Below are 137,363 nucleotides of genomic sequence, written 5' to 3' on the forward strand. Positions count from 1 at the left end.
ATTCCAGCCTGGTCGGTGACGCTAACCTCTTGCATTTCTGTGGTACCAAGCTGGGGCTCCACAGGCCTTGTGTGACTTACGGACCTGTTTTCCCTTGCTCCTGATTAGTACTTTCTCACTTAATTATCCTTCTACTAAATGCCTCAACAGATGTGCAGGGCTTAATCATAGTGCACCAAATACTTGATTCAAGTGATAAATTCTAGAGGCTTCTCTTAGTGCAAACCATTTCAGTGGACTGTATCTTTTATGACCCAGAGTACTGCGGATGCCTATTTTTGTGGCTTGCGCCGGAGACCCTGAATGTATTGCGTTACATACCTGCTAAACATACAGATAAACCGGCACAGAATGGACAGAGAAGTCATTAGAGGTGAGAGCTCGATCTCGTGTAGATATGTATGATGCAAGCTTCTCGCCTCCCGAAGCAGGCTTCCTTCCTTGCCCCAGAGCGGGACCCCGCAGCCGGTGTGTGCTGCAGGCCGCCTCGCAGGAGCCATGGGCAGGTGAGCCCTTCCGCTGCCGGCTCGGGCGGCGCCGTGTCGCCCGGCCCCGGTCTCTGCGCGGGACTTCAGCCGCCTCGGCGTCTGCTGGAGAGGCAGCACGGCAGGGCTGTTTGTGGGGAGAAACCAGAGGTGCTGCCTGGAGCCCCCAAACCCTGCGAGGGGCAGCGCTGCTTGCCCCGGCGTGACCGGGAGTCCGGGCTGCGGCGACCCCCTCCCCCGCGGCAGCCACGCAGCCGGAGTTGCGCTATTTTCGGCTGTAAATCCCCACACTTCTCATCGGCCTTGACACCTGGGCTCGGACGGGGCCACACCCGCCCCGACCCTGCCTCAGCCTCGTGCCCAGGCCCGGCGGGTCCCGCTCGGGGCTCGGTGGCCCCGCAGGGCTGCGGGGAGCCCGGCCACGGAGGCCGCGGGAAGGAGCGCTGGGCTGCCGACGGAGCCGAGGGGGACACGGGGCGCGCCCGCAGGGGACCCCGACACCCGGGCGGCCCGCTGCGGGGTGGCTGCGGCCGGGCGCCGGACCGAGCACGTCCCCGCCCGTGGGGCCGTCCCGGGCGGCGGGGCCGTGCCGAGCGCGGGACCGGCCCGCTCCCGGCGCTGAGCGCTCGCCTCCTCCGTGAGCGCCTAAAATGTTCCTGGCATGCGAGGCCAAGGGAGAAGCAGTGAGGAGCGGGGCACTTTTCCAACAGCTCCTCCGCCGACAGAGCCAGTGGCACGGCGCGGCTCCGCAGCCCGCCGCTCTCCTCGGCTTGCTCCAGCAGTCCGACCGCCATGCAGCGAGGCAGGGTAAGGGGCTGCGGGCTGGGGGCCGGGCGGGGCGATGCGGGTGGAGCGCCCCGACCCCCGGGCCGGGGGCTCCGGGGCGCGGCGGGTGGGGGGGCGCGCCCGGTCCCAACCCCGCTGACGGCGGCGTCGTTGCAGGTGCGGGCGGCGCTGGCGGCGCTGCTGTGCGCGACGCTGCTCCCGCTCCGCGCGGAGGCCGTCAAGGCGCCCAAGCGGCCGGCGCGGACCCGGACCTGCGGCGAGCGGCCCGAGGAGCTGCTGGAGCAGCTGTACGGGCGGCTGGCGGCGGGCATGCTCAGCGCCTTCCACCACACCCTGCAGCCGGAGCCGCCGGGCCGCCAGCACAACACCAGCTGCCCCGCCGGGGGCCGGCCGGCCGGCGACAAGAGGTTCCGGCTCCCCGTCAACCTGCGCAGCGCCTCGCCGTGGGCCTACAGGTGATTCCGGGGGGAAGGGGGGGCCCGGCCGCCTCAAGGGGCGAAGCGGCGCCGGGGTCCCGTCGGGCCGGAGCTGAGCCGGTTCCCGTGCGTGGGACCCCCAGCGCCGCGCCGGCCCGGGGGCTTCGCCGCCCTGCGCCATGCGGTGCCCCGCGGCTGGGCCGGGGGCGCCGGCCCTGAGGGGGGCTGCCGCATCGGGCAGCGGCCGGAGGGCAAGGTGTTAAAGCAGGCGTCTGTAATGGGCAGGCGGGAGGTAAACGGGTGTAAACGGCTTGTGCGAGGCACATGTCTAATGGGCAGAAAGATAAATGACACGCGAACGAGGCGGGGCGAGCTGCGCGGCTGAGCTCTGGCGCGCACCCCCGGCAGCACAGGCCGCCCCGCGGAAAGCCGCTCGGGCGGGCTGCCGCGGGTGACGCCGCCTCGGCGGGCCGCCGCCAACGGGCCGTCACCGGGAGGGCCCCTCGTGGCTCCGCAGCAGCCCCCCGCGGCGCCGCGCGCCGTCCCCGAGGTGTGCCTCCGGGCGCCGCGCGGCTCTCCCAAACGCGGCCGCGCACCGCGCGCGCTGCTGAGGGCTGCTGCGCGCGGCCCGGGGCTCGCGGGGAGCGCGTGCGGCGCCTGCCTGCGTCGGCGTTTCCCTCCCGCGCTTCGCACCCCTGAGGGGGAACGGGGGGGTGTGGGGGGTGACAGACTGTTTTTAAGGGGGGCGTAAAAATAAGTAAAGCAAATCCGGCGTTAGGCGGGTCAATACACGGAACGAGGGGCCGCGCTTCTGCGGGGAACTCTGGAAAGCTTGTGAGCGCTGGTCCAGTACGCGAGACCTGGCGCGCCTCGCCACATCCACCCTTCTGGTAGTTTCTCCCGTGAGCAAGACTGAATTGGCTTCTCTGTTTTCGGCTTCGTGAGACACTGCAGACAACCGGAAGCTAGAACATCCGCAAACTTAAAGGAACCGACTTTATTGCTGCTTTCTGTGCATTATCCTTTGTGTACGCCTTGATGCAGTTGCTGTGTATTCAGCAAACTTAAATATCTCCTTGTTAGCCATCTCCAGTAAACATTTATTTTGTGGCGTGGGTTTTGCCCACTTTTAGTTTAAGAAGTAATCCTACTGAGAGCAAAATAGTTTATTTGCTCAATGAGCCTTTCATAAACAAAGTATTTTTAGAAATAGAATTTTTAGTAATACATCTTCTGTAAGCAAACTGAGGATTTTTTAAAGCTACCTAAGCGTGCAAAAAGCAAGTATGATGACAAAAAATACCTACCGTTAGGCTCAAGGTCTTTTTTAATGTTGGTTTTGCCAAATACTAGTGCTATCAGAAAATTGTCCTCCTGGTCTGAAAACAGTGCCTTCCATGCTCACATCGCCTTAGGCGGGTATTTATTTTCAGTTGGAGCTCTGCATAGGCTCACTTCCTAACAGAGAACCAGCTGCTGTTTGGGGCCTAGCTTACAAAATGTTTGTTAAGAAACTGTAAATCCACTGTACTTTTCAACAGACCACAAACTATTCACATACAAATACCTTGATGACATCTCCAAGCTAGCAATTTTGAAAGATAGTGGGGGGAAAAAAGTATTATACCATTAAAGGCAAAATCTAAAATTACGTTCAGGGGAAAAGTTGTTTCTCTAGGGTGGAAGAGGCCTGAGTACACTGTCCAGTTAGGAGGTCTTGTTTACAGCTTTTTTTCTCAGTTGCATTTTTACTGTATCATTAGTGTGCAATGACACGGCAACAGACATTGCAAGATGTGAAGTGGAAGTGTAAAATATAAACCTGCTCATTATGAACAGTGATGTGCATTTGCTCTTACAACCTGCTATTTCATAGATTTTGAAGCCAGATAAAAGCATTAGGAAGATCTGGTCTGATCTGTGGTGTTCACCTGCTTACCCTGGAAGCAAGCTGCCAATTAGAGCTACTGCCTATCTTTCAAAAGGACAAGCAACTCTCCATTAAAGATTGCAAGTTATGGCGCATCACGTCTTGTCAGCGGTTAAGCAATTTCACTTACACGATCCCAACAATTTATTCTCCATTGCTGGGGTGTGATTCTGAAAAGCTGCACACAGCTCTCTTCTGTAATACAGAACTTTCTTGGCAGGCCTGCTTACATTTAATTTTTTTAATCTTTCCTCATAAATTGCTCCCCTTCACTGTTCGTGGCTGTCTCTTGAACTGCCTCCTGAATCACCAGAGTTGTTCTAGTAGTGAATGCCCAGAAATTAATTCACTGCAGGCAGACCCCTCTTGTACACTCTGGTAGGACACCCCTCAGAGCATGAATTTGACTATTTGAAACTTGCATCAAAGTGCCTGGCCCATTTCAGTGTGCCTCACAGACATCCTGCTCTCAAACTTCTTTTCTGCCCCTAAAGAGTTACAGTGCGGTTGATTTCTGTTCTGGGCATAAACGGTCTTTTTTTTCTTCTTTACCTGCATTTTAATGTCTGAAATACCGCACGCTCTTTCTCTGTCTTCATTGTGTTGCAGCAGTCCCCATTGTTACCATCTGCAGATTTCATTAACATACTGTTTATACTCCCTATTCCAAGTCATTAATAATAAAGATACTAAGTCTGGCTCTGCTTACCTTCCCCTGCATATCTCCTTAGGCACCTGTTCCCAGCTGTTCAACACTGCTTCTTGTAATTCTTCTGCTCAGATGACCATTTAGTTCAAGTAAACTGATATTTTTTTTGTATCAGCAGTTGTGAGAAAGAACCAGATATGTTACTTAGAGATCTGTATATAACATTCACCCTACTGCATTGCATATATCCAAGTTTGTCGTTCTGTTTAAGTGTGGAAGAATTAGGTTTGATTGACTCAAAGTTCAGAAAATCCTTGTGTGGCTTCTTTCCTTATCTTTGTTCTGTGCATACTATTTATTTTCAATTACTTGGTCTTTAACTTTGTTGTACAAAAATCAGGACTTAGATCGTTTTTGGCTTGCTACAACCGAGATATAGGAGTTGCACATGTATTGTACCATAGATCCATCTGGTCCATGCTCCTGCTGCTGGCAGCAACCAACAGGTGGTATTTGAGGCAAGGGTTAGGGGAAAAATATTAGTTCATCTGTCTGATGGTGAAATTCCATCCTGATGGCCACAGAAGATCAGTATGTAACTCAGGGCACAAAGTTTAATCACATGAATCGCTCTTTACTCTGAAGAGCTATAAAGAGACAGCAGAGTTCCCTGAAGTCAGTTCAGTGAAGTCTTGGTCGTACTGGATTTGCCCAGCACTCCAGGAAATTGTTCTAAGAATTACCCAGGTCTTCTAAAAAATAAAGCCAGCAGCAGCAGGTCTGCCGTGAAATCATCATGCCCTGAAATCATCAGGCCAGCTGTACGCCAGTTTGTGACATCTGTCCGGGAGTTGCTTGTATTTTTTAGCAGTATTACATGGAGAGTCAGTGAAATCCAGACAGCCTGCTTGTAAAGAGAGGTACTGGCAAGGGCTGTGGTCCTTGGCTACTGCTGCGGTTCGCAGTTGCGTCACAAGAATTAAGTGATACAGGTTGTCTTACCACCTATGGATCCCTGCCAACAGCACAGGATGGGTTCTTGTTAAAAGTTACAGAAACCATAATCGTGGTGGATCTTTATGAATGCATACTCAGCTCTAGAGACACACACAACAATTGCTCATGGACAAGTGCTTTTGTAAGAAGGATTAATTTTAAATGCACGCCTAAATGTTTGCAGGATCTGATCATAAAGCTTAGAGTAATGGCAGAAAATTCTGATCCCACTGAAGCCAACAGTGCATTTACAGGTAGTGTTGATTTGTAGTTCCATTCATGGTGCTGCAGAGCACAGGTGCCATTCATTAATCAGCTGTATACATCAGCTCTATTTTTGTTCTGTGTTGTCTTAAGTTTGTAATAACATTCATAGCTAGTTTGTAGGAATACAATCAGAATCTTCTTGCAGAAGTTTGCAACACACTTCTGCATGAATTTAGCAAAAATTCTTTATGTGTATTCAAGAAGTCATTCCTGTTTCTGAATTTCCAGATCTCATGGCTTCTGTGTCTGTCTCTGGGGCTTAATCCTGCATTTACTGAGGGTTCGTTTACAGAGATTTAACTTTTGTCAGTGTTGATCTGATAATGAAATCCCATGTTAGTTAGTCCCCCTCTCAATCATAGCCCACCTTGGTTTTTCTGCTTTTAAAAAAACAGTTTCAGTTTATAAGCATCCTTGGTTTAGTGCTCATCTACATAAAATCTTAAAAGGTAATACAAGCAAGTCTCTTGTTCTACTGGTAAAAGTCAAAGCTTTTCTGCAGTGCTTTTGGAAAAAGTCATACAAGAGGGCTTTCCTTTAAATAATACTCCAGTGACTTTCATGAACCTTATCCGAGACACTTCCCAGGATTTAACATTATCATGTGGCACAGTGTGCGTATCCCAAAGATGCAGCTGAGGGGAAGAATACAAAGGGATGCAGAACTGCCATCCTTTTTGTTTGAGTACATGTTCATACAGCTCTTCAGAAAATCACAGTTGGCACTAGGCTGTTTTATGCAGGCACTGTAATTACTACCTGTACATAAAACAAACTAAGCATAACGTGAATAAAAGAACACCCGTTATAGAAAAAAAATGTCTTGCCAAGAGGGGAAAAAAAGTTGTTAGCTTTTAATCCTGTAAGTATTTCAGAGTCCAAAGTAAAGGGATGATGATCTGCTCGTTAGACTCCTGATAACATCCAGCTGTGAGCCTAGTGCTAACAGTGATTTTCTGAAGAGGCAGCTGTGTCTGCCTGCCCCAGCACAGCACCTGACCCACTGGAGTTAGCAGCTTGGAAACTATGAAGTTATAATATTATTAAAAATACTACATATGAAAGCAACAGTACAGGACAAGACAGATTAAGTCTTTGCAAGAGTTTTACTTCTGACAGAAACTTTTCTCTTGATTTTCCAGGCTTAGTACGTAAACGGCAGGAAGTTTGCTTTTCACTGGGAGCTCTCAAAGCACTCATAGGGTCATAAGGAAAAGTAGCTTAGAACTAGTCACACTTCATTAGCAGTTCCAGTTCAGTACAAACCTGCTTCTTGTTCCAGCAGATCAAAACACAGCAGCCTGGCATAGCTCACTGCTCCTGTCATTTGTAAATCAGGAGTGCTGGCTAAGCAGAGTTAGCCTTACGTACTAGTAACTTGAGTTCACAGGACAAGGGCAACCCTCATCAAGTTAGCTGGGCTGTCTCGTTTGCAGCAGTGGCCACAGCAAATGACACAAGGATGCAAGGGACACTTGGGTGCCAGCGGAAAGTTGCACTTCTTTGCTCCTCCACCCCTCTTCACAGCTGCTTCTGTTGTGCCTACCCCAGTCGAGTGTCTCTTTCATCAAGTATAGGAAAGAGTCAGTGGGAACTTGGACCATGCGATTTATCTGGTTAACCTGCTCAAATGTGTTTGCCCTGTTCTAGGAGAAGACATAAAAACATGACTTGTAGTGCATGGAGTAATGGAGATGCATCGAATTCCAGCAGCTGAGGCATGGTCATTGTATGCACAGAGTGATTATGTTCAGTACATGCAAACAGAGGAAGCAGGTCACACAACTGCATTTGTACAGCTGGCTTACTGGTGTTTGTTAGTGGTTCTGATCCAAATCAGTCTGGGTTGCCTAGAAAGGTAACAGTGAGGCTTTAGTCATATGGCTTTTCTTAACAGGTTTGAGCTGAAGATGCAGAGCCTTGGATATTGCTCCAAAGTTTAGTGATATGTAAGTGTTTAATTTCAGGAGGCATTACTTAGAGCCTTCAGCCTTGGATGCAAAACCATGTCTATATTTTAGTTCCATCTTTGGGTTTGGATCCTCTGATTCCTTCCAGCCCTCACACGATGGAGTAGAGGTATCTGCATCAAATTTAGAAATATATGAGATTTTTCTGTGGAAAGCAGAAAACCACACCACACCATCCTTCCAAAAACCCCCTCATTTATACCTGACTTTTGCCACGTGGGAATTTGGAATGGGAAGTTTGTTGTAGACCATATTTCCACTGACAGTGTTCTCCTGTTATTAGTGAAAACCCTTATGTTTGCGTCCAGAAGCATGTTCATGCTTTCCAGTAACATCATAAACCAGGTGCTGGAGATAATACAGTAGAGGAAATACCGAAGACTTGACATATGGTGTGTTTAACAATCCACCACTGAAATTATTCACACTTGAGTTTGAAATGGGACTGTATCACGGTAGAAAAGCCTGTATTCCACTTTCTTCCCTTCTGCTGGCTACCAGACATCTTATTTCACATTGGTGTGAGATCCTGTAACATGAAGGTATTTCCTGGGGAAAGTAAGCAGGTATAAACGGGACAGAGAAGCTTTGCAAAAAAATACCTGTGACATCACAGATGTCTGGCGAGAGAACTGGTCAGATTTTTCTGTGAGGAAAACAAATTCTGTAAAAAGACAAAGAATCCAGATTATATGGCCATTGCAAAACAAACAAACAAACAAAAGTCTCATTTCTTCGATGACAGGATAATCAAGCTTGTGTTTGGCTAAAGCTGTGATTCCAAATGGGTTTTAACGTGATAAACTGGTGATACTTCTGAAAAGGGCAGCTCCCTTCTGCCTCCATCTACAGCTGCTTGTTCACACTGGCTTGTTTGTGTAGGGTGCTGTGTATGTGGGGCAAGACAGCTGAAGGACCAAAATCCAGCTTTTGATGAAGTTCTCTTCAGTTGGTTGAATTCCCTGATCAATTCTGTGACCAGAAGGACATCAGCATCAACCCAGAGGCACAGGCGAGAGGGAGACCCAGGCTGCCTGTTTTGGCAAGTGCAGATTTTGTTGACTAGAAGTGACTGTGTGGTCAGACTTACACTGCCTCTTCCACAGCTGAAACCTCTTCTCCTCTCAGAGGCCACCTAAAGAGATAAAAGGCTAACACTTTGATACCCAAGGAAGTGGTACAAACCCTGGGAAACACAATTTAGGAATCATTTTAGACCTATTGTGGTTTTCAAAATAGGTTGTTTTGAAACTGTGGAAAGGGGATATTGTATACTCAGTAGTTTGTATCATCCCATAAATAATTATATTGATGACAGGTATTTAATTTATTCATTTTTCTTATGTAGTTGCCTCACTTCATCTACTGCATAGTGGTCCTATCCTGTTCCCAATTAGAGGATGACTTAAAACCCAGCGCAAGAATTTTTACTGGTTTTGCGGCAGTTCACAGTAAACATTAGAGGCTTGAACGTTCTCTCTGGTGTCAAATCTTTGACTGTTACTCAGTTTTTTAGCCTCAGCTGCTGTAATTTCCCATCCAAACATGGGAAATGATTGATTTAGTTGCAAGAAGAAAAATTATCCACTTGACTGAGTAAAGAGCTGGTGAAATACTGCAACAGAGCCTCTGGGTGGGCTCGGGGTCTCCTCTGGAAGTTCTTAAGAACAGGCTGGACAAACATGGGCAAATACATCTGAGCTTGCCTCATGGAGGCATTTGGACTAGGTGACCTCCCAACATGTCTTCATGTCCTCTGCGTGCCAGTAACAGCCTGTAGGACACTTCTGGTGTGCACTCTGTGTAGGTCTAACTGTCTACTAGTGTGAAAGAGGAGCGGGGGAAAGGCCAGAAAAGGGTTTTCTGTTACCTGACAGGTAAGGTAAGTGCTTTTGATAACATCTGTGAGGTCAGCAACCTCCCAAAGTGGTGACAGGCTCTGGGGGAGACGCACCAAGAAGCAGTTGGCAGTGCTGCTGGGCTGAATGCGTCTCCAGCCAAGAGAGCCGTCATCCCTCTGCAGCTGGACAGTGCAACCCGTGCTGGAGCAGGGCTCGTTTTCTGACTGTGAGAACAGAAGGTGATCTGGGGGAAGCGTAGAGTGACATAGAGAACACTTGGCATAGGAGCTAAACATATTAAAATACCCTCTTTCTGGAAGTGCAAACATCTTTTCTAGAATAATGGCACGCAGTTGTAATAACGTACAATTTACAGCCATGCCTAGCAATTAGTTCCAGTACAAGCAAGAAATGCAGGTAAAGAGCAAAGCAACACATACATCACCACCACAATAAGCAGCGTGGCTAAACACTCCAGTATGTGTACTCTGCTGTGTACTTTGTCTTTTATTTTGAAAAACAAGCAGACTTCATCAGCTTTTACTCTTTGCTAAAAACAACAGCTGTAGGTCTGCCAGCTATGGTCTCTATCGTAGTATGACATCTTTGTTCATGTGTCGAACAACATGCGGAGAGGAATGGTGAAACTTGGACTTCATTGGTCTGAGCTGTACTTAGGTTACAAGCTTTCCAGCTTCTGTTTATCAGGAATTTCCAGAGACAGGGCATTCATAAGCAAAAAGAAATGGTCAAACAACAAACTGTAAGACCATAGAAAATAGAGGCTATACTCTTGAAGCTTTGGGGCAATGCTTTACTTCAAAATGTAGCAGGAGAGGGCAGAAAAAAACATTTAACTTTGCAGTTTATCTCCATGTGGTTGTGCAAATGTTATTCTCTGGTTAGAGGAAAAGACAGTGGAGGATTAATGAGAGAAAAAAATATAGAAAGAAAAACAGAGTTCTTCTTTCAAGAGAAAGGCACCTTTATAACCCCAAGTATACTAGGGAGCAAAAATGATTGCAGTACAATTTAATTCTATTTAAATTATACAATTTTAAAACATCATGTCATAGCTTTAACAGTATTAATGTTAAAAAGGATTTGTACCAATTTTTGAAGAAGTCAAGGCAGATCAAAAGTTTGAAAATGCCCAAGCATCCTTTTTAATGCTCTATTTACCCGTTCAGCCCAAAATGCAAAACTTATTCTGCTTACCCCCAAATCTCACATTTTAGAAAGCCAGTCACTTCCCAGGTGCATGTGCACTGTAGGACCTGATTGGTTCTATAAGTTGTTCATGGTTTTTCTTTACACTTTACAAATAAGAAGCCAGACAGCAACAGCTACAGCTATTTTTCCTGGCAAAGAAAACAAAAACATTACATAAATGTTTATGGTCAAATTACATTATAATAATGTTTTCCAGATAAATTTATCTATTTTTAGATATACTAATGAATCTTTATTATTTGCTTCCCTATAGAATTTCGTATGATCCCACAAGATACCCTAAATACATTCCTGAAGCATACTGTCTGTGCAAAGGCTGCCTCATGGGGATCTTTGGTGAGGAGAATTTTCACTTCCGCAGCACCCCTGTGTACATGCCAACAGTCATCCTCCGTCGCACGTCGTCATGTGCCGGGGGCCGTTACGTCTACACAGAAGATTACGTCACTATCCCAGTGGGCTGCACTTGTGTACCTGAGCAAGAAAAAGAGGCTGAAAGTGTAAATTCCAGCATAGATAAGCAAGAAATGAAGTTGCTGGTAAGCCAGAACAAGCCATCATCAGAATGAAGAATACATAATCGTGTTACAGTACTGGCTTGACATCATCATTTCACAACCTCAAGAAACTGCACCGCAGCAGCAAACACATGGACTTACCCTCTTTTTCTACTTAATTCCAGTTATAAGATGGAAAGTTTTGTCCAGTCACTCAGATCATAAGAGATGACAATTCATATTAAGAACTTCTTTAGCTCATGTAAGTATTTGTTGCAAATTCCAAAGTAGCTTTTTTTTTTTTTTTTAGAGCAGAACATTTTATACTTGCTTATTCACAGTAAATTTTAGATGATGCAACTGTAAGGCATGCTAGCTATTACTATAGCAGACTACTGGTTGTAGACATTTTTAAGGAACCTCTTACACTCTACTTTTAAATACTCTTATATAGAAATCACATAGCTGCCATACATGTCCCAAACCAGCAGTTAAAAGGATAATTTCTCAGGCTGGGAGAGCCTTCCTTTATATTGCATATCTCATCTCCTAACAGTGTTCTTGGCTGTTACATCTTTGGCTATTTATACACTACAGCAAGGAAACCTTTGCTGGCTTTGAGTCATTCATGAAACAATATTCTACAAGTTTGTTGTTTTTAACCTTGCCAAATGGCTAAGGGTACAAAAGTGCTGAGAAAAAGCATGCTAGAATATTTTAAAACAGCAGTGGACTTTCCTGATCTGGACTAAGTCTAATTACACAGAAGATTATCAACTAGAAAAAACACACTTTGGGTCCCAAGAAATCTGTATTAGATTTCATTCATCATTAACTGCTTAACTGTTTCCTGTGACAAAACTGTATTCTGTACAGTTGAAAGGCCAAAACCTTTTTCATGTTAGGAGAAGAGATTCCCCATTCAAAAAAGAAAAGTACAAAGGACAGGCTTCATTGCAGGTACACTGCAGATGAGTAACAGGCTAGGTCTTAACTTCTAGGTGCTCCAGAAGTCATTGAGGTGAGTCCCGGCCAATGCAAACTTGTTAAGTCCAACTGATTCATACAACTGGTGTGAGTCATTTTTCCCTATGCAACACATAACAGATAATCATCTGCAAAAGATGCTGGTCTGCGGAAGAGCAGTCTTCCATCTTTGCAGCTTACAGGAACCTGATGGCAAGCCCTAACCAGAAACTCCAGATACACAAAAACTTGTATTTCCAGAACAAGAGACTGAAGGTTGACTTAGTCTAGTGGATGAGAATCAGGAATAACCAGGCATACCTTGCACAAACGTAACTCCTCAGAGAGCCACCATCACCAAAGTTGATTAACTCTGAATGCACGGCAGAGAGTATCTTTTACAGTTGAAAGATCGTGACTGCAATATCATTACAAAAAAGAATTAACACCATATGCAGCAATGTATTTGCTACATCAAGAATCTCAAAATTTGGCTTAATTCATAGTGGAGAAAGTCCCCACACTACACAAACACATGCTCCTTTGGAGTGTCATTGGATGAAGAATGGAAAGACTATGAGCTAACCAGAATTAACAAGTTAAATAGAGAATGAAAATCATATGATAACTCCTTGTCTTGGTGCACAATTATTGGCTGTGCTCTTTCTGACTCAGTCTAGTATAACTATTTTTACAGTGCAATCTGTGTGTAGCTTCTTGCAAAGCCTAAAACAACTTTAAGAACTCCAGAAACCAATAAAAGATTCCCATCACAATGTCAGATTGAAGTTGATAACTGCGTTTCTTGTGCAGATGCTGTTCCACAATTCTACTTGTCTTTAGATCTGTGTTTCCTCAAATTGTGATGCCTCTATCTTAAGGGGATTCTCAAAGGAGAGTTCAAAGAAAGTCATAAAGTGTTTATACTACTCGGAGAACAGCTAATGGCCTAGCTGCTGCCAGCAATTATAGGTAGTTACTTGTTCCCCAGAGAATGTAAATACTTGCAGCAATTACATCCACTTTTCCTTCCTCCTAATGTGGAAGAACTTCTCACCCTCTGAGGAGAGGGAAATGGTAATAAAAGACAGAGGGGCTCAAAAGAGAAGCAGACACACAAAACCGGAGAAACACTGTGTTGGATGATGCTTCAGCAGTCTAACCTCTTATGATTTCACTGTTAAATTGTGGGGGTTTTTCCACACGCACACTTCAGACAGGGTGAAGTTGGACCTTCAGACTCCACAGCACAGAAAGCAAAGTCTTCACAGTAAAAGGCAGTAAAAAAACCCAGGCAACAAAAAAATGCCAAACCACACAACCCTTAACATTTAGTAAATACCCAGAAGGGCTACCAGCTAAAGCTTTGGTAAATGGTGCCCTCCAGCAAAACTCATCTGTCTGTCCACACTTTGTTATACAAATTTGTCTGCAACACATTAGTTACTAGAGCACATGGATTTATTGGCATGATGTGGAGAAAAAAAAAATCTCACTTTTTGTTGCAACTCTCTTGTCCTGCAGGCATAAATTACGGAGTCATTTTGGGTTCTCAAGTAACTAGAGCATGTTCTGGGAATTCCTGGGAGTCACAGGCTAAGATCAGGTAAATGGAATATAATCAGTTTCACCAATCCAGAAAAACAAGATGCTTTAGCTTACATCTAGCTTCAGGAATTAGATGACTGAAAGGAGAGTACTAGAGAACTGCAGAACCTCAGTGGATCAATAGATTATGCACGTTGGCAACCTCTTTCTCATCATACTGCAACAAGTGCAGAAAGTTTCCTATGGTTACAAGCAACCTCATGTTATCTTACTCAGAAGCCCATTTTCCTTTTGTAATCCTCACCCTCTTTTGTGACAGACTTTTTAGCTGAGCCGATTTGTCTCATGATCCAGCTTTCCAGTTAGGTGTCTCTTAAAAGCTATGTTTATGTTTTAGCATAAGCAACTGTTTGGTAGTAATTTGTTAGTGAACAACTGTTTGTTAATACTTAACATCAAGAAGTATTAGCTACACAAACGTTTGTTAACCTTCAAAATATCCTTCCATATATAAACTCTCTCCACGTTACTCACGTGGAGAAGGTTGAGTATTAAATGTAGTTTGTGCCTGTTTGGGATTTTTTTTTTTTAAAGATATCAGCATATCATAGATTTATATCAGTTTCACTTCAACTGCAGTGTGACATTTTCCAGCTTCTAGCCCTCTGGTTACAGCTGCTGCAGCCTTGCCTGTAAGTTGCATGGGGGGAGGGAGGGTGCATTGGAGTTGCTTCAAGGCTTCACAAACTGTTGACAGAAGGCAGACATGAAATGCCTCATTGAACCAACTCCAGGCCCAATAAATGCAAACAATTCAAAGCTGAAACTCTCTGGCAGCTGCAGCTGATTTGAGAAAATTTTTGTTGTGCCAGGAAAATCTTTTCCTTCAATGAGGTTGTCCCTGGAATACATTAGGAGCCACAAAATACAGAACAATATCCTTGGTAAAGAGATTATTTTCTTCTCTGTCATATCACTTAAGATAGTTTGGAAAACTCCTATCATTTAGAAAGGTTGAGAAAAGCCTGAGATGCTAGTTTTGGTTTATCAGCCAGTCATTACATGAAGGTGTTTGAATAGGTGAAGGTCTACAGCTGCAAGTAAACATGGAATTGCGTGGGGGGACACAAACAAGAAAGCAACAGGGGGAAAAGAGAAAAAGGATATGATGTTCTCATTAAGTATAAAGACCCCTTAATCTCGCTGGGATTAGGGAACAGCCATAACTACCTGGACTAGGGCACGAGGGAGATCTTGTCAGTCCTACATATTTTGCTGAGTGGCAGCATAAGCTACCACTTGGTTTTGCTGTATTCCCATCTAAGGAGGCTGCAGAACATGAGCAGACCCAGAGCAGCAGCACAAGCTCTCACACGGGCTGACAAGGAGCTGCTGCAACCCAACCCCAACTGCACCGTTTCCCACCTCTCTGCATGGCACTGGGGCTGCACCGTGCAGGTAATTGAGAAGGAGTGACAAAACCAACTATCAGAGATACTTTCTGCTTGCTGTGGTATGGAGGGGCATGGGCGGAGGGGTGAAAGCAGTTGTGTGGTACAGAGACCGGCTAACTGTACAGCCAAGGGTGTGCGGCCAAGAAGGCCAATGGGACCCTGGGCGGCATCAGGAGATGCGTGACCAGCAGGTGGAGGGAGGTGATCCTCTCCTCTGCTCTGCCCTGGTGAGGCCCCATCTGGAGTGCTGTGCCCAGTGCTGGGCTCCCCAGTTCAAGGGAGACAGGGAACTATTGGAGAGGGCCCAGCGGAGGGCTACAAAGCTGATGAGGGGACTGGAGCATCTCCCTTATGGGGAAAGGCTGAGAGAGCTGGTCCTGGTTAGCCCAGAAAAGAGAAGACCGAGAGGGGACTCACCTATGTAGGCAAATATCTTGAGAGGATAGGGCCAGGCTCTTTTTGGTGGTGCCCAGCAACAGGACAAGGGACAATGGGCACAAACTGCAACATGGGAAGTTCCACCTGAATATGAGGAAGAGCTGCTTTACCTTGAGGGTGACAGAGCGCTGGAACAGGCTGCCCAGAGAGGCTGTGGGGTCTCCTCCTCTGAAGATATTCAAAACCTGCCTGGATGTGATCCTGTGCAACCAGCTCTAGGAGAACCTTGGACAAGGTGATCTGCAGAGGTCCTTTCCAACCCCGACCATTCTGTGGTTCTGCGAGAGCAACACCATTTTTAACAGGAAGTGCAGATTAGATCTTAATGGAAGCAGCACCTCGGACGCCATGCAACAGGATTTCTAGAAACGTTTCATTTGTCATCTGGAGTAAGGTGCAGGCAGCTGCAGTATAGTCTTTTCCAACTACAGCCATCAGCCTGTGCACAGATCCCAGGTTTTCTGTCAAGTGTCACACTCGTACCAGCAGCAGGGTATTGCATACAGCAGCCAAGAGTCTGTGGCACATATGACTCTGCAGTCGTAAATGCCACTGGAAAAGCAGCCTGGTGGTAATGCTTCACTACAGTCTGTTCCAATAGAAAGTCCATCCATGAGACATCCACAGTAAAGCAAGCCAATCACTACTTGAAACAAGGTTTCTTCATAATCCTATTACAGAAGAGACTTTGCTATCACCTAGTATTTCTTGAAGTTACTGCAGTGCCACAAAGTACAAATACACTACCAGTTTCTGTCATTTGCAGCCTTCTCAGAAACACAGCTACTTCCTTGGAAACAAGCACAACAAAAATAGTTTACCTCCTACCGTTGATGAAGGCTGTGAATGCATCTAGTGAGGCTCTGCTTGGGCAGCTGCCTGCGCTCACCAGCCTTTTAAGAGGGAAGCTGGTGGACAACGTGCTGCTCTGTTGCATCTGCACAGATTCACATGTACCCTCATTTTCGTAATTGTGGACCTTCACAGTGCTGCCTTTCAAAGCCATCTGACCTACATGTGAGAAGTAGCAGTTATTTTCTTGGTGAACTGAATTTCTTGGTACAACTGAACGGTGTACTTTCATTTTTTAAGCAAGGTCTGTGATGAAGTTAGCAAAGTCGTCTTTTAATTCTGATACAGAGAGCCCAACAACACACGTTTACTAAAATGAAGCAAACTGAAGGAAATAGCAAAGCAGCAACATAGGTGATGCTTGTATTAGAACAGCATGTTCTAATTTAGGTGGGTGGCAGGGGAAGAGTATCATACCTTCTGGCATTTGTACCTGTCCCACTTGAAGCTTCTGCATAGTTTGAGGAGTTACTTCATTGTCTCCGTCTGCTTGGTGTGCAAGACACTGAGGTAGTAAACATAAACCAGTTTACAACTGTGACATATAGATTTGTGCCAACACCTATGCATTTAACTTTCTGGTCTGCTTTAAGTTGAAACTGGCCACATAAAGGTAATGGTGTAGCCTCCTGGAAAACAGCTAAACCCAGCTGTATGCCACCTGTGGACGGTCACTTTGGGGGGAGATTCTGGCTTTATGGGGCTCAGCAGCAAGGATGGCTTCTGGCTTGAAAGGCAAAACTGTATCGGCCATGGGCTCACAGAGACTGTCAGAAGAGCCTGGTCGCTGTTGTCCCTGCAAGCTCTTCATCTGCTGCACTTCTCTCATTTTAACAATACCTGTTACCAGTCTGACAGAAACCAAGATGCGTGAAAGAAAGAAAAATGGCATCGTGGAACTCAGGAACACTATATGGGAGGAGAGAGGGGAGGAAGCAGCAGATACAAAATGTGAGGAGGGAAAAGCCTTAGGAAGTTAATTTCTTGAAAAATGGGGAAGAGAGCAACACTGGCTTGGGTGGATATTTATGAACCACTGTTGTGTCCAGCTCAAGAAGCGTGATTCTCTGAGCACTGAAGGAGGATTATATTCCATCTATGTTATTCCTGCTCATTTATTCACTCCACCAGATGGGAAAATATGCATCCAAAGAGCAAAAATGCATAGAAACATGAGTATTATCTCTCACAAGTATTAAAACTCTTGTCTCACAAGCTTAATTAGGTTTATCCCCATTGCAAAACAAATTGCTTAATACTTCATTTTAGGTGCTTCGTTTTGTAGATGCAGCATTTCTGGTAGCTTTTTACACAATCCCAATATATAAATACAGCATACAAAAGACAAGTACTTAGGTTTTGTATAGTATATTTATAGCTGACAAAACTGTGGAGCGCCTTGGAATTTATGAACCAGCTTTTACCCAAAAATACATTAGTAATAGTAGTCAAAAGGTTAGTCAAAACTGGCTTTCAAAATTATCATCAGTTACCAAAAATCTCTACTACTCCAAATCAAAGTTTTTCTAATCTATCACCTATTTTGATTGAAATTGATTAAAATACTGCCCAAACCTTGTGTCTAAAATTTAACATTTGTCTATTAAAAACAGTGGGAGTTGATCAATACCTTATGTTATACCTCAGTGGCCTTGTAAAATTCAAGGATTTCTAAGACACTTCTGTTCTAGTGCTCTACTGCTGTCTGTGGGACAGGAGGCAAAGATAAAACTGGGCAATAGAAAAAAAAAAAAAGGACTGTTCTCGTAACTACAAACTTGACATACCTGTAAATCACCTTTAGCTTGATACTGAAATCTGCTAAAAAGCAGGCACCATATTTAACCAGATTCATTATGAGTCAAGATTTAAGTGACTAACGTGTGGGTCACATTTCTACAGAAGCATCTCATAACTAACAGCAAGAGTAACTCAAAGTGAGAATCGATGAACAGTCTGAAGCACTAATGCAAGGCCCAGCTGATGTGTTGCATTTGCCTGACTAATGTATAGGATTCTTAATGAAAGTAAAGCCCTCTCTAATGGGGAAATCCTTACTGTGCTTTTTTTGAAGGAGACATCAGGTTTATAACAGCCCTGGAGATTCACTTAACTAGTAAACAGAACAGCCTAGTCATGTCTTTTAAAAGCTCATGACTCTCTGTTGTGCTAACACATAAACATCGCAAAATAAATGCACTGTACTTCTGCAGAGACATTTAACGACTTACATTTTCTCTAGTCCAGCACACATACATGCACAAGTGTACTTGGTGGTGATGACAAAATAGAACTTATCTTTTACAAAAAGAAAGTCTGGGTTTGTGACAAGGCTTTAGAGAAAAGGTGAAATAATAACCACAAGTTTTTAAAAAGTCAGTCTGGCAACAACAGTGGATAGTATGTCTTACCTTACTTGGCAACTGGTAGGTACTTCTGATTATTATTAAAAACAAATGGAGAGGCCTCCCTAGAAGGAGAGCTATTTTCTCTTCTAGTTATTCTTTATAAAAACATCAGCCTGCTGGATAATGAATCTGAAAACATGTGACACGTTCAGAATAAACATCTCTCAATCCCTTCACTGAGAGGCATCTCTCAAGATTGAAAGGAGACCACTATTCATGCTCTTTCAACCATCCACTAGCTACCTAGTCATCAGTTCTGATGCAATGACAATTCTGATGTCTGTGAGGCAAGCACCTATGTGTTGTTATAAGTCAGCCAGCTAAAATCACTTCAGAGGTCACTGAAGAGTCCTTGGACAGTAAAAACGGGCAGTTAGAATAAAACTCTTTAACAGAGAAGTTCTCATTATCCAGCACCTGCACTGTTTGGTCCCCATTTACCTAACAGGTAAGATTCAAAACAAAGTAACTGCACATGCTTACACATTTAAAAGAGAGAGGCTATCACACTGTGTTGATTAAAGCTAGCCCAGAAAACAGTACTTGGAGCTGAATATTTCAGCATTGAGAAATGTGGAGTCACTAATCTGAAAAAGTTGTAGATTTTAGGAGAATCAGTCCAATCCAGATGCATAGTTCACGTAACATCGAAATTCATTGGCTAAATTTCGCGAGTGTTCTGGAATAAACTTGCATATCTTCACACCAAGATATTTGGCTGCCTGTTCCTCCATGATTGCACCTGCAGCAAAAATAATTAGTATTCAATGAGAAAAACAACAGAATGTTTGGGCTTTTTTAATAGCTCCTCCCAAATGCATATAGATAGAGCCTACTTTTTTTAAGGAAGCAAGGCTTAAAGCAGCTACACTATCAGCTAAACATTTAACACCCGAATCTAATGGCAAATTCAAAATACATCTAAAAGAACAGAAGATGCCCCAAGGAAATCAGTGTCTGAGAACTTTCATAGCAAGCAGCAGAGGGTAAGATCAGTGCCCCTTTTATAGAAAACAGAAACTTGAACTCAATCTTCTTGCTACATGCCAAAGAAATTACATGGTAGGGAGCCATGGGAAATGCAAACAGATTACATATACTCTTCCACTCAGATGAACTGCAGTGTGGTATTTACAACTACACACTTGAGAAATCACTTCCTTGCGCAGTATTTCTCAAACTTCTTAAACTGAAGGACAACCCATCCATTTTAGGGAAGAAAAATCTTAGAACCATCCTTATGCATGACTGCCATGTCCAATTAAACAAAGAAGCAGGCTTTCTATGGCCACGCGTTATTTTTTCTTTTTTTTGCCTGCTTGGTTAACTTCCCTCAAATTGTGTAGAGGGGTTTTGTCCTTGTTTTTTTTGCAAAACTTTCCTGGATGTCTTCAGATGTCTTGTAATAAGATCACAGTTCAAGAAACACCCTGACTATGGCAGAACTCATCACTTCTTAAACCAACAAGTGTATCTCCATAAAGAAGGACCTGCAAGTACAGTTGGCAAGTTATCTAGTTTCACTGCTCTGATCACTGGTTTTTAATTCCTCCAGCTGTATTTCACTGCCTAAGATCTCTTTACTTGAATCATAGTGGCAGAATCCCCTCATATATTCATGCAAATGACAATTTCTGTGTTTACCAGTAAGGACAGGTAATGTGGGGGGAAAAAAAAGGTTGACTTTTTATTTTCATCAAGACTTAGCTGAAATAATCCCACTTTACTCAGCAGAGGCAATTCCAACCTATTTGTCATTATTTCTACTTAGTGCACCTTAGATGCTAAGTTGTATATGGCAGCTGAAGTCCTGCAGCTACTGACGTGTTTAAAAAAATCACAAATTCGTAAGGTTATTCAATAAGACTTTAACAATAAATTGCACCTAGATTTGTCATACCCAGATTTCATTCAATCATTGCAATTACAGAGTGGCCCTTTTACAAGAAAAAGCACTTCTGGAACTTTGCAGGAGGATCTTACAATTCTTAAAAAATTTAGTAAAACTCATAATGCCACATGAAGAAAGTACTGACCTCAACTATTAAAAAACACATGCCTTCAGTTTAAAATAAATGTTGAACTAAAGTATTCCAGTAAAAAGCTTAGGATACATACTCCTCCTTGAATTAATGATAAAGTAGTACTATTGAGTTTGTATTTTTCTCACTTGAGTAAGTTTGTCTTTTGAGAGAGAGAAAAAGATGCTTAATGGTGGCCTAGTATTTTTATCAATTATACCTGTACAAAGCAGAATCTTTCCTTTTGTTAAGTATTTGATGGTCTCTGATGTTTTTTGAAGACATTCCTCAGATAGATAAGGTGGATCTGCTATTACAATGTCAAAACTGTGTGGCAGGAGATTTTCAGGTAAGTTCAAGGGGTGGTTGTAATCATAGAAGATAAATTCTTCTCCATATACAGAAAACCTTCTGTCATACTCCAGTATACACACCGAGAAATCTTTACCGTCCTGTTCTTTCAGTTTCTGGTACACACTTGGTGCACTAATGCATGCTATCCTGAAAAAGAGACAGTAACTTAGAATATTAATTTAAAAGGCAAACAACAACAATAAAAACCCTACAGCAGCCCTCAGGACTGCTTTGGCAAAACATTTTAAACATTAGTCCCAAAAATGTAAACTGTTATTCCTCCATTCTAACAAATAATCATTTAATAACAGAGTTTTAAGTATTAAAGCCATTAACCTATTCAACCTCCATGCTGCACAAAGACCTGAAGCTTAACTACAGAGAAAAATCTTGTTTCAGAACAGCCAGGAAATGTACTTGAAAACTTGAAATTAAAAACGACTCCTTACAGAAATAGGACGAAACCCAAGTTTTTCCATCTGTTCTGCAGAAACTTTGTATGAAAGGAGAGGAAAGAATTGCAAGTCATTAATAAGCTCTGCAGCTCTTTGTATTACTCAAAAATAAAAAGACTCAGCAAACTTTTACAAGACAGAGCCTACAACATTCAGTGAAATGCTAAATGGTAAGATCTACTATTGATGAACTACTATTAACTACACAGCAGCAAAGCATTTCTGCAGTATCCCAGCTGAACAAAGATGAACTACGAGTAATGAATTAAACTGCATGCTCTGTCTACATAGTAGAAATGAAACATTTACAGAAAAGACATGTTAAATCTACAATGTAATTATTAAAACCTACCTGCCACCTTTTCCAGCTGCCACAACCACTTCATTAGCCAGGCAAGATGCAGTTTCATCGCTGTACCAAAACTGGCTCAGTTGCTGAGAAAGATAACATGCAATGACAAACAACATCAACCTTTCTGACTGTGCTATGTACAGTTAGGTGTGGTGAGTCATATTTGAAGAAAACCAAAATTTATAGCAACTTCTCAGTTCACACACTGAAGCTGGAAAGGTGCCTATTTTCCTGACAGTCTTTTTACTTCTGTAATCCAGTGACATGCAGCAGGGATCTTACACTGTGTGTTTCCAAAGCATGTACTGCAGTATCAGGAAAACCAAGTAATGCAAAATCAGACACTTGTTAGTTCAAACCCAGTGTGCAGATACTCAATATCTGTGTGCTCTTAAACTGAGTTACTTTAGTGGAAAAGGAAAAAGGAACTTTGAAAAGTGACAGTATAGAAGGATATATATATATCCTTCTATATATATAGATATATATAGATATATATAGATATATATAGATATATATAAAGGATAAAAATACTGAATGAGAAGACATCAGAAAAAGGAAGAGTAAACCCCCCCCCCCCGCACATCAGTCCAGAGATAAATCAAAAAATCAGTCAGAATGAAAAAAAAGCAGCAAAGCAGCCATCCACAAAACCAAAGAAATAAAACACAGAAAGAAATATGATGTGAAAAGAAAGATCACTTGGTCTTGTTACACTGTGTTTGTCTAAAACTGGGGGAAGAATCTTTACTACCTTCACATGCCAGGCTGGAGTTAAAATTTCCAGAAGGGATGCATGCTTCTGTTGGCAGCTTTATTCCCTCTCCATGCAGTTTCAGTTTGTACCCCCCACGCATATGCAGAACAGACAACTGTGCCCAGATTTAGGCAAATATCCACCGTAATACTGTCCATTAATTTTGCTACTCTAAGAACATCTTGAGCGTTCCCCTTTTTCATTTCATTTCATTTCATTATCCATCCACAAAAGAAACTTGGTAAAGGCTACTCCTCTTAACTGTGCTTCATTCACTGAAGTTTATAGTTTCTTACCCAGTCTTCTTCTATCGAGCCAATGGAATATTGATTAAACCCTTGGGAGGTCTTCATGCCCTCTCTCTGCTGCTGTTCCAAACAGAACTCCTGGAGGGCAGCCAACGTATGGGATGAAAGCTGGGGAATGTCATCATCATCATCATCCATTTTTCTAGACTTCAACCAGAGGAAAAAAAATTAATCAAATTAACCCTTTCCAATGGTGAACACTTTTAATAATGGCATAGTCTCCCAAATCAAACAACTTCCACTGACAATGCAGACTCAGGCTAACAGCTAACTAGGAAAACTGCCTAACATGAGAAAACATATTCCCTCTACTTAGGAGCTCTTAAACCAGTGAGAGGCTGATCAGGAGTAACATGCCTCCAGAGAGAATTCAGGAACAGCAGCAACACTGCTCCCTTTCTATACAACACAGATTTGGCTTGTATTCATAGAGGGAAGTTGTCATTGCAGTTCTTGGATTTCCTGAATCTGTACACCTTTTAGGTATTAGCCTGCAGAAGAAAACCACCCTTTAGTGGATTTGGCAAATCCTATAGAAATGATTCCTTTCCCTCCTAGACATAAGGATAGCTGCTGGTCATTCCTTCCCATGTTCAAAAGTCAGACATTTCTGACTCAAAATGAAGTAAACTAGCATTCCAGGATCAGCGTCACCTGGCTTTAACTTCCACGCCATAAAAAAAAAAAAAAAAAAAAAAAAAGACAAGACTCCTCTGAATGCCAGAAACCTCCTACAAACAAAAGCCAACAAGAAGCTTGAGAAGATGTTTTTCTAAAACAACACTACTCAAATTAAAATTTGTGTATTTTGTGCACAGCAGCACGCACGTAACTTGTACCAGAAAGACATAGTAACGGCAAAGTGCAGCCATTTTCAGAAAGCTGGAAGCGGGTGCCGCCGCACAGCATCCCTTCACCCTGCTGAGCCCAGGCAGCTGAGCTGCACCTGATCCGGTTGTGTCCTTCCCAGAAGGGACAGTGCCACCTCATATGATGAAGGTGACGAAAACGGGAACCCAGTACGTGAAAAGTACTGGAGAAAACTGGGAAAGATTCTTCTTTCAAGAAACTAATTTTCTCTGCCTCTGATCTAAGAACTGGCACACGAGCAACTACTGTAACGGAACTCGGAAAGGGGCATACAGCTGCCTTTGCACAGAAGTCACTGAGAAAACCGTGGGCCGTCTGAACCATGGGCAACTTCAACAGTAAATATCATTTCTAGTATAGCTGGCTCATGGTTTTTCTTCTCCCCATTGCCTGCATTACAATGACAACTCCAGAATTCGCAGTCTCCTCCTCCACCCTTCCCTCCATGCTACTCACCCTAGCAGAGCTTTCAAGGCATTACTTAAAACAAAGCTGCTCCCTGCTTGCCGGAAAAATGGTACCATTAACCTGCCACTGTGACATAACTCGTCAGTATTGACTAGAATAATTACTCTGCCGTTCCACTGACACGGTACACACCTACATGTGATGAGAATAAAGCACTTGGCTTTCCTAGAGTATCGTTTATTGACTTGCTGGCTTCTCGGGCCAGGCTGGCCAAACAGGGAATCATTCAGAGCCTGCAGACCCACCTGCGCCTTACGCAAGAGGAGAATTCGGAAGTCAAGTTACCTAGTAAAGCCAAAATGGCTAATTTTGTCCCTAGTTTTCTGTTGAATAAAACATAAATGCTTTAAAATTACTTATATTATTATTTAAAATACTTCCTATATGACTGCAAGTTCACACGGATAATATAGTTTCTAGCAACAATGCTCTAACTATGCAACGCTATAATCCATTTAGGCCCTACACAAGAACTTTTTTCCATTAGGACAGATGTTAGAAGTTTAAAACCACTCCTCATCTCACGACTTTCTTTTTTCTTTAGTGCATCATACATATAATAATCCGGTTTGCTATTATCCCCTAGGCAAGGACATATCTATGTTTCGACACTAAGAAACTGAAACAGATGCAAACTTGCAGTTATTAAGTCAGAAATTAAATTTTATGTTCAGCTAGCCTATATAGGCATCTGCAAGGACTAAATCCATACCCATTAAATGAAACCCTCACAGATAAAATTGCTGATGAAGCATTACCCATTGTTTCAGTAGATAAAAAGGCATACAGCCATAGACATCTTTTTTCTATAAATATTTCTTAGTTGATTTTTTTGATAGTCTTCCTTTCAGTTTGTAAATTAAAGCCTTAGGAACCAAGCAGTAATTAACTGTGAGGTTGCAAGGAAAGGTAACTCAGAACATATGGTAGAAATTATATTTTTCTGAACATACATATATTGTCTATATACACTGACAGGTCATTAGCATGAAGGCATTTCCATACTCAAGAACTACATCAGAAAACTATTAAAGTGAGTTTATGTGAATGAGATTGGTAAATTCCTTTGGCTTCAAGGGAGAAAGTTCTACTGTTCGAAAGCCCCTCCATACCCCTCTCAGAAAGTTCACTGCTCTCAAGTCTAGGAACAACCCTAAAAGTTTTGGGGGAGGATGGGAGGAAGCAGAGAAACCCACAGTGCCTCTGGCCCTTAGGGAACCTTTAAACTCTATTTAAAGGCCCAAGGCCCATCTGAGCCCTGAGGCTCCCGCCGGCCCATCTGTGCTTGCCCCAGGCCCTGGGTCCCTCCTAGAGCAGCCTGCGCTCTGGCCTCACGGACTCTCTACAAGAGCCACAATGTGGGGACAGGGTTGCATTTTAGGAATTCCCTGGGGTTCAGAGTGGTTGTAACATGTACAGTGCTGATACAGCCATGTTACCTGCATTAAACCCTTGTATTAATAGGAATACAAGGTTTAAAACCAGCAAGGTGGTAAATCTTCTTTACTATTAATTCTTAGCTTAAGTGTTGCATGTGCACCTAATTAAAAAGCAAAAAGATAAAGAAAGCACATCTCCAAGAGCACCTCAAGAACACTGCATGCAGTTTGGAAAAATAAAGAGTCATGGTAAAGTCAGAGGTCATTTAAAGGAAAGCAGGAAAAAAGCTCCCACAGACAGAGTGGAACATGGACAAGCGCAGTTGTGTTCGTAGGGCAGAATGGCAAATTTGAATGCTACTGGCCTCTGGAAAGCCTCATCTGCCCATAAAATGGGAAAAGCGAGGTGACTAACAACTACACTACATGGCGTATGGCTCCCATGGTGCAGCAGGTGGCATGAAGGGGTGGAGGTGCCTGCAGACTCCTTAGTCCCTTCCCCTCTGCACAGCGTTACCTCTCTCTTATTAGTTGATGAGCTGTTCAGGTAAATGTCATCCATACAGAGTGAAAGCTCTTCAAAGAAGAAGGAAAAAAAAAGAAAAAGTGGTAATACCAAGTGAAAATAGTAGTACAGGAGACTCCAAGGCCCTGTCTTCACAATACTGTACCTATTTAACATTAGTTTCCAGATGTCATGTTTGAAAACTCTACCTTTACATAGACAAATTCTAAAGCAGAGGGAAAAGAATAAAAAAGTTAGAAGGAATTCTATGGAAAAATTAACTCACTCAAAAATTCCTAGTCTTTAGTCCCCTGTACATTTGGTCCACCCATCATTATGATCACCTGGAAGCCCCTCTTTGAGATAAGAGGGTGGCTTCTATGCCCAAGTGTGTCCCACTATCCAGTGAAGTTTGGAAACCTGCAGTCACCAGGTCAGCTGGGGTCCGGGGAGAGACTACTGAGAGGGCCAAGGAATAGGAACACAACTGGAAAGCCACCCGGTTCATCGCTGGGAGGGGGCAGGAAGAGGATGGAGTTAGCCCCTTAGATCTTTTACGAAGAATATAAAAAGCACACCTGCAACTTCAGTAAAGATTTTATTCTAGAGTAACTTGGATCTAAAGACAGATAGCATAAACCAGAGTTAAATAGTTACATTTTCCCCAAGCCACCCAAGTCAGTATTTGAGCAAATAGCTCATCGTCTATGGTGTTTGTGACACATACCGAGAAAAGCTGGACAATGGTGTGCAACCATAATAAAAATCACCTGAAAGGGGCTGCAACCACCTGCTTGGAGGTAAACGAGTCCCCATCAGAGGGACCAGAAAACTACTACAAGGCTGGTCATGTGTCCTATGCTAGGCCATAGCTACATCTGGTTTGTAGAGACTTCGAATACAAATCAAAACTTGTCAAACATTTGAGAGGTCTCCCTCAAACACATGCAGCCAGCTTGTTCCTCTGCAGTCAACCGAGAAATGCTCCACGACTCACAGTTTTGGGGCCTAGGTGCCATGAAACAGAACAGCCTCTGAACAGGATGGCCAAGCCAGCGGACATCAGAAAAGCAATACTGACAAACTTGCACAGAAACCTGGAACAGTTTCCTGAAGTACTAATGCTTTTGTGCAGTAGGGAAAGAGAGTCAAGGCAGGATTTGCAGACCAGGAGCAGCTCACCCACCATAGATCAGAGAACAGCTCCATTTCAGGATTAAGTCTGGAGGACATTTTGTTAATGTCCCTGGCAAATGGTACTAGTTCAGATCAGGGGTTGATACTGGTCATTCTTCTATCCTGAAGGCAGCCAAACGCAGCTGTCTCAGAAGGATCGAGATAAGGCAAGTGCATGTGATACCTCCCCGCTCTGTACTCTCCCAGACTTTAACCGTTGTCCCCTAAGGCAGCTGTTTCTGCACCTGAAGTGATTTATTCTGTGAATGCAGTTCTCTTAGAGACACTTGTCCAGTACCCCTTAAATTGACATAATGTTTTTTAATCTATAATGTCAGCTGGTAATAAGTTTTATTTTATGAATAATTACCTCTTCTAGCTGTGAACCATGGCTACCTAGCTTCACGTGATGTAAATACTTTGTGCATTGAAGAGAAAGCAAATGGCTGAGCACTTACACACTCTCCACACCATTCCACATGTCATTTCACAGACACCTGTATGTCACCCCCTTTCCCTCACTCTGCAAGCTGGCTCTTTCCTAGCCTGAAGGGTTTAATCCACTCCATTGACTGGTTGACAAAAGTCTTTCCATACATTTGCTCATCCTTGTTAAACACTTTTAATAGTTGGTTGGGGTTTTTTTTGAGATGAGGGGACCAGAACTCTACACAATATCTAAGATACACATGACCACACATTTATGCTGTTATTTGATGATGTTTTCTGTTACAGTCTATTTATTTTCCTAAAAAATTCTAACATTTGATTCTGGCTGCCACCAAACACTGGTATGATATTTTTGGAGAATCACATCATAATCCTGAAGTCTCCTGCCTGAATGGGAACAGCATCTGATGAGAACATGATTAAGTAGAATTTACAAGAAATTTAAAAGGATCTGCCAAGAGCTCCAAGACACCAGCACATACAGAACAAAACTAGCCAGCAGTTCTGGTCCCTTCATCTCAACAAAAAGCAGATAAAATACTGAAACCAGAAAAGTTTCAAGAAGGGTGGTGAGACATCCAAAGACCAGAACAGCTTTTGCTGTGGAATGACTATGAGGAGGACGTAACTGAGAAGGGGTATGACAGAGCCTGTGACCATGAGCGGCACAAACACCATGGGCTGAGATCCACTGCTGCTTTCCAAGGCAAGAACTAGAATGCAACACGTGTGGGCTGCAAGAGCCCTGTTAAAAAAAAACAAATAACCAAAAGGAGCTGGTTCTTGACACAGGGCCTCACCGAGCTACAGAATCCCCGTCAGTGATGAAACTTCATCGTGCTTCAAAGTGACATGGAAAAATTAATAGAAGAGAAACACCCGGGGGATGACTAAATACACAGAAACTGCGCTGGATTCAATACGTCTGGAGGGCAGGTGGCTGCCGGGAGGCGGGAGAGCGCGGTGCATTCCAGCGCAATCCTCACCCTTCCCAGTAAGCACAGTCGGGACACCGTGAAACGCTGGGGGGTCTCTGGAGGAAGCCCGTTCCCTCCGGCTCCCGCCCCACCGCTGCAGGCCCCGCACCCCGCTGCCAGGGGCTACCCTGCAGGGGCCCGCCTGCCCTCCCCTCGGCCGCCACCCGCCCCGTGGCAGCGCCCCCCCCGCCCCAGCTGCCCCCTCCGAGCCGGGACCCGCCGCGGGAGCCGAGCCGCGGCCCCCCTGCGCCTCCCCTGGGCCCGGCCGCTAAAGGCCGCCCCGCTGTGAGGGGCCGCCGGGCCGCAAACGCCACTCGCGCGGCCCCTCCGCTGCGGAAGACCTGGGGGGGGGGGGGGGGGGGGGGGAGCGGGGGGAGACACACACAGAGCAGGCCCCAGCGGCGGCGCTCACGGACAGCGGAGCGCCGGGCCCCGCTGCGGGCGCCAAGGCGGGCGGACGGACACGCGGCCCCCCCGGCCGCGCCACTCCCCGAGCCCCGCGCCCGCCTCCTCACTCCACTCACCGGCCGCCAGAGCCCTCCGCGCACGCGGGCCTCTCCCGCCCCGCCCCAGCGCCGCGCGCCCCCTGCTGGGCACTGGCGGCGGGCGGGGCGGGGCGGGGCCCTGCACCCCCCTCCCCCCGTCTCTGACAGGGCGCCCGGGCCGGGGCGCTGCCGTGCGCCTGCTGCGGCGGCGGCCCGGGGAGCGCCGCCGCCTGCCCCCGCTGCCGCCCTCACCCCGCGCCCCGCGGGCGCTGACACACCGGCGGGTGGCCGCCTGCCGGCACGTGCCGTCCGAGCCGGGCCCGGAGCGCCGCCGCCTGAGGGGGCTGCCGGAGCGCTGCTCGGCCGGCAGCCGGCGGGAAAGCCGCCTTTTCGCAGTGCCTTTCCGACCGCGGTGGCTCGGGTGGCTTTAAAGCCGTCCGCAGGGGGGTTTCCGACTGAAACAGGGGCTTCCTAAAGCCTCAGGAGCCGTAGCGGAGCCACCGCCGTGAGCTGCCCCCGGCCCGCCCCCCGCAGGCCCCCGGCGCGCAGCGCTCCCGCGCGGGCCGTGCTTCGCCTCAGGCGGCCGGTCAGGTTGGACCGCGAAGTCACGGATGTGTCTCAGGTTCCATCCCAAGTCGTCAAAAAGCCACTTCATTGCCAGTCTAGCGGCACCCCCGCCGCGCCCAGCCTCCCGGTTTTTCTTGCTCTGGCTCTCCCGCTCAGCCTTCCCGCCTGAACCGAGTGGTACCGCGTCGGAACAAGCTGCCCCCCGCACTCAGGCAGAAGTCGGGCTGCTTGTAGGGTAGTTCTGAAAGATCCTAAGTTTTAAAGTATTTTCCCCGTTTCAATTAATTCACTGCATCTTGCCCTTTGGGCATAGAAACTTCTCATCTCCGTGTCTGGCATTCTGCAGGCATAACGCACTTGTCTGGCACTTCTTGTCCCCTCATACTGTCCCACCAGAACACGTAACTTCCTCACCACCGCTCTTTCCATCCCTCTTTATAAAGTCTGATAATTTGTAAAAAGCATTTTCGTAGCATTGTCCTTCTACTGTTCCGTGGCTCTCCTATAAACAGACTCACAGATGGTTTGCCCATCAGATTATTTACAATTAACCCAGCAGCAGGCTTCTCCTCACGCCCTTCAGAGCTCATGTTCCTATCAGCGATGCGTTGCGTAAGAAACTGCTATTCCACCCACAACCTGCTGAATCTTCATCTGCTGCAACACTTTGTTGTGGCCAAATGGAACATCCTCAGCTGAGCACTGGGCACCTACCAGCAGAGCAGAACTATTTCCTTGGAAGACAGAAATACTAAATTTGGATAAAATGTTTCTGCAGCACAGCGTATGTAGGCAGCAGAGAATCAAATTTTCTTGCCGCTGCAGGATGTGGGGTTGGGCTGATTTTTCTGTCTGATCCCCGTGCTTTTTGCCTCTCTCTCCTTGAGAAGCAAGGCTTTGCACGACAACAGAGAACTGTGGGCATTTCCACTTGGTTTTAAAAGACTTCCAAGTAGTCTGGATCTGGTGTTGAGTGCATTACCCTCTTTGTCTTGGAAAGGTGTTGCCGTAAAAGGTCTTCATCCCAGCCTAGAAGGCTGTTCTATATGGAGCACACTCATAACTGTTCGCATTACAGCCACCGCTGTAATTTAAAACAAAACCCCCACCCCCTTGTCCTGGTATTGCTGCAAAACAACCATTACCTGACACCTGCATAGTATTACTGAGTGCAGTAAGAAATCTGGTTTAGATTCTACAAACAAGTGACACTTCAGTAATTTCCCTATTTCATGCATGTTTGCGAAGCATTTCTATGTTAAAAAAACATGTTCTGCACAGGGCTGATAATGAGAGGATAAAGGAGACTGGGCAGACACATACTGCAAGTCTAGATTTCCTGGAGCAACAATCCCTGCCCCGTGACAAGTGAGGGTTGCAGAGATCATGCAAGGGCACATGGCTGTGTAGGGGTGGGGGGTGGCTGGACAGGATGACATTATTTAGATTATGATATCAGATACCACTTGGCAGCAAAGAGACAGCTCAAGACCTTGCCTGAATCTGTGTTACAAGATGGTTCTAGAAGGAAGGCTCAGGAGGAGCTCAAGTGACCCTGTAGGAAGGAAAATAGGTTATATCTTGCAATGTAGTTTCTCCGGGATGTGAGGACAAATGGACCACAAATACGGGAACACTTTTAAAGTGCACCCTGCAATAAATTTCTTTTATTAATAATTAGGGTTTATTGTTTCCTAATTTTTTTTGCAGAAATGTACTTTAGTTAAGCAATCTCCCTTATCCTTTCACTGACAGACCTGCATCACACAGCAGTGACACTGCTGTCTCTAAGACAAACCTGATGACACAGACCACTGTTACTTTACTAATATAATTGCTAGGACTCTACGTTGGACTTGATCAGGAACGGAACATGAAACAGGTATTTTAAAAACACAGTTCTACCTAGGAAAGTAATAGCAACTTGTTACTCAAAAAGCTTTGTGTTCTGGTGTTTGAGTTTTCATTTTATAGTCTATTGTATTTTTTCTTTACTAATGAAAGTCTATACATTTCAGTCCTCCGCTGAAATGTACGAGCCATAGCCATATGAAAAAGTATAATCAGTTTTAACTCATGAAAATAATTATTAAATTCCAGTTGTTGAATCTCTGCTGTTGCCATTAAGTCTAAAAAAACTTAATAGATCCCCCCCCCCCCAAATCCTGACATTTTTAGGGCTAGCAAACCACAACTGCACGTTCATTCAGAAGGCAGCCAAGCACGTGATGCTTTACGACCATACAATGATTACTTCTCGTTAAGGTCAACATAATCCTGCTTCTAAAGACGGAAAATAACAGAAGTGGAAATGCTCTGCTTGCAGAACAACCTGCAACATCTCTTCTTTGTAAGAGAGGCTTACTGCATTTCTTCTTTCAATACTGATCCGTTCTCCCACAGATGCAGGACAAAACGTGTGTCAGAGCCCTGGGAGGCAGCTCTGTGGGCCAGATGCATCACACCTGCCTGAGAACTTGGGTCACACGGTAGGACAGACTACCAGTCTGCCTCTTAAAAGCTTGCAGTCACTCTCCGAATTCAAGTACAGTAGTAAGTTTTCATCCTCACTTTATGGACTCCCAACTCTTTCTCTGTTGGAGATGCAAATCTTAGAAACACAAGTGATACCTGATCACAATGACTTCTTTGTCTTTTGCCAGGCTTTGTGGATCCCTTGGAAATAACTTGGAGACCACAAAGACAGCTACAGTCTTCAGATTGAAAAATGCTCTACTTAAGTGACCACTAGTCACTTAATACCACCTAGCGGTATTGACGTTTCAAATGGATTTTAGAAGTAATTAAAAAAAACCCACCACCCTGAAGCAGAATTACCAGTATCTACACCTTTATACATTTTGTACATTGATTTTACTATGCCATAATTAACCCTGATTTATGCCATTCTCTCAAAAAAAAAAAAAAAATGCCCCGAGACACATGCTAACACACAAACGATGGAATTTTGTGGCCAGAGAGTTCTTGTGGTTCTTTTTGCTTCGTCCTCCGCCCCCCCCCCCCCCCCCGCCCCCCAAGATGTAATCACTCGGCCATCACAAGAAGCAGGAAGGAAAATATATAAAATATATTTAGCAAAACCAGTAAAATTAAAGTGGAACAGAAAATGCAGTCAAGTAGCAAACATTATGTACAGCAGCAGATTTTACAGTTTCTCCTACACATACCTTTGCACTTATTTCACACATGCTTTTCAAGGAGAAGGAAGAAAACAGAAATAAGCTAGCATTAAGAAAGAAAACGTATTTTTTTTCCTGAACAGTAAATGGGGGTTTATTACTGGTTTTTGCTTTTGAAACTCCAATTCAGACTATATATACCTCTAAGAAAAATAAGAGGACACCATTTTCTCAGTCCCTAGAGCAAAATTACACTGTCCTCCTCTTACAGACTATACTGGTATCTTAAATAGTTACACTCACAGGATCTAGACATTATCTGGCCATCTTAAGGGATGTAGGTAACAAACATTTTAACCAAGATACAAAACAGGTATCTGATTTTTCCAGCTTTCCTGAGGCTGAGTGAATTGTTTTAAATACATGTGCGCTTATCAAAATCCGTGTTACAGTACATTTTTAACAGTAGTTTGTTAAGAAATCATGAAAGTGCATAACAGCCTAAAAGCAGGCAAAAAGTACTTCAGAAGAACAGTCTTTCCTTAAAGTGGCAGAAGAATGTAAGCCTTCCCCAAAGTAGTGCTGATCTCATGTGAGGACATCAGTGATCTTCCTAAAGACTCCACAGTGTGGCTGGTGGGGTTTTGGCTTTGGTTTTTTTGTTGGGTTGTTTGTTTTTTTTTTCCCCCCCAAGTTACAACAACTATGTTTTGCATGAACAAAAGACCATTAGAAGTATCTGTGCAGTTCTACAATTAAATCAAGTGTCCTGACAACTTATTAAACCACTGAAAAAATGTTGGAGTCTAGCGATGACATTCATTCAGTACACACCAAGCAGAGGCTGGAAGCCGTTGGAATATGCCACAAACCTAAATTGCGTCACCCAGAACAGTAAGTTAAAGCAAATCAGACAGACACGCCTTTGCCACCACGAACAGCAGGCCAGACAGAGAGGGGAGGAGTAAGGGAAGTACATCATGCCCAAACCTCTGCCTTCCCCTAACTTGCAAAGGCAAAAGCGGCTCAGAAAAATCAAGTCTGGCAACATCTGACAGATGTTAAGGTGGAAACAGTTGCTCTGTGTGATTCAAATATAGATGGGAGAAAAATTAGTAATAAGCTATATACCAGTCACGGTGGGTAACTCCAGCGTTCTCTTCGGAAATGTAGATTTGTCAAAATAAAGATTATTTTATTATTTAATTAACAAAATTCACACAGATAGTATCGCATTTCATACAATTCCAAAATAGCACTTTCTCTTTTCCCCTCAAAATTTGTTGAAATGGCAGATTTTACTAATTCTTGGCAGGATGACACGGGTTATGTGGGCACAGGACAACACTTGTATTACAGATTTCTTTTTCTTCTTACAGGTTAGCTTGACATTTTTTTTCTTCACATAAGGTTGGAAACTTTTTACTTTCTTTTCCTCCTCCTCTCTTCCAGTTCATGTACGACCTCCTCCTCGGCTGACCTGCCAGAGAAATTCCACTGGGAAGGTTGAGCTTTCCTACCTTTCTGCCTGTAATACACAGCAAATCAGTGCAGGGAAAAAAACACCACCAACTCCACCACTCACGACTGAAGCAAATTTAAGTTTTATGAAGGCAAAACTGATAGGTTTTGTGTACACTTACACAAACAAGTGTGAATAAAGGCTTTGTACCCAAACCGTTCAAGTTTATTCCAGACCTCGTATTTAAGGTAAAGCTGAATAGTTCCATTTTCAACATGAAAGGCTCTTAGATACACTGCTGCTGTTAATCTTACCAGCTGTTTTCAGGGATTTCCTCAAAATTACCTCAAATATTTCTGTCCTTCACCAAAATATTCACTGAACTAAGCCAGGCCAATATAAATGTATAACTGCATTAATTTTACTTCGGAAACCAGTAAAATTCTAGTGATACATACAGCCAAGACGTATAGCAAGCTGTCGCCACCATAGTTGTCGCATAGTTTTACTTTCAGGATTTGTGAAGTTGGTTATTGGGTTTTTTCCTTTTTCTTAAAAAAAAAAAAAGCTTGAGTGCATGACAGTAAGAGGGGAACAATAGAAAATAGCTGTAGTTTATCCAAATGTAATTATATTATAGCACATTAAGAACTGCTGCCTGTGACTGAACTTTTCTGATATACCTGAAGTAATATACTGTTAGATGTCACCTACATGTGACCAGGTTACGAGCTTGGAGAACGTTTCTGTGCCGAATACCATCAGAAACTGTTTAGATTATATCTACACACACACAAAAAAAAAATCAAGACCCAGAAATCACTATTCCTTCTGGGTAGACAAACACTACCGATAATAGTGACCCGAACAGTCACCATAAACACTTTTGGAGGATGGGGGAGAAGATTAATTTGATTATATATTCATAGCCATTTCTTGTAATTGTAGTCCAGTGTGGGATACTCCTGTTGCACACCTAACCACAATTTTTCTGCTGATGGACAAACTCATGCCTTAAGCACCAACGTAAATTACAGCTACCCCATCGACTTTTAACTGAATTACTGTGCAGTCACAGTAGCCAAAGAGCACAACGTGTAGCCTGAGGTTTCATAATGTTCCTATTTCTGTTTCTGATGTAAGGAGGTATAATAAATGCTGTTTCAGGGATTCAACATAGGTGAGCTTTTAGAAAGATATTAAACAAGAATACACACAAATCACACGTGGCCAAAACAAAATAATAAAAGTCTTTAGTGGAAAATGATTTTATCCTCCTCCTCCTGCTTATGGATCTTAAAAATACACAAAGAGTTCACTTCAAAATTGAAAGTTCAGTTGTGATAAGGCCTGATAACACAGCCATTTCCCAAGTCTTATTGCAACAAATTGTGAAATATTTCTTGCAACTTTGTATCTTCAACTGTACAGGTAAAACAATACTTGCAATCAACTAGCACTTCAATCCCTGCGGTTTTAATATATAAACTCAACATAGTACTGAATTATGCATTTAAAATATTTACACGCTTGACCAACAGCAGTACTAGCATTTATTGCCTTAAAACTGCATGTTCACTGTATGGAGGTTCCTTATTTTGCACAAAGGGAACAAATAGAAGAGGGTAATATTTTTTTTTTCCTCATTATAAACTCTGGAATAGTTCAATGAGAGATTGACGTGTGCTGGGGAATGCTATTAGAAAGGATTTTATGAATTTCAAGTATCAAGCTGTAATAGATTGGAAAAATCACATGGGTAGTATCTTTCCCTTGAGGTTGGAAGCATCTTCCAAACCTTCTATAAGAATGGCTTAAAAGGACAGGAAAAGTAGGATAGGGAAAGGGAAGAAATGGAAAAGCAGAATCTACTTTCATTCACTGAGAAGGGAAAGCCAGGGATATCTTATTTCTCAGTTGCTAGGGCCCCAAGAAACCTCATCTTGAAAAAAGGGTTTTGTAAGAGAGCCAAGAGCTTAAGGTTCTAAAGCGAATCACACTTCATGATTTGCTTCACGATTAGTGCTAGAAAGCATTAATCTCATGTACTGCAAAGAGGGCACTATCTACTCATATTAAAAGCAAATTTACAGAGGGGGCGGGGCTGGCTCTTTAAATTAATTGTTATCATTAGGCTTTGGTTATACTGAGTGACTGGAACAGGTACAGGAGAAATGAGTGGTGTTTGCTCCTTGCAGGGAAGTGTAAAAAAACCCAAACGCAACCAAAAATCCTACCACAAGTGGCACTTGTCACAAGTAGAGGCACCAAAGCCTGAATAACTAACAACTGTCCTCTCACTGTGTAGACCAGAACCGAGGCACGCTGGTGGGAAATACTCATCTCATTTAAGAAGCAGCCACCATTTCAATCGCCTGTAATTGAAATAATGATGATCCACAGCAAGCATTACCGTCTGCAGTAGACCAGTTCTGGGGAATACTGCACCACTGCTGCCTCTACTGGGCTTTATAATTATGAAAATCTTCTGTTTTCATTACAGTAAATCTTACACCTCACAAAACTAAAATTGAAATATTTAATATTTACATAGCATCTCAGATCCTCAATGCATTTTATAGGCATAAACTAATCCTCACAACATCCCTGTGAGGTAGGTAGGTATTACCGTTACTTTAACAATGACACAGTTCTAGCGACTTGCCAATGGCCACAGAGGATCCAGTGGAAAAACTGATACAAAATTAGAGGAGCCTGGCTCCTACTCCTGCGCTTATACTCATCAAGCTACTTCCATAAAAAACACCCCTTCTTATGTTATCATTAACCAAAACTGAAATTACTTGAAGTGTTTTACAAGACAAATGCTGCAATTTGTATTTCTGAATACCTTTACAGATCACAAATTAGAATTTGCTTTGCTTTTTAAAGAATTAGATTTTAAATGGACAACGGACTGCTCTGAGCAAGCTTTTCTAGAACTACATGGCTTAGATATAAAGGGATTTACCCAGGTAAACACTGGGGCTTTAGTGAGTGCTACTCACTATCGAAGAGATGACTCTGATTCAAACCCCTCCCTTTCAACTAGTAGGATTTGGACATGCTGAGAAAACATATTTCTCATTCCTGAGGAAAATGGTGAGCCCTTTATCACTATACAGTGAAACACAAACTCTGGGCAATAAGTAGCAGATTCTGGTGGTAATTCAGTGAAGATAATTAAGGCATAAATGCACATGAAAGTGGAAGTTTCATGTAGTAGTCATCTACTTCTCCCTGTCCATGTGTATCTGTGCTTTCAAGGTCTTGGCTTTCATGGCCCAACTAGTTGGTCATGCTTGCCAGCATCAAAAATTATACGTTGAATAACAGAAAATTCTTATATTAGCATTAGAACTAGCTATCACAATGGGGAAGGAGCTGGCAAAATGGGAAAGAAGCCACTTGATTTCTAGTTTCAGAATGAAAACACTGGAGCAATAAACTGTTTTAGCAAAAACAGCCTCGACAAATACATTTTTTACAATAATATCATGCAGCATTTATAATTCAGTTTGAGTTGCCTTTTTTTTCCCCCCCTTCAAAAACCAGATGTGTTTTTAGAGCCGTTATTCACTTTGCACAGTGAATGGAAAATCAATGCAGTGATGCTATAAAAATTTCAGAACACTTATGTGGAGCCAACTCTCAATGTTCGCTAAAAATGGTCTATGAGTCTCTCCCATGGACTTGAATGAGCCTTTCTCATGTAGATTACAGCAACTGGATGTGTAGAACATTGCTGAAGGATTTTTTTTTAATTATTTTTTTTTAAGGGATATAAAAGCCAAATAGTTTAGGTAGAAGCAGCCACTTAGCCAGCAGGATTATGAATTAATAAAACTTATTCCCAGAATCTTTTGCAACAGTTTCATAGATGTCACTAAGCAGAGATGTTGTAGCATTTGCTCTAAAAGAACATAAAATGGCATGGAAAGATCCCTGTTGAGTACACAGGAATGAAAGAAAAAATAAGAAACAAAGAAAGAGAGAATAGTGTCTAGCATAACATCAAGCAGGAAAATTACAAAAACCCCCACATTACTAGGACAGTTTCCCTTTAACATATAATATTAATTTTAAATGAAGGGCAAAGGAAAGTTTTAAGCAACCTTCAAAACTACTCTGAAAATAAGCGTTCATACTTTAAGTCTTGATAGTCAAAAGATGCTGCGTGTCTCTGCTTGTTACAACACAATGGGCCTGGTAAGAAAAGTAATGGGTATACACATTACTTTGTCCTGAATGCTAATTCTATTTGTGCTCCCATTCATCAATCACAATAGGCAAAGGATTTCAAAATTTTAAAGTTAATAAATATTTTTAAATAGTGAACCAGCTTTAGGATTAAAAAAAAAAAAGATAGTGACAGTGCTAGTTATAAAACAAATGACGACTATGTTATTTAGTCAGATCCAAAAAAATTTGAAGGCATTTGCTATGAAGTCCTGGAAGCCTTTGGTCTAGATATCTGACATCAAATACATCATGACAAACCAGCAGCTTCTACTGCTGCTTATGTTCCCAGGCTTTAATGCCCTTCATCTGAAAAGAAAAAAAAAAAAAAAAAGAAAAAAAAAAGGTTTCAGAACTGCTGCCCTATACAATGTACCAACTCAAGAGAAACTCCAGAAGCAGTTTCAAAAACATAGCAAAACCCAGAGAGATTTAAAAAAATCAGCCATCAGAAGTTTAAAAACAGAAGGATCTACTACGATCGTTGTCTTTTGTGCAAGTGCACAGTCAAGAAATCTTTTAAAGAAAAGCGTAAGAGTTTCAAGACAAAAATTGAGATCAATATCCCTGTTCAAAAATACTACACAAATTATCTTAGAAATAAAATACTAGCTGGGAAGGTACGTTATCTAACAAGTCTTATGGTCACTTTTTAATGTGTAAATCTGCCCTAGCCTACTTTTTACACAAGAGAGACAATAATGAAGAGATGGATTTTTGGCCTTGTGGATCCATGCTTGAGACAGGTATGGATTTAACTAAAAAATGAAAAGAACCTTAGATCACTTATAGCACATTATTAGAGATTTGTCTTGTATGAATTCTGGCTATCATGACTAATTTTGAGATGAATAGCTGAAGAATGGCACAGAATGGCAAACGTGATGCTACACATAGCCATGTAAAGGTGTATATTTATATATTTTATATAAATTTCAAAAACACATGGGAAATATTAAACAGCATAATCTTGCAGACTTCTTAAACAAAAGGGCCCACTTTTGCCTCCATGTATTTCCACAAAAATCAATTTTACTAGACATACAGCATTTGTGTTTGCTTCAGTTTTCTCTGGCTCATGACTGGAGCCAAAGCAGGCCTTGCTTTTGTATTCATGTGCTGCTCTCCCTTGTTGGTCCACTACACTCTGGGCACTATATTGTACTGTTGTAATAACTGAAGCACTCCTATTAGAAAAAACACCAAACACACAACAAAAACGAGAACAGCTGGGAGGGCTCTGCAGAAGTGGAACTAGATTCAGGAAACCCAAAAATGCCCCACAGCACTACACATCCCAATTACCTTTCTCAAGTCAAACAGATTATGGCCCTTGTGTAACAGGGTTTGATGCCCCTGTTCTAGCATAATTGTTTTAGCTAATGCCCCAACTTTAAAAAGTTTGCCAATAATTTATGCCTTTTGAGTTGTTATTGCTTAAGCAAACAGTTCAGTGTAGAAATACATTGCAGTTGTGTGCAACCTGGGTATGGATCAAAACAGATACTGAAAGTAAAACTACACGTGAACCTTGCATTAAACACTCATTCCAAACTGACACATCAACAATAAGGGCTGCAACAGGTACACAAGCAGCTTAATACCAACAACATCCTAAACCAACTCTTCAGAGTCAAATCTTGCCTTAAATTTCTTACCTAAACTATAAGAGCTTTTTTTGTTCCTCTTTTAAATTAAGGCAATGAAATGGCTACAGTTCCTAAAGTTCATTTTAGGGGAACAAAAATATACACCTTTTTTCTCTGAACTTTAGGCAGCAGAATGTAATGTAAAAAATCTGCATTGCATTAAATATGCAATGTCAGGTTGATGTAGAAAAACTGAACTAAAGACAAGTTAAAATATCATTTGGTTTTTCTTCCCTATTAAAACACAAACTCAAGTTTTGAGAGGAAAAATAAAGCTCAAAATCAGCTAAACTGTTTAGAGCTTTATATGTATCTGCATCACACTAACATGATTTTGGGTAGAAAACAAATCTGTATGTTTATCTGGCCACTCATATTTCAAACCAATGTGGGGGAAAAGGCACTGCATTTATTTTTCATTGTGCCCATACCTGTTTGCACATATATGGAAAAATTTAAATTCAAATTTTCTGTTCATTCTCTCACACACACAAGTATGACAGATTGCAGCTAACACATAATAGCAGAAGCTGATTCAAAGTTGACCTCTCCTATTCCACTGTGTTATGTTCAAACTTCCAGGCTCTCTAGAATCTGAGATGGCTGCAAAGAACCCAGAGACAGGTACAAGATTTAGTCAGCATTCAGCATTTCTCAGTGCATTTTGCAGAAAGGGTCTAAATTAGGCATAGAGTTTTGTTGTTTATTTTACACAGAGAAGTCCACCAACATTTGCCATAAATTCTTCTAAACTCTTTAAGAAGGCCATCTTCTGCTTACGGTCCAGTGTAGGAGGAGTGCTGCTTGCAGTAAGCTTGTTGAAGGCATCTGCTAACCGCTGGTAAATTACTGGATCTTGTTGAGTTGATAGCAACGTTTCAACTAGCTCTGAATATTCAGCCTGTTAAATAAACAGGAATCTCGTGAACTTTTTTAAAAAAATAAATAATATACACAACTTCTCTCAGCAGGACAAAATCCAAAATCAAGGCTGTGACAGAAAACTATCAGTGCCTCTCTACCTGTTACCCACTACTTTCACTGACTAGAGTACCAGAAGCAACTATGGACCCATGGACTCTCAGCTACCTCTAAACCAGACAAGGCCCTTCAATCACAGCGGGGTTTTCAGTAAGGCCAGAAAAGCCTTTAGGGCTGGGTACGGCGCTCTGCAGTGCAGAGTAACACGAAAACGTTAAGGCGCACCACTCAAAGGGCCTTTATCTCTTCCTTAGCATAGGCTTATTCCTGCAAACTGCACTTTTCTTCATGCCTGCCCCGTGTGCCATACCTACCATCTCCTCCCACAGGTTTTCCCTTTTCTAGATTCTTTTCCCTGGGACAAAGAGCTTAGATTCCTTCCTACGAGCTTCCTACTTGCTCTCATGCCGACTTGGACAGAAAAGACGACAAAGAAACATGTTAAACATGACTAAAGGACACTGCAAGGGGCACCCGGAGCAAGCCCAGAGTGACTACCGAGCTCTGGGAGCAAGGGTGAATCGAAGGACACAGACTGGCACTTCCCTCAGTTCTACCGGTGAAGGGCTTGCGTAGACACAACGTGAAGTTGCCACCGTGGGTAGTGTCACAGCGTCATTTTGTCTTACATGATCATAAGTCCCTCTGAGGGATGAGGGCTGCTTACCAGAGGATCCACATGACAAAGTGGCTTAGCAACAACTTTGCAGAGGTTTGTCAGCCTGGCAGGAAGGGCTTTACAGGGCACGCTGGGGGATGGTGGTAACAGCTTGTAGGTAAGCGAGGAGATAGAGACCAAGAGTAGTAAGAACACAAGGAAGCGTGATGAGTTTAAGAGTGCTCACTAGGAAGGATGAAACAGGTTGAAAGGAGGCCAACCTCAATGTCTGTGCAGAAATGCATTCAGCTTTGGAAACCAACGGGAAGGGTTAGAGCTCCCTGTGCAGATGCAGAGCTGCAACATCACTGCAGGTACTGAAATGTGGTGGGACAGGTGGCATGACTGAAGCGCTCTGATGGGACCAACAGAAGCTCTTTAGAGAAAGAGAGGATAGAAGATTGCCATTCCTGTGAAAGGGGAGCTCAAATTAAGGATGCTTTTCTACGGACTGGGTAACAATCTAGTTGAGTGCTTATGGGTCCTGACCAGAGGAGAGGTGGTAAAGATGAAATCATGGTGGAAGCTTGTCACAAATCACTACAACAGGGTGAGTGGCGGACAAAGTCATCTTCAAGCAACTTGAGGAAGTTTCCAGATCAGACTTGCAAGAGATTACCTCCCTGACATTTGCTCCAGTGCAGATGGGCCACCCAGGGGTCACTTTGCATCTGCTACTCACAGCTAGGAAGAGCTGGTCAGGGATGTGGTAATTAATGGCAGCCTTGTCTACAGTGATCGTGAAATGGTGGAGTTCAGGATCCTTAGGAGAGCAAAGAAAGAGGACAGCTGAGTACAGGCCCCGGACATCACGAGAGCAGATTTCAGCTTATTCAGGAGACTGGTAGGTGAGGCCCCATGGGAGAGAGCTCTGAAGACAAAAGGAACTTGGGAGAACTGACAGGTCTTTAAGGACAACCTCTTCCAAACACAAGAATGGCCTGTCAAATATTGAGGAAAACAATATAAACACACCAGGACACCGACCCAGCTAAGCAGGGAGTTCAAATCTGAACTCCAGTGCAAGGAGAATGTGCAGGAGACAGAAGCAGGGACAGCTACAAAGGAGGAAAACAGAAACTGTCTGGACAAGAACAATGACAGAAAAGCAATGGTTACCTAAAGCTGAATTTGGTAAGGGACGCCACGGACAACAAGAGCAGCTTTTACCAGTACATTAAAAGAGCAAAAAACGAACAGGGTAAATGCGGGTCCTGCTGCTGCTGAATGGAGCAGGTAACTGAGTGACAACAGACAAAAGATAATACTCAATGCTTTCTTGGTCTTCACTGACAGGTTTTCCCAGACCTTTATGACTGGAGACAGGGTTTAAGGAGGAAAGGAACTACTAGTAGTAAAGAGGATCAACCCAAGGAGATCTCTTGAGAAATCTTGATGCATACAAGCTCATGAGGCCTGACAGAATCCATCCAATGGTTCAGAAGGTTGGCTCATATCATTACAATGCTGCTATCATCATTGAACAACTAAGAAAATCAACTCCTGGAAGCTATCTCTGGGCACGTGAAAGAAAAAGGGACTGAGAACAGCCAGTGTGGATTTACCAAGGGTAAATCACGCTTTACCAGCCTGTCTTCTGTGATTAGATGACTACATCTGTGGATAAGCAGATAGCAATGGATGCCTGATGTCAGCAATTCTTTAGCAGTCTTGCACAGTATCCTTGTAACCAAGCTGGGATTTTATTGTCTAGATGGGTGGACTTCTACATGGGTGAAAACACACCTGTAACATCAGCTCCTAAACGATTGTGGTTAATGGCTCATACTCCACCAGGACACAGGTTACAAGCGGCCCTGACAGCTCTCATTTGGGCCTTGTCCTGTTAAATATTTTAGCCAGTGACCTAGAAGAGGACAGGAAATGCCCTCTCCTCAAGTGTGGATGAAACCAAGCTAGGGAGCGCAGCCAGTGCATTCAAGGGCAGGACTGACATTCAGACACCTAGTAGGCTGAAGGAATGAACCGATAGGAATCTCATGAAATTCAACAATGATAAATACAAAGTCCTGCAGCTGAAACAGACTAAACCCCTGCAACTATATAGACAAAGAACTCACAGGCTGGGGAGCAGCTCCGCTGAATAAAGGACCTGAAGGTCCCGATGGACAGCAAGCTAAGCAAGTCAACAGTGTGCCCTGTCAGCAGTGAACACTAGCAGCATACTGGCCTGTATTTATTATTTGTCTTTACACCACACTTGTTAGATTAGATGTGGAATACTATGTCCCATTTTGGACTCCTTAACAAAAGAAGGATATCGATGAACTTCAACGAGTCCAGTGCTGGGCCACCAAGACTGGCAGGTGCTGAAAGCACATGAATGATGAGTACAATAAAGATTCAATAGACTGCTCAGAGAGGCTTTGGCATATCCATCTTGGAGGTTTTCAAGACAGCCGAGAGAAAAAAAAAAAAAAAAGTCCTGAGCAACCTGATCTGAATTCAGTGTTGACCCCACTTTGAGCAAGGAACTGGACTACAGACCTCCTGATGGTCCCTTCCAACCTGAATGATTCTGTGATTTCCCAGACACACAGTCACTAACCACTCTCCTTTAACAAATGACTGGTTTTACAGGGCATAAGTGTCTAAAAGCCATACCTGATGCAAACACACTAATGTGTAGAACGCTTCACCCGCTGCAGTTGTCATTTCTGTATTGTGCTTCTGGAGTACCAACATATCAAAGACCATCTGAAATCACAAAACAGAAGTAGTTACAGAAGCATAAACTTAGCTTTCTAACTTTACCAATGTTTCCTGCTGAACCTCATCTTCACTTCTAATAATGAACATGTATTTACAAACATCCAAGGTTGTTGTTTCATTGGTTTTTTTTTTTACTTTAGATAACAGTAATTGGAAAGCCAAGTTCTTTTAGAAGTTGAGTCATGGTTTAACAGCACAAATTCACATCTCAAAGTACTGAAACCTGCTGTTGATTTATGTGTGTTCTTCAGAGAGAAATGCCATCTCTTTATTTTTCTCCAAAAGCTGCAGATATGCCAGAGAAATAATAAAAAAGCCTTTCGTCTTCTAGAATAAAGCAGGGAACTTTTTCCTCAAGTTTTGGAGACTCCTACAGCTCATGGAAAGCCAAACAGGTTAGTAAAAACAGTACTATAGTTTTAAGTCGAAATTTAGAGAAAAGGTAGAAAGCTACGTTAACTTAGTGGAAGTATAAAGACAAATAAAATTATTTAAGGCATTTCTCATTCTTTCAGCCAGGCTGATGTATGCTTTTAATGAGAAATCCCCAGAAGTCTGTATATCAGTTTGGTAAAAAAAAAGAAGTCTTAAGGAGAACTGAAATCTTTGCAAAATCAGAAGACAAACACACAAATTCCACAATTATTTTGTTCCCAGTTAGCAGGAACCTGGTTGCTACCAGGTCACTCCAAAATTTGATGAGATAGAGTGGATGGTCCTAAAAGGAAGGTACTAAATATGACACTGGATTATAAAAATGAGTAAGTAATTGGCTACATTAAATAAATGACAACATTTTCTTTCCAGTTCCCAACTATGCTCTTTCTTCTGCCTCTTGTTTTAGTACTACCCAGCCTCCAGTTCACACAATTCTGGACACTTTCTATTTCACAATTTTCACAGTAAACTTGACTGCCAAAATTGTCAGTTAGGTTCATTCTAGAGCTTGGATAAATATTAACTGCATTCTGAGAGGCTTAGGTCTTTTGTCAATTGGTGGTTAAGTAATTTCCTCCTCCTGTGTATTCTCGTTCAGTGTCTCCAGTCCTTCATGCTCTCTTTCTTCTTAAACTGCCAATTTTTTTAGGTAATGGGTTGTTTCTTACTATATGTGTGGTCCTGATTAACCTGGTGGTCAGATAGGATCACTGTTTGGCCTCCTGACACTACCTCTATGTTAAAAAACCAAAGTACCATGAAACGCAGCTACCTTACCTTAAGAAAGTGCCTTGTTGCTAGAAAAAGGGTTGAATCTGTTTCTTGTGCTTTTGCACACTGTTCTGCTAATGGTGTTACAGCCTCCAGACAGAGCTGGCAAACCTCTGAACTCATCCTGATAATGGCCGTTAAAGAATCCAAGTCAGATTTCAACTAAATTTTGTTAAAACTTCCCAGCTGTGTCACTAGAAAATATTTTAAATGCTTATATGTTCTAAGATTTCTTTTTACTATAAAGCTGTTAATAAATAAATTAAAAAAAAAAAAAAAGAGAGGAAAAAAGAATTCCAGCTTTGTTGCCTTCTTTTATTAGCTACACACCCTAAGGTAACATAACCCTCTCTGACATAACATTTTCAGAAAGAGTCCCTTATGGTCAAGCTCATCTGTTTCTGACACGTGCCACAGATTAGTGAAAATGGTACTCCCATTATGAGAGGGAGAGCCCATTGGCACCCTGACAGGAAATGCTCTGGAGCCAGCCCAGTAGAACAGCAGCAATGTTTTGTATTACCAGCTGAGAAACTAATTCAGGAATGGCTTTGGGATACCAGCTGAAGGCTTATGAAGTTACACACTCTTCAATGAAGTAATGGAGGAGGCAGGAATGGCTGCCAGAAAAAACTTACATACTAAACCACTTAAAGGGTGCATTCAAACACCACAAGTCAGAGGCAATTCAGCTAATACTAGAAGCTCAATAGACACTACTGTGAAACTCTCAATCACCAGCGAGCGGAGAGTAAGAGCTGATTACCAATATGTAATTATAGATACTGACAGAAAAGGAAAAAAATACAAATTAAAAAATAATCAGATTTTTAACAGGTCTTTATAAAAGCAACTCAGATTTTTAAACACTCCCAAGCTCTATAAAGGATACGATGACATCCCTAACTCCAGTGAGTACATTAGGCTCTTAAAGAGGTCCTCTGGAAGTTGTGGAATTTTCTCAGGGAATATCTCACAGATGAAAGTGATCAATTTGTAATATTGATTACACAGGGATGGAAACTGTCAAAAGAAAAAAACATGGCAATTTTAGAATCAATCACATAACTCTATTCCGACATAATCTCCATCTGTACAGAGAGACAGGACTGATGCTTTCCACTGGAGAAGAAAAGACAATTTTAACACACAACTTCAGAGTCATTAGGATGGCTACAACTTTATTAGCAAACACTGTAGTATAATAAAAAAAGATTGCTATAGCTAAACAGTTGATGGTGAGAGTATGGTATCTGCTCTATACAAATCCAAGGAGCTTTGCTGCAGGCATCACTAGGTCTAGGCCTGTGTGGTAAAAGTCTCACGAGCACTCAGAGCACAACAGAGGAGCTCCTAGGGTACATCCTTTGACTAAGTTTCATCTAAAATGGGCACAGCTCTCACACTCAGCAAACGCTACCAGATGAGAAAGCATGTTAAGAGGGGACAACTGAGGTACACTTCAGAGGTGTTGCCCTGATTCAAAGCAAAACATTAACACAATACAACCCAATGAAATACTGCTATTCCATTGCTTCATATTTTACTGTTGTAGTGAGAAGCGGCTGATGTCTATGATACAAAAGCCAGCTGTACTATGAAAATATATTTTTTTTGTTTAAACTACTATCACTGTTTATCCTTCCCATCACATTTCTGACTATCAAAAAAAAGGATTCACAAGCCATATTTCAGGTTTGGCTAATTGTTGACTTGCACAGACCCACTTTTAGAAGAAAAAAAGATTTGTTTTCTCAGCTTACAATATTTCTTTTCATACAGTATCTAGAACTACAGAACAGTTATTTACATCTTAAAAAGCCTAGAAAACTCAGCTTACAGAGGTAGAATGCATACAGGAATGAATTCTAGGAACTCATTACTATAAAGTTTTCATATTCTAGCAGCTACGTGTAAAAATATACTTACCTTCAGCAGATCCTGGGACATTAGAGGCAGAACTAGATTAACCCCATATAAGACAACATCTGCTGCTGATACAGATCTATTTGTAGCTTGCCCAGGCTCATGTCCTCTAAATACTTCATCTGTAGAAAAGACAAAAAAGGTTTTGTGTAAAAGGAGGATTAAAGATACTGAAGGAAGAGTCCCATTTCTTTATAATAAAGAAATTTTTGAAAATAGGACTATTCCCCTCTCCCCAAACAAAAATATGACGCACTGTATTAAAATAGAATCTTTGTGAGTGGAGGCTGCCACACCACTCACTCTATATATATTCATTAGGACTAAGCATTTCATAATCACGTGTACCAGATGGCATGCTAAAACAGAACGCTTCAGATACTCTGAGGGCTCTCTTCTGTTACAGAACATTGCATTTGTTTCTAGTGATAGCTGCTTCATGCCTGCACACATGAACAGATCGTGAGCAAAACATTACTGCATTTTTATACTTTTTATATATACATGTTATGTATTTACACATTTATATGTATTTTACAAGCACAGTGAGAAAAAAATACGGGTTAATGCATAAAATTCTGTAGTTTAGACATTGCCAAGTTTTCTTCCATTACAGGTAAGGCGTTTTCCATTAACTAGCAGTGACCTTGCCTTTACAATTCCTGCACTGAGTCAGCAACAACATGCAGACAACTTTAGATACATTGGATCTCCAGGCGTTACATTTAGGTAGTATTCACACTGCTTAGTTTCACAGCACGTACTTTACAGTGTTCTCCATGCAACTAACATCCAATCTCTGACCTCAAAGGGAATAGTTTACAGGGCTCCGAGTTGTCCATTCAATGGACAAAGTCTAAACCTGGTCCTGTATTTGTGTTGTGCATGCTTGACAAACTGGACTGATGCACTGAATTTTGGAGTACAAGGTTCTCTCTTTCAAGCTGTACCTCAGAAAAACAATGAACAACATCAAAACAGCCTAGGCAGATTCAGTTTGTTACTGAGCGTGTTTTCTCTGCAAACTGTATAGGACGTGGTAAGATTTGAATCATGCAAATGTGTTTCAAGCTTATTCAAAAGCAATGCAGCAAGCTAAGCTAGAACTCGCAGATCATATTCAGGATGACTGCAACTTTAAGTGGCAAATATACAGAAGAAAGTAACCAGTTAGGATACAAAAGAGAACCCTTAACTTTGCATGTAATTCACGTAACAACGTTCTATGAATGAAGAATACAGAGAACCTCAAATATGATGGAATTTTCATGAGCTCAGCGTTGGTAAAAGACCCAACTTTTTTGTAACATGGCAATCCACCTGCCCCTGCCCTCTTGTGGAAATTTACTATTCTGACTTCTCTATGGGTTTTCTATTACAAAACTGCTGCTACTACATGTTCAGACTTGCAACATTCAGATTGCAAGCTGTTTCCTAAATGCCCTATTTATTTTATGCCAGCAATAGTAGCTTCAGATGCTAGAACACTGTGAAAAGTTCTTCCTTTGCTACTGGCACATTAAATAGTAATTTCCATATCTTGATCTAATCAAGCCTGAACTCCAGTTTTCACTTTATCTGGATCAAGCATGCCCCAACAATGATTTTTACAGTGTAGAACAAGTTATGGCTCAGCCATAACCAATTCCTTCATACCTGTATCACTGAAATCTATGAATTCTTTTGATAGAAGATTAGTGAGAAGTTCCATAATAAGAAGAAGATCCTGGTACTGGTCTTCCTCTGCTGTAACATCAATCCGTTGTCGACCTAGATTATTCTTGGAATACACCTGGAGCAGAGTTAGGCAGGCCTCATACAAGTTCATGGCTTTGGCCTATAAAACAACGTTAGATAGTAAGAAAACTTCCATACACTAGAAGTGACACACTTTGTCTTAAGATGGCATTACTTGGTTGATGATACCTCCAGATTTTGATTTCAGTTATACGACCACTTTTTGTAACAACTGTAGACAAAATCAGGGAAACTGTCACCTTGAACAATAAGAACACTTACAGCTATGTATTGATGTGCTCACAAACCAGATTACCAACAAAAGCCCTTGGGGACTCACTTCAGCTATTGAAGGTTGGAGCCACAGCACGCTGTTTGAGCATAGCCAGTTTGGAACAGGCAGGCACTCGTCTAGATGCAAAAGCAAAATGAGCCAACAGCACAAAGATATCAGTGTACTGCACTGACTCATTTTACCCATTAACTTCTTGGTATCTATTAATGCCTTGTTTAGGACCAAGGGAGTCTCTCTATTTGTCACATAAAACAGTGCTGCAATTCTCCTAAACTAGCCTTCCGAGAAGTCTGATATGGTTAAAAAAACTGCTCAACATGGTCTGCACTCTTTTGCCACCCATGCATAGAGTTAGACTAGTGATAAACTCTGGTTACATTTATTGGTGTAAGAACAGTATAACAAAGATTAAAAAAATAAATCTTTGCAAGTGTATGTTTTTAAACAAAGGAATTCCTCTGACAGATGTGACCATATAGCATTTCTTTCTCTATAGAATCTAAAAATCACTACACTTTGTTTAAAGGGATAGCACTGTATACACATATATGCACATGCAAACACACACACACACACTCTCTCTTCCCCTCCTGGTTGTATTTACCTCTCCAAGATAGCAAATCTGTTTATGTGCAACTTCAACGAAGACTTCTATTATGAGATTAACAGTCTCTGGTGTGTTTTTGTATACTTCCATTAATCCAATGCAATTATTAAGGAAGTCCATTAGGAAATTGAAGAGAATTGCTACGTTATCAATCTGGGTAGCCTCAGCAATGCCACAGAGTGCTTCTAACGTAGCAGTGATTTCCTGTTTCACTTCCTCCTCCTGACAGATCTGCTGAAAGTTTTCTTGGTTTATCACATTCAAGAATCGCTGTTGAAGTGGCTGAAGAACCTTGAAATTTTTCAGAAAAGTTACATTAAGATAAGCACACTATTATACAAGATGTGAAATTTAAGTAATTTAGCAAGTTCAGGTATTGCTTTTGTCATGGCAGTACAAGAATCAATCACTTCCAGTTTCAACAGCTCATATTATTATCTGTCATATTACCATAAGATGAAGTGGTAGTGATTAATGATTCTCATTATACATCATCACCTGCAGGCTGGTTTCAACATGAGCACCTCCATAAATATGTTATTTTGCAGTGTTTGAACAAATTACAGTGACTTTCTGTGGCTCACTATTTAATACTCTTCCAAATTCAGTATTAGGGGGAAAAATTGTTACAGTTTATCAATGATCCTGTGCACAACTATCTTTGTCATATTATGATTCTCAATAGCACAATCTCTTTTGTAATCAGCTGTGTTTGGAACCAGTTTAGAAACTTCCATAATAGTTACATGTTTTCCCAAATTACTTCCAGTGCACTATAGTCTTCCCTTCATTCACTAATTTCACAGCTTTGCTAATAAAAGCACGCTTCTCTCAGAAGGCCAACACTCTACAAACTCATACGGTGCCTTCTGATCACATTTTAGCTACTTTCTAGCACCAACCTTTCTGATATTAAAACTCTGAGCTTTAATGGAGTCAGGGCACAAAAAGCTGGCCAAGGCTCTTCACTGTGTTCCACATTAGCTTTTTACTTACTGCCAACATCATTAAGTGAATAACTGAATAATTCATAACACCACCAAATTAAAAAAAAAAGGAAGAAATGACACAGTTCCATCGGAAATTCTTAACCTTTTATAACAGCCTCTGTTAAGTGTACAGCTATACTGGCTGCTTCACAAATCCTCTAGGTAATTACTAGTTGTTTCTGTTTAGGTTGTTATGTTTTAGATACATTTTTTGGTAGCTCATGGGTGCCATACAATTATTGACCTTCGAAGAGAATGATTTTAAAAAATTATCAATACTAGGTGCTCAGAAGATTCTATACAAGTTGATTATGTGTTACCATGAAATTCCCTACACTAACTTGTTTGTACTATGGGCTAAAACAGAGGTAACAGAAGCATTACAATAACTTACCTCTGTCCAGTATTGTTGCTTTGTTTCTGTATCCATATGAGCAAAACCTCCTAGAACTAAAGCTTTCATTAGTGTTCTTTGCACAGAACTGGACAAATAGTGAAGAGGAGGGCTTCGCCTTGCAAATTGTTTTGCTAAATTCCACCAGTTTTCACACTGAATAACTAAGTTTGCCCTAAAAGAGGGAAAAACAGTTTAATTAAAGAAAAGGCTTCACAAAATTGTATGAGCAGAGCACATCAGGCTGCTAGCAGCTGTCAGAAGATTATTTTTTTAAATTCCTTTATTCTAAGGCTAAATTGCCTTTTGACTTTCATATCATTAATGTCTCACCTCTAAAATTTCTAAAGTATATACTCTGACAGTAGCTCAATTCATACGGGAGAAAAGCAGGGAAGTGCTTTAGTTTTACACACATACACACACAGGGTTAATGGACATACTGCACGGATTAAAAGCTTAGTCTCATTACGTCATGATAAAATAAGCAGTTTATTCCAAAACTAGCTCCTGTGGGTTTTAGTTTTTTCAAAAAAGAAAATTCCTCAAGTGTTTCAAGCCTCAAACTTCAGAACAGTCTTTCAGCAGACTGAATGCATGATTGCATTTATAATTGCATGTCAATTCACAAAAGTAAAACATTCAAGAATTTCCTGCTTCACGGTTTGTAATACCAAAGAAAACTCTGAATTGTCTGAATCAGCCAAATCCTAGATTTTTTTTTTTAAGAATTTTTAACATGTTTACAAAACACGCTTTATACTGCCTTAGCCAGTATCTGAACTCTTAATCCAGAAGAACTTGTTCAACAAAAATAAACAATGCAAAAATCCTTGCAAGAAGAGTGGAGACCAGGAGAGTTATCATTTCTCACTGTTTAAGAGTGAGGCATAAAGGTAAGGGAAGGAGAGTGCACTTCTAAATAGGTTATGTTTTCTCAAATACAGGTCTCACTCCTCGCTTTGTCAGACAACTTTATTTTTTTTTTCATTTATATTACGTTACTAAAGTAACTTGACTTAGAGAGACATAATTATGAAGTGCCCTATATCTGGATTACTTTGGCCAAAAAAATTTAAAGGAAGCAAAAGAAATTTTTTGACTTCCAGAGGTATAGCAACTTACCGCTCTCTCCTTTCCACTAATGTTACTAGCAGTTGTACAGTATCATTTGCAAGGTCCTGCTCTGAACTCCACACTGCCAGGTTACTGATCACTTTTTCTAAAAGGTAACCCACAATCCACTGGGAACCCTCTGTATCAGCACCAAATGCTGTACTAAATGGCAGACTTATCTATAAGAAAAGCATTAAAATGAGTGAGTTTTACAGAAGCCAGAACCCCAAAGTGTATGGTAATCATTGTCAGCAAATTCTTTTCAGGCTGTCACTTCTTCCCTACTTAAAATACACAAAAGTTACATAGACAAAGGCAAAGAATACCTGTAACAAAAATCTTTGCCAAATTTATCTTGCATTTTTAAGCATAACACCTAAAACAAAGAAAAATTTCAACCTCATTACAAAATCAGGTTTAAGTATGCTTAGCTTTCAAGTCCAGTGAAAATTCAAAAGCTTTAAAAATTAAGCGAAAGATCCCAAATTCATCTCTCAAAAGTATTTCCATTAATTTACAATGGAATGCCTCAAAATTCACTGATGAAAATCATTAGAAACAAACCTAGCTGTTGATCCAGGATGAATCTTGTAAAAGCTTTCATCGCAATTTTTCCGCATCTGCTTTCTGCAGATTGCTCCTTTGGTCTATACATCTTTTAGGAAAGGTGTCACATTCTGGTCCTGGCGCATTAAAATACACTTCCTTGAAATTTTCTGTTCTATCTTTAAAAAAATTTCTCAAGATTGAAAACCAAGGGTTTTGTAATAATTGTGCAGGGGATTCCTGTCAGCACACCACTAACATTTCTAACTTTAAAACTCATAATATATACATGACTGAGCATAAAGTTTAAATAGAGGTTTCGATCACTTTCACATGTCAACACAAACTAAACGTGTGCATTTCCTAGATACTCTGTTTTGTTTTTTCATGTTGTTTCTCATGTGGATCTCCATCTTACATGTTCTCCAATTCTTCCCCAAGTGGTATCTTTACAAATTCTTAGCTCTGCTGTAAGTACAAGGTGAATAATATGATTCTAAATATTTACAAATCTATGGTATACCTATTTTTGTTAAGGAGGGCCCTCCTGAAGCGTTAGTATTCTTAGTTGCTTCAATAGTGGAAATGAAGGTGGGGAGGAGGAGGCTTCCTTCTTGAAAGTTAGTCAACAGGACCTCCTCAGGATGAACGGCCTCTGTCAGCTAGCTGGATTATAGTTAGTCCAATAAGCAAAATCAGGATCAAGGTCTAATCATGATTAGTGCTGCCCAAACATGGTAAGAAGTTGCCCTTTGCAAAGAATGCACCATTGAAATCATGATATATACAATGAGAACATATGAGAATGAGAATGGGGAGAGGAGAGAAAGCAGTATGACATTAGCTAATGCCTACTACCTTGTGATGGTGTTAAACATCTAATTCAGGATCGTGACCAGGTTACTCACTAAACCATCCATCAAGGGCAACCACTGTATTTGAGATGGACTAAGATCTGATGGATAGTGAGAAGTAGCTTATAAATTTGCTGTGGTCAATGAGTTTCACCCACTATGCAGCCTGAGAGTGTGCTATGCTATTCTGCTACAGCAGTGGCTATCAAAAAATTACGTTTGCACTGAAATGTGCAAGAAGGGTCCCCTAACAACATATATGTCTAATTAAAAAACTGAAGAAAACATCAACTTCCAAACAAATTCCAAAATAAACTACAACCCATTTAACATGAAAAATGCTTTATCATTGCCCCTTAAAATAGCTACGCTGACATCTGCATTCACAGGATAATATTGCTAATACTCACCAACTAATTCACAAAAGTTATATCCTTACCTGATCATACAGCTTTTCATCTACCAGGAGGTAAGTCTTCGCCCACCGCTTGAGGAACCATACAATATCTTTGCCCATCTGAGGGCTCAGGAGGTGCGTGAGATTTGCCCTTATTGCTCTAGATTCTACTTCTGACACTCTTAAAATAGCAGATAACAACCTGCAGATTTAAAATACAACGAGGATGCTGAGAGTGGGTTTTGGAGAAACAACGTGACTACCACACACTTTCATTTTTCTTGAAATATGACAGAAGAAGCAGGATAACACAAAGCAGTTCAACTGCAATGAATCTATTTCTTTAAATGCAAGGAGGGAGAGACAGGATAGACTGGCAAATATCCTCCATAAAGTCAGCATACGCATTAAAAGATAAAGTGATTATCTTTGACATCAAAATCACTGCAACAAAGAATCCTCACAAGCATCAAGGGAATGAAGACAAATGGACTATTATTTGGAATGCTTGAAAAGCTTTTTGAAAACCCAATTCTCCCTTCCCTGTACCATTAAGCTTAGTGACCAAGTGCATCCTAATTGTGCAGCTTTCACAGTGTGATACACACTAAAGAACAAATACAGAAATGACCTGTTATTTCTCTCTTTTTCAATATTGCAGAGAAACAGTCTGAAATAGCAGATCACCAGGTGACTGCATTAATACAATCAGTCCATAACTACATTAAATATTAGCTTTTGTAGTATAGGCATTTGGTCAGACTGTGATAGCGCACAAGGAATTTAGGAGTTGCCAGTGGTCTGTTTCTTGAAGATCTTTCAGAGCTATTGCCAAAGAGCCTCAAATCTCTCCTTATTTAGATCTGATTTTGTTCCCATCACCACCGAGACATTGCGTCAAGAAATCTTGTTTGGCAGCCACTTCTCGAAGCTACCAATAGTATCAGTGATCAGTACTTCTAAATATTTCGTGCATCACTGCTAATGAAGACCCATTTTTTCTAGCCTTTTCCAGGAAAAGAAAACATGAAGTACACAACAACTAATCTTGGGCGAAGAATCTTCCATGTCAATTAAAAGTTAAATGCAATCAAAGGATTCAAACTGAGGAGTCCTTCATGGGCATCAGCCCTCTCCTGCTCCTTTTATAGGCTAACAGAGATATGTACACGTAAATGACAATTCTTCCTGCACTGATGACCAATTTTGCTTAAGCTTGGCAGTAGCAGCAAACGCTTTCCAGAGCACGTGATTTTTTGATCTACCAACTTTCTAGTAATTTAAGACATTTTAAGGCTTTTCTGTAACAGATCAAAGATGGGTTTTCAGTAGAGATAGAAAAACATTCCTGTTTGTTTCCAAGACTTCGGCTCATGTGCTCTGTGAAGACTATTAGGTCAACCTAGGCATTTCAGCCTTCCCATCCTGACTCAAGTTTTATCTGTTTTGATGCCTTACTTTCAGGACTCCCCTGGATCACCTTGACTCGAAATATCATCTGTATTTACCCTGCCTTTCTTTACCCTAAAAAAAAACAAACCAAAAAAACCCAAAACCAAACCAACAAACCAAAACCAAAAAACTCACACTTCATCTTTTCTGTCTTAATCTCTTTATACAGCACTGCCTTAATATGCTAGTTATAAAATCATTCTTGTAAGTTATTTGCTCTAACTTTAATACTAGTTAAGGAGACATTTCCGATGTTCAGAGTTTACATGTTGCTTTTTTACTTTTCAATTTCACAGAAGTCTATTCAGTTTCACTTTTTTCCTCTGAAAAAGCATTTAATATACTTAATAGCACAACATGCATCCTTACCTAATTACAGAATCAGTTCTATTGTACCCTGGGATGGAAGAGGCCTTTTCTCCTGGAGATCCCAGAATCTGAAGTGTGGTATTGATGTCAACCTCAGCTGAATGTTTAATGGAATATTCCATTACTTCTGGAGGTATTAGCGGAGTCTCTCCCTGAGTATCATTAGCCAAGAGGTAGCCTTACATTAAAAAAGAAAAAGTGATCACAACATTCTACCCCAGGTTAACTTAGGGCTTTCTGATTATAGAGAACCCATTGGTTTAACTGCAGACATCATACCAGAATCAAATGTTTGTACAAATTCTGACTAATGCTGTTTAAATATGTTTAAGTTAACTTTAGAATCCTTAAAGCCATTCAGTAGAGAAGAACATAAAGTGACAAGAAACTATCAAATTTAAAAACAAAAAAAAAGATAACCTTTGCTTCATGTAAAAGTACTACAGTCATTCAACTGGGGCGAGGTGGGTGGAACAAAAAACCTACCCCAAACAACATTTCTGTTGTCACTTTTTTCTTTTTCTGCTATGTGATAGAAGAAGCCTTGATTTTACAGCCTCCCCACCAATATCTCATTTGGCCCTTCTGTTCTGCTAACATTTCAGATCTGTCAGAGGCACACCAAAGACATGCTATAATAAAGCTTTCCTTGCACAGCAACTGCAGATCAGGTGAAGCATGGAGTTTTATACAATACTCTGGTGTCCGGATAATTAATATCAATTACAGCTTTAGTTGTAGCTTTCAATGTCTGACGTCATAACCATCTGTGAGCTACAAATATGAACTTCATCCCACAGTGAAACAACAATATTATAAACACATTCATGCCAACATCTGAAAGCAACTAAAACATCAGATGTTCAGAAAGATCCCACAAAATATTTCATATACATTTCTCCTAACAAAGTACAGACACTGCCTTAGTTGTTGTTATGTTTTGCAAACAGTGTAAGATCCATTGAAAAATCAAACCCAAAAAGGTTCCAGACTCCAGTTCCCTGAAACATAATAAAACGCCAGGACATGGATCATCAGCACTGAGTGGTTCTGGAACTTACTTGATTCTTTGCCACCACTGAGTAATATTGTTATCCTGATCTCACGCTGATTCCCTTATAAAGTCATGTGCCCCCAGACAATACAACTGGTATCTTGAACAGACTTAATTTCTTGAATAGGTTGATAGGTTGACTGATAACAGATGTCAAAAAAATCTGTAACAAAATCAGTTGTGGAATTTCCAGAGGACATTGCCTCATGTAAAGATTTCATCCATCTTTCAAAGATAACATTCACGTTGCTCAAGGAAGAAGAAAGTAAAACAAAGAGTTTGCAAGCAGTGTATGTAAAATGAAAGCATCATAAGGGATAAAATGTGTAGTCAATTAAGAGTAGTTGATATACTGGCATTTTTTTTTTTCCTGAGGTGTTCCAGCTGCAATAAGAGTACCAGAATAAGTACTATTTAAAGCTGTTCACTAACCTGTGACTAAAATAAGCCAATGAATATCCTCATACAGGTCATCAAGCACTTTATTGTCAATTGAGCCTGATGCTGGCGAGGCAAGTAACTGCTGCTGATGTCTCTGCAACTGGCCATGAAGCCTTGTCACTCGGTCTTCTAATAAGCTGTGGGCAAATAACAATAAAATAACTTCACTGGTTTTGGCAAAGTCAGGCTTTTCATATGGGATGGCTTTATCAATTTGCATTACATGACGACTTCTTGTACCTTGTAAGAAGAGGTATACAGTGTTCTGCAGCAATTCTCCCCAGCATGCCTACACTGGCCAACTGGTCACAGAACTGGTCTCTGTCATCTTCCTGCAGTTCACTTATTTCTTCTTCTTCCCGAGAGGCCACACCATTGGCAGTCTTTGGTTATTTCAACAAAATTAGAAGAAACCAATTAGTGTTACACTTGTTAAATATTATCATCACAATCTTCAACATTATGTTAGCTTTTTCTTTCAAGGTGTTCTGCATGGATGAACAACAGACTGGTACTAAATTAGACACAGAATAGTTAAACAGAGGAGTAAACATGGGTTCACATTGTTTCAAAATCACCATTTCACAAAACATGCTTTGTTTCTATAGAGACTCTGAAAAACTGAATCCACACACAACTCCTTATTCAAAGTGCTTTTAACCCATCTTTTCTTTATGTAATGCAGCAAATCATTCTCTTTTGACAACTTCAAAGTTGCAGCTGTTTACTGAAGGGTGAGCCTCTGCTCTCAAAGCAGACTGAAAGTTCCTGTTACTGCTTTGATATTGAACAAGAAGCATTCTAAAATGCCAGCTGTGGCTTTTAAAAGGTTACCCATGGGATAAATCACTTATCTCACAGAATGACATGAATTAACCTGTGTACACAAGTTATGTCAAGACTGCCTGATATGAATTCAGAGTTCTCTTGTGAAATACTTCTGTTTCGGCATCTGTTACATACTGAGATAGCAGAATTAAGTTTTATATGGTGCTTTTCAGAATGAGGTATCTCTGAGATCTTCGCACAGCATCAAATTAAAGAGAGGGGTTTATATAGTTATTGAATTGAATCTATGCAATAATTAATTCATCCAACATCTACATCCAACTCTGTGCAAGAATCTATTTAATAAGATCCAGATTCCTGGCAAAGAGACTAATCTGCTTGCCTTCTCCATGGGTCAAAAGATACCTCAGGTGCTTTTAGGTTTTCTCCAGAACAATCACCTCAAAAATTCAATTGGGAATTAATTTTATCCAAAGGAACAGATAACATTGCAAGTTTCTCCTAGTCTGAGCACAGTCATTCAAATTTTTTTCAGATATATGTGCACGCCAATTATACTTTAAAAGTATACTTTGAAGATAATGTATGGAAGGTAACAATCATACAAAAGGCTTCCAATTTCACTGGGAATTTTAACTAAGACCCTAGTCCAGAGAAGGATGCTCACAAGTTTAGCCATAGCATCTGTGGGAGAACAGTAAAATGCATGTGATTTGAGTAACAGGTTTACTTTTTCTCTCTCCCCGCCCCCCCCCTTTTTTTTTAAAGTGACTTCCAACTTTGTATTTCTTTGTTTCCTCTTCAGAATGAGAGAGCCAGATTGGAAAATGACCACTGAATAACAAATTCAGCAATTTTTAAATTTCTGAAGTAACAGATAGTCATTCCATACTAGCTCCTTTGAGCTACATAATACAGTACACACCAAAAGACATAGGCTAGTTACTATATATCATCATCAAGAACTACTAGAATGAGGGCTTACCAAATTCCTTGTACCATCAGGAGCAGCTAGATGGCACTGAATGTAGGAATTAAAGACCTGCACAGCATGTTGGGTAAAGAAACCTTTATGGAAATGTTTTTCATCTTGTACCAAAGTAAGCCAAGATTCCAGCAGCTTATCATATGCTTCCATATATACCATGTCATCTTTGTCAAGCTGTAAGAAACGAAAGAAATGCAACAAAAATCTTATTCCTAAACTAAGCCAGAGGAACACACTTATATTCATTATTATTTAACAAATGTTCTTCTAATGTTGAAACAATTAAAAAACCAGTCTCAAACCCCATCTAAGGATAGCCAAGAAAGGATCAGAATGAACTGAAGCAATGCACTGAAAAGGCCAGTGCAGCTTTCATGCTTGCTAGGCTTTAAAAAAGACTGTCAAAGTGTTAGCCATTTCTCTTCATCTGATGTTCAAAACACATACAGTCTTAAATTAAACCTTTAATACATAATTACCTAAACACAGGAGCTACTGAGCTTTTACCACAAGGATGCCAAGCATCTCAGCTCTTATTAGTAACAATGAAGAACTGAGCTGTTTCTTTCTAATTAAATATACAAATACAGAACATGTGCATGTAGATTTATACGTATTCTGCTATTTCTGAAATAGAGAGAAAAGATGATTTTCTGTTCCAGAGGAAATCATTGTAAGATTGCATGTTTTCAAGAAACCTCACTGCAAGTAGCCATTTTTTATGATGATACACAACTTCTCATTCTATGAATGAAACCCCCAAAAAAGCTGAATTCCACAGAATAAGCCTGCACCTCCAATTGCTTAGTGCATTGTAACAGATGCTTCATGTTCTTAGTTATTTATCTATGTTTTTATGTAGTACATAAGTTGCAAAAGGGAATAACACATCCAAAAACCAAAGTCCTGCATTACAGGCAAACTAGAGAACCCAAATTGCAAAGAGGCCATTTCTTTTTAAAAGTATTTTTAATGTGCCTACTAACTTTTTTTATTTGATGCAAAAAACTGACCTTCAGTAAATATATCCAACTTCAAGTAACTTAAAATGTGACCATATGGATGCTGCCAAAGGACATTTCTTTCCTCTAAGAAGTTTTAACCCACAGGAGTGGTTGCAAAAGTTACTTTGAGATAGCTGAGCTTAGTAAAATGATTCACTGATGAAATAAAGAGATATTAAGGCCTTAATCATGCTCCAGACAGAAGAATTCCTGACTTTCAGTGAAGTTACACACACAGCTGGATGAACAGGCAAGGAAAAGAAAACATTGTCTGGATGACTGATTAAGAGGGAAAACTGATATCACATTGGAAGCATTTCAAGATAGCTTCAGAGCACCATTTTGTAACTGCAAAGCGGTCATATTTACAGAAGTTAAATATGGGGGACACTGATGCTAGTGTGAAAACAAAACCTGAACATGACAAAGAGAGGCAAAATTATATTCTAAGTTAACATAAGCCACAAATACAGGATGGACACCACAACAAGTCTTTTTAAAACTTGGCTAAAGGACAACCGAATTCATAGACAACTCATTCAATCCTGAAATATTCTGAAATGTGTAATATATCTACATTTATAACATACATATAATAATCTATAAGAATCCAGAGCATGAGCCAATAAATAGGTATGCCATTTTATGAAAAACAAAACCCCTCAATTCATTAATTTCAGAAGGTAATACAGAAGTTAATGTCACGGTAAAAAAAAAAGTTTTTAACACTTTACAGTATTCTCATCAGGAAGGTAGGATTAATAAGTGCCTCTATAAACTATGTGCCCAAACAGCAGAAAGAGCTTATCCATACTGAACAAATTTGGTCACAAAGGAGCCTTACCAAAAATCCTCAATTATATTAGCTACAGCTAGGCTACCAAAGGTGTCATACAGGTAAACTAAGTGACATGCTGTAGATGGGGAAGCTGAATCATTCTGATGGATCCAACAGAAGCAATGGCAGAGCCCAGTTCAGAATTCAGATCTTCAGGAAAGGCAAGATCCAACCAGTAAAGTCAAAGCAAAGATACTTAATTTCTCTAGTATGGGAAAAAAAGAAAATTGCTACTTCTTCCTTCAGTCTGCTGACCCTTTGAAGAAAGAACACTTCTAAAATTTGTCAAGCAGCAACAAGCTGGAAAGAGTTGGAAGCACAGCAGAGAGGACCAAATTCAGAATGATTTCTCCCATCACGTGACATTTTTTAAAAATGCCATGAAACGGGAACAGTGCATTAAGATTCATTTTGAGAAAAAGAAACCTTTGGTATAATTTCTATTTATATTTGATTTTTCACCCAGCATCCTGTTCATACTCATCACTAATTCAGATGGACTATTCGATTTCTGCTTCTGCATAAGCATTAATTGTTAAGCAAGATTAAGCACAGCTGTGAACAAGCTGCTTCTCTCAGATCCAGTGCTATTAAAGGAAGAGATTACTGGTCCAACTTGCACAATAAACTAACCCTCACAGCACTGAGGACAGCACATGAGCTCACAGAAGGTGTCACTACAAACAGTCTAAGCAAGAAGCTCAAGGGAACACATTAACCATGGCTGGGACATTCCTAAGCCAAAAGATGGTTTTCAGGGATGCAAAGCAGTATTTCTACAGGCACAGCACGCAGTATCATTATGTCATTTGGATTATGTCAGCAATAACTTAAATCTTGGTAGCATGCCTTATTGCTGACACACTATTAAGGTATAAGAACTATTATTCTGAAGGCTCATCAGCACAGAATTCTGTATCATTCTCCAAATCAGAGACAGAGTGAAGTTGAGATATCTGTAAGAGCTATCTATGACAGAATGGAAGGGGTGAAACTATAATGTTTGTCTTTCCACAGAATGATATAAATATTCAAGGACAGTGAGAAAATTCTCTCTTAAACAAGAAATCTTGCATTCTTTCTTTCTGTTGTTGCTGAATCTGAGAACATGTAAGTTTAATAGTAAAAATACCTTTCTTCAGCAAAACTTATTGGGATTATTTAAGTGTAGGCAGCCACAGTTTACTAGGCATAACTGACCAGTCATTTCCAAAAACTTTGTACCAAATAGTGGTACAAGCTACCATAATCTTTTACTAAGAGATGAAGTGTTTTGAATGGTGTTAGGTTGAGCACTGTTTTCGATAAACATGGTTGCACATTCTAGCTCTGAAGTAACAAGAGGCTAATTGAGGAAACAATATCCCTTTAGTCCCTTTAATTTAAAACATAGGTGCCTACGGTTTTGCTGAATCTTTTCTATAAAGGCTTCAGGAGCATTCCTAAATGTGTTAGTGAGCACCAGAACATATGTTCAATGTTCTACTAGAAGAATCTGAAAAGCAGGGCAAGTTTTGACCAATAAGGTTTGGAGAGTACCTATATTTTAGATTCTAAATTTAATTGTCAATTTTTTGATTAAGACACTAACACACTTGAAAGTTTGAGTGTGGGGCCAGATGTAATATATTTTAACCTGGCAGCAAAGACATGATTGAATGCCCTGCAATGAATGCTAACACACCTCTGTTCTCTGGTAAAGAAACAAATCCATCAACTTTGTAATTATTTATGTAATTATTTTCAAACTCAGGTAATTAAGCCCAGTCAATATAGCAGAACTGGTAAAAATTTGTACTTTTTAATGGCAATGGGGAAATACTGGCTAGTATCTTAATAGTATCATTTTAGAACAATAGCTACTGCACATAAGTAGCTTAAGTGCAAGATTATTCACCTTCATTCTATGGGCTTTTTTCCTTAAACTAGGTCTCCTTAGAAGTTTTTATTTTTAATGTCATTTTTAGAAGCAGAAGACTTAGGCTATCTCTCTAATGTTACAGCCAAAGTCTGAAAGTAGTAAACATAAAAAAAAAAAATCCTCTGAATTCATGTGCTAGATTTGTACACAGAATTTGAAGTGTCAGCAATGAAGGGATCATTTGAACAGCTTAGAAGTATGGGGTTAAAACCAGGTCTTAATAGCTACATTCACTTAAAACAAGAGTTCCTGACTCGGAACTCCTGACAGCAGTTAAGTTTCAGTCTGTCCATATGTTCATGCAGTCATTTTAAGTTTTCAGGACTGTAGTTTGCTCATTATGTACATCAGTTTTCAGAAGTCCTACAAGAGTAAGTCAGCAATATTTAAGGACTTTAATATTTTTAAATTATTCCTCTTAAAATCGAGAGGAGTGCTTTAAATCAAAATAAAGTCTGAAAGATACACACAGTGTGCAATTATGTTCATTACGTGGTTTGAAATGAAAAGAAAATCCTCTCAGATGTGATTTCAGAAGTATCTAGAACACAACCACTGAATGCACAACAGTTACTAACAAAACAACCAAATTCTCATGTCATGCTTATCACAAATAGAGAGAAACAAAAAATGACTACCTACTATTTGAGAATGGATACTTACCACTTCCTCCAAGGCAGCACTTCTTCCAAAAGAACAAGTGAGGTGTGCAAGGCAGTTAACAAACGAAGAGAAAAGTTCATTTGGAATGGCAGTTAAAATATTGCGAGGAAATACAGTTATCAGGTTGCTGATAATACTGGAAATTCCCACTGCTTCAGAGTCTTCTATTTCAATTCTATAGATAGAAACAGCAGTTAGGTTTTGGCCGTTAAAAAAAATGCTAAAAGTGAATTGATTTTTTTCAATATGTTTTCAATCAATAAATCTACATCATATTACTTAAGCACTACCTGCTTTAAACTGCTTTTTCTGAATTTCAGTAATCCAACAGTAAACACAAGTATACCCAGAAATAAGCAAGCCGTGCTAGTTCTCTACACAGATATGCTACAGTCCAAACTAAAGATTAAATGATGCCATCTAAATTTAGAGAGCAGGCATACATACCCATTGATAGTATTCAGTAATCCCTCAATGAAGTGTGCCAGGTAATCGACTTGTGAACCTTCATCGGGAAAGACTGGCCCGTGCAAAGATGCCAGCTGTGCCAGACACTGTAATGAATCTTGGGCCATATCTGTATCTTCTCTGATTTTTCGATGTACCTTTCGGGAAGTGAGATAGTTAATAATACACGAAAATAGGGTGTTCTTACAACAGTCACATGGTGCTCAATCCAAAAGAGCACACACCAAAAAAAGCTTACTATAACTTCCATTCAGTCTGAAATGCAACGGTTTCTACAGCTCTCTAAACCATAGTAAATATCAAGATTGAGACTCTGCTCACAAAATTGCAAGCCTTGATTTAACTCACTGAAACTAACATTTAGTTAAGTCTCACCTACACGTTGAAAATTGAACTGTCTACTGAATGTTATGCTTTAAAGAGAGAAACAGATGTCAGCCAGTCAGACATACTGCTCCTTCTAAAAACAGCAATAATGACAGTCATCTCTATTATGCTAACTATGCCTAGGCAGCGGAGTCTCGCTAAAGTTAGTCAACAAGTTCAATCAAGATTATATAGATGCTTCTTTAGCAGAGGTAAACACTGAAGACATATACAAAAATGAATGCATCACTTCCTTGGCAACACCCTTACATTATACAAGGCCAACAGTAATCTTCCCACATTTCTGCAAACTGTTATGTCATTACTTCTACTGGTAAAACTTGCTAGATTCAAATCTTACTATTTTTTCACATACTTATTGTAATTGTCAAATATGGATTTAAAGAATTTTCTTAGGCTTGTGCCTCTTATTTTGTCACATAAGACTTAATGAATGAATAAATAAATACATAAATACAGGGTAGCTTTTTCACCCAGAAGCAAATTTAGGTAAATTATTCAACAGTATTATACACTAAAGTACCATTAAAACACTAACCAGTTCTCTGTGGCATCATAGTTGCAACATTACCCAACTCATAACTAGTTGTATTAGCTGCACAGTTAATCTCTGAAAGATCAAACTAGCAGGAGAAACAAACCTTGCAAGAAATTCCCCTCCTAATACACTTCCCACACTAAGCTGAGATTAGAACTGAAAGCGCTCTCTTTAACATGGCAGTCCTGCCAACTTTTGCAGGGTTATTAAAATTTCTCAGATCAGATAAATGAATATAAATTACTACCATTCACTTACATTACTTCAAATAGCAAACTAAGACTACAAGCCTCAACCATTGCAAATCAGGAATCTAAACCCAAAACTGACAGCATACTGCCCTGGCTAGCATTCATTCAAAACTAATCAAATACAGGCGAGTTTTGGTTACTATTAAGTAAAATGCAAATGTATTAAAACAATTCTGCATGCTATTCAAAACATTATTCTTATCATGAATTAGTAATGGTAAACCAATCAAAGAAACAGATTATCTAATTCTGACAACTTCATACTATGAAACGATGAAGGGTTAATATGTAAGCCAAAAAGTTATTTGCATGTGGAGGTTCACAGCTGACAGTAGCAACTGTCTGGATAGTCTAGACAGCTGTTCAGATTGTGTGTAGCTGCTAAGAGTTCTGCCAGTGATTTTTTCACCTTTTCAAAACTGCTGGAACAGATAAACTTGCAGTCAAAAAAAACTTTAAAAAAATTAATCTAATTTATCAAAAAATCCTATAAAGGACGGACATGTATCCAAACACTTATCAGACAACTCTCTCAAGCAGCACGGGAGAGTTACATTTACTTTGCCTACCAACAGCTTCATCCAAGTTTTGAGCACATTATTTCTCTGTTTTGCAAAAATGAGAATAGCCTGAGAACGCTGAATTCTCAGGTCCCAAGAGATGTAATATAACACAGCACAGTAAACAAATATGTAAGCCAATATATGTTGCTGCTGCAGCAACTTCTAGCTGAGCAATGACTACAAACTTCTAACAGTTGTAGGAAGAAAATAATACTGGTTTTAATATCATAGTTTAAATTATAGAAATAAGAGTATTACATTCCCCTCTCCCAACTCTACTCTTCCCCATCCCTCCTAACTTAATCTATTTTAACTTGTTTGAATTTACTTTATGCCGAGGAAAGAGATGAAGAATTCTGTATGCTGAAACTGGCTAGAAAACTGTAACTACATTGCTTATTTTCAGCTGTTCCGTTGAGCAAATGCTTTAAGATCTGCAAACATACTGTTCATTTGATCTTTTTTGAGAGCCATTACACCTTATCTGAAAGATATACTCAATTACTGCTCACCACACTGTTTCATTTGATGTATACATGTCCAGAAGTATTAAATGTAAAAAAGTTTAGATAACCACACACCTTTTCCTTTTGTTAATGGTCATCAATTTAAAGCAATTTATAGGCAATACACACATTTGGTAACCTAGGAAAAATAACAACACTTCTGTGTGCTTTGATAAGCAAGCTGAAGTTAACAGAATCAGTCCTACCTGATGCAAAAGGAAGAGTCCAACAATAGTTCTAGCACAGGAAGGAGCTGCTTTCCCTGTGGTCTGGACTATGAAAGTTGAAGAAAGAAACTTACTGTAAAGAAAAGCTCCATAACTCTGCTGTCCAGGAGGGTCTCACGCCAGGATTCTGTTGGCTTTAGCATCACATTTTGTGAGGATTCAAACATAGCTATATAATGTCTGCCCAGTTATCTGGTGTCAAGGTCAACAATAACATTCCTACTTGGCTTTAAAAAAATCCTAGATACAACAGGATCCATTCAGAAAGAATGTAATGGAAACAAACTTTAAGCCTCTTCACATACACAGCATAATTCATGCATGAGGCCAAGGAATAAAAGGTATTAAGTATTGAAAAAAAGAATGCTCCAGGAATGTTAGATAACAGTTTGATCATAATTATGAGACATACCATAGCGATACGATCACTTTGATAACCAGAGTGTCTAATGTGACACAGCGAGAAGGGAAAAAAGCAACCGCAATTAACAGGTGTTAAAATTTATGCAAAATAGGAAATCATTTTCTAAAAAATTTTCCTGGCAGCTTTTAAAAAGGCCTTACGATAGCTAAAGATAGCTCACTGAAATCCATATCCTATTTTTCTAAATAGCCAAATATGCGTCACAGAATGCAGATATGTTAGCCCTGCATTAATCTACATTTTTTTTAATCACACAGTGAAGAACAAAAGCATAAGGCACCACAAGGCATCGTCATACTAAACACGTTTGTAAGAGACACATGAAAAATGCACACATCATGAAGCCACGATTTTGCTGCACTCATTTTACTTCTTGCCATGTGTTCTGGCATAACTTGATTTACAAAATTCTGCAAGTGCTCTAGTACAGAAAAAACAGAGACATGAGCAAAAACATTTAAACAAGCAGGTTACATTTTTTTGTCAGTCCAATCATGCAGAAAAGTACTTAAAGATTTTTTAAAGTGTCCTTCTGTGACACCCTCCAACCCAAGTAGTAGTAAAACTGCTTCAACTCAGCAACTTAACGTTTTTATTTGTCTTTTTTAAACCCTTCATTATTCTCTCTGATCCCTTTCTAACCCATTCAAATAAGTAACAGCACGCTCAGCTTCATGTAATTTACTTACTGGTAATGAACTGCATTAACTTTTGTACTGTAAGTCATGAGATATTATATAAAAAGGCATCTCAAAACGTACTTGTATGTCTAGAAGTCAGAAAGCAGACCGCTTAACTTTTGACGGGCTTTAAAAGAACAATATATAAGCAAACATCTAGCTTGATATGAAGAATTGTGGCACAAGGCAGGATGCACAATTTTAGTTTATTTACACTTATCTTCCGAGTTCTGCCAAAACCAAAAATTCCTAACAATACTGTGCAGCATCACATTCCAAAAAAGCGACTTTTTCCAAGGCACAGTACCAAGTGGACCTTCACTGGTGGTATGTGTCCAGAACTGTTGTCAGCACATTATAATGCATGAGAACAATCAGGGATTTTCACATTAGTGCAAAACAAAACCAATTTCACCATTTTCAAAAATATCAATGTGTGTTGAACCATACCAGATCTGCATTATTTCAGATGAGGAAAAACTAAAATTCACAGAATTGTCTATTTTACTTCCATCTGAAATACAGGCATAATTTAAGTGATCAAAAACGGTTCAGTTCTCCCAGATAAAACAAAAAAAAAAGTATGGGCATGAAATTATCACATACAAGCATCCTTTATCAGGAGTAATATTACATATTTTAAAAAAATAAAACTAATTTTATATGGCAAATTAAGCTATGTTTTTTTCCCTTTTCATTTTTTCATTTGGAATGTTTTAGAAAAAACAGTGATTTAAAATTGTTCATCGACAAGAGTGTCCTTTACTGTAACTCTCCAATAAATATATCAAGAAATATATCAAGACCAGAAGATGATTATAGATCTTCATCAGTCTTGGAAAATCAATTTGCTCTTCGCTACTTGAGTCTTCAGAGAGGACCAGCTACATAACACTTTTCACATGGAATGAAAGAAGAGCTAGTTTGCTGTCACTATTTTAACAAGCCTCAGTATTTAGCAGCCCTATCCTGTTATTTTTAGTACCGATTCTCACGCTAATGGACTGATGACACATTTGACAATAGCAGATTTGTGGGTAAATTATCTGTTCAGTGAATAATACAAATTACGCCTGCACCCATCATGGAGATCTTATACCCATTTTGCATCACGTACTAGATGTATGCAAACAAACGTCAGCATAAATTGGCGGTGGAGATGCTTGCTGCCATGAAATACCTCAACTGTGCTATGGTTCAGCCTTATTAGCAGCAGTCCAGTTATGCCCAACCTGAAAAAAAATGGCACTAAATCACCTAGTACATGGGTACAATGCACTATGGGATATGTCCATGTACCATGTACAATGGGACAAATGCAGTCTTCATTACCAAAAATGAATTTACTTCTCAATACTTCTGAGGAAACAAAAAGTACAGAACCAGTGCAACACTTTTTTGTAAGCGCTCAAGCTACAGCATAGACATGATAAGCATACATCAGTCTACTATGCCATCCTGGAGGGGTCTGGGTAAGGTTTTTTTTGTTTCTTTGTTTTTTGAATGAAAAAGTATCACCAGAAGTGGTTTACAATCAATACAAATGCTTGTAATGTTCCCAATTCTACTGAAAAATTAATAACTGTCATTACAATTCACTTTAATGACCTGGAAATCCAAGCTAGGAAACAGCTACCAGAAACATGGCAACGTTTCATCCAGTTCACAAGACTTAGGACACCAATTCCTAAAGACTAGAAACTTCTGCTTGAATCAGAACGGATTATTCAATAAGATGTACAAAGCTCTACTGAAAAGCATAAGAATATAACCAGATACCTTAACGTATGATAAGGCTCATATGCTCACTAATTAGTGTTTAGAGAGGAAGAGGAGAAGACCATAATGTTTAAGACAGATTTTCTTTTATCTTGGCCTAAATTTATGTATGTAGCCATTAGCTCTATGCTCTCTTGGTTTTGTTTCATGAGCTGAAGCAATAAGTAATCCCTTTTAAGTAATTTGGAAAAATAAAGTTTACATGTTTCTTGAAAAAAAGAAAATTAAAGATAAACGTCGTTTTCCTCCCACTCTTTGCCTCTCTCCTAGGAAGGGACTGACAGGTGAAGATGAGTATCAAAATATTTCATATCCTAAGGCAGCCATAAGGGATTGTAATGCTTCACTTCAGGACTTCCCACAATTTCCAATATCTGAGAATGGATCCCATGGTCTTTTTCCTAAGACAGGTAAGGCTTGCCCTTCGACAAAGCAGTAAATTAGGAACTCAAAAAAAATCAAAGCTGAGATTTCCTCTGCTAGACCCCCATTCACAAATTTGTCCCCAGGAATGAAGAATAACTCAAATGGAGGGAAAACTTCAGGAGTGCAAAGGCCCAAATATCTTTCTTAAACACTATTTTAATCACTTTACCTTTGTTGTTTAGAACCTTTCTGGAGAGTGTTGTGTCAGTCTTAGATTTGTATCTTACAAATAAAAAGCTGCATTAGAAAGGTAACTGCTTGGAAATTTGACATCCAGTGTTACAACGTTAACACGCTGAGTTTATTTGGATTTCTAAAACCTCCTCTGGCTTGCTAGCTAGTCAGCCAAGCACATGAGTCTAGGAGCAACTGCCCAAGATTGATGCAGAGGCTTGCTGCCCCCTATGGAGAAATGCTTCACAGATCTTTATAAAACTGACACTCAGCAGAACATATCCAGCATTCAGAAGAAACGTATGCTTAGACATTTAATTATTAAACACGGGTATTCTTAACTGCCATGAGAATGAAGTAACTACTTTGTGTTGGAGACACTGGACTCTGATTGCAGCAACAGGCATAGGAAGTGTAGAAGGACCCAAGCTAATTTTAAAACTGGCCAATTCTGGAGCCGCTAGCAGTGTAACCATACCAGTACCAAGGCTCATGTTGACCATTCCAAGTGGATTCTGAAGCTCCTGTCACAATTTGCTTCTATGGTTATACAGCTAATAGTATGCAAGCTGATCACTTTCACTTAAAGCACCTATACAGAAGAGACTGCCATGCAAATGCAGCTCCAGAGTCACACCATTCCACTATATACTGGCTGCAATCTAGGAAGCTGATGACAAGTCACTGTAAAACTGGAAACTTAAAACTGCTGAAGCAAGACAGCAGAAGAGGAAAACACCTATATATTTTATCAGTTCCCCTTATTAAAAAGGGTCATTTACTGGGTCTCCTTTCCTGTTCTGACATTAATGCTTTTAAGATGCTCTTACATTGCAAGCCGATTCCAAAATTCATTCAGGACAACCCGAACGACGAAAGACTAATTGTTAAGAAGTTCAGTATCAACACAAACATGTTTGGTGTAATTATGACCAAATTCAGGGGATCTGTCCATCTTCTTGGCTTTGCCCAACTTTGTTTTAAAAAGTTGCTAGACAGGATTGTCAAGAAAACACATAGTACCCTGGAAATAACTTGTAAACATCGGGGATTTCAAAGTCAGGTCAGTTTTCACCTGATTGATAGGTCTGATAAAAGTAAAATGCAGCCCCCTCTTGCACTTTTCTTAAATACAGGTATTTTAACTACATAAAATTTTTCTTTATATCCCAAGCAATAGCCAGGATAGTACTCCAACCCTTCATCTTTCAGATAACAACAGAATGCTGTAGCAAATCCTGGATAATTCCAGGCTGCTAACAAACAGAGGCCTAAGAAAAGCTCAAGGAAATTGTAGTGTTGCTCTACAGAAATGATTGAACCTGCACTTTTTGCAACAAATCGAACTGGGGACCTCAACCTGCTAAAAAAGAAGTTTCCAGCCAGGTGGTTCCCTGCTCAGTATCATGCTCATGGGAGGTGCTAAGGCAGGATGCTTTTTCAGCAGCAATGTCAACCTGAATCATTCCTCAAAACAAACCTCAAGTTTCCTGGAGCATTCTGTGTGTTTCTCATGCACTTCCATTATGCGTAACAGATGATATCAATCTGGGTTGGACCAAGTTCAAATCTTGAAAGTCTGCAGAACTACATAGTTCACAGGATCTCCCAGAGAGGTCTCATTCTGGCTTGAGGTTTAGAAGACATTTTCAAAACAGATATATGAAAAGCTTTGTTCATTTAACTGCGTGGCTAAGGAACACACACACTTAAAAAACCCCAAACATTCAGATCAGACAAAAGCTTCAGTCAGTTCATACAATTGCCACTGCACCATTAATCTCAATGGAACAGCAATGACGCACATTAGTGGAGTGCATCCCATTAGGTTTACATAACCTGTATTTTAAATCCAACCCCCTATTCTACACAGTTGAAAATTTGCCAGCTTGCCTCCAAGCAAGCAGAGGCACCAAACAGAAATCAAGAAACTACAGCTCAGGTTTCTCTTTATTCACATACTATAGAATCACAGAATCATTTAAGTTGGAAAAGACCTTTGAGATCATCAAGTCCAACTGTTAACCCAGAACTGCCAAGTCCATCGCTAAACCATTCCACTAAGCACCACATTATGTGTTTTTTAAACACCTCCAGGAATGGGGATTCCACCACCTCCCTGGGCAGCCTGTTCCCTAATCCATGGGTTACAGAATAAGGGGTAAGTAGTTGTACGACAGCTCCTAACGATAGATAACAGACACCTTTTCATAAAGGGGAGACAGCTGGACAAAAATCTTACATTCTCTTTAAGAACTTTTGTATTTGAGGACATTCATCTGAAATCTGTTAGAATGTGTCTGCCGACAGAGAAATCCCAAGAAGTGAGAAATATCTCTAGAGGTAAAAATATAAATTATAATTACACCCTGGCTCCACAGGACATGTATGTCCATGTCAAGATGCATTAAAGCCCAGCAACATTCAGCTCCTTAACTGGAGACTTTGGACAATCACAGTGAACTAGAAGTGAGATCCTTGAAGGCACTCTTGTAAAGGAAAAGGCTGTACCTCTTAGTACTGATCACCTGTACCTCCTTAATTAGTCAAAACATTCATCTAAGAAAAGATGCAGTTAAAACTAGTTCCATCCAAGTAAACAACATTTAACAGTGCTGTAACAGCACTGAAAAAAAGAAACTCTACAGAAGCCAACATGCCACAACAGACTACCATACATTCTTAGTGCAAAATAGGAATCCTATGTTACTATCACTGCCAACAATACTGCCAAAACCCTCTGAAGCATCCACAAACACCAGGTGAACTAATACCTTGAGGCAGCAGATAAAAGTAACAATAGATGATTGCCTGTGTGTTAGAAAATGAAATGGAAGAAATGCACATGACTGAAAGGAATCCTCCTATGTCATCATGTCCTGCTCTTCCTATTGCAGGCACAACATCCCCAGACACTTGAAAAATACAAAGTTCCAACTTGAAAGTAGTCCCAGCCTCTTTTCTTTCATTGCTCCAATGAGGTGGCTATTCCAGAATACATCTTTCATGCTAGCAATAGACAATACAGGCTTACTACAACTCTTGCATTATGAATGGTGGCAGCATTGTCCAAGACTGCATTTAGCGATGTGACACATTCTAAGTTATGCTACAACAGCACAAGAACTCTTGAAAAGTGATCTCTCTTGATGCAGTTCTCACAACCTGGTGATTTAAATAACATGCCTCTTGGTGATGGTCACTGTAGAGTTAAGGCACACTTACGCTACTTCCTTTTTTGGGAGGTACAAGAATCCTGCTAAAGATTACATACAAATGCTGCAGATTACTGTTATGCTGCAGGGCATACTGAGAATCAATACTATCTTGCCAGGGGAAATACCAAATATAGGAAAAAAGATTTCTCTGAGGATACAATGGATCATTTTACTCTGTGCTTCCAGTATTAAATTTATGTCCGTTGCTTTGCCATATGTACTGTCAAGATTTGGAAAGAAGATACCAAAAGGACACCAACTGATCAATCAACACAGCAATTCTTACATTCTTATGTAATGTGCTATCTATTTAGAAACCACAGCCAAGTTAAGTTTCACTGCCCATGAGCTAACAGCCAACAATTACTTTTAAACCAGGCTTATTAAGGAAGGTTCATGCCATAACACAATAAACATGGTGCTGCAAGCCCCAACAGTTACTGAATCTTCATCAGCTAAGACCCACATTTCTCAAGGACGATTAAAGCCATTCCAACTCCTGTGAAAATAGGTTGCTACATTGAGGAGGAAGACCCAAGCTGGTGCTGTAATTCTTACAGCAAAATGAAACGTCCAATGGTAGAAAACAAGACGACAGTATCAAGTGGAACGGAAGTTATGTAAAGATTTGAAATACTGCCATGTTAACAACATTCAGGGTGGTTCAGACTAAAGGTCCATCTGATCTCCAGGTGCGGCCAGAACTTGTTTAACAGATACCTGTAGTATCTAAAGTAGGCCAAACAGCAGAAAACATTGTTCAACTTAAGCAGCAGTATGGCTTACTTAGCTGTTTCAATGAACACTTACTAGCACCTACAGACTAAATCACTTCCTATTATATAGAGGCATGAATGAAAACTGGAACTCCCAAGGCTCTACATCTTGCTTGTATATATCTGTCCTGGTTTCAGCTGGGATAGAGTAAATTTTCTTCTTAGTAGCTGGTGCAGGGGTGGTTTGGATTTGGTGTGAGAAAAATGTCGGTAACACACTGATGTTTTTAGTTGTTGATGGGTAATGTTTATATTAAGTCAAGGACTTTTCAGTTTCTCAGGCCCTGCCAGCCAGAGGGCTGGAGGGGCACAAGAAATTGGGAGGGGACACAGCCTGGACAGCTGACCCAAACTGGCCAAAGAAATATTCCATAGCTAACATAGGACAGTGTGTTCAGTATATAAACGGGGGGGGGGGGGGGGGGGGGGTAGGCGGTTGGCTGGGGACTGCCGATCATTGCTTGGGGACTGGCTGGGCATCGGTCAGCAGGTGCTGTGCGACTGCACTGTGTGTCACTTGTTTACTTGCCTCTCTTCCCTTTGGATATCATTTCTCTCTCCTTCTCCCTCCTTTTCATTATAACTGTTATTATTGTTCTTTCATTTTTATTTTATATCAATTATTAAATTTTTCTTATCTAACCCCCGAGTTTTACATTCCTTTCCAATTTTCCTCCCCATCCCTCTGTGTGAGGTGGGAGTGAGCGAGCGGCTGCGTGGCACTTAATTACCAGCCAGCGTTAAACCACAATAACATCTAGTTCCACCAGACTTCACTTTCAAACTGCAACCAGATCAGTATTTAGGAATACACAGAGGTTTGCAGAGAACAAGACTAAAATTCAAAGGAAACCACCACTGCACAACACAAGAGCATTTCCTTTCTATTTAAGATTACAGCTTAGGAAAAAAAAGTGTTCACACATTATTTGAATCCTTACAAATCCCAAATCCTCTTCCAAAAGCTTTTATAAGATACAATAATTTGACTCCAGTCTTGGTCCTGTAGGCATACACACTAAATTCCTTTTTGGACCCCTGCCAAATCACTTCAGTGATTAATAGGAGTGCAGTATTTATTTTTAATCCATGGCACCTTCCATAAAGACAATGTAACTGGTATTCTGCAATGTGAACCAAGGAATAACCAGTTTTAAATAAGTTTAATTTTTGAACAGAATCAAGACAACAGAAACACACAGATACTGCCTTCTGACTGTCAGACCAGAAAAGCTAATCAAATCCTTTACAGTGGATTTGAAAGCAACATCAAGATTCATGCAGTATAACTTAGCAGCAGTTTCAAAAGGCTTTTAAGAAAAAAAAAGTTTATAAGCCAGCTTAAAAATTTGGTTCTTGGAAAGTTTGCTGAGCATCTTAAAGATGATCTCACTATTAAAAGAGGCACTGTAATGTTTTAACTGCAAGTGCTGTCTCAACCCTCTATTAAATAGAGGATGTGATTATTTCTACAACATTCTTCGAGCCCATTTTTTTGGACTGAGCACTCTATCTTTTTTTCTTCTCTCCCTCACTAAGACTGTTTTTTCTTCTGTTTTCTATTTTCTCCTCTACTTTCCATCTCCATCTTTCTCTGGACTTTCATAATCAGCACACATCACAAATGTCAAAATGGGAGCAGTGGTACCAGCCTACAAAGGAGATGCCATTTCTTCTCTCAGCTAACAAATACTTTTTCTTCAGATCAAAGAAAACCTATTACACACTCTAGTATATGACCATGCTCTTTTATGGGGCATTGGTTGAGCATGCACATTCCTAGATGATGGGGCATTTACCTGCCCCCTCCTCTGAGGGAGAAAAGTAGGACAGATCAGATCTCTGCACAAAAATTCAGAGCTCAGACCTCTTCACCATTTGGCTCTGCACTAAAACATGTTACACTTCTCCTCTCCCCTGCACCAACCAGACAGACCATCAACCCATAACTGAATTAGCTTTGCCTTTTATATAAAATACTTCAAAACTTTAATGAAGAGCAACAGCAGCTTCTGTATGTAAGCATCTGTTAGCAGGGGCGACCAAGAGCACTAATGGAAGAAAACATAGATCAAGGATATATAAGGAGATCTGTCTCTCTGATATACAAGGCTTGTAAGTTTTACATTTTTCTCTCCTCACAAAGACTTCACTTATCACCCAGTAGAAGGCAGCTGAAATAAAGGGCCTGACATTAAAAGGATATAATTTGGAGGAAGGAAGTTCCAGCTTAAGACCTGATTGGCTAGTGCAAGATAACGCTGAAACACTGAAGACATCTGAGCACTGAGGTTTTCGCGTCTGCTGAATTCCTGAAGTACCTCTACTGTGAGCATGAAGATCTGCCGCAGATCGTCCTCCTATAGTCAGGACGAACATAATATATTAATAGAGTCTCTCAGTCATTAAAATGTTGATTAATTTCTCTTTAGAAAAGTATTTATTTTTAATTTTCTGTTTTCACCCTGTTTTTCATTAAAACACAGAAAATATTCTGAAGTTGTCAGTCGGAACACACCCCGCACTTTTGCCAGAATTTGTGTATGTAAAGAATAAGAAAAGAAAACCCACCTTTCTCATATATGCTAGTCATTAAAAGAAAAACTTAACAATATGTTTTTAACAGCTGGTGGAGGAGAGAGTTGGTCTTTGGCATGAAAAAAAGGTTGGTAAGTTGTTCCACAACAGTTTAAAGCAATGCCTTCAAAAACATTTCTGCCCGGCCAAACAATACATCTGAGACAACCAGACTACACCATCTGCAATAATATTTTTAAATACATAGCTCTCCTTGGCTTTAAACCAAAGCTATATTTAAGACTATCATTGTTCCACAGAGTATTCGTTTTGTTTGCAATTGGTAGCCAAGGAATTAAAAGAGTCCAACCACATAAAGATCTGTAGCTCTACATTCATAAAATGGGCAAAAGGGGACCGCACCTTTTTGATAAAAAGTTTTTTAAAAATACATTATCAACTTTCCTGAAGTAGCCAGTATCTGCATTTATAATATAATATTTGTCCTATTAAATGCTGATAGGCACGCACTGTACCTGAATGCACTTGGCACAAGAAAGTACTTATGCTTCTCAATATTTAAATTTTGGAAAGACAGGTAGCAGATATTGATACAGAACTAGTTTACCTGAAATATACGTTTACAGTTACCATGGAACTCCATGCTTAGTCCAATGTTGCTGGTTTTACTTGAACTTGAGAACTCGCTCAACAACGCCGTTAAAATGGAACAGGCCAAAGTTTGCTATAAAAAAAAAAGGGGGGGAATAATATAACTAAGAGATGTCCAATAACGTAATACCACCTACGTTGTTCTTAAATTTTTTTATTAGCATTTTTCTACAACTATTACTTCAGTTTCTTCTAACACAAGCTAGAACAAGTCAAACTTTCAGGAGTATCTTGGGTGAACCATCTCTGGAATCATCAAGGCTCTATCCATACAAAAGAAATTAAAGTATCCGAGCAATATAAATGCTAGCACCTGTGTGATCATCACTACAAAATGGAAATAAACTTACTGCAATCCATTCCCCAGCCTTGCTGCTTACTTGCTCTCCCTGTGCACAGGGCTTTCCAGGTATTAGTTTCATGGAAGATTCAGTTTCCACTTATTTCTGTTGATCTAATAGTTCAGGTCACTCTGAAGTTTGTTTTGGCCCTTCTTTGCATTTGCTACACTTACCATGCTGATATTTGATCATGATTAAAAGTATACCACCAAAAGTGAGAAAAACTAGTCAAAACCACCTGTTTTATGTCAATACACCATCTATTACATCTTTTCCTTCTCCCCCACCAAAACAAACAAAAAAGAATACACAGAAAGCTCTGATGCTTGAAAGCTTTTAGACACTTCCCCCCAAAGCACAGCATCCACAAGCCTCAGAAATAACCTTTAAAACTACTCTGTTAGAACAACATCTTTGAAGCAATATAAAAATTGCTGAGAAAAAGGCCCATTAATGTTAAAGAGACAGATCCATGAAGACTGAAGGTTTAAGTATCTTTTTCTTTCTCAAAATTTAAGGTAAGGTAAATCAAATGCTTATCCAGAAACGCAGCTTACAATCCAACTTTCCTTTATGAAACACACTGCTCCAAGCCTTTGTTGCTGGTTTTTGTACTAAAAAAACAAAGCTTTTTTTCCTGATGCCAAAGTCCAGTAACCATCATCACCAGTTGTAATGTATTTTTTTTTTACTAATCATTACACACAAAGGGCAGTAAATATCATACAGTGGAGATGCAAGTTGTACTTTAGAAGTGTGCCATATACCACTGTAACAAGCACAACAGCAAGTTTATACCATTGAAATGAAAACGCTTTTTGTTAAAGAGATGTTCTTAACAAAAAACTTCAAAATTACTGGCTATCCTCCCAGACTGTTTGGAGCCAAGGTGCCAAGGATGGACAGAGGGATAGGAATTGTTAAAGGGTCATGCATGCCAGCAAGTGTCCAGGGGTTAAACAGAAATATGCACACTACCTCTGAACACCCGAAAGATTAAAGTGGAGATGATACTATTTATGCAAGCTCATACAACAGCTGAGACCAGTGCCATCCACCCACCAACTGCAACATCTTTGTTCAGAAATGCCTCTGAAGTCAGTACCTTGACCCCCCAGACAACTAGTTATCTTAGCCAGTATACACTAAATTAACATTCTTACTTGCCAAATAAGTCCCAGACCGATCAAACATAGTGGCTTTGTGATAGTATATGGGTTTTCTCTTCTACTGTATAATAAAGCTGTACAGCAGACCAGCACATTGCTGATCAGTTGATAAATCCAAGCTTTCCCATTTTAAAGAAATAACTATTTATTTCAAGTGGACTATTTCTCATCTACAGTCACCACTGTCACATGTCACGTAAGATAAAAGCAATGTTTAGCCAGCGAAAAACAGCATCACACTTTACTCCCATAAAGTGCAATTTTGTCAGTTCTATATCAGACTTAGAAATATTTCCAATTAGCTCAAACATTTCAGTATTTTATTTCCAAATTTCTGTGTAAGCTATTTACACAATAATTAATTATTTAAAGGAAACCCAGATTTGATCCAATATAAAAAAAACCCTCAGTGCAGGCTAGCACTGAGTTTTAAATCCAACATTAGAAGTTCCATATGAAAATAATTAATCTGAGTGGGGAAAAAAGCCAAACTATAAAACCCCCCAAAATCTGACATTTGGATCTAAAACAATGCTTCAGGTAAGAATACATGTTTTTTAAAGGAATACTGCAAAGTTGCCAGAGCACATTGCCCGATTTCATTATGTGCCAGGAGATGCAGAAGTCTCACAAGGCTCTCTTAATACTTTTAAGACACAGGCTTTTATTTGATGCTTGAATTACTGACACACTGATACTTTTCAGCTCGGAGAAGCCATGATGGAAGGACATCATTAGTTGCAATTACAGATCTGTACAGCTTGATGCTCTATAGCATACCACAATTACTGTGTGGTATTAATGACTACAGTAGTACAACAGCCTGGCTAAAGCTAAGCTGCTTCTGCTTTATCATGAAAAGGCCTTCACACCACGCCACCATCCAGATGACCACAGGACAGGCAGCGCAGTGATGCAGACTACCTATCACTTGCAGTTGGTTGCCTATTACTGGAGAATAAATCAGTAAAATTGAATGACATGTAAGGAGCAATAAGAAAAAAAAATATGTTTGTTTCCACTGTGATTACAAATAATTAGTATCAGCTGAAATAACAGATATTTTCTCCTTCCATTTTCTCTACTTTGTTTATATGGTACATAATAATTCATGCTTTCTGTCTGGATAGTAATGTGCTATTGCATGGTAAGACTGTGTTCCAGATTTTTTTTTGCGTGCTTTACTTCTGATTTCAAGGAGAAATTTAAAAGAAAGGTTAAATTTTATGACTGACGGTAAAGAAATCTCTTCAAAGATGTAAAGGGCAATGGATGCAGCTAGGCCAACGGAATCTGCTCAGACCCTGTTAAAGCAGCTTGAACAGTGACCTGTCCCCCTGACTTTAACGAGAGCTATTTCAGCTAGTTTTGTCATCAGTACCTGCTCTGAGCACAATGCTACTAGAGATTTACACACTTTATTCTCCCCAATAGCCTAGCTCACAGGGAACATCAAGCCACACTGCATCCCTTTGCTTTCCTCCTTCTCACTGAATTTCCAGCATCCCACCAGTTCCATCTCATCTTGGTGCTTCAGTACCTGGGGTGCAAATCCTGCCCCATTCCCTCACCATCCCAAGTGTGCTGTGTGCATTACAGGCACATCCATGTCCTCCTGTGACTATCTACATCTGCGCTTACCCCTTGAGTCCATGACAAATTGTAAGTACTCCCACATATGCGGGTCAGCAGAGCAGGAGAAGACCAAAGGTAAGATATTGGCCACTAATTTACCGCAACAACAGGCTGAGGGGAGATTGCTTGAGATTAGCGTCCTAGAAGGCAGGTGCCAGCCCCCAGGAGTTTAGCTGACAAGAGCAGAGGAACAGATCAAGATCTGCAACCTGCCCTTGCAATGTCAAGCATTTGCATAAAGCTGCACACAAAACCACTACTGCTTCCCAAACCTGCCATAAGACCATCAAAATTTTTAGATTGTGGTGCATAGCAGCAAGATTGCCATTTTCATATGAATATTAACAAACTAATTGGCTTAAAAGAACATGTGCCCTGCCATCTATTGAACTCTTCTGAATACACAGTAATACTTCAGAAATTCTGGAATAAAGCTTTAAGAAAACTTTAAAATAAATTTTTTAAATAAAACTTTAAGAAAAGTAAGATTTTACTTTAAGAAAAGTAACTTTACAGAAGGTTAACTACTAATACTTTAAAATCCATTTTTTTAAATTTACACATGTGTTTGGTTTCAAGACATTAAGTACTTCAACACAAATGTAGGCTACTAGAAGAAAGATTTCAAAAACATAGAAACAACAACTTCAGGTAAACCAATACAGTTGTGCTCTGTGAAATAAAAATTACTTCCTCTTACACATAACCAAATTGAATGCACATAATACATATAAACTTCTAGGGTGAAAGGGTTTTTTTTTTTTTGTTCTTTTGTAGTGTGCTTTTTTAAAGGTTTTTGCCATGCCACAGAAGAGATTAACAATCCAATTTAGTAATACCATACAGTAATAAGTAGAAAATGCACGTGACTCTGGGCATCATATTAACAGTCAGATCTGAATGTCTATTGTGCAGTAATGCCATTAACTTCATACCAGTAAGAGTACACCTCTGAACCTAGTTTGACTCACTCGCTAGCAATTTCACCAGTTCTGCCACAAGTACATACCCAAACAATAACCCCATCTAACAAAATAAAATACTTCTCTTGCCGAGAGCGGACTGCCTCTGAGAATAGCTTGGCACTCACCCCAGTTAGCTTTATTACCAGGAATAAACTTTATGAAAGATCACTATACATAAAATAGACTCTCAGCTGCTCAAACAGAAGATCAATGGGACTTGTGATAAGAGATTAACTTGGCAATCAGACACCCAGTAGTAACATCGTTTTAGTGGTTTTCTTTTCAAATTACTCAAAATGGTGCATGGTCTGTGTTTTATTAAACAGCAAACAACATTTATATGTTGTTCATAAAACTCAGATGCAGAAGGTAAATGCAACTTATTCCTCCAAATGGAATGTCCCCTATAACAAAAGTTAAAGCCATAGTGTTTGAAGGGATTTCACACTTGTGCCTGGACTGCCCATGGAATAAGTGAACTGCTTCATTTGTGGGTAGTTAGGTTACAAAGCATCTGAAAGGAAGAGTTCAAGTACAGCTTAGGAAAAAATGGACATGTGGTACAGCAGCTCTGAGGCAGAAAAACCAACAGAGAAAGCAGAATTAACTACCAACACCAAAAATGTTTCCTCTGATCTGAAATTCAGACCAGATATACAGCTAGTTTGTCAGAGGTTTGATTAAATCATTCATTTTACTACAAACCCTGAAGTATCACGCAATGCCCTGCCCCACCCCCCCGCCTTCTGCAACTGTCATTTAAACCTACAGAAAAAACAAGTAAATATATTGAAAAGAATAAAGGTCTTGCCTGAACAGAGCAAATCATACCATCTACCTTGTTACGTTAAGATCACTGCCAGGCTGAATATGCATTTAGAGTACTTCTTGTCTCCATCCATATAATGTAAACTCTGTTACTGAAACCCAGAAGCATTTAATAAAATCCTAAACCACCTAATTTAACTTGCACAAGAGCAGGAAGAATCAATGAGTAAATCTATCAGAGGCAGAATTTGCTGTGCTGCTCCTAGGTGACAAAATTCTGTAATAAGAGTGTGTCAAAAGCAATTTTACCAAGTGATTTTTTTAATGAAAGGCTTCCTTCTCTAACTTCTTTGAATAAGTACAACTGTATTTGCTAACATTTTTGGGGTATCTAAATTTACTAAATCTAAACTCCAAATGGAAAGGTTAACAGGATGGCCACAGGACCAAAAGAAATACTATTATGTACACAGAGTAACTGGGGGCCACTCACACTTTTCAACTCGTGAGTACTGCAACGGAGGGGTAGGGACAACATCCCAGGAATTGAAAGTTCCCAACCAAAGAAAACTAATATATATTCTGAAGAAATATATTCAAGCACCAGGAAGAACCCACTGGATTTTATCTGTTTGCTCCTTCCCAAATGAGCCAACTGGTGGAAAAAAGCTGTAGAGCAGGGACAGGATGATAGGAATAGGACCCACAGCTGCAGTTTTGTGCTGTCAGCAATAAAGGACTGACTAGGCAATGCACCCCTTTCCTTCCATTCCCCCTCCGCCACTCTGCAAAGACAGACACAGCACCTACAGCAGCATAACGGGCAAGAGGCCCTGCTTCCCTTCCCTGGGGGGAACCAGGCAAACCAAGCAAGGGAAACCCCCAAGGCTGAGCTGAGAAAGAGAAAACCAATTCCTCTGCGAATCACTGGGGGCCACAGGAAGATGATCTTGTGGCATGTGAAGCATGTAGTCTTTGGCCAAAGAGAGAAGGGAAGTAGCAGCCTCTACTAATAATGGAAGAGGTCCAGGCAGAGGTTGCTGGAGCACAGGGTGCAAGACATGCGTTTGTTTCTCTGGGGACAGGTGAAGTTGTGAAGCAAAAATCAGGAGGAGGAAAAAAAAAACCCAAACTGAAACTCATCCAAAAAAAGTGATGGTCTGAAAACCATTTATCTGAAGGAAACATATCCTTCTCCAGGTTCTTGTCTGAAAGGCACCAGTTGAGTCTTCATCCCTACATTAGTTGCATGAACAAATCCAAGACCTTCAATTAAACTCAAAATAATGAAAAGTAAGGCTAGCTATGCAGCTCACCATCAGCATCGCCCAGCTTTAAATATACATCACCCTGACAAGTGCTCTTTGACAGGCAGGTGTCCCTTCTCCCCCCCCTTTTCCCAGTACTCATTCCCAGTGCCTTCTTGCCTGCTTCTACCTGCCACACTGCCAGCTATGCCAAATGAGCTGTGTTACATGGCTGTGCTCCACAGCAGATCTGTTTAAGGGGGGGGGAAGAGGTAAGGAGGGAGAAGGCTGGTTGTTTTTAAGTAGACTCCCACACAGATCTAGTTTATTATGGAATGTATATATTCAGAAGGGCAGTACTTCTGAGAGGAAGAGTGACTAAAGACCCAGCAGCTAGTGTCAATAAATTTCTTAAAGAGGCTTTTCCCCTCAAGCCTGTTTATTTGTGTGCCACCACAGTAATAAAAGAACTATAGGTGTAACACAGGGAAAGGCATAATCTCTTACTTCTCAGTGAGTCTCTGAAGCCTACAGGTGAGGGCCTCCACACCTGCACAGCTCATGAGGCAGGAGAATTGAGGAAATGAAGAGTCCTTGGATGCCATGCATAGAAAAGGGGGCACACATCTCTCCGCTGGATCACAGCTCCTCACTTCCCAGCCTGGTCTTTGAGATTGTAGCTCTATTGTGAATGATAATACTGGAAGCTACCAATTTTTAATAGTGAAGTTATTAAGCAACTAAGCTGGATTCTTGCTGTACTGCATTTTCGGTAAAGTAGGCTCTCTTTCAGCTCTCAAGGAAACAGAACAAAAAAAATTGCAAACTTTTAAAAGGCATCCTTGTTAATACAGCTACTAAAAAATACTTATGTTTTAAAGTTCTCTCACATTTTTGAGTTTTAACCTCATATTTGAAGTAGTTTCTGGATCCCTAAAATTCCAAGCCAATTTTTAACACACTAACTTAGGCATTTATAGAGCACTTGTCAGCATGAAGGAAACAGCTTAAACATCCTGGTTTACCATCTGTTTTTCATACTCAAAATGTCTCAAGGGCAGTAAGTTTCATAGGACAAGGTAATAATTTTATTAGACCAGAAGATACAGCTGAGGGTAGAGGGGACAAAATAATATGTATGTTTTTGTCAAAATGAGAGTCTTTCCAACTCCTACCCTACCACATGAGACAGCAACAGCTAGACAGAGATCCAGAAGTAAAATTCCTCTTAAAGAACAGAAATAAGAACCATGAATATTAAATAAATGTGACTAGTTATCTATGCAGCCATTATTATTGGTATTTATTATTCATTTCAATAGAGATGAATGCCTAGAGTTCCACTTATTAATATTCCCTACCATTCACATGAAACCCACCCACAGCACATTCCTCAGCAGTTTCAGGTAACCTGGAGCATCTCAGTGTCCTCTCTAGCCCAACCATGAACACTGGGAATCAGAACAACAGATCTACAGATTTTAAGAGAGAAGGAACTGTTAGGACTCCGGAGCTTTTCCAGTAAGTTTTGACAAGTCTTCTTGCATATACAGAAAAATTTAGGCTTCATGTATGGAGCTTTGTATTAGAATACATTCTACTCTGCACTCATGATCTTAAACACAGCTTCTGTTGCTTCCCAGTCCCATGTCAGGTCTACAGCAGTTGGACCCCTCTGCATCTGCCTGCCTGTATTCTGTAAGGAATCAAAGTGTGACCCATATCTTAGCCCAGTTTTAAACAAAGTCCATCTGATTGTGTTCACGTGCAGACCAGCTCCTCCTCCTGGGAATCAATCATCTTAGCTGCCAGGATTGCTGTCCTTCTGGCAGGGATGAAGGACAAACGAAATACTTCAGCTATGCAATTTAACACAAAAAGGCCAAGAAATTGAAGGCATTTACAGCTGAGAACTTGGCCCAAACAGTTCTCCAAAATCTTGAAATCAGCAACAGAAAACATGTATTTTTCTGCATTTTAAGAGCATTTTAAGATCTCCCTATGACACTGCGTCTACTGCCAGAACCTCTGTTCTCCACCAGAGATGAAAGTTTTGAAAAGTCGTCCTGAAATTGCTATTGGAGGAAGATTACAGACTCCCCTTCATGAGCAGGAGGATGGCTTGTATCAATGTTACAGGAGGAGCCAGGAAAAACAAAACCAGGAGCTCCAAAGCTAATCCTTTTCCTCCCGGAGGATTACTACCCTAACTTATTTATAAGTTAATAGGCAGCCAGACCCTCTGCAGTTTGCTTTCCCTTCTCAGACAGAGTTTTCTTCCACAAGATCCATAAAGGTCCATACTGCAGAGAAACAGCAGCAGGAGCCAAAGCTCCAGGTTCAAATCCTGGCTCTAACCACACATCCTTCCCATCCCTCTAATATTACCTCTCCTTAGTGCCCCGCTACTTCCTTAACACGTACACAGTGTTCCACTATTAAGAGAGATTACTCAATACTAAAGTCATCTTTTTCACCTCCTGCCCACTTTCTTCCTCTCATCACTACTCCTCTTCCTTCCAATCTCCTTTTCATTTTTTCATTCTCAACAGTTCACCTATTAGTCTTGTCCATCTGCCACAACATTATTCATGTACCTTCAAGTTCCATCCTCAAAATACACCCATTTCTAAAGGTATTTTTAACTATCACTGAAGAAGTTATGGTATCAAGCATATCAAATACTGCAAAAGGACACATGCAAAAGACTCACGACCATCTACAGTCACTGCTGTCCTTATTAAACCAACCTTCAGGACCTGACCCTGACAAGATGTTACTGAAGAGTCCCAAAGATTTCATGCAGCATGAGTGCTTAAGAAACACAAAGCTAGTACAGATGTCTGACAGGAACTGGATGAAGGGTTGCAAGGAATGGAAAAGATTAAGTATCTACTTCATTCTTGTAAGATAAAGAAGGGTCAGAGTCAGCAGAGAGGAGAAAGCAAGCAGGAAGAGGCAAGAGACCATTTCGCTTCTTAAAAAAGGATTTTCTCTCAATTACAAACTGCTGTAGAAAGCCATTATCAACAGGTAAGAGCCACATTTGCGAGCCTTAAACATTTTTAAATATGAAGTGATCTGCTGCTGACTCCATATGTTACTTCCCAGCTGCTGGAGTGAACCTCAGGTAGGAGGACATAAATGGGTGAGCAGCAAGTAAAAGGAAACAGGGAGCAGAAGTCTGGGAAGGATACAGAAAGTGACCAAGAGACTCAACAGAGAATTAGGAGTCACAAAAGATGAGAAGACTTCTGAAGCTTGAGTGTACAAGGCTGGAGGCAAGAGTATACATCACATCACAGGAAAGATGTGTCAAAAAAAAGGAGGAGTCAGGGAGGCGCAGAGGGCTGAAAAACATCTGCTGATGTCTCCCAGCACTCAAATCCCAGCCTCCTCCCTGACTTGGATGGAGGCGTGTTTTTATAACTGATACAAATAACTGTCCAGTGAAGTGCAGAAACATCTGCGACGCTGCATGGCACCATCCTCAATCTTGAAAGCAGTACCACTCCCTTAGCTTCACACCATACGTTGAAGCACCCTTAGCTGAGACTCCACAAGGCAGCAAGGCAGCTGCACCATTGTGGTTCCCCATGGCCTGATGGGCAAGGCTGAACGCTACAGGGACACGAATAAAAGAACACCCATCCATATTTGAAAAGATAGGTGGATAGTTCATTGTATGAGTTATTTCATACAACCTCTCAAAATTATTATACACTTATACAAGAGGCATGCCCTGAACCCAACTCGGAGCTCAGCTGTGACATGCTAACACACAGCTTTATTATGGCTTATTATTGCGTATACCAAGTCCTGGGTCACATGAAGCTGTGCCAGTACCAAAGTTTCTCTTGCAGCAAAGTCTCAGAAAATTACAAGAACACTTATGAATGAGAACTATAACATAAAACCTCATACATGTAAGGGAGCATGTGTTTATAAGCAGCTTGCCAAAGACTAACAAACATATACTGTGCCTTACAGAAAAGATGTTCTAGCAGCATCACGTGTCTAGTGATTTTTTGCTAGTAAGTCAATACCAGAATAGAAAACACCATTATATACTCAAGACATTTTCAATACCATTTGTAAAACTTGAGCAAAAATACTTTGGAGAAACTATGGAGAAAGTACTTGTGAAGAGACATGGATAAACGGAAATAAAAACATGAGCCAAACTTGGTCTTTGTATGGTGGCAGCAAGCAGAATGTGGAGGAGAGTGAAATATTGCCCCTTCCCCCAGCCAGAGCTCCTCTGCAACAAGCTGTTCTGCAGCAAGCCTGGGATGATATCCTCGGAGCTGGCAGCCTTAGGTGGCTGAATGCTGTGGTCAGTGTAGTGTGTCCGTCTATTAGTGCATGCACAGAATACAACTGTGTAAGTTGGACTGTGCAAGAGCTGGTTCAAAGCGAACTTCTCCATCAACATCCAGGTTTCCATTTACTCCATTTTTGTATCTTTACAGAAAAATCGTACTACATAAGCATACACACTGGCATCCATAAAACCTGAAAACCTCAGTTGTAACTCCATTTTAATAACAAGGCTGTTTCCTGGAAAAAAGCAGGAACTCAGCACTGTTCTAAACAAATACCCATTTCTACCCAAATTACACACAATGAAAAGGCTAAAATGTTCTCCTTAAGTTAAATAACTCTGAAATCAGTGTAACTGAAAGTGTAACTAAAATTTCCACACCCTGGAGGGATATCACTGTGCTCAGAGGTGACACACTATTTTTAGGACTATGACATGAGCTGCATTACTACTAGCACACTTTGATCGAATTTTCAGTTAAACTTTTGCCACTCACATCTAGTACAACTGGTGCTCTAAATGCTCAGCAACATTATGAGCCAGTTCCCCCAAGGTTTTTGTTTGAGAACAGCTTCAGTTAAAGTTTCAGCATGTAATATACATACTCTTCAATCTTCATTTGCTAGGAGAAAAATCACCTCTCTTTAATCTCTAGTTACATGCCTCTATTATGACCTATTCTAAACTTATCTCCTGGCATAGCAAACGGAATCTCACTAAATGCATAGATAGATATTGGACACCTTGTTTCCACTTTGAGCTCAGTATGGAAGGTAACACTTACCCCTAGTAGTATGACATTAAATCTAGAGTAAGTTTTGTATTTCCATTCCAGGTTTTACTTCCTCACACCCCTTTCTCTCCACCTACCCGTCACCCAGAGAACAGCAGAGGCCTATCTCTCTTGCTCCATAGCCCATTCCAACGGCTGAGCCACAGGAGGGTACAGCATTGCACAGATGAAAGGGGAACAGCATGTAACAAACCTGCTAGCTAACAGAAAATCCATTGTAGAGCATGCTGTTTTATTAAAGAAATCCAGAGAAACAAAACCCACAACGCTCATGGCACCTAAAGCAGCTATTCAGAGAAACCTATTCCCTAAAAAATATGGTGTAATTGTGTACTAAAGAACTACACATAACTGCCAATCCCAACATATTCTTATTCAAAAACCTCCGACTTAGTAAAAGATTGCTTGAATAGCTATTAACTTAATCACTAATTTAATTTTTTTGATAAAAGTATACAAGATTTTATAGTCACTAAGTATATAACTTGCACTGCTGATACAGATCACTTAAATTTTGAAGAAAGAAAAAAAAAAAAAGTAAAACACTTACCACAGTGGGGTTACCACTGCTGATCAACTGGCTGACTTCATGAAAAATGCTTTTGCAGTCAATTGATTTGTCTAATGATCCCCGTTTCACTATCACCGCTACTGCTAAGAGAATCTGCTCCCGAACATACTTCTGAAGGCTGTAAACAACATAGCAAAAATAATTTGCAAATAATTCTGAACATAAACTCTCAATAAAATTTTCAACACATTTATTTTTCAAACATTTTGTGTGAATTCATAAGGGAAAGCTGACAGCTCTACAGAAGTCAACTAAGTGTTAAGAATGGAAGATAAATTATTGTTGAAATGATCTTCTGCTGCTACCCTGGGAAACAAAAGGATAACCCAGACTTTATGCAAAATCCCAGATGTTCAGAGGTATGTTTTCTATACTTACTTAGGCCTTTGTAAGACATAGGTTAGAAGGAATGTTCGCAGTGACTCAATGCTAGTTTTTTCCAAGAGAATCCATTCTCTTACAACTGCTTCCATTATCGCTGTAGCAGCTTGAAAAAGGACATAGTCCACTTTACTAGTTTCTGTGGGGAAAAACAAAGGAAACTTGAGCATCAGTAGACGAATACATATGTAGCTTCTATGCACTTCCAACAAAAAAATTAATGGATTTTACTATTATGTATTATTAAATGGAATTTTGTCACTATGAAAACAAACAAAGAATTCACAACTCAAAAGGGGAAAAAAATAATCAATAACCCAATTATCAAATTGTCTGGTATTAATAAAGTATATTAAAAGGGGAAGAAAAGTTGGCTGCTCAAGGAGACTGGCCAAAGATCAGGAATAAGAATGCTAACACAACTGTGGAACAAAAAAAGATTATATATTTAGTCCCAATACATTAAGATATGACTAATTCGACAGGCATGCCAGAACTGGAGTCCTCTATTATTTGTGTGCTTGCCTTTAGAACCAACAGTGCATAACATTACATGTATTTTATGGATGGTAATGAGGAGCAAGTCCACTTAGACCTAAAGATGACATCTGTGTTTAATTATCAAAGCAAAAGTTTTACATACTGGTGTATTCAAGGTTTTCTACATCATGTTCAAGCTTCCATATTTATCTCAAGGTAATCAAAATATAACTTCCAATCACAGTGTAGGAATAATTAGCCCTTATTATCTGAATATCTAATTGCTTTGTATATAGATGCACTAAAGAAAGTAGAAAAAGATGTTACATAGAAAGGTAACAGTTTCTGTGACTATGAAGTAGAAAGAACAGGTAGCATATCAGTAGCGTGTTTTCCACAGAGCTCAGAATGTGTTGAAACACAGAAAGAACATTCAAAAAGGGTGTAGCTACATGGTGGCAAAAGCATAAAATACGAAGTGGTGAAATAAAATTCCCAAACAAGAAGTGGAGTTTGAGCTATGGCGAGCAACTTGCAAGGACTAAGAAAAACTTGGTTTGTTTAAAAAAACCTTGGTCACAAGATGATGGGCTTTAAATGACTACAAAACAGACCTTTTTTCCCTGATTATAAACATACAAGTTTATAATACACATTTCCTTTATATGCAAGTTCTATATTCAAGATAATGGCTAATTTGCTTAAGTAATTTAATCAGCCTTCAAATCTAAACCCTACACAGCTACACACAAATCAAAATAAACCACCTTGAAATCTACTTAGCTTAATTTGGAAAAACTAAGGAACCACTTAATTGAAGATTAATGTGTATGTCTAACACACATAAAAATGAGCCAAATTATTCCTGCATGGGATTTTAGTTCTGACATTTCTTAACTGCTGGATCTTTGGCTTTTCAAACTGTACAAAGCTCACACAAAAAAAGAATGCTATTAAGAAAAGGAAAGGATGGAATTTCTCCTTTGCATCAAGTACCACAGGTGCACAGCTGCAATCCTTAACAGCACAGACCTCCAGCATGCAGTGTGAGCTTGTAACTAGTCCAAGTACCCTTATCCTCTACATGAAGTTGCTAAAGAAAGGCAGGACAAGTTTTGCCAGCTTTTAACAGCTATAAACTTAAAGCAGAAGAACGTAAGAGCCTCATGCTTCTTGGGTTGAACTCCAGGTTTTTAAACGAATTGAATGGTAGTGACTGTTCCCCTTTTTCTTTACACTCATCATTTCCATTGCCCTCCCTGTATCACTCATACACCTTTCCTTCCACAAACACAATCAACATCCTTGCTATCTTTCTCTACCTCCATTCAAGCTCCTGTCATGACCATTTTTTTTTCCTGTTTCTTTTTAAAGCAATCTATTCTTATGCTCTGGTTGCTGCCCATCCTTACCGGCAAACATTCCTTCAGTACACTTCAACTCTTTCATTCTTCATTATAAACAGCTTGTGTCCCTTCCCTGGTTCCTGATTTTATAATCCCTGTGCCTCCCTTCTCAAATCCCAAGGCTTAACTAGCTGTTCTTTCTGTCCAGACGGTACAAACATTTACTCAAGAAGCACAAAGTTTTTGGGAAAAGTCTCTCAGTTCCAGGTCTCAGCATCACAATTACCTACGCTGCCAGGAAAAACCTGCCCCATGCGGTCCCAGAGGAAACCTGAATCTATTAAATCCATTTAGGAACTTGGCTGCATGAAGTTACATCGTACAGCTTTAGAGCTGCCAGAAATAAAATCAGGAAGGGCACCAATAAGCTTCACCCTCCACCAAAAAGCACCCCTCATCAAAATCAAAACTGATGTTCATATTCTAGGCTGCAGAAGAACAGCACCATGCCAGTTATCAAAACAGCTACAGCTACATGCTTAACTTCATTTATTAGAACTTACCCAAAATGTGTTTGCAAACAGCAAATGGTGATTTTGATTTTCTAAATGATAAGAATATGTGCTCAGCATGTTGGCGTTGCTCATTATTGACCATGGAAGGTGGTGCCTGAAAGACAAAAAAAAAAAAAGTTATTCAAGCACTAAAACCCCATCCTGATTGTAAATATATATGAACAATGTCATGAACTTACAGATATTTGCCTTGTTAAACATCAAACCCAAGTATCTCTTGGTAAAACTGCCTGCTCTTTCTCTGTCATGGCCTCTTCTTATATACCACTGTATTTATATCATGTGCACTTAAGTGTGAATACTGAGACATCAGGCAGAGAGTGAATAAATGTTAAGTATTGTGTTCCTAACAATGCTTCTGATGAAAAATAAAAAGGAGATCTAAATTCAACCCCCTCCTTTTTCTACTCAAAAAATATCACTGCACACCACTAAACGCTACTACACACGCTCAGTTACAGAAATAAAGCACTAGTTTTTCTTTAGTTCTAAATTTGTTTTAAAATACTGAATTGTACAATAAATTCAAGGGATTAAAAAATGACTACGGATATGGTCTAAAATAAAGTATTGGCAGTAACATACTACCCTCTAGTGTTTAACGTTAGAAGTGACATCCTAACGACTGAGCAAAGGCTCTGATTGAAGAGAGCAGTCAACCCATTTGAGGATGGCTATGGCAGTTCCCCACCGCCACAGCCCCTTATATACCCAGCCCCTTACGTCACGGGCACCTTGGCTGCTCAGGTAACACCTGCTGCTCCACTGCTGCTTAAAACCAGCTCCATGGTGGTTTCTATCTGAAAATCAACAACAGGTAAAGCATGAAACTAGCATAGCAACCTGGACTACTGTGAGGTGGGGTATCACCTATGGAGCACAGATGAGACCTAACCACCAGCGTTACACCCTCACCTCATCAAGCAACCCCCAAGATCCCCTACCGCTACCCCAACAAGGTAAAACCAACCCTGCAGAAATGCCAGCTGCTCACACCACCACACTGCTCTCCACTTTTGCCACTAATATTCTCCGATATCTGATATCTGGGTTTTATCTGAACAAGCACATGGCACAAAATACTCTTACAGGGGACTGATACCGCAAGGCAGCATAGGCTGAACTGATGCACCTTTGAGAAAGGAACGTGCACATGTAGAAAGATTGCATACAAACTGCAGAGCCGGGTCAAGGTGACAATGTAGGTTATTGAACTTGAGCTGAACTTCCAAACTCCAAATTCCAGTCCTGACCCTAGCAATTTGCAGAGAATGTGTGCGTATCACATATCTTCTGGGTTTGATTTATATCCACTGCTTTGGGAATAAAAGCACAAAGAGCTTAGCATAAAGACCAAGATTTTAACTTAAGTGAAATATTTTCCAGTAAATAAAACATATCAAAACAGATGTAACTCTTTCATCCTTGACAAAAGACAAGATGACAAAAGATTCAAATATGAGCAAATAACACTACAGATTTAAAACTCAATAATTTGAGTAAATGAAGCAAGGAAAAGCAGGCTGCTGATCCTTGGATCAAAGGGGTCCTAACAAACAGCTGTGCTCCTTCTTATGCAGCAAATTTCTGACTCTCACAAACTCCTGTGCAGGTACCACGAATACCTGTGAAGGGAGTAAAATAAGTAGCAGAGGAAGGTGGCTGCAAAAAAGCCTTGTGGATACAGAATAAGTGCTCTGTCCCTTCACAAACTTGCTCTGCTCTATAGCCAGTTTAGGATCTCCCTGGACAGTGATGTGAATGTATGCAGAACAGCTCTTACCAGCTCCGGGGATAAAATCACAGTGTTTGTCCATGTCCCCTTCTGGGCAGGCAGCAGCTCATGTTAGGTTGCACACATGCATACGTGTAGACAGCCGCATGCCTTCTGTTCATGTCTGTCTTCCACGTGCTCAGAGCAGCATCTCAAGTGCTCAGTCAGCTGGTTGCAGGCAGATGCATGCACAGAAAAGTGTTCAGATATCTGGGGTATTACGCACTGCTGAACAACCGACACAACAGTAAGCTCCATGGCAGCACCTTAGTCCTTCCAGGACACCGAGCTTCAGTGAACTCCAACCCAATGCAGAAATCTGAACTTCAATAACTTTTTAAGCCAATGTAAACTTCTAAAGAAACAGCCTTACCAAACCGGGGCATGTGACACCTCTGTGATAAAACCTCAATGCTCCTGCATGCAGCCAGCCATCAGCAGGAGCTGTTCCTAACCACCCATGCTTTCAGCAATCTGAAGGACAGTACTTCTTGTGGACTGCAGCTACATTCACTGCAACAGAACCCACTGTACTGAATGCCAGGAGAATATTTGGAGCAGCTTATCAAAAATACAGGAAGGACCTATGCAGCAGCAGCTTGACATGCACTTCAGTACTACTGCAAATAAACCAAAACAAACAAACAAGCAGTCCCTGCTTTTTTTGCCCCCATTGTATGGGCAAGTATTCATGCAAACACACGGAGAACCAGACTGGGGAAGTGACCACGGAAAAGCATCCCACCAAAGGCAGGCTGTTTTCATCTCGATCAGTTCCCCAGTCTGGTTCACCATAAACCAGCACAGCGTAGGACATAATAGCTGGTGATTGGTGCTATTACCATTTAAAGTTCTTTTAATCTACAGCCTCTGTTGGTGTGCAATGCCATGGGAATACTCTGAAGTCTCAAGGAACACACAGCTTTAGTCAATTAAGTTTTGCAAGAACTTAGAATAAAATTTCTTGAGACAAGTGACTTATTTTAGTAAGTTTCTGCTACTAAAAGGAGAGGTCCCACTCCTTTCTGGCTCTCAACTGCACAGTCTCATCACCTCCTTGCATTACCCCTTCTATCAATCAGCCCACAAAAAGACAAGGGGGGTGTGGGGGGATGACACGCCACAAAGGGAATGAACACTCTTTTTATTACTTTAATAAGAATCAGGAAGTCAGACAAGTGCCAGAGCAACGACGGAGAGAAAAGGAGTGCAGTGACATTGCCCTTTCAGCAGTACAGACCTTGCAGCTCACAGCTCTGCAGTCCCGTGAAGCCTCACTAATCACAGCCACATCAGAAGGAATTCTTTGAGTGTGACAAAGCATTACATTTTGCAAGTCTGGGGTAATTTATAGTCACATTCTTAGAGCAAATCAGGGCTACCTGATCTTCAACTAATTTTGCCTTAACAAAGCATATTTGAGTTTGTCATAGAGATTGTATTTATTTTCAGTGTTCTGTAATACTTAAGGGCATCTTCAGGAACAGCATCAGCAAACTCTAGCACCATTACAAAAAGACAGAATTCAAGATTAATGGGAAATATCCCCTTTATGCTTACAATAACTAGAAAAGAGACTTCCAACTTTACATTATTTTAACTCTTCTACTTTTCTGAAGGCTGATTACAGAAGGCCTTTCGCACCTTTGAAAGGCGCACAGCACATCATATTCCTGTAATAATTCTAAAAATCACGATAATTTAATAATGACTTATGCGCTTAAACTCAAAACTGTTCGGAGCAGAGAACTACAACAGGTAAGCTTTAAACCGTACTTTAAAACCACCAGAGGGAGCTTAAAGCCCAGAGTCTACTGCCTTCACCTCATCCAAACAGTAGTTACCCGTACACTGAAAATCCAGCTGTTTAAGGCTCTAAGGAAGGCCGGGCACATACGTATTCTGTGTACTAATTTCATATTACAAGGACCCTGGCTTAGGTGATCCCGAGTGCCCTGGAAGCCAGTGCCCAGCATCCCCTGGGCACAATAGGCTTAGAAACATACCTCAAGTACCCGTCGTGCTTGGAAAGTCCCCTAAAAATACCTACAGATTCACTGATTTCTTTCCAATTGTCTCCTTCAAACTCTTCTCTACAATCGATCTTACAGGGCATTAAAAAACAGTATGTTAATGACCAGTCTTTCCTTTCTGTACTGTCTGATGTTGCTGCTAACACCCATCTACTCTGTCTTACAAGTTAACTACAAAAAGTTCTCCAGGACAATGATCCTCTCCTGGTTTTAGCATAGCAAGATACTGCCCCGTAAGAATAGAGTCCGTACATAACATTACATCCTTTCAGCTACAAAGGCTTGTCTGGAAACAGAACAGGAACAGCAACAGCAGTGCTTACTGATCAGATCCAGTAAAACTACTTGACTCCAACAGCAATTATTCACACAAGGGAAAGAGCAACTGAAAAAAAGACTAGAAAATCTGGCAGACTAGCACTAACACTTTCAGGACCACTGGACTTATCTGAAAGCCTGGACAATTAATAAGAAACTAATGTAGCCCCCTCCCTTTCCTGTCAACCAGTTTATAAAAAAACAGTCAAAAACAAAAAAAAACCAACCAATACCATATTTTGCTCTCCTTCTGTTCATCTGCTATCACTAGTCTGAACAAAACAAAAAACACCAAAAAAATAAAAAGTGAGAAAAATTAAGGTAAGTTATTTGATAACAAAATTATTACAAAGCCAATAAGCATATGTCAGAAGATCTAAAGCCTGCATGAGCTTACAGAAATCCTACAATTTCTCTTCAAGCCATCAACAGTAAATGAGCCGCGGGGGGGGAATATCTTTGAAAAGAGCACAAACTCTAAACTTCAGGAGGAACTAAGAGCCTGTGAAGTGAAAAGTAGAAAACACCTTTAACATCTCACACATCTTCACAGTCAGAAAAAAGGACTGAGAAAAAAAAAAACAAGAGCTGGAGATTAAGGATCTCCATTATCATGGTAAACGCACTACTGAGTCCTCAGCAGTTAGCATCTTTCTAATATTTTGGGATACAGGCAGATAGACACAGTTTGAAGAAATGTTGGTACAGCTTAGACAAACAGAAAAGCTGTCCAAATCATAGGTACAAACAGATTTTTCTGGTGCAGTGTAAGCATGCTCCAGCTTTCTTTACGAAGGTCGAATACACAAAGAATGACTACAGCTCCTTCTGTACATAAAGATCATTCTGCCAGGAGCAAGTCCCTTGGTCTGCATCTGAGACACAGGCAAGCCTTTCGAAAGTTGGGCAGTGATCTTCAGTGGTAGAAAGAGAGAGAGTAGGCTTTTATATCCTTGATTGGACTCTTAATAGTTTCCTTGCACAGACTCACATATCACCCTGCATTTGGTTTTTCACTTTCTGTACATTAAATAAACCCCAACAGTAAAATCAGCCCACTCTCAGGAGATAACCCATCTCAGCTTACATGGGTGTTATAGCAATAAGACAATTATTTTGGAAGGACAGAAACTGTCATGTAAAACTAATCCCAAGTCAGGTTTTGCCTTCTGTTTTGTTGACTGACTGGATACCAAGCAAAAATTAATTCCAAATCAAAAATAAGAATAAGTACAGTTTATTACATTACAATGAAGGAAAATAGCATACAACATGATAAAAGGAAACTGTACTAGTTATTATGCACAATATGATAAAAGAGCAATAGAGGCAAAGCATGAAGTCATTACCACAAAGCGTTGCAGAGAGGCTAAGAAAAGGATACATCACCAATTACCACCTTAACGCTATCCAGGCCCACACTGCGGCTGGGAAGCCCCATTGCAGGTGGCACCAGGAGTCTCTCAGTAACTGAGAAAACCCCTATGCAATGCATCCACCTGTAGGTGAGGCTTCTGGTGCAGTCCCAGAGCTCGCCCACCTTTATACTCAGTGGAAAATAAAAATAGTTTACACATTTAGTGTATGTAAACTTTTAAGTTTAGGCTAAGTGCAGGCGTGTACTCTCTCATGATTTGTAAGGTTCACACACACCAGGGACATTGTTCAGATACCCAAGTGTGGTGGAGTTACCATCCTGACACAGCTGTGCACAGTATTTATTGTGTGGATGGTTCTGCTCACATCATGCTTGTCCAGGGGGCTCAGGACAAACACCACCTGCTCATTAAAGTTGTCCTTGAGCTCCCTGTCCAAGTTAAACAATTCCTAATTAAAGACAAAGATTTTTTTCATAAGCAGCAATCAATTGAATAAATTTTCACCCTACCTTCCTTGACTATTAGACTAGATATTTTACAAAAATCTAGTAACTTCCATGTAGTTACCTTTTCCTCCCAGTGTGGAACCTGATAAAAATAAAACTGGATTCACCTTTATCAGAAATAAAAGTTTCTCCTCAATGCGTTCAAGGTCAGCACAGCTCCTTTAAAAACTCCTTCTCCCCTTTCTTACCACTATGAGAATGTTACAAGAAGCTCCATCACCCCTCTCCCTACTAACAAAACAGGAGGTGCAACAACATTGTTTGTAACAACTGTTTACCTCTGGCAAACTTAGTATAAGCGATCCACTGATCTGAAAAATGCAGAAGTCACAAACACAGACTAACAATATTAAACCCTCCAAACAGCATGGGTTCCTCAACAGTCACAAGAGTACTGGTAGGATTTTAACTAGCTTTCCCATTCTTCCCGCCTGAAACCATCCTTGCGTCCCTGTAACCATTCTTTTGTACCATGGGAAGATAAAAGAGCACCTGATACAGCAACATCATTTAACTCCCTAAGTTTATATATTGCTACTTACTTTTTTCCTCTCCAAAATAAGCCATCTTTGTTTTTTCCTTATATAACAGATCTCTCATTTCTAACTTTGATCATCTTTTTTTCTGCTCCTCCCTTTGTGGTACACCATCAAAGTGTTATCATATTATTCACTGATGCTACAAGAAAGGACAGCACAACTGGTAACAATTAAAAGGCTAAAAATTTGGCATACATTGCTTAGGCAGAAACTGATTAACACAAACAGATAATAGAAATAATTTAAAATCTTAATTCACAGTGACACTTAGAACAGGAAAGAGGCAGATATGAGAAAGGGTTAGACCAAATGTCATTTGGAAAATACACACATGACTAGGCAACATCTGGTGAAGGTACACATGGGAAAAATAAGGGGCTTCGGGTATTTGTTTTATTTTAAATAGAAGTAGTAGATGCAGATGAAGGATATGAAGCTATACATACGTATTCAGAACCACATGCTTCGTACAAGCATTTCCTACCTCAGTAAAAATACATAATTATGACTTGTCAGGATGAAGGGTGCCGAGCAATGAAGACAATAGACACGAGAAAGGTAGCAAATGGGTTGCAAACATCACATGCTCTCTTCATAAGACTGAACTCTCTTCATAAGACTGAAGTTGAAGTCACCGTGTATTTGCCAATAACAGGCTGAAGAAATTACACCATATCCATATTTAAAGTGGTGTCTGCTTTTTTAGCTCCTTCCCCTTATTTCTGGCAGCACTTTCTGCTTTAAAAAAAAAGGTATTTCCCCCCCCAGGTAATTCTGTTTAGGCAGTTTCATGCTGATCGTACAAAATACAACATTTTTTGATCATATACTAGATGTGACATTATTTTCTTAATGATAGAAGATGTCAGAGAATATTACTTATTGGTCACTTGTGGAGAGTAACAGTTTCTTACAATAAGTAACTTCTAACATTCAAGAGACAACATTATTGTTAAAATCAATAATGGAATAGTTTTTTATTTAAGTATGATTTAGTTAACCAGTCTGCACTGTTACCTATGCACCATACTTTTGCTAAGAAACATCCTGGCCATGATTGCGTATAAACATAATTAAGGATGGGATGAAGGGCTTTCATTCCTTGCAGACAGAAAAAGCTGGCTAGAAACAAATCCTGATTTTTCATAGACTTGCTATGGCAAGAGAGCACTGAATACAACCAAGTTCAGCATCTTTCTACAATTACACTGGGGGAAATCTGCAAATTAGCACATCACAAAGAACAGTCACACACTCCTCCAGACTTTGCTGCTTAAGGGAACATAGAGTGCACCAGTGTGTTTTAAGCTGACGCCCACAGTATTCCCACCTACAAAAAAGGTCCCCTATGAACAGTACAGCCTAAACACTAGTAGGATTATGGAAATGCAAACATGCCTACTAAGAGAATTTTCTTGGGGTTTAAAAAAAGAAAAGATTAAATTACTTGTACCTGCTACTACTAAAGCCAAGAAGGAACTATCTTGCCACAGGCAATGTTTATGCCTGCAAGTAAATTACTTTACAAACTTGACAAGGGTAGAAACAAAAACTTGAGATTTCTGCTCAAGTGTGTGACTTCATAAAATTCACCACAAACTCTCCAAAATGAGCTTCCCTAAATATCATGGGGAATCCTGCCTTCCCTGAAGTCAAGAGGTAAAACCAAAACTGTTCCTGAACTCTGGTCTGTCTGTGGGCGGTTATCGGCTTATGAAAAACCAATTAAACATGTCAGTTGTTCTTCAGAAGGGTGTCTATAGACTCTGTGCTGCAGAGAGCCTGGAAGCCTAACAGAGACAAGAATAAGGAACCCAATCTCTGTCAATATACAAGGATAAGCAAAAGCCACCAGAAACTGCAATGGCACAGCTGGGTCTGGACCTTGCTGACAGCCACCATCAGGCAAGACACGCACAGAGAAGTGAGGAATAAAGGAAGCCCAGATGGCTTGCCAACATGTCCCAGCAGGCAGGGAAGCCAAGTAACAGTGAGGCATATGCAAAGGAGAAAGATCATGAGTGAACTTGAGAAGCATGTGCAGGGGAACATCATGTGATGGCGGTAATGTAGCTGAGAGGCATGGGCAAAAATAGAAGGAGAAAGAGGGGGAAAAAAGGGGGATAAAAACCCCAAACATAAGGACAATAATTTTTAACTAGTGCACATACTGCATTTAGACAGCTAAATACATTATTCAATCCATGTAAGCAATTGTTATAGCTGCAGTGTACCTCAACAGTCAAAAGTAATGACATTTTAACTTAATGTGCTCTTCTAAGATGCTCAAAACCCCCTTAAAAGAGATTTCTGTATCTTAAATAACAAAAAAACCCATAAGAAAATTATACCCCATCACAGTTCTGCTACATAGGTGAGTTATACAAAAGTATCAGATTCTTAGAATAAGATTTGAAGCTTCACTCTACCAAAGTCACGTCAAGCAATGTGCCCTGCAACTGCGTTACCCTGACTTCTGTGGTGTCAAGCCATAATGGGTTTTTCATCCCACTTTTACCAGTAACATGTTTCAAGTGTTTTAAGTAACATTTTTTCTACAGTATATCACAGCACACTCACTAACTGTCACTTGCCTTATTAAAATAGCTAATCAGAGAGACTAAATACAGCAAAGTCAGACAGAGAACTGGACATTAGCCACACTTTTGTTCTTGGCTATTCACCCTTACTTCTCTAGCAGCTGCAGATACCCAACAACACAAGGATGTCTGACCCCCTCATCAAGCAGATGCCACCAGCAAACCATTCAAGCTACATGAAGGTGCACAGCTCTGCAGCAATCAGCAACTGCTTCACAAGTGGATCAGACATTCCTGCCTCAGGCACCAAGCCAGAAGGCAGTTTAGACAACTGGTATAGACAGCAGCTTCTGCTGTCCAGATCTGCTGTTAAAAAAATGCCAGAGCCTTGAATAATATCTAAGTTACTACAGAAAACCTAGCTAGCATAATAAACAATTTCAACTATGTTCCAGTTACTTCCTTTGCACTTGCTTTTTAGAGTAATCATTTAAATCTACAGCAGTAACTCATCTTCCAATTTAAGAGATACTCAAGACTATTTTTGAAGATTGGTAAGAAAGACGCAATAGATGGCTTCTGACCAGACATGCAGTAGAGACAACATGCTGGAGATTTAAGACTTCCTGAACAAAAAGTTGGGTTTGTTTTTTTTTAAATCCTTTCCCAAAAGTAATTATTTGAATTATTTAAACCCCGGAGTGCCCAGTATTTTTCAGTATATATTTGGAACAAATGCGTGACTGCTGGAGGAATTACCTCCTACACATCTACGCCTACTGATCTACTCACAGTCTTGCTTTCATGCAGAGACTTAATGATAGGGGAAAAAAAACATTTTTTTTCTTCATATCAGATTTTGCTTTGTATTTTGGAACTGAAGTACTTTATTAAGTCTTTTACAAGTAAAACAGGAGATAAATTGTGGTTTGTCATAAGATCTATTATCAGTTTTGAAATGGTCTTTAAATATAAGATACTATATATATATACATTAATTGACTAGAGAGCCAAAGTAAATCATTACCATCAACATCAAAATGTTTCTGAGATAAGACTTCCTCTCAAAGATAAGTAACAAGAACTGCTGAGATTTTACTTCTCTGCTAACAATGTGATCTTCAAATATGGATTATTATAGGTTCTCCACTGAAATTACCATTCATATACGTGCACAATACTTTTCAGATACATGATCTGTGGTAACCAGACTGCAGAGGAACTGCTTCCACTGTTCATGTCTGCTCCTTAGCATCCAAATAGGTACCCAACACCTGCTGCTTAAAGAAGAGTGGGTAGGACTTGAAAGGCAAAAGGGAGGATGGCAGAATGGAGTCTTTGTTCGAGGAAGCAGGACCATAGAAGAGGAAGAAAAAAGAATAAAGGATGATGAAGGTATAGCCCTCAGGTAGCTGTGGCAGGGCACTGACAAACAGATGTCTGTAGTTGGTCTATGTACCTATGTGAGCTGTTCATCCACTATCAGCTCTGACTGTTGTCAGTCTCCTCACAGGATTCATTTAGGACTTTCTTTTGACCACTGTGCTCATTACTCAACAAGAAAATCCACAAATTCAACGAAACAGTATATTGACTCATGCCAACCTTCTGGAAGCATTAGGTGAACAGGATCAGCCCAGACTCCATCCACCCCATGGAGGATTGCTCCAACAGAACTTGGAGAAATGACTGAATTCTGCATGGGAAACTCTGCATATCCCAAGAGTTACAAGTTTAAACTTGTCATTGCTGGACCAAACTCACAGAGCCCCATATACAGTAATCACAAAAGCAGCACACAGAATTATCACAGACTTTACATACACTATAATCAAAATCTGGTTTTCTTTTAAAATCTTAATGCTTTCTTTATAATTTCTGCATCAAGAAATATGTTTCAAATTGGAATCAAGAAAATTCAGTGTAAACTTAAATAGTCTTTCAATTCTGTAAATTTAGATAATGAAAACCAGGATACAGTGTAACACAGCAGTGAAGGCAAAATGCTTTACACCTATTTGTTACTCTTTCCTCTATAACTGAAGTTAGGACATTGGTGGAAGCACACTGACATCAGGCAAGTCTGACAAACGCCCTGTAATGGATACTCAGTTCATGGTAGTCTGGCTGTGGACAGAGGATGAATGCTGACATGAGTTTACTGTTCAAACCCTTAAATTAAATGCTATTTATTTCCTAATCTCCACATTCACCATCTTAACATTTCAAAGCACAAGCAAGGTCTGACCCACTGTTCTGTTTAGCAAAGTAATTTCCCTAAAACACCTGGCTGGTGGCAATGGACAAATCCACACTGAGTCCCCTTGAAGTTAGTACGATCCTACAAAGCAACAAGCAGTCAACCCACACAGACCAGAGAAAGCTCAGTCGAGACAGAACAAACGCAACTCAGTATGGAAGAGAAGGACAAAGGTAAGAACACTGTAACTACGCAGTGCAGTTATGGAAATCTTCATTGTTCCAAATCTTTTGTAACCCATTTAACATTAACAAGTAAAACCAGCTTGCTTTGACTTCAGCACGAGTCACTGCAGTAGCACAGGACCCTAAAAATATGTTACTAAAGGATACAAGAACTCATAAAAGTGCCCTTACTACAACTGCACTCACACTAGCCTGAAGTCTTGCTCTCCTACTTCCTTCCTCTGATGGTCTCCTGGAGCTGGAGTGAACTTGGCCTCCACATCCTGTGGCAAGGAGAAGGAGAGCTGGTGGAAACGGAACCAAACTCTTCTCTCGGCTCCCGCCAACAACAGATGCTTCTCTCTTTCCCCTGCAAGGAGGCACAGGTTGGAACTAGATGATCTTTAAGGTTCCTTCCAACACAAACCATTCTGTAATTCTACGATGATAAACGGGTCCCAAGTTCAGGCCTGGAGGCTATCATCCTAGAAGGTAGGAAGGAGTCTCAGCCCAAACACACACCACTGCCTCCGCTGCAGAGTGGACTAGCCCCATGACAGGTCCTGGTTCTCCAGCAGGAGACAGGACACAAGCCCATTCACAGCCCCTGAAATCCTAATTGCACCTTGATCATAAGAGTCAAGTAGCTTAACTCTGTATTACCCATTTTTGTACATGTAAGGCAGTATTAGACACAGCTTAACAAAAAATGCCAGGATTGTGACTGTGAATTTCAAGACAAAGTTTTAACTAAAGAAAGAACTGTTGTGACCCCTCTTCTACTAGACAGCAGATCATAATAACGCTGGTAATGGCAACACTCATTTTCCAAATTTCCCAAGTTGAGATGTACATGATATATAACCTATTTATCAGGCTCACTGTACATCAAGTATGGTCAGCAACTGCCCTCATCCTGCAAGAGTCTTCTTGTCCACATGTGAAGAAGTGTCTTATAATATGTATTTTTTCCTGTTGTCCAATTCCAAACTACACTTACTGAAAGAACAGCTATAACCACCCATTGCTGCAAGGGTGGGATTATTTTTACTCACATGTAGCCTTCTACAGTAAGCATGTGCAGATGGGGTAGGGCACCACAGGGGTAACAGGACATCACATGGGTAACCCCCCTCCACCTCACACACACACCCCAACACAAAAACTAAAACTCACTCTGTGCAAGACAAACTGAAATAGTGATGCATTTTGGTTTCTGGGAGTTTTAGGCTTTGCCTCCTATCACAAAAGCATTCCCTCCCAACAAACTAATGAAGAAAGGCAGGCATGCAGGGCAGCCAGCTTCCCTGCCAAAATTCAAGTTTTAATACTTCCTCCTCTATCAATCTTGCTAAAATTTCAAAATCCTTTTGTGCCATCATAGTTATTTAGAATTAATTTATTAAAAGCAAGATAAGGGAGTTTTAAAAGTTTTTGGAGTTTTATCTAAACTTGATATGGAAAACTCCTTTGGCTTAGTGCACTTTCAAAATAGCAAAGCCTAAAATACCTACCTTCATTAATAGCTTTTAACTGTTAGGGCACCAACAGAAAGTTACAGGCAGACACAAGTAAAATACACACAAAATACAATACCTGATCATGTAAGCAAACAGAAATGTAGTTACAGAGACATGAAATCACGGTTTAGCCAAAAAAAAAAAAAAAAAAAAAAAAGAGCAACAGAATAGAGGCTAGAGGATGCAGCTCATCATCTAAGCCAGGCTGGAGGATAAGGAATCCAAGAGAAATTATGAAATTGAAAATGATTTTGTGATGTGAATAACTTCTTTCACTCAAAACCAGGGAAAAATTACACACTTCCACTGAACACACCTACAAAAAGCTCTTTTCCCTTATATTTTTGCCATTTCCCAGTAACAGGCAAAATGTATCTAGAATCATACACACTTTAGAAGGTAGGATGTAATTTACTTTTACCTTGTTTCACTACTTTATTCTGCTCTTGCAGATACAGCCTGAACCTTGTTACTGAAAAAATTACGTATCTCTGTTCATCCTCCAATATACAGAGGAGCAAACACACAATACATATTTTGAGAAATTCTCTTCTAAAAACCATTTTTTAATGAAGATTTATTTTTTTACTACACATACACAAGTTTTTTGGGTTTATTTAGAAAAAGCAATTTTTAAGACTCAAAGTTAAGTGCCTAAGTTCACTCCAAGAAACCTGCATAAATTAGCTAAGTCTCAAGTTCTGAAGAGTCACTGGGCTCCACATACTTACTGAAAAATGACTGTGAAGAAATGTGGTCATAATTACATATTTTATTCTCAGTTCTGTGAGAGGGAATGTTATTGTAATGTAAACAGGAGAATAGCCCCAGAAACAATATTATTTCTATTGATATTAGAATTTCATATTTATATATTCCCCACTAAACAATTAATTATTCTGAAGCTACCCAACATCTGTTCTTAATCCCACTTAAAACAGCTTCACAAAATAAAGGCTTTGCAGCTAAGCCTCATTAATTCTCTCAGGAAAAAGCACATTTGTTTTGGGGGTTGGGCTTTTGTTGTTGACAGGTAAGGAAAGCGCTATTCATGTTTTCTTCACCAGAGAGGAGTGTATGTTTTGTAAACCTGTTTGCACATTTCCTCAATAACAATGCAAGATGTAGCCATCTGGGAAACTACCAAAAAGGCATGGTTGAGAGAAAAGTCAAAGAGCAGCAACGTTATTAGCCAAGCAAATAGTAGTCGGAGAGTGAAGAGATTATAAAGCTACACTAAGTGTGAACATTTAAGACCTTCGTGAAAAAAAGTCCCAAACTACGATCAGTGCAGAAAACATGCAAAACTCTAATCACTGTGCATAAAATCAGTGAAGATGAAAGTAACGCTTTTCAGTCACTGCTTTACCACCTCACAAATTCAGCTTTAAGGCACCCAATATCAAACCAGCATCTGTAGCTGCAAGGGAGAACATACTTCCCCCCCAAGGCAGGGCTGCAGTCTTCTTGCAACAGAGATGAAAATCCAGTCTCCCATTTGGAGATCTTGAGTAACTGTATACACATATAAACATATAGGTGCTGTGGATCCTTATGAAATCTACCAGTGACAAATGTGTAAAACGTAGCTTTAAGATGAGGGGTGTAACGTAAAAGGAAACCGAGTTGTGAGGCGAAACCCACAGCAGGCTGGCAGGGTCCACCAGGACCAATGATGCCTGGGTAAAGTTGTGGCAAGACGAAAGAGGAACTGACTTAAGGGGCCACGTGATACCAAGACCACTGACACAAGCCCAAGATGTGGCAGATCAAGTTTGGAGAAGTTCATTCCAAAACCTTGAAGACCACCTATTTGCAGAGCCAGACAAAATCAGCAAAAAGAGAAGAACCCTTTGCTGCGTGCTCAAAGCAGATATGCATGTAGATGCTGGTCCTGAGAGGATGATGCTTAGCCCCCATCACCAATGTGGAAACCTTCCCCCTGTCCCCAGCCTGTCAGTCAGCCTGGTTTCAGCTGGGACAGAGTTAATTTTCTTCTTAGTAGCTGGTGCACGTGCACAGCTGTGGTTTGGGTTTGGTGTGAGAACAAAGTTGATAACATACTGATGGTTTTGGCTGTTCCTAGGTAATGTCTGTACCAAGTCAAAGACTTTCGCTTTCTCGGGCCCTGCTAGCCAGAGGGCTGGAGGGGCACAAGAAATTGGAAGCAGGGGGGACAGTCAGGACACAGCTGACCCAAGCTAGCCAAAGGGATATTCCATACCATATAACGTCATGCCAAGTACACACAAGCTGGGGGAAGGAGGAGGAAGCGGGGAACATTCGTAGTTACGGCGTTTGCCCTCCCAAGTAACCATGATGCATGATGGAGCCCTGCTTTCCTGGAGATGGCTGAACACCTGCCTGCTGGTGGAAAGTAGTGAATGAATGAATTGCTTTGCTTGGGTGTGTGGCTTTTGCCTTACCTATTAAACTGTTTTTATCCTGAACCCATGAATTTTCTCACTCTATTCTTCCAATTCTCTCCCCTATCCTGACATTGAGGAAGCGAGTGAGCAGCTGTGTGGTGCTTAGTTGCTGGCTGGGGTTAAAGCACGACACAGTGCATGGAAGTACGACTTCTCTTGTCCTGCAATGTGACAAAAAGGTAGCAGCTTTGCAGTACTTCATCAACAACTGCGTAAATGAGCTACTGAGGTTTGTGTCTGTAAAATTGGTTCTGCTTTTTGTTAGCTTTGATACTGTTTGCCTATCATCACTAATGCCACAATTAATAATAGTAGGAATATTGTAGTATAATAATAAATGATGGTGTAACTCAGTATCGATTGTCATCCAGTTGCGCCACTGATCTCGGTACAAACCCATGCGCAAGTCCCAGAGCCACAAATGCCCTGTGGCACAGGTCAGCGCACCAGCCTCTGGAGTACACTCAGCTACTGGATTTTCAGACTCTGTGTTAATGAAGCTACAACCTGTTTTTTGAATTCTACAAACTGCCTCTACCCTCCTCCACCTGTTGGAACAAAAACCTCTACGGCCAGGGTATTTACTTGTGATGTGGAAAAGCTGAATTCAACTTCCTCCCAAAGCAGCCTTAAGAACTGACTGAACATGGCTTAACCACCTCTCGATGTCTTAAAAGCTCTAACTTTACTCATTTCTGAAAAACTGGAAATATAAAATCAAGGAACATGCCACCCACTCCAATACAGCCTTACTGCCATACTACAGCAACCCTCCCAAAACACCAGCACTGCAAGCATTACAGTCCACTCTTGCCAGGAAAACAGAGTACACAGAGAGACAAATATCAGGTAACTTTTCTCCAGCTCTTCCCATTAACAGATTTCAAAACACATTCATGAAGGATGCTGGTATTATTCTTTTCCTCTGTTACAACAGGATCCTAGTCTAAGTTGATAGTAGTAGACAGGATCTGCCTCTCCAGAACGCCAAGGCTGTGGTTCTCAGAGGAGCAATGCAATGATGGAGACCTTCCTTCTCTCCTTCCAACCACACTAATTCCTCTCCACTCCCAGACACACATTATTATCTTGTGCTGGCTTTGGCAACTGGCAGGCCCTTCTGTGAACCAGTCCAGCTCACTAAACTACCAGATAATCAATCTAGCAAAAATACAAGTAATGGTTTTCCTCAGCCACTCACTATTAGGCTGGTTTAGGCTTCTGTGAAAACAGCTTACCTCTGTGCACACACAAGCCTGGGACTGCAGATGTTCTTCACTTTGGCCAAGCCTTTTGAAATCCCAGGGACCGCTGTCATAAACAGTAAAATTCAGTGGCAAAACACCCTTCTGCACTTTATTGATCTCACAACCACAAATTAATTATACAAAGCCTTCAAGAGACCTTGGCATAAGGAATATTTTCAACACTACTACAGCTGTGCCTCTACCATTTTGCACAGCTGCATGTAACAGCTGGACTGCAAGAAAATACTGAAATTCAAAATTTCAGCACAAACCATGATATATTTTTAGTCTCTCTTCATACGCACTGTTATAGTTCTGTAAATTCTGAATTTGGTAGGCACCACTCAACCAACTTATCTGACTTCTAGAGTTAACAAAAGCAAGAAACCCTCATTCACTTGCTCTTATATTAATCCAAATAACCTTAATTGTATTTTCCACTAAAAAAATAAGCAGTCTTGATCTGAAGACAAAGAGAATTATATCTGCTACTTCCTACGTGGTTTAACAGCATAATTCGACAAAATCTTTTAGGAGCATAGGCAAACTTTTTCATCTGAGTCAAGGTAGCAAAACTGTTTATAATGTATCACAGTGAAAATTACTTGAATTAAAAATCCCTTTTCTCCCTGCATCCACTTCCCAATCCAGTTCGCCATGCAGCCACTTAGGTGGGTGTACTACTACTGTATGTTTTGTCAGAGCCAAAGGCAGCACTGTATAGATGCCACTCATCACTAAGTCTCAGAAGCAGGGAAGTTTGGGGGTTCCTTTTGGGAGACAGGAGAGGGAAGAAGAGGGACTACTTAAAATATGTCCTCTGCCAGTTTCCTCCATTTCTTAAAATCCCTATTTGAACAACTACTCCCTATCCAACAGGATGTTTTAGACAGACTTCAAAGGGATGAAAAAGAACTGAAGATCTGTATCGTCTCCTACAGCTCACATCTGACACCCTCCCTTCTATGCCACATCTCCCAGCACATATGTGGTTTTATGCTGTTTATACATCCCACTATCCACCGAAAAAACAAAACATTGTAATAAATGTTACAGCATTCCCTCTGCCAGATCACTGGCCTAACACAGGCATCAGTTCCACTCTGTTTTGTTCTGGGGAAGCCAAGGAAAGCAGAAAACTGGATAGATACAAATAATACATTTTCCCCTTCTAAAATGGAAAAGGACATTATCATCAAAATCCAGAATTCCACCTCTACATCAAGGCAGGACACAGAAATGGAGATCCTGTGTATACCTAATCTAGACATACTTTTTAGTATCAAAACAGTGTCAGAAATTGATGAAAAGGAGTATTTTACTTAGCTGCTTGTGACAGCATCAGCTCAACAAGAGGATTTCTTCTACCCCTCCACATGGAAAGCTGTTAATTAACTAATGAACACAGATTAGCGTAACGATAAGACTCTTAGGAAGCATGTTGAAGAGAAGACAGCAGTAGGTAGTGCCTGAAGAAGAATTAACCAGATGGAGTTACAGACTAATGAAGCTCCCCAGTGGACAAATCTAGGAGCAGACACAGTATTTTCATTCACATAATACAGAAATTTGCCAATGCAACAATGACATGTCAAATGAGCGTGAATCATCTTGATTCAAAAAGATGAATACTCTCTCTGTGAAACAGTCGGGGTAAATAAACTCCAAGCATGAAGAATCCCACTCATCAGATGCTATGTTTGCTTTTCAGAGGTACCAGAATCTGTATCAATCCTCACATCCCTATTCTCAACTCCTCACCCTTAGTACTGTGTGCTTAGAGTATGGTCCATGCACATTTGTTCTCAGCTTCCAGGTAAAAGCTTCATTAGCATGCCGTACACTGCACATACTTACCTCCCAAGCTGTAACCTGAACCGTGTGCCTGTAAAATGCACCAACCATACCAGTTCTTAAGCAAAAGGAGGAAAAACTACACATACACATGATGGACTCTAAGTTACTTAGTACCACTCCAGAAAAAGATCTATATGGCTTGGGTATAATCCTCTGAAAACATCACCTTGCTGCTCTGAAGTAATAAAGGAAAGCACAATGTAAGTACTATTAGGAAAGGAATACAGAAGACTACCAGAAATTTAAAACCATATAAAATCCTCAAGTACCCACATCACAAAAGAATGCAGTTATGGTCAGTCCATCTCAAAAACAGCACCGTAAATCTAAAGAGCTACAGAGTACAGGGGTGATTAGACGTATAGGGAATCTCCCATACAAAAAACTGACAAGACCCTCAGTTTAGCCAACAGGTGATGGGAGGATGAAGTATGATAGAGAGCTATAAAGGTCACAAAGGATACCACGTAAGAAAAATCAGAACAATTATCAGGTATTTCTTGTAATTCAAGAATGAATGAAAAGATCAACCATCAGGCTTCTCTCAAATAACATAATGTTGGTTTTTTTCCCAAAACCACCTGTGAAACTCATTACTACCAGACAAGTATAATTTAAAAACTAAGAAAATGAAAAATATAAATGCATTCCAAAAACAACGGGACACATTAGTGGAAGAAAAGTTGATCAAAAATCATTAAACACAACGTTGCTACCTCAAGCTCTTGAAATTGCTAATTCAAATAAGGTAAAGTATATACTCGTGAAAGGATTATCCTTATTTTTCAGACCCTTTCTCTAAATTGGCAGCTAGAGGCCATCACTGGAAACAGATCTCAGCTAGGCAGAGGTTTGGTCTAATCCAGCCATAATATAGCACATATCCAGTTTGTTTTGCTGGGTGATGACATGGAGGACTACAACAAATCTCAGCACTGGAATGATTCACTTGTCTGATTTCTCCACCCCTACCGTTTGTCATGCTTCCCAGTCTGAAAAACTGCCCCGCAATGACGACAGGTTGCAATGAGAAATTGAGCTTCCTCATGGAAGGAGGGCTGTCATGGTCCTGAACTCCAAGAAAGGCAAGTTAAAAAAAGCCAACCATACAAACTGTCAGAGTAGATGATAGAAATAATTTGGCCTTGGATTTTAAGGATACTAATATGCTCCCTTATGCTCTTATTCTATAAGCTTATTTCAACATTTGAAAGAGAAGTTTGCTTGACCATTGCCAGACTGCCCAACTTTAGCCTGAAACTTCCCTCAGAAGGGCAGGATAAGTCACAAACAAAGCAGTACCCCAAAAAGATAGTCATGTGTGCACCCCCACTACCTCCAAAACAGACCACAGTGAAACGAGAACATTTACAAACTTTTAAAGAAGGAAGTGTTCCGCAGAAGCCTTTGCTCAAATTTTCTTGAACCTGGTAATGCTACACAGACCCATACCACACAGAATAGCTTAGGACGACAGGGACCTCTGGACTTCAGTTTGCTCAATCTCCTGCCCAGAACAGAACTTGATTTAAAGTTAGATCAGGTTGTTCAGGACGTTGTTCAGTCAAGTTTTAAGTATCTCCAAAGATGGGAGATCCCATAGTCTCTCCAGGTAGCCTGCTCCACTGCCTTCACCAAACCACACTCACTGTGGGTTTTTTTTTGCCTTCTCTCCAGATGCAATTTCCCTTTCTGAAACTTGTAAACTCTTATCTTTTCAATTTTTTCATTGTGCTGCTCTAAGAAAAGTCTAATATCAAGAAAGCCTGAGTTAGCAAGTAAATTGTACAGTGAAGGTATATGATACACTTGAGCCAACCTAACAGCTCACAGAGGCAGACCAGCCCTGTACACGTCCAACAATCTAATTTCAGCTCCCCCCCATGCCAGCTCTGCAACCTAAATGTCTGCACAGATAGTCAATTCATCTTGCTAACCTGACAGAAATCCATTCCCTTGTTTAATTCCTATGTCATCTCAGCAATATTAATATGTTCAGCACAGGGTCACAAAGGAGAAAGTGGTGCTGCAGGTAGGAACAGAGCACCCTTTTTCGGAGGCAGGTGGGGTGAACAAGCTATAACCTGTGAATTTACATTTAGGTGTTACAGAACATCATATGCTAAAAAAATTCAACCTGCTTTCATAAGCTCTCAGCAATAACTAAACAGTCTTACACATGCTTCCTACTTCATTCTGTCACCTATAGCATGACATTTACATTTCTCCCCTTAATAATACTACCTATATCTTTTCTCATCCATGAAGACAGTTATTAAAACAGTGCTTACTGACGGTAATTATATTTGGTATTAATTACCACCTGAGCTAAACGGAACATAATAGATAGGAATCATACACATTTGGTTATGGGAAGCCATGCCAGCTGGAACAGATGCTGGTGTATGGTCTTCACCAAGCCAAAGTCACAGAGGTCAAAAGGTATATATACCGGCCTGTGGCACTGAAAAACCACACAGCATTCTGCACTTTTAAGTTACAAAGCTCTATGGGGACCTTACTTAAAGTAAACAGCATTTAGCTTTGTTAGAAAGGAATTAAGCACCCAAAACCCACATACTTTTTCATATAGCAAATACTCTTACCCACACCAAAGCAAATCGTCACAGAATCAGCATTCAAAGTCCTATTTGGCAGCTAATGACAACTCAATTTCAACTTTTGTAACAACTCTTCGACTGACACCAGATTTCAATTGTTTTCCAAGCTAAGCCTTTTGAACATGGCCTACCTAGAACCTGTTGAAAGGCGCTATTGGTAACAAAGGAAAAGCATTATACACAGCTGTAGAGGAGCTCGGTGAAAGAACAGATTGAATCTTCCCAGTTTTCATACACTGCATGCCGTGGTTTGTTAAGTCCATACAGATCACCAGTTTATGAGTTCAGAACTAACATACCTCTTCTCTGACGTATAAAATTAGTTTTCTAAAGGTAAAACTCAGCTAACCCAGATCAATTGAAAAAAATTATGAAAATACTTATCAAAGATTTAGAGAACCCCTGGCCATCCATACTTACCCCCAAGGAATATTAATTAAACACATTCAGATTTTTTGTATTAGCATGTCTGAATTCTAGTCCATTATCCTCCCCAAGGCTCAATATTTCAATTTGAAATCAAGACAAGTAACACATAAACCACCACCACTTCCTGCTCCATCCTCAGACACTTTGTAACACCTTTGAAGCCTCCCTAGCCAACAGTATTCTGCAAGGATTGCTACTGTCTCAGCTGCCACAGACTGCCACAAGAAAACCTTGCTGAATCCCTCCACAGCTCCCTGCCTAGTTAAAACTTGCTGCCATCTATTGTCAGACCATTCACAGCTCTGCCCTTTTCCATCACTTCAGGTATGGCTCCACTGCAAGGCACCAGCCTCTACTCATGACCTCCATTACTAGCACCGGGTTCACCACCCTCCCCCAAATCCTCAGATTTTTACATAAATACCTTTCTAAGCAATCCCACCAGTTTGCTTGATCAGTTCACATCTCCTAGCTGCCACACACAGTTACTTCCTGCCCTCATGCCCAAGTAGATCTTATACCAGATTTTACCAAACAGTGTGGTCCTACGGTTAAAGTAAATTAAGGTCATTACTGTCCAGGGGCAGTCCTGAAACACAATTTCAGCCCTTGTTTTTCCACAGTTGCTAGTAAGAAAGAGAGCAGTAAGTAAGGAATGGAGTGCACAACCCTTTCAGTCTCTGAGGCCTCACCTCCACCTTTGAAAAGCTCCCAGCAACCTGCACTCCTCCTCTCCTCCATCACTCCAAAGACTTGATGATTTTTGAGAAGAAACACAAAGCAACAACGCTAAACAATTCTCGCAGCTCTTCTACAGCCAGCCCAGTTTAAAGCCTGAGTCCTTGGCCTCACAAACAGCTTTAGTAAATATCTCTTGTTTATTCAGCTTCCTCAGGAAAAGCCTTATTATTAACTAATTCTTGTCAGTTCGGTGCTGTCTATGAAACTTCCAAGAGCAGCTGCAGAAAAGAAAAATGAACAAAAAAAAGGTAATGACCACAACGAGTCAGCTTCCATACTGTCAGAGGCTGGAGGGAGACAGTAAGCTAGAAATTCAACGAGGACCCTAACAGCCATGTGCCTGCAGACCTGAGACATATTGTTACCATCAAGTTTAGCACCTGTTCTTCAACAGAAGCACAAACCTTACCATAAGAGGCTTGCATCTTTTCACATCATTTAACTTGTTATTTGCTTTAACTCCACATTAAGTTGCATCTCCCTCTCTATGATAGCAGGGCTACTACACTAGGGAAATTATGCCAAAGCAAGTAAGGTTAAGTTTTCTAGCACAGATACAAAACTTCGGAGATGCCACTTCACATGTTATCAGTTCGATACTGAAAACTACCTAACCACCAGCTTCCTTCCACATATGTGTTCTGTCTCAATACTACTTATTACATGTTTCCCCTAAGCAGTCAAACACTTCTGGTAAATATAGCTACTGTTATTTTTAAAACTGAGATACACAGACATTACGAGACCATCCAATAGTCTATACAGTTAGGTTTTGCAAAGGCATCCGTGAATCAAGTGTGGCTCAAAGCTTAAAATGCATCACTGTTCACATACTTTGACAAGTTTTTTTCTAAAAGCATTATGCTTACTGCTAAGCTATCTACCTTTGCTTTCCTGTTTGAAAACACAGTCAACGTTTTTCAGGCTTTGATTTCACAAGGAATAACACATTTTGATGAGGACACCTGCAAGCAAAGCTAGTCACCTGTTGCTCTGCGGCTAGGCCGCCGCCACAGGCAGACATTAAACCATCACCATTCAGGCTCTGGACATTGATCAATTATTGATACCAGGCAAACTCTGCTACCATTTGCTTGGTTCTTTTGAAATCCCTTTAATATCAACAGCTTACAAACTTTACTTCTGTTGGAATCACGTCTCAGTATGATAAGTTTTGCGGGAAGGGCTTTGGGCCAGACAATTTTAGAAGACCTGCAAGCAAGATGCATAAACGACGCGGGCCAACATACAGCTTTTTCATCCAAACGAACAGAAAACTTTTGCAAGGACCCATGACTGGGATGTTTCCACACCCGACGGCCGCTGCGTTTTTGATCTCTCCCGTAGGGACTTTCTTTTCCATGCAGTCAGGGAAAACAACGCACAAGGCACCGGCAGCGAATCGGCAACGGAGAGGCGAGGGCGAAGCACGGCTGATGGCCCCGCTACAGCGCGGCAGCACCGCGACCCGCCAGCGGCTCCGCGCTCCCCCGCGGGAAGGAAAACTCTGGAAGCGAGCGCCGCCCGGCCCGCTGCGCTTCCCCGCGCTGCCGGGGGGCCCCTCGCCCCGGGCACGACCCCCGCCAAACGCCGCGGAGGGGCCCCGGGGCCCGGCCCCCGCCGCCGGGAGGGAGAGCCGCTCGCTGGCAACTTCAGCGAGGGTTTCCGCGGCGGACAATGGCGGTGCGGGGGGCTGGGGGGCGTGAGGGGACGTTGGCGCCCCGCCGGGGCGGGAAGCTGGGGGCGCGGGCAGCCGGCAGCCCGCCCACGGCGGGGGAGAGCGGGCGGCACATGGAAGACCGGCGCGGCGTGCGCGGCGGGGGCCGACCCCGGCTGCGGGCTGACAGGGACGAGCCGGCGCGGAGGGGGAGGCCGGCCAGGGAGCGGGAGGGGGCGGCAGAGGTGCCGCGCCCCGGCGGGCTGCGCCCCGAGCCCCGCGCCTGAGGGGCGAGGGCGGCGGGAGGCTGCGCGGGCGGCGGGAGCGCAGGCGAGGAGGGGGACCCAGGGGAACGGCAGGCGCGGCGCGGCACGGCCCTCCCCCCCAGCTCCGCCGCCTCACCATCAGCACTTTGGCCGCGTTCTCCAGCTGGGCGATCACCTCGGGGGCCCCCCCCGCCGCCGCGGCCGCCGCCATCATGGTCTCTCTTCAATGACGCGCCATGCGCTGCATTCTGGGACGAGGCAGCCGCGCAGCCAATCCGGGGCGCGGCGCGGCGCGGCCCGGCCCCGGCGCGGAGGCGAAGCGGCGGCGTCTCCGCAGCGTGACCGCCGGCCGCCAGCTAGGGGGGCCGCCGGAGACAGCCCCCACCCGCCTCGCGCCTCCCGCCCGGCCCCTCCCGCCGACCAACCGCCCCGCCTCCGGGGCGGGCCCGGCGTGGCGCGCGGAGCCCCCGGGCGGGGCCGGCGCCGGTTCGAGGCCGCCGCACCTGCCGCGGCCGCCGCTGCCGGGCCTCGGGGCGGGGGCGGGGCCTGCCCGGGCGCTGTCCCACTCCGCCGCCTGCCCAGCGCGGGAACCCGGGCGGGAGCGGGGCGCCGGGCGGCGCTTGCAGCGTTTGGGGGGTGAGAGGGATGCGGGTTTGACGCGCAGCTCAGAAGGTTGCGGGGAGCGGGGGCGGGGGCCAGCGTCTTTGCGAACGGCGCTGCTTTACGGCAGACTGAAAAACAGCCAAGGTTTAAAACTCATCTAAACCGCTTTTTTTTTTTTTTTTTTTTTTTTTTTTAAGATTCCACGTAACTCCATCAGGAGCTCACTTCACGTTATGGATGCGAGTTACGAGACAGCATCGCCTTCAAAACATGTGCTGGGCAGAACATGGCTGTGCACCCGTAGGAGCAAAAGGGTTCACTGGCATTCCGATCTGGTTTAGGGGTTTGCCTTTTAAACAAACCTGGTGGTTTCCACTTTGGTTTGCACGCTGGAGGAGGCTTGCAGCTCTGATACCTTCAGGTGAAACTAAATTGCAAGATCTGCAGCTGCCAAGGAGTGTTCAGGGCACAGAACCAGGCTAGATCCCCTTCAGAGTCTGCCCCCCCCAGTGCAGGCTGCTTAGCACCGTCAGCGGTTTCAGATACCACTAGATCACTCTACTCTTAACTGCAGTCAGGTATTTCCAACCGTGGTTCAACCATCCTCCCAACTTTCAGAAGACCTTAGCTGAGCTCCAGCGCTGAACTTACACAAAGTTTGGAACCTAACGGCTAACTGGGCAAGCCGATGCCAGCCTTGAATGCTCACAGACTGTTCTCACAAAGGGCGTTTAAATCTGCAATGTTTCCATGCAGTGATATGGTGTGATAGCCAAAGGCAGAAGAAAGTGTCAAGGAAATGAGATGACAGCAAGACAGACATCTTTCCTATTCAAAAGAAGAATGCAAGTGTTTTTCCCCAAAGAAATGACAGCTTTCAGTGCTGAACAGGGGGCATGGCAGTGCTCGCTACCAGCCGATATCAGAAGTAGCAATAGCACCATGTAGAGGATCGATCTTTGTGGTTTACGTAGGAGGTAAATGCTGGAACATTGAATGTATTTCAGGGTAACATTCAGCTTCACAGTTGAGGAACGTGGGGAGATCAGCAGGGCTGCCCTGAAAGGAGAGATAAACCTTCTCTCACAAACAGCTGCTTACCTGGTGTGCAAAGAACCACTCTCACACACAGAGCTGAGATATCGTTTATTGTGTCTGCGCAGAGATGGGTGCTAGGTGGTAAATCTACAAAGCTAGCACACCTCTGAACACATAATAAAACATTTCATACACTTTGAATAATTGTTTACAATTAAATTCAGTCACACTTAATTCTCATGAGTTCTTACAAGTCTAGTCTCCATTTAAAGGTGCAACATTTTTTTTTTTTTCACTGTATATGCTCTTGGGGAGGGGGCTTTCTTTTAATATCCTAATTGAATAGTTCACACATAGTTCAAGTAATTTTCTGTTTGCTTTCAGTAACCCTTTGGTTCTACTTGAGCATATTTTGTTGTGTCCCAGCTTGACATATTTATGGTATCTATTCCTTCTCCCAAGGCCATGTCTTGTTAACTATTTGTAACATCTGTTTTTCAAATTATTTCTTGTTTTTCATTATAAATATTTACATACTTTGTCTAAATTTCAAGTCTGATCTAATACTGAGCTAGTTGACTGCATAAGGAAAATTGAACCAATGATCAGAGATGGAGGAGTTCGAAGACAGTGAAAGTGTGACAGCACACTTAAGTCCTGAACTGTGTTTATTGGGCCAACAGTGCAATGTACAATGAGTCTTACTCTAAAGAACAGCAAAACAAGAGCTAAAGACTTAGAACTTTTTGTACAAAGAGGTAATATGAAAAAAAACCCCACCCCTGAAGAGTATGAAAAATGCTATTTTTAAAAAATCTGTGTTTAGTAAAGGACTACTTCAGTTGAGTATTTCTGTACTTCTAGCTTGTATTCAAAATTAGATTCTTCAACAACTTCTGAGGCACGCTCAAAGGTTTTTCATTCTTCTGTGGCCTGGGATCAATAGAAATAGAATAGCGTTGTTTGGGGTGGGAGTGGGCAGGGGCAGCACTCAAGAGGTCTCTATAACCTTCTTCTTCAACCTTCTCACCAAGTTGCTCAGGGCTTTGTCCTCGCAAGAATGGAGAGCGCGCAACTTATCTGGGTAACCTGTGCCAATACTTGATAGTTGTCATGGTGATTTTTTTCCCCTTTGAATCAGAACCTCCCCATGTGACTATTGCCTCTCATCCTACTGCTGTGTACCTCAGTAGAGAGTGTTTCTCTATTTTCTTGATTATCTCAGGTACTGGAAAGAAGCTCTTGCATTCCCTTTCAAGCCTTCTGACTGAATGCAGTTCCCTCAGCTTCTCCTCAAAGGGCATGAGCTCCTACCTCCTCACCATCTTGATTGCCCACAGCTGCACTCACTGCAATTTGTCCACTTCTTTCTCATACCAGGGGACCTGAAGTGTCGTGTGGTTTTCCAGATGTGATGTAACAAGTGCTGAATAAAGAGGACTAGTAATTCTCTTGGTCTGCTGGCTTCATGCCTGTAAAAAACCCAGAATGTCTTTATAAAAAGTAGTCTTGCTCACTGCTGTCATGTTCTGCTTGCTTATGTTTAGCTTGGTATTTGTCAGGGCCAAGGAAAGCACACAACTGGACCTTAATTGCCCTACCACCTTCACCTGGGACTTTTGCATGTGCAGTACTGTAAGACTGATTACCTGTGCCCAGTCCTTTCTTCTGTTGTCTTGGCTTATCAGTTGGCCTTCTTGGGTGGACCTATGTAATATATAGCCTTGCGTCCAACCCTATCTCCTGCATGGACCTTGTCTCTGACTCATGTCTTCTGCTGTTCCTGGCTGGACTTTCTGGCTGGGCCCTGGACATGACTCATTATCTTGCCTTGTCTTGGACTGTCAAGGAGACCTGCCACCAACCCAGCCCTGCCCAAATCTTATGGAACTGCACCCTAGTTGGTGAGGGCACTGCTCTGCCTGTCCTGTGGTCAGCCTTGGTTCCCCGTTTATCCACCCTCATGGAGTGGCCCTGCTTTTGTTGCCCCTGCCACAGTTCACCTCGTCCTCCAGATTCCTTTTGCAATCAGTCCTCAGTCTACACTGCTCTGGTGGTTATTCCACCTCAGGTAAGGTATGACACCATAGGATCCATCCATCAGTTCCCTGAATAAGTATAGTGGTTTGATCAATCTATATCTTACCCTTCTCTCCCTGAAGTCGTCTGTCTGTCTGAGCATACTTCAAAAATAGCATGTTCATTAAACCCACTCTTTTTTCACAAATGTATACAATATGTGCAAACAAAATCTTGGATTTTACCATATCATCGTCAGGTGCATCTTGCCCTCGTTTCCAGTGGGAGGACTGAGTGGGGTAATCTGCAGTAAAAAAGAACACGTTCAAGTAGTCACATTTTCTCTCAGCTATTTTACAATCTTAATGTTCTCTTGGCTAGTCTTAGAAAAACTGATTGTTCATTTATCTTGTCAGAGTAAATGCTGAAGCTATTTCTGCTGTTGGCTAAAAAAGATGCATCGCAGTCTTTCTTAATGCTTCCCTCTTCTGTGGTGTTAATACTCTCAAAATAGTTCAGAGCGTTTGGACTCACTGCCAGAAAGAGTGTTGCTGGTAGTGGAGCCTGTGCTTCCTGTTCTAGCAGCCCTCTATCTTGCTTTCTTCCACAGCTGAAAACGTCCAACTAGTGCTAGTTTTGGCTAAGGATTAAAATGTTAAGGAAAATGAGTCAACAGCTGGTAGTAAAACAGTCATAAATTAGGGGTTTTATTTCGTTTCAAATATGTGTTAATCAGACAGTCCTATGCACGCCCTGTGAACCACTACTGTCCACCACTTGGCAGGGCCACTTGAAACAATTTTACTTAATTCCTTTAGACACCCTGGCTAGATTTACATACAAATGGCCTCAGTCAACTTACATAGGCACATAAGTCACTGTCCCCCTCTTGAGTAAAAGTTTCTGCCAAAATTATTGTAAGCAAGTCAGGTAGCGCTGCCCTGTGCTCTTGGTCGGTATTTCCTATTATGAACCCAGTTCTCTATTGCCTTTCAAGTTGGGCAAAGTTTAAAATTTTGGCAATATAGGTTTCTGTGCAAGGTAACAGTTACAAGCTTAGAGAATATGTACACTTGTGCTAAAATGGTAGTTGCTTCTGAGAACAAAGCCAGGGGAAAATAAAGTTGAAAGACTGAATAGAGGCTTTTGCAGAAAGCCACTTTTTTTTTTTTTTTTTTTTTTTAATGGTTGCAAGGTTTGAGAAAGAGCAAACTTTTGATTGGCAAGTGTCTCTTCCCATACCCGATAACCAGTTTGTGCTTGGCCACATCTGAACTAATAAACTGAGAAGGCTTATATGTACTTGACTTGATAAAGCAAATGTTAGCGTGCAGACTTTCCTTCTCAATTACAATTCATCTTGGTGTTCACGGAGGATCTCAGAACAATCCTTTCCCTCGCAGCTCTCATGTGAGACTGCATTGCACATGTCTCATCCTCCAGAGCATGCCCCAGTGCCTCACAGCTTTTGCTTCTGGCTGATCTCTGCAATCACCATCCATGTCTCACTTACCCCTGCTTTTCTTCAGGATGCAGAAAATGGGACTCTTCCTGTCTTTTTCGTGAATAAGGTAAGATCCAACTCTAAATCAAAGACCAGTGAGAGAAGGAGCTTGTCTGCAGTAGGAACCTTACCTTTCCTGTTGCAGAAGCGCAGAACAAAAATGTTTAAGCAGATTCTAGGAATTCTGGGAGAGTACCTGCCTTTGCCTGCCCTTTCTCGCATTGCTCTGGTGAGGGGCTTAAACCAGGCTTTGTATTTTTGCTGTGTGTCTTATTTTATGGGTCTTGACTTCATTTCTGGGGTCTGTTTGTAGCAGCCCTGAAGGTCTACAACTGCAAATGAAGACTGCAAATGAGAGCTCCACTGGAGTAATTAAAAATAAACTTATTTGCTATCTGAAGAAGAAGCCATTTGCTTAGGAGGTGGCTTTTCCTTCCTCTCAGTAGCTGGGTGTTCACACTTTGAAGTACACATTGGCTCTTCAGTTTATTTCTTGCAAAGCAAGGGTACACAATGCTGCAAAGCTAGATTAGTCATTCAAGTAATTAATTTCAAGTTCTTTGTTTTGTTAAGAATGGATTTTGGCTAGGAATGGAATGTGTCATAAATGAGGTTAACCAGGAAGAGGTAAAATATTTAAGTGAACAACCTCCAACTGTAAGAATGGGTCTTACTGGAAGGAAGGTACAAACCATATTAGCCAGTGGTACACAGGCAGAGATACAGAGGTTAAGAAAGAGGTTATAGAGAATTGGTGCATTGTGTAGTTGTGTGTTTGCAGTACCTGTGACACTGCCAGAGCAGTGAACAGTGACAGTGGCCGGGAGGAGCCGTGGCACACCCAGAGCAGCAGTTGAGCTGTCACAACAGCAGCCTGCAGAAGGGGAATTCAGGAGGATATCAGACATGCAGATGACTGAGTCATACTCAGTTTTTATTAAACTAATATTCCGCCCAAGGATTGAGGCACGCACTTCTTGCTTAACCTGGCTTTTCATAAGCAAGGCATTATATTGGGGTAGATATAACTGACACCAGGAGGCAAAATGTCAGTAGAAAGAAAAAATGTAGGGTACATGGACAGTGTTGCTAGATCTAAACTTTTGGCATCTTGTGACACTTATTCCTGTATTTGAAGCTGTAATAGTAAGAGCTTCAGCATTGTTTAAAACAAGGGAGTGAATTATTTGTTCTACAGGAAACCTGCTGTATTTGTTTTTGTATCTGCTTGTGTTCTGTTTCTTCCTGGCTCTGCTTGCCTGTAACTACCATGTCGGTAAGAACTTCAGTGGACTGAGAAGGGGGGAGATGAACATAACAGTCACTAAGTTTAGCTATTTTGACTTTCAAAGTTATCTTTAGGATTTATGACTGGTTGACCAGAACACGCTGCTTATAATTCACACTTGGAAGTTTATCAGCAATAATTTACACTAGGTATTTGGAAAACATGTTTTTATCACACAGACTCTGCTGCCTCTACTGTGGTCTTCTGGGGTATTCGGGAACACTTTACTGGTACACCAAATGGTAGGATGATAGCATAAGCTAGCCTGTTTCATCTTGTCTGTAACAAACACTTAAAAAACTTCATGCAGCAGATATCTGTGTTGAAGCACACAAAATGCCAACTCAGATTGCCAGCTTACTGCCTGTTTCATCTCAAGACTGCTGTAAAGGCCAGCTTGCCAACCCAAAAGGGATCAATGTAGCACCAGTTTATTTTAGGCTACTCTCTCTAGACACTTACTTGTTTAATGTGTCATTCACTCAAGATTAAGTCATTATTTTGATTAATATAGTCTACAGTACTGATGCTTTAGTCTCTCATCTGAAATCGTTCCGTTTTGACCCTGCTTTAAAGATGCCTGCAAAGCGTTTCCTCCTCCTAATAGTTTATTCCTGAGGCCTTTTGCTTAGGAGGTAGCTTTTCCTTCCTCTCAGGAGCTTGCAAGTCACAGTCAAGTTCTCCCTGGTCTTGCATAAAAAGCAAGGACCTATGTGGAAGTCCTCAGTGAGACCCTTAGCAAAGACTTACCATCTTAGTGCTGGGGGAGTTCATGGGCCTAATCTGGATGTCTGACTCTCCCTGTGTGTTTCCTAAGTACTAAAGAGTGGGGTTACAGAAGCTGGCAGGTGAAACATCTGTGCTAGCTCACAGAAAAAAGGTGCCAAGGAAGCCTTTGCAGCTTAAAACACACACATGCATGCACTTGTTTTACTTGTAGTACTTGGAACACTTCTATGCTACTTTGGAGGTTTTCCCTTAACCAGCTGTGACACAAGCTGAGAACTTTTACCCTAACATTTTCCCCCTGGCTGCAGAAATACCACGGAGTATTCACAAGTTGGTTCATCATCTATGCATTTCCTATTCTGAAGGCATTTGGGGGAAAGCAAGCTAATAACCCAGCTGACCTGTCCTCTGTACAATGGCCAGAGGTGTGTGCCAGGTAAAGAAGTCAATAGAGAAAGAAAGGCCCTTTATTTAGTTGGTCACGGCTATCTGAAGATGGTTAAGTTCTGAAGTCACAGCAGAAATATGCAACAGGACTCATCATTTAGTTTCTCCGTATTTCTGTTCCATATAGAGAAGAAGCAGGTAGTAGAAAGCAACTGCCCTGCCAGTTGTAGATTTGCTAACAGCTGGGGGTGCACAATCAGAATGGTCGTTACATAGAACCAATCTGCTGCTTCAGCTTGGGCCTATAGCTTGCACAAGCTCCCTGAAAACCAAATGACAGAGTACAGTGCTTATTTGAGCTTATCCTAAGGATTTTTCAGCTTAGGCAGTTCTGGAATAAACTAGGATTTTCAAAGGATTTCTTTCTCCCCTTCCTTGAGTTGTATAGATGGAACATAACAGTGTGGATGATGGGTTATTATGAACCATGCGCATCACTCTTACCTGCCATGTTTCCAGGGTGAATAACCACTGTCACTGTGGTTTTGAACAAATTCAAATCTCGCCTCAATTTTGCACCTCCTGCTGACCCCTGCAAAACTGCACTGTTAGATATGAACTCTTCTTGTTAGTCTGAGGTGGATTTGACTGTTTTATTGAAAAAATTAAGATTAATTTTCCTACTGTGCTGAGACATTTAGAAAGATCCTTTGGCGGCTCCAGTTATACCAAATAGTCCAAACACTTGCTAGCCTTTTCGGAGATAAGTGTTGTCCATCTGAGTAGCTGATATGATCAGATCTATGACAGCCTAATGAAGTCAAGCAGGAAGATAAAGTTGTATGTCATCTATGAGAGGAACATGCTAAATCAGAAGGGCCTTACAGTTCTAAGTTTAAGCCCCTCACATTGCAGAGTCATGTGCAGCCACGCAGAAGCTAATAGTGTCTAAGGTGAGTTGTTTCTTGTCCTCACATATTTTGTTGAGCAGCTATTCAATAAGATAGAATTTGGCTTTTGAGAGTTTGTAAATACTTCTAACTTCCAGCTTATTTACTTTCACTGTATTTGCTGCTGGTTTGCTGGCACAGGGATAGATACTGTTCATCCCAATTAGATTTTCTTCCTCATGTTTATTCTTGTTATATTTAGAAAGATAAGTTGCCCTTATTCTTCATTTTGTGAGTTTATATAGCATTAGGAGAGTTTTCTTCCCGTAAATAAGTTCCTTTCCATAAATAGCACTTCTGTACTAACTTGGGTTGATCTTTCTCAAAAAATGACCACCAGAATGGTGATACTCCAGACTACGCTTTACAAAGACATTACTTTTTCTGTAGCTTTGTTCAAAATGCATAGATCAAGGTTGTAAAATTGCCTCCACTGGTTCTTGGAGGTGAATGGATCATATTGGAAAGAAAATGGGAGGAGAGGATCTTGGCTGAAAGCTTCTAGAACAATAAAGATCAATCCCTAAATAACTTTCCTCCCGATTTCTTGTCAGTGATGGTTCTAAAAATCTGCATCATTTTAGTGGCTTAGTCATCCAAAAATCACCTGATACGCATACATACATCAGAGCAGGAATTTTAGGATGTTAATCCCAGAAGTCTTAGAGTAAAAAACTTCATGCCATTTCTGTTTTTCCATGCATCAAAGTCATCTAGTTTTTCCTTTTACAGTACTGCTAATAGTCTTTTACTGAATGTGCCTGAATGTGCCTGAATACTTATTTGCAGATTTCATTAGCGTGCTCTACTTTTTGTTCTCAAGCCATTTATAAAAGTATTAACATTGGGTCTATTTATAGGCTTTCCACCCCTCGACATGCCCTTTTGCAGTGTGGCCTATGTGGCAGAAATACCGTCTCTATTTTTCAGCAGCAGCCCCTCAGGGACTTTGCTGCAGATTGTCTTGGTGCTAGAATCAGCTTTGCACAGGGCTATTCATATAAACAGCTATGAAGAAGTTCCTAATCCTTCTAATAAATTTGGAACAGGAATTCCATTTTTCTCCATCTTGCAGGAGGGCCTTGGAAGTCTCGAGCAGCTGTATGCAAATTTTAGATTATCCCCCCCATCCCCCATGCATGTGCCCGACTCCTATTTATTTACCCAGTCCTTCCTAGTGGGAGTTCTCTGAGATCCCCCACTAGTCCCTCTGTCAGCAGCTGAGACCCTGACCCTACTTTGCTTTCTCTGGTTTGAGGTCTGACAGGGTAGTAAGTGGGTACTTTGGTGGCCAGCCCTGTGACCTTAGCTGAAGAACTGGTTGGCAAATCCTTTTACTGCCATTCTACCTCTGGTATGTCAGCATGGGGGAACTACGGGATAGATCTTTCAAGCTGGTTTTCCTAGATTAAGGTTTTCCTTTGGTCCCACAGGCTCAGTGTTCTGGTTCTGGGGGTTTGATGGACAAATCAGCTTCTCACTGGTTTTTGGGGGTGGTGTGTATTGTAAGACCACAGTTCTTCTCACAGATATCTCACCTTACTCAGGGTTTTTCCCCTGGCAGTTGCCAAACAGTCCCAGGTGACTGCTACTGCTTGCTTGCCATTTATGTGTTTCAGGTGCTGCCCACCCTTGTGATCAGTCCAGCCAGGGTACACTTGCTCCACCGCTGAGACACCGGAGCTACTTCATGCCTGGTGTAAGCTGCCACTGACAAGAAATCAGAAGGAAAGTTATTTAGAGATCGATCTTTATTGTTCTAGAAGCTTTCAGTCAAGATCCTTTCCTCCCATTTTCTCTCCAATAGGATCCATTCTAGTTTTCTCTTCGATAATTTCCATCCTAATAACCTTAAGCATCTGTAGCTGAACTAATAATTTTCTGTGTGACAATGGAACAATTGGTTTTGAACTCCAGAAAATTTAATCTAGAATAAAATAATGATTTGACTGTAGTTTCTTGGTTCTACAAAATAAATGCATAGGTATATAAACATTCCCATTCTGGATTAGACCTTATATAAATCTAATATTATACCTTGTATTCAGAGGTGACAGGAATGAAGAGGAAGGTGGAAGCAGATGAAAAGCAGGCAGATATGGAATCATCTGTCCTCAGTGTATGCCGTCCACATCTTTAACGGCTGAAGATAGACCTGGAATAAATCTACCCTTTCCAAAGGCAGAAGACATTTTATCATTAACTTTTGGGTATAGTAATACGCAACAGCACTTGTGAGCTTTTACTATTATTACACACAATTAATGTTTTCGTGTTGCTTACATTTTTGTCCTTATAAATTGGCTTAGAGTTGTGCTACATCATACTCTGCAGATATGTTTCCTAATATCAGTGCAACGAGTAGATCCCATTGCACTCCCTCAGAAGTGCCCCCTCTGACTTTGCTCCTTTCACTTCCATCAAAAATGAACAAGTTAAGAGAGAGTATGGAACCAGGTGAAACGTGCCACATGGAGATACTCCCTAGATTTGTTTAATAGTATTATATATTCCCTGACCATTGTAACATTTTACATGCTTTCAGGGCTATGCCGCATGTTTACTGGAGGTATTCAAGAAGCTGCCTGTGTTCATCCACAGATACTTTTCTTGAGCTGATCAAATTAATTTATACCCTTTGAAGGTGTATGGATAGTTTACATTTTTGTCTCCGGTGTTTATTGTATTGTATTTGTCACTATTGAATTTTCATTTGCTATCATGCTATCTATTCAGATTTTCTTACTAAATCACTCTTAAGTACCATGGCCTGCACCTGATCTTTTAGAATAATTAATTTACTTATACAATCTGCACATTTTTTATCTAATGCTTCCTCCTTCATTTGGTAATATTTTAAAAAATAATGAAATTAATACACAACATTGAAGTACCTGTTCCTAATTTTTATCAGTTACAGCATAAATCTCTTTTAGGTTCTGTAATTTTAATCAGTTCTTTTTTATTATATTATTTGGATTCTTATTTTGAGGCCACTTAATTTCTTAAATAGTCTCCTGAAAGACTAAATAAATATAAATTGCCTCTTTCATAATTGCATCACAATTTTTAAGCAATGCTGTGAGATTGCTGGAACTTTATTGTCTTGTGCAGAACCCATGCTAGTTAAACATTAGCATAACATCTCATGATTTTCTGGGCATTTTTGCCTTCTCTCTTTAAGTATCATTTCAACAAATTTGTCAAGATACATACGGAAGGTTTACTGATCTATGCTTTTCAGGATCAAACATAGAATTATTTTACAAAGCAGGCACAATCACGGCCAGTCCCTCAGCCCTTCAGTGCTACAGCTAATTTAGGAAATGCATTTACATGGTGGCTGGGGTAGACGAGTACCTTGATGTGAAGATTTTACGAGCCAGTGTGCTGTCAGAATGTGCTTTACCTCCTTGAGACCATCACACCTTTTTTGTGTCATGACTTCCCTGTCTTTTTCCCCAGTAAGCAGAATGTTAAGGGAATGCATATTAAAAAGTATTTCAACAATGATTTTGTTATTAGTTGTCCATGCATAATGTTGTCAGTGAAGTTTCATTCACACAATTATTCAAATAAACTCAGATGAAGTAAGTTGCGTTCATTTGTTCCTTCAGATAAAGGCTTTGACTTGTTTAATCACAGAGTAGTTTTGTTTTGTGATTACATTTGTATTGACCAGAAAAGCAAATACCTAATAATTTGGTTAGCCAGTCAGAAACGGAAATACTACATTACAATGTAAGGCATCATATCTCTTAGGTAAGCAGTCTTGAGTATTAACTTCTCAAAGGAATGTTTGTAGTAAACAGCTGAAATTTGCTGCAAACACTTCCCAAAGTAGGTCTGTTAAAATTGCAGCTTGCTTGCAAACATTTTGTGATTAAAGAAAGCCATAATGTGGAATTTGTGAAAAAATCTTTTTTTCTTGGTGAGCTGCTGGTCTCATATTTGTAAAACCTCAGGATCTATTCCAGGTGTAATTCCCACGAAAGCCTATGCACAGGGTAGGATCAGAGGTGAAAGCTGATGACTTGAAATCAATGTGTGATCTGTTCCAAAAGAAAAACAGTAATGTGGAGAATGATGACTCATGACAGGCAAGACTGTACTCACAAATTTTCCTGCAGTGACACAGCCAGTCTCATTACGGTTACACTGACATTTTTCAGCAAGAGGGGCACTTCAGACAGTTCCCACCCTGTCCTTCCTGACCCCATCCTTCCAGCCTCCCTCGGTTCCCTGTGCTCCTTCGCCGAGCCGGCACAACTGTCTGTGTCACCATGCACTGAAGTGGTTCAGAAAATCAATCCAGCTAAAATTAGCAGGCACTGTTTTACTGGGTTGTTTTCTGGCCTAAGGTCTCTGCTCTGAGTTTGCCGACCAGTTGTACAATTATGCCAGCACAACCGTGGGGGAATCACAGGGGTGGCAGGGAGCAGCATTAGCTGTGTAATCCTCATCTACACAAACCCAACAAGCAACATTTTGATCCTGTCGTTGCTTCCTCTTGCTGCCTCGCACACTGTTCTGGCACAAGCATTTGTGAGGCTGTGCAGTGACCCGTGCTGGGCAGTTTTCCTAACTGAAAAAAAATAATCTAGTGTTTCTCCTGGTTTATTTTTCAGCAGGTTTAATTCCCTGATCTGGAAAGCCCCATAGTCACACAAACACCTGTCCTGGGAAGAAGGTGACGTGGGTGACAAGTCAACGCACTGAGGAAAGAGCAAGCACCTAGCATGTATTAAGATAGTACTGTTGCTGAATGTCACATCACAGCTTTGATAGCCCAGCAGCCTAATTAGTAGCCTAATCTGCCTCCCAAAATGATACCCATTGAGGACAGAACAATAACAATCTTATAATGGAGATAGGTTTTGTATGTTACACATTTAAAAAATTTGCTTCCCAAATACCATGGGATTGATAGATCCAGTCTCCCTTCTCAGGGGTCGGATTGGCTTCAGTTTGGGGGGCATTACCCTTAGAAGCATGCTTGATTATAAATTTACTATATGAATGTAATACATGAAAAAATTACAAGTTTGAAGCCAGCTTAACCCTTAATTAAAAAAAACCGACCTGGTGAGCAAATAACCAATGTCAAATTTAAATATTGAGACTACTTGTCCTATACAATCAAAAATAGGAGGTAAGGCTCCTGCTTTGGAGAAATGAAGGCAGGGATCCTAATTTATAATTAGTCTCTTCTACAGCATTTACACATTATTTTAAAATGCTGTGACACTGTATTTTAAAACTTTTCATTTAGAAAGCAAATTGGTAATTTATCGATAATTTGCTATCAGGAAAATATTCCCAATTAGGATTTTAATTTAAGACAACAAGATTATTTGTTGGCTTACTCACCTTCATAAGCAGAAGTTTTCCCCTGTGCAAATCACCTGGCTGTTTCACATTATTCTTAGCTGTAGCATCTACCAGCACATTTTTCAGTAATTCTAAATAATGTCATTAGAAAGTGAGCATCAGAGTAAACAGTCTTGCCTAAATGACTAGAACAACCGAGATCAAGAGCTTCATTAGCCTCAAAGATAGTTTTATTGATGGTTTCCCTCAGACTCCCAATCGTTCAAGAGGGCAGGGGGTTCAAGTTTTCAGGGTGGCACAGTAAAATGCAGTGGAGCCAAATGTTTCTGAGGCTTGGAAGTGCCATTTTCTGTGCTGAAATACTGACTGAAAACTGTCCTTTACCTTGTCTTGGGGAGAGAAAATTGTATCATCTAAATGTGACTTTTGGTATGGGTAAAGGAGAGAGAAATGCCATGTGTGTAACAAGAAGGTATTACACTGAGTTAGGTTTGGTTTGTTTCTATTGAGCATCCAAAGGACTTTATGCATCGAACAAAATGCTGAAGGAGGTTTTCTGTTGGGGGGACAGTAAGTGTGGTAGGAGTCGAGTTATGACCGTGTTTGCTTTGTTCTATTGCTGCTGTTTTGACTCCCTCCATCCTTCAAAGCTGTTAGTACAGAACTTGTTTTATTTGCTATCATAGGTTTAAGCTACTGTCAGCAGCTGCATTTAGGAATAACCCATCCAGAGTTATCTAAGTAAAATGTGTATTGGTGCTAATACGCTGAAGAATGGGGAAGAAACACAACACGGCAGGCAATAGCAGGTCGGTAGGATCCTGCACGGGGAACACCTCTACAGTTCAAGTGACGCCACTAGCTGTAGCTCCCTTTGCTCGCAGCAGTGCAGTGTCGCCTGTCCTGTTCCTTTGCTAACTGTAACTCTGACATCAGGATGTGTCTTTAAAAAAACAAACAAGAAATGCAATAGCATTGTTTTGAGCTGGGTGAACTCTGGAGCGGAAAGTCAAGGTGATTAAGACAAATAAACTCTGAGACTGTTTATTAGCCAGGAAGTGGTTATTACCAAATTGTCCGGAAATGCACTGAAGGCCAATGTACCAACTCCAGCATAGCTGTATGTATCAGTCATCTTTTCTCAGTGTTGTGGAAAGCTTGGTATGATGATGGCTACTGCATTGTTTGTTTCAGAACAGGCAATTTCGGGTTTTTTCAGCCACTCCTGCAATTAAATCCACCTTTTTTTTCTGAGGGAGTGCATCTAGTTTCTCTGCTCCAAATATTTTGGTGAAGGTAGAGCTCATGAAACAGGACTGGCCACTGCTGTCGCAGAGGATGTTCAGAGAGATGGCAGCTGCACTGTATGGTGCTGCAAAATGGCAAGAGCAAGCAGGGACAGGCAGGATGGAGCACAAGGAACACCGGAGGGATCCCTTCAACAACTGTCGTTGCTGGAGGCAGCCTCTCATGAAATGCCATGACACTGTTCAGAGAGACATGGGATTCCAGGGGCAGGATGGAATTGGGATCCACCTTCTCTGTATTCACAAAGCGGTTTTGGCAAAATCCTCTTTCCCACGCTGGCAGCAGCCATACAAGATTCCCAGCTGATCAACGGCATGCTTGACTGGAGGAATCTCTTCTAGAAACCACAGCACAGTTCAGTCTCCATGACCTGTTTTAACTCAGGACTGTATCTAGACACTGCTAGTAAAATTGCCCATGGACTACTTGAAGCTGCCTAAGAGAACACCATCTGCCTATGTTTGAATCCCATCCTGCCTTTCCTGATGTTTTCTTTCCATGTAAGGCATTGCAGCACTTACTCCAGGAGTGCTATATGTTTGCAAAGGTGGAGGGAGGCAGAACAGCCGCTCTGGCACAACTAAAGACAAAAGGAAAATTGTCTTCTCCTGTCTGAGCTGAGCAATGCTCCTGTGCACGCTCCTCCTCATCTGATGCCGGTGAGCTGCTCTCCAACATCAGTCTGTCCTAACTGCTACCTGACAATGGATGGAAAGGGAGTTGGCTGGGGACACTCACCCCTAAACTGGGGTCCAAACTGGGAAAAAGCAGGGTAGGGCTGACCCATGAAGCAATAGTAGTCCGTGGAGTAGCACAGTGATTCATCCAGTTTCTCTGGCATGAATATGCCCTTTCCAGGTGTCTTTTTCCTTCTTTTTTTTGTACTGGAACTTTCTTGAAGTATTTTGCTGTCACCAGTTACTTGAAGCAGAGGATTAAAAAACCAGATAGTTGTGCCACTTGTTAGATATCAATATTACTTAAGCTGTAAGTAATGATCCAGCCTACAGTGAGAACAATATACAAGTAATACATAATTCTGTTCAATTTCAAGCCTTTATTAGCAAAAATCAAGAAATTAAACTGAAAAAAGAACTTTTAATGCATTTTTTATATTTTTATATATATATTATAAATATACTGTAAGTATAATATATATTATCTATGCATCTCACTGTTTTTTAATATTTGGAAAATTCCAGAAGGCAACCAGTTTTACTGCTGTTTTCAACATGGTGTAACTTTTTGTGAAACACCTATCAAGGCAACAGCCATCTCAGCTTTGCTTCAGAAGAAGCCGAGCTGCGTGTGTCCTTGCACTTTGGCCAAAATACACAGCAGCAGAGCATCTCCACCACAGTTCCAAAGGCTGTCCAGGTCTGACAACACTGTTTTCACTTCCTCCGTTGGCTGTACAACAGCCTGTGATACTGTGCTCCAGCGCGGAGACAGCAACCCCAACCGCAGTAGCCTCTATCTACCAGATTTGTTATAGTCTTGTTTTAGCATTTCCCTGGAGTTTGTCATAACTATGGCATTTGTTTTAAAAAAGCATTCTTGGGCACCATTTTTAAAACTGCCAGCCAATTAAATTTAAAACCTGAGAAGTTTCTAAAATCTCCCTGAAAAAGATAACATCCATTTTTCCTCACAGCCGAGCTCGGCCTGCTGCTGCCGCCTGGCTGCTACTCAGCCATGTTTGCAGGCCCTAGCCCAGTCTGCATCGGCTGGAAACAGTTACCACGCAGCCACCTTCGGTTTTGGTTCCTAAAATACTACCAGTAACACAAAGGTCGAGGGAGGCTCGAATTACTCTTCTTGAACCTAGTGTCATCTCCTTACTGACCACTTTAAAGTGACTGTGCAAGCATCTTGCCACAAGATGGCCCTTACCAGCCACAGCTGGCACCATCTGACCGCTGCATGGAGGGCCCTGGGAGCACCGGCCGTTGGTTTCTGTTTCTTATAGGGTCCAGGAATTATTATCATCATATTTTACTCTACAAAATACTTTCCCAACGTATCAAGCCAGTGGGACATGATTATCCTCGGGCTCCACAGCAACAGCACAGCCGATTCCTCTCTGCCCCATTCATGAGGTGTGATAAACACCATGAGCATAAACAAAACAAAAACATAAACATAAATGCTTTACATAGTTAACCTGGGTGTCGTTATGTGGGGACTGGACAATGTCTAAAGTGATCAGATGTAGGATGAGCTTTTAGCACTGTGTCAGCAGTCCCTCAGAGGTGGTGGCTGCGGTGTGCTGTGGGGAGATGGTCCAGCAGCAGGGACCAGGCCCACATGGGATGCTTGTCCTGAAAGGTTAAATTAAATTTCCAGAGCGTTTTCCCTCTCCTTGGCGGCTGGAGTGAGAACATTTAGATTAGCAGTTATTAAGGTTAGTGCTTAATCTAGTGAGATCATGGGGTGCTCTCAGCTGTCATCAGCGTCAGTGGTTGCTGGGGCCATTCAGCCCTCAGCCTTAAAGATCGCCAAAAGCAGATCAACAAAAGGGACATCAGTGCCTGAATTTGTGGTGTCACTTATTTCCTACAGCCTTAAAGTACATAGCCAGGTCCCATAAATAATTCCTGGGTGAACTGGGTATCTTATTAGAAGCTTATAATAGATACACTCCTTTGTTGAGGGAGCCACTTGAGACAGTCTGATATAGAGAGAAAAAACCCCAAACTTACGTCACCCGTTTGGTACCTCTGGCCAGAGATTGGCATGTAGACACTCAAAGGCCAGCTTTCTCACCTGGGAACAAATAGGGAGCTGCTTTCACTTGAGCATAGTCAGTGGCCTCATGGCTGGAGGTGGAAGAGGGGCTTATGTTGGACCTCTGCCTCTCCTGGAGCCAGAAGTTTCTCTTACCCTTCTTGTGACAGTCCATCTTCTCAGGCCACTGGCTGTCATGTCACGGAAGCTCTCTTGTTTTCACATGTTAAAGACGTTTTATTTTCTATAAATAGCAATATCAAGCTAGAGAGGGACCAACTCTATTTCCAGTTAATAAGACACTCCTTTAAAAGATGACTACACGATCTTACCAAAGAAATTTATTGAAAAAAACCCATATAAATTTGTACAGGTTATACAGGAGCATCTGCCTTCAGATAAATAAAAAAGAAACTGAAAAATCTTGCTCTGGAGGAGAAACCTGACCCTAAACCCCACTCCAGTACCATAATGAGCAAGACACGATTAGCCACCCTTTGCCTTAAAGATACCCAGAACATGTCTAACAAAATGGGCTCTGATGGTCAGGTAAGCATTCCCTTGTCCAGACTGAGAATCTCATTTTGAGAGATTAACCTGACATTAGCTTGAAGAAGGACCCTCAGCAGCTTGTAAGGCATGGGGCAAGGTTTGGTGTTTGAGTGTCTTTGTCCCATGAATTCGGGGACCCCATGGGATTTGGACTCAGCAGGGGCTTTTGCGGCAGCTGTGCAGCAGCCTGAGAGTTTGCCAGAGCTGTCTAAACAAGGCAAGAGGCAGCTAATAAATCAGATGCATGTAAGCACCTTTTAAGAGCTGGGTTTCAGCTCCTTTCAAAGATATGACACAAGACATCCATCTTTCAACTCACTGCTCAGGAGTCTGTTAGGAAGAGCTGTGATGGGGAAGGGAAAATAATCCTAATGACAAGCCTTTTCATATTCTCTGCTTAACCTCAGAGATAAAAGTGAAGCCAAAGGCAAAGGCAGACCGGAGGAATCGCACGGTAACACATTTTCTGAACGTGGATCTCCCCTCATTTCACTTTTTGTCCACTGACAGCAAGCGTGAAAGAGGAAGGAAAGCATGCCACCCAGGGACAGGCATTTTCCAGAAAAGTCTCCACTGATTCCATACTGGCTACCTCTTGCTTCTTCTCACGACGGCTGATCAGCTATAGCTGCCCTGTGCAGTGACTCAAAGGGAAATGTTTCACCTTTGACTCATATCCCAGGATTTAAAAATACACTAGAAGCTGATTTGCAAAGGCACAGGTGTTCTTTAATGTCTTTCCCCTGGACTTTAAATGTCCTTCTCTGCGTCTGCATTTCTACTGCTTTTGTCTTGGGACATTTACCAGTATCTGCTCTGACAGATTCTTGTATCCCCCTTGTGACTACTTAACTGCTATTATTCGCTTTAAAAATAAATACAGACGCTAGGGGAAAGAGTCTTAACAGAAGCACAATATGTTCGTGTTAATACAAGTACATATTAACCCTGGACTTCCCAGTGCAAGAGAAAGCAATCTGAATTTCAGGCTACAGAGGCTGAATAAGCCTACACTATTCTCCCTGGTATTCTGTAAGCAATTAAAACATGTTGGCAATGTAAGTTTGTGATCCACCATATCTTGCAGCATGGAGTTGTTTGGTGCCCACAGGAACCATAGAAGAAAAATGTTCCGACACAGTGTCATGGTTTAACCCTGGCTGGCAGCCAAGCTCCACACAGCCACTCACTCACTGCCCCCACAGTGGGATGGGGGAGAGGATCAGAAGAATAAGAGTGAGAAAACTTGTGGGTTGAGATGAAGACAGTTTAATAGGTAAAGCAGAAGCCATACACACAAGCAAAGCAAAACAAGGAATTAATTCACTACTTTCCACCAGCAGGCAGATGTTCAGCCATCTCCAGGAAAGCAGGGCTCCATCACATGTAATGGTTACGTGAGAAGACAAACGCCATAATGCCAAAAGTTTTCCCCTCCTTCTTCTTCCCCCAGCTTGTGTGTACTCGGCATGACGTTATATGGTATGGAATATCCCTTTGGCTAGTTTGGGTCAGCTGTCCTGGCTGTCCCCGCTGCTCCCAATTTCTTGTGCCCCTCCAGCCCTCTGGTTGGCAGGGCCTGAGAAACTGAAAAGTCCTTAACTTGGTACAAACTTTACCAAGCAACAACCAAAACCATCAGTGTGCTATCAACATTGCGTTCACACCAAACCCAAACCACAGCCGTGCACGTGCACCAACTACTAAGAAGAAAATTAACTCTATCTCAGCTGAAACCAGGACACACAGAAATCATCACTGACTGCGAAGTCCTTCATAGGCAAGCCACGGTTACTTGTAAAGGAAGGTACAAACAGCGTGTGGAATCTGGGGATATTAAAGGATATTATGCCGTGTACAAACCACCACTGTGCTCCCAATGCTGAGATAATTCAGTACCTGTTGGTGGTGGAGTCTCTCGACAGCGATGAGCAGTAATCATCCTCCCAAAAGAGGGCAGCAGTTAAACTTCTATGGCCTGTTTCATGTTATATTAAAAAATGGGTTTTATCAATGACAAATGGTGTTTCAAGTAGCTCAATAACTGGGAACTGTGCCAGAGCCTGACAGAGGAAGCTGTTATTTTATTGATATTTTTCAAAAGGAAGTCAAGACTGATTATGTATATTGACACT

The 137,363-nt window shown here is 41.1% G+C and overlaps 3 protein-coding genes across 6 annotated transcripts; 1 reads left to right on the plus strand and 2 right to left on the minus strand.

Annotated features, from left to right (window-relative positions):
* Positions 1 to 786: 786 nt before the first annotated feature.
* IL17D (interleukin 17D) lies at positions 787 to 13,740 on the plus strand. 2 transcript variants are annotated; one of them, XR_008730944.1, is made up of 4 exons: positions 787 to 1,292; positions 1,428 to 1,726; positions 10,827 to 11,332; positions 13,561 to 13,740. XR_008730944.1 is itself a non-coding variant. In XM_055702359.1 (3 exons), the coding sequence occupies exons 1-3, from the start codon at positions 1,278 to 1,280 to the stop codon at positions 11,140 to 11,142; spliced, it is 630 nt and encodes a 209-aa protein (XP_055558334.1). In that variant the 5' UTR covers positions 787 to 1,277; the 3' UTR covers positions 11,143 to 12,817. The 2 variants fall into 2 exon arrangements, 1 of the variants encoding a protein (XP_055558334.1); XM_055702359.1 differs by lacking the exon at positions 13,561 to 13,740 and having other exon boundaries at positions 10,827 to 12,817.
* A 2,840-nt stretch (positions 13,741 to 16,580) lies between these two features.
* On the minus strand, positions 16,581 to 29,429 carry EEF1AKMT1 (EEF1A lysine methyltransferase 1). 3 transcript variants are annotated; one of them, XM_055702356.1, is made up of 5 exons: positions 29,333 to 29,429; positions 22,972 to 23,130; positions 21,919 to 22,001; positions 20,978 to 21,258; positions 16,581 to 19,478 (listed from the first exon to the last, which is right to left on the minus strand). In XM_055702356.1, the coding sequence occupies exons 2-5, from the start codon at positions 23,119 to 23,121 to the stop codon at positions 19,351 to 19,353; spliced, it is 642 nt and encodes a 213-aa protein (XP_055558331.1). In that variant the 5' UTR covers positions 23,122 to 23,130; positions 29,333 to 29,429; the 3' UTR covers positions 16,581 to 19,350. The 3 variants fall into 3 exon arrangements, with proteins under 3 accessions (XP_055558331.1, XP_055558332.1, XP_055558333.1); XM_055702357.1 differs by having other exon boundaries at positions 22,972 to 23,125; positions 29,333 to 29,420; XM_055702358.1 differs by lacking the exon at positions 29,333 to 29,429 and adding an exon at positions 28,632 to 28,836.
* Positions 29,430 to 33,666: 4,237 nt separating this feature from the next.
* XPO4 (exportin 4) lies at positions 33,667 to 117,160 on the minus strand. Its single transcript, XM_055701943.1, has 23 exons — positions 116,929 to 117,160; positions 92,501 to 92,606; positions 90,109 to 90,250; positions 89,710 to 89,848; positions 77,874 to 77,990; positions 76,935 to 77,088; positions 67,326 to 67,438; positions 64,759 to 64,916; positions 64,312 to 64,486; positions 59,883 to 60,059; positions 58,349 to 58,491; positions 58,100 to 58,245; positions 56,614 to 56,791; positions 54,835 to 54,994; positions 53,005 to 53,174; positions 51,880 to 52,054; positions 50,494 to 50,787; positions 49,514 to 49,694; positions 47,861 to 47,979; positions 46,824 to 46,954; positions 45,938 to 46,055; positions 44,615 to 44,707; positions 33,667 to 41,251 (listed from the first exon to the last, which is right to left on the minus strand). Exons 1-23 carry the CDS (start codon positions 117,004 to 117,006, stop codon positions 41,054 to 41,056), a joined length of 3,465 nt encoding a protein of 1,154 aa, XP_055557918.1. The 5' UTR covers positions 117,007 to 117,160; the 3' UTR covers positions 33,667 to 41,053.
* Between the last annotated feature and the right edge of the window lie 20,203 nt (positions 117,161 to 137,363).

The sequence above is a fragment of the Falco cherrug genome, chromosome 2, assembly GCF_023634085.1.
Source record: "Falco cherrug isolate bFalChe1 chromosome 2, bFalChe1.pri, whole genome shotgun sequence".
NCBI classification, from domain to species: domain Eukaryota; kingdom Metazoa; phylum Chordata; class Aves; order Falconiformes; family Falconidae; genus Falco; species Falco cherrug.

Bases quoted from the DNA above. Each gene is read 5' to 3' on its own strand.
- EEF1AKMT1 (XM_055702356.1), bottom strand. From the start codon at position 23,121: ATGGATGATGATGATGATGACATTCCCCAGCTTTCATCCCATACGTTG. The intron at 21,259-21,918 runs GTAGGTTTTAAT...TCTCTTTTTCAG, and splicing joins GCAGCTGGAAAAGGTGGCAG to GATAGCATGCATTAGTGCAC. The intron at 19,479-20,977 runs GTATAATTGATA...TTTTTGCTGCAG, and splicing joins AAAGATTCTGCTTTGTACAG to GTGCAATCATGGAGGAACAG.
- XPO4 (XM_055701943.1), bottom strand. From the start codon at position 117,006: ATGATGGCGGCGGCCGCGGCGGCGGGGGGGGCCCCCGAGGTGATCGCC. The intron at 89,849-90,108 runs GTAAGTATAGAA...TGTTGTTTACAG, and splicing joins TATGTCTTACAAAGGCCTAA to CCTTCAGAAGTATGTTCGGG. The intron at 56,792-58,099 runs GTTAGTGAACAG...TTTTAATGTAAG, and splicing joins TTGGCTTATTTTAGTCACAG to GCTACCTCTTGGCTAATGAT.
- IL17D (XM_055702359.1), top strand. The intron at 1,727-10,826 runs GTGATTCCGGGG...GCTTCCCTATAG, and splicing joins GCCTCGCCGTGGGCCTACAG to AATTTCGTATGATCCCACAA.